The sequence below is a fragment of the Rousettus aegyptiacus genome, unplaced genomic scaffold (assembly GCF_014176215.1).
Source record: "Rousettus aegyptiacus isolate mRouAeg1 unplaced genomic scaffold, mRouAeg1.p scaffold_m13_p_5, whole genome shotgun sequence".
NCBI lineage: Eukaryota > Metazoa > Chordata > Mammalia > Chiroptera > Pteropodidae > Rousettus > Rousettus aegyptiacus.
The window spans coordinates 21,247,762-21,380,917 of record NW_023416308.1 but is presented as its reverse complement, the minus strand read 5'-3'; the positions used below and the strand labels follow the sequence as shown (position 1 = coordinate 21,380,917).

The window sequence follows — 133,156 nt, the reverse complement described above, 5'->3', positions numbered from 1 at the left end:
CTACACAGCACGGGGCAAGCTCCCGAGGCCATGGGCTGTTTGGAATCACACCTCGTTAAGAGACAAAACTATTCCTTCCCTCACGGGGTGCTTGTGTTTATGACAAGGCAGTTTTGAATTAGATCCTAAGCTAAGGCCTCCAATCGATCGCTTTGAGCAATCTGCACTTGGACAGTTTGAGAGCAACAAAGGAGCTTTGAATATTGCGCAGTGTACCCTGTCACCCCCTTCCCAACTTCATGGGCGAAGCAACTAAGGCACGAGGCATGAGATGAGATGTATTTTAGGTCCCAGAGACAATCATCAGCCACTTGGGCCTCTGACCCCAGGGCGGTGCTGTTTCCTGGGCTATGCCCTTCGCTCCTGCTGGCCTACATGCAGGCCGGGCCAGGCTGGGGAAGCCAGGAAATCATTTTTATCTTTGGAAAAGCTGATGAACAGGAGCAAAATTCAAACCAGCTGTTTTCCTCCTTTGGGTCAGGCCTCCTTTTTCTGGCTGCCCCACAAGTCTTTCTGTTCTGACCACAGTTTCCCTTTAAATGCTTAAATGTGACCATGACATCCCCTTCGATGTTGTCCCTACAGCTTCTTCTGAAAATCTCCACCAGCCACACATACCAAGTCCCCGTGGTTCACAAAATGTATTCACCTGAATTACTCAACAGGCAGCAAGTTTGCTTTGTGCCCAAGAGCGCTCCCTCAGTGGCTGGAACTCGGCCAATAGGGCCTCAATGCTGCTTTCGGAGTGGGGCGGGTGGGCTGAGGTGGTGCTGGGAAGCAGGCAGAGGGGCAAGAAGAGAATATGGTATTTGAGGATGGGGGAGGAAGGAGAGAGGGAAGCACGAAAGAAACAGAGTGATGATGGAGGAAAGGAACATGGCATTTATTAAGCCCTTACTATGTGTAGGCACAAAAATCTCATCAAACCCTCAAAATGGTCCTATGAGAAGAGGGCCATCAGACCCATGTGGGGAACGCAGAAAGGGAGGTTCAGATTGCAGACCTCACTTGTTTAGTGTCGCACAGCTAGTAAATAATGGAGCTGGGCTTTGAACCAGATCTGCTGCCTGAGCTCCCAGCTTCTTCAGCCCTTGAAAGGAAGGAGAGAGACAAGGGGACTAAAGGGAAAGAGGGGGAAAAGGGGAATGGAGAACAGGACAAGGGATAGGGGCTTAGAAGGGGAGATAGACCTGGCGCTGGCTGAGGGAGGAGTTTGGCTTAAACCTGACCTCTGGAGAACTTAGGGGGCAGGATGGTTGGGAGAAGATAGATTCCAATAGTGAAAGCCATGAATGCCCTTTAAACTCATTTTGCCCGGGCCTTTCCCATTTTACAGATGAGGGAGCTGAGGTTTTGAGAACTATCCTTTGAGAAGTCTGCAAAAGAAGGTGGTATTTGATTTGAATGAAAGTCGTTAGTGAGTCAGCCCCCTCTTCTTGCTCCTACCCAACATACTATGTTTTACCCAGAGCCAGGATACCCTGGGCTTGTGGTTGCCAAACTCCAGATTTGGAAAATTGCTGCTGGAAGTAGTGTCTAGGACCAGGAAGAACCAGAAAGCTACTTGTCCTGCCATTAAATAATTCAATAGGGGCCTTGCTTACTTCCTCCCTTTGAGGACAAATTTCTCTGGAAGAAAGATACTGAACCAAGAGTGGGACTCAGTGCTGGAGATTCCTGCCACAAACTCCCCCCTGCCTTCCCTGTCCACCTCACGGAATAGCAGCTGAGGATTAGAGAGACCAAATGACTTATCCAAAGTTACACAACTATGTTGTGAGACAGCAGGAGAAACCCTAAAATTCTCAATTTACCGTTCCCCAAATTTCAGACTCTAAGAAGTGTGCATCTTGGAAAATTTCCCTACACTTATTTAATTTTCCTAACAACCAAGCTAAGAGACAGGTAGTGACTTACCCGAGACAACAAAGCAAGCTACGGCAGATAGGAGGACTCCGGGGTGTCTTACTCCTACGTCTATGCTCTTTGGCACTACATCAGGCCACCCAAGGACAGATGCTCCCGTCTACAAAGTCATCCATCCAGCTTTTCACCTACCTATCCACCCACCTACTCATCCACCCACTCACCTACCCACTCGCCCCAATACCTATCCACCCACCCACTCATCCATCCACTCATCTACTCACACATCCATCTATCCACTCAGCCACCATTTATATTCATCTGTCTGTCTATCTATCTATTATCTATCTATCTATCTATCTATCTATCTATCTATCTATCTATCTACTATCTATCTATCATCTATCTATCTATCTATCTATCTATCTATCTATCTATCTATCTATCGTTTTGAAAGGGGCTTGGGTTTTTGACCATAAATATACATCCACCTATTCATCTATTTTATTTATTTCATCAATATAAATCTATTGAATACCTACTCTTTGCCAGGCCCCGGGAATACAGGGATGATCAGGACATATGCAATCTCTGTCCTCATCAGCTCGTTCATTGGCTAGAGGGAGAGACAACCAATAATTAAAGAAAGAAAGAAAGAAAGACCCCAAATGGAAAACGATCACAGTAAGTGTGACACACATATTCTAGAGGGATCTGAACCTGTCCAAAGGCCAAGGATACTTCTTGGGGGAAGAGACACTTGAGATGTGAAGGACAGGTAGGCACTGATTTGGTAGGTGCAGGAGAGGGTACTCCAGGTGGAGGGAACAGCATGGGAGATGGTGTTGATGTGGGAGGGAGCAGAGTGAGTTTGAAGGACCAGAAGGGGATGTAGACTGGGCATGGAGCATGTAGGATGGAGAGGAGGCGGGCCCAACTGTGGGACCCTGAACTGAAGGGGAAGTCCCATGCAGGGTAGTGACATGCACAGACCTGTGTATTGGAATGATGCCTGATGCCTGATAGCTGGACCATTCTGGGGAGGGCAGGTTGGAGAAGGACAAGACGGGGACCCGGAAGTGGGGGCTGCTGCAGCCTCCAAATAAGTGTGATGATGCCTGGACTGTGGGAGCAAAGGTAGAGCTTGAGAGAAGTGGACTGTCAGAGAAATACTTAAAAGCTCTCCAAGCTTTCTCAGGGGAGTGGTTAGTGGGATACCAACCCAGGGACCATTTCAGCCACATAGAGGGCTCAGTACTTTATTGATGGAAATTAATTGTAAATATTATTCAAATCCACCTCATGATGCATAATTGTATTTCTCAGGGGAGCACTCTGAGCACATAATAAAGCACTATAAATAATACATATACTAACTTACGAGAAATGGAAGCATATTAATGCCAAAGTTGTGGGTGGCGGCTGCAAGGACTTTATGCAGACAAGGCTCCAAGTGCTTGGACGTGGGGTATAACCTTGGAGGCCACTGAGTTTTGTCCTGGGGGACCTTCCAGAAGTCTCACCCCTTGGAAGATGGGATACCCCTAGGCATATAGCAAGGGATCGCTGTAGAGATCTGGTCAATGGGCATTAGGGGTGAGGAATGAGTTGGTGAAGGGAAGAGAAAGCACCTGTCTCTAGCACACTTACCTTGTGCTCAAAGCTTCAACAGCAGCAGTGGTAATAATTATAGGTAATCTCGATCAAGCATGTCTCAGGTTTGGGCAGCCTCCAAGCACTTTACTTTTATTATCTCATTGAAGCCATACAGCAGCCTTTGTGACAGGGACCCTTACCATCTCCATGTACAGATGAAGAAAAGGGAGTTCAGCAGGTAAAGTGACTTGCTTAATGTCACATAGCTTGTGAATGACAGAGCTGGGATTTAAGCCTCAGTCTCTGACTCTAAAGCAACTTGCAAACATAAACTGTCCTCTGAGGAGACCCTTCCCTGGAAAAGGGGAGTGCAAACATGTCATATACTCCCTTTCCAGGGTCAGAATTTGAGGAGGTGGGAGGGGAGAATCTCAGGGATTGTTTTTTCCTTTGGAAGGAAGAAGTGGTGTCTGGATGGGCTAGTCACTTCCTCACAGACCTGGGAATCTTAGGATTTTTGAAGTTAGAAGAGACTCTACTTCATCAGATTCATCCTTTCTCATCTCCCATTTTACAGATGGTGAAACTGAGGCTTATCAATAAGATTGGGACCTCCTACCTCATAGATTGCTGTGAAATAAGATATGTGTGAAAATGCTCATGGGAATCACTTTTAAAGCACCATCACTTCTTAGTTTGTTGACAAAGGCTTTGGTGCTGCTCTGCCCTGAAGGACCCCTACTTAAGATCTGGAAGTCAGTGGGGGCATTTCCAGCAGAATCCTGGCTAAAGGGAAAGCAGGAGATCTCGGGGAATCCTCATACAGGGCAGAGGCATGTGTTTGGGTTGCAAATCTTACCCTTCAAAATCGTCTTGGATGCAGGTGAGGGTTGCTCTGTATCTTATCTAGGTGGTGGTTCTGTGGCTGTCTTTATATGCAAAAACTCATTTGTCTGCATATAAAAGATGAATACAGTTATTATAGCAAGTTATGCCTCGATAAAAGTATTTTTAAGAGTAAAATAATTCATGGTGTCTGCAGGAATTACTTCCCACTTCCACTGGTGCTCTGAAAAGAACCATTTCTGAGGGCTTCTTCTCTCTGATTCAAAAGAGCATCTCAGAGGGTGGGGGACCCTGAAAAATTCACCCAAAGTGGCAGCATCTCGAAAGGCTCGAGCTCTCCCAGGAGTCAATCCAGTCCTGTCCCCTGACTCAGAGGGCCTTTTTGATGGTTATCACACAGTATCACATGGGCTCAAATTCCAGCTCCACCATTTGCAGCAACTAGGGTTAGGGCTAGGATTAAGCTCTATCATCTTGAGTTCGCTACTCAACCTTTCAAAAAGGTCTCAGTTTTAACATCTGTAAAATGGGTACAAGAATTTGCCACTCGCAAGGCTGCTGTGAGGCCTAAATGAGATGCCACATGTAAGCATTTAGCAGGTGCCAGGCTCACATGCACCACCCTCTTTCATCAGGACAGAGATCAATCGGCCTCCTCATCAATCTCAGGCTTGCCCCCGCAACCCACACTCCACGAAGCAGCCTGAGTGAGCTTCCATCACAGAGTACGATCATCCAAGCCCCCGACTGTGGCCGATACAGCCCTAGAGGATTGGCAGCACCGATTCCTCCATCTTCACCTCATGTTGCTCTCCAGCCAGCTGAGGCTTTCTGCCTGTAGGTAACAACAAACAGATCAACACGAACAGCAACAACACTAACACACCCAAGACTGTCCCCACCGAAGGCCTTTGCACCTGTCACTTCTTCTGCTCTTGGACCACTGTCTGCATGACTGCTTCCTCCTCCTCCTGCAGGTCTCAGCTCAAGCGTCACCTCCTCAGAGAGGTCCTTGCCGACACCTTCCCACTTCAAGTAGCCTCCATCTCCATTCACTGTCAGATCCCTTATCTTATTTTCATTAGAGTACTTCCTGCCATCTGGAATAATTTTATTTATTTATGTGTCTAGCTGCCTTGAGTCTGTCTCCCTGCTGGGCAGCGAGCTCCATCAGGGAGGGAACCATGTGTGTCTTGCTCTCCTCTGTAACTCCAGAACCCAGAGCAGTGCTTAGCACAGAAAAAGTGCTCATAATTTTCTCATCGAATGAATAAAAAAAAACAATAACCTGACATCATTTTCATCATCATCGTTATCATCATCATATCGAATTTCATAATTAGTATTATAATATGCCATTTGTAAAGTATTGTCACATTTTTTTCCCATAGTTGTGAAACTTGGGGAGGATAGAAGTATCCCTATTTCACAGACATGGAAACTGAGGCCCCACGTTACATCGTAGGAAGCGGAGAAGCCAAGTTCTTTCCCTGTACCATCAGGAGCAGGCACACAAGATGGAGGTTTCCATTAAGTGCTTCTCCTCCCTCGGCCTTTTCCTTTTCCCTTTGTCTGATTAATTGCAGCCTGAATGTAAAAGAACCAGATGCCTCCCTCCTCATCCTCCCCCTACTCCTATTGTTTTTGCAGTCCTTTTCCGGCCCAGAGCTCTGTTAAGGATTTGGCTGGTACATCTGTGACCACAAACTTCCTGTGTTTATCCTTTGAAATCACGGATGGAGCAAACAGCTGGGTGCCAGGTCTCTTTTGGGCACTGGGTAATGCTATGGCAGAAAGCACAGCCAGATATCTGACACCCAAGTGTCCCTAGAGTCCAGATGCCTACTTCTGGGGAAGGCGGAACCCAGGATTATCTTTCCCCGGGTTTCCATTTGGCAGATGTTTGGCACCTGAAGAGTAAACATTTGGATGATTAAATGAGTATTTGGCATCCAGTGGTGCCTCCCAGATGCTGGTGCTGTGGAGCAGGAACACATACAAGAAGGTGGAGAAGGGGGCTCTCGGCCTTGGCAGGCCATTTACAATGCCCAGGCCACCACCTAGACTCTAGTGCTTTACTGGGAAGGAAGGTTCGTGAGGAGGTTTCAGGCATAGTGACAAGCAGCCAGAAGCAATATTTATCACCCCATTTCCTCTTCATTAAAAGCCTGAAGTGTAAACTCACCTTAACTTTAGAGATGAAGAAGAGAAACTCAAAGGGGTCAAGTAAGTTTTCCAGAACCACATTGATTTATGGAGCACCTACTGCATACTGGTCACTGTGCTAGACTCTGAGGTTATGGCAGCCATCACCATCCTTACTTTTATAAATCTTACAATGTATGAATCTTCTAATAGATGAGCTGGGATTTGAAACCATGTCTCTATAGTTTTGTGGCTTATACTCTTTCACTAGATATGCTGCTTATTAAGTTAAATTAATTAGGTACACAGAAATTAGTAAAGAACAGAGAAAGGCTTTCTGTTGGAAAGCCTTGGGTTTCTTGGCTGGAGTTGCTTATTGAGATTGATTCTGGGGGACAGGTAGTACAGCTGTCAGCAACTGCTCCCCCTTCCTTGATTCCTCAAATTAGGAGAGTGACCTGATCTGATAGCTCTTTCCCTCCTTTGAAAGAGCAGCAGGGAGATGGCATTGCTTTATCCAAAAGCATGACATGCCAAAGGTGGAAATGCAGGAACTGAGGCAGATTGAAGGAATGAGAAGTTGGAAATGAACTGAGGGTTCCTTGGTCCCCTTCCAGGTTCATCATAGGGACAATTTCAACTCATTGGAATCTGAAATGTCTCCCCTTTCTGGTTCCTGGATTGTAAACCTTGTCCTGGTCCCCATCTTCAAGGATGCAGGTAGATCTCAGGAAATAGCTTATTCAGTCTTAATATGTCAGATAACAAGGTCCTTATGGTCAGTCGAGGATCCCAAATGGGAACCTAGTCTCACAATCCATCACAGGGGAACCAGGGCAAGAACCCAGATGTCCCCACACCCAGCTCCTTGGTTCCTTGCTCTACAATGTGATAGTCCTTTCCATCTTTTTCTCACATCTTGATTTAGACACATCAATCCATGTAAACTCAAGAAGCAGAGAAACAGAAAATTGTGTATTTTCAAAGGCTGGGAATGTAAATGACATAAATAAAAGCCCTTATTATCCCTTCTAGTTGACATTGCTCTTTGGACTCATGGTTTGAAACAAGTGAAGCAAAAAAGTCGAAAGAAATAAGGTTATATTAATTAGGATGCATTTGGCTGCAAGTAACAGAAACTTCAACTCGAGATGCTTGAATCAATGAGGAAAATGCATCCTTTGCCTAATAACACTTGCAGGTTCAGAATTTAGTAGCTAAATGATAACATCAACGACTCGTAGTCTTTCCTTCTCTCTTCTCTGTCATCTTCAGAGGTTAGGTTTTTTCCCCAGGATGGCATCTCTCCTGGTCGTAAGATAGTTTCTATCCTACGCAGTATCGAACAGAAGAGGAGAGAATGGTTCAGCGTGTTGCTAAGGCACCTCTCCTAGAACTCCCCAGCAGAGCTCTCTTCACACCTCTTTGGCTGGAACTGGGCCACATGGTTATTGCTAAACCAATCAGTGACAGGGAAAGAAGATGGCTTGGACCATTCGGAATCTACCCTCGGGACACGCGGGAGAAGACTGGACATTCAAATACAATCAAGGTTCTATGCCAGGACGGAAAGGTGTAGATTAGGGACAGACATCCACTGTTATCTCCCAGAGAAGACAAGAGATGCTCTAAAAACTAATGAGCAAGTTGATCAGGCCTCAGATTCACCTTTTGATATCGGGAAACAAATTCTCAGATCTGAGCAAAAATGCAGGGGCGTGGGGGATGGGACTGAGGGAGACAGCTCTTAGAAATTAAGAACTTATTTCTTAGAAAATCGAAATGCTTTATCCCCCGAGAATAATAATTTCCTCCTTTTCTTTATACTAAGTCATGCACAATCTTTAGCAAAAAATTAAAATATATGAACAAGCAAGAAGAAAAGGAAAATCACCTAAAATCTCAGGGACTATGCAGGGATAAACACATTATCATTTTAGTTTATGATCTACAGTCTAGTTTGTATAGCTATATCTTTTGATATCTATTTAGCAAAAAGATTGTATATATAGTCTGTTCTATCACATTTTTATCCACTTTTTAATCAGGTTACCAAATGTTCCCCTATATAGCATTGATTATTCAAATGATTGCCTAGGAGACCTAGCAGAAGTACCATAATTTTTTAGCCAACCCCTGTTAATGGACATTTAGGTTGTTTTCTTTTTAGAAGTATTTTTATTGTTGTTGTTATAATTCCCTGATGGGTTTTCCCTGGAGAAGGTAAGATAGAGCTGAGTTTCTGAAGCCTAACACATAAGTCCTGGGAAGCCAGTAGGTCTGATTAATCTGAACTTTCTGCTCAGCAGCCCAGACTCTGGGTCCCTGCACCCTCCTCTCCCCTTGGAACAGAGGAAAGCATTGTTTGGAGTTTTTCAGAAGCAGTCAGCCAGCTCAGGAAAGGGGCTGGTGGGGTGGACAGTGAACACACACACAGGCTGTGGAATCAGGCCAGCTTGATCAAGCAAATAATTTTTCCTCCCTGAGCCTCAGTTTCCCCATCCGTAAGAATGGGAGTGTAATAGAAATGCCTCCTAGGGTTGCATGAGGATTCAGTAAAATAATACATGTAAAGAACTGATTACAGCACCTGTAAGATGTGCTTTAAAAGTTGCTTGCTCTCACTGTTGTAATGTTTTATTCCTTTTTTTTTTTTTTTTTTTTACTGGAGCAACAAGACTACATTTACTTTATTATCTCTGGGGGCCATGCCTAATCCAGGCCATTGATTCAGGAGGCTGCACAAATTTGCCTAAATTATGTATTGGGGTTGCACATTGAATGCTTGCTACAATTTGGGTGTGTGAAGAAAATGTAATTTCTTTGTCTGTAGCTGATCTGGTCTTCCTTACAACAGCCATCTCAAATCCCTCCCACTTCCTATCCTGCATTGGCAGAAAACAAAACAAAACAAAAACATTGAGTTTTATCCATGTTATGGGTTGAATTGTGTTCCTCTTAATTTATATTTTGACATCCTAATCCCCAGTACCTCAGAAAGTGATCTGCTTTACAGAACTAATCAAATTAAAATCAGGTCATCAGGGTGGGTCCTAATCCAACATAACTGGGGTCCTTATAAAATGGGGAAATTTTAATACAGACACAATCGGAGGGAAGATGACATGAAGAGGCACAGGGAGAAGACAGAGCACAGATCCTTCCCTCAGAAGAAACAAACTCGCTGGGCCCTGGTCTTGGACTTCCATCCTCCAGAGGAGACTATACATTTCCGTAGTTAAGGACTCCCTCCCACCCCTCCCCTAAATCTGTAGTACTTTGTTTCGGCAGCCCTCGCAAACTCATCTAACCAGTTTTACCATTTTCGTCCAAATAAATGTTTTACAGGTTCCTGAGCTAAGTCTCCCCTGCATAAACATACTCATTCTCTCAGAGGTGTGCTTACCCCTGCTGTTTTTGCTAGCGTGGTTTGGAGCATGTGGGCGGTAGGATTGTTCTGAAGGTCTCAGGGGAGTGTGGAGGAGTCCGGCACCCCTGAGGATGTTCTGCCCTTCCGCATGTCTCCCTTCTCCCTGGTCCTGTGTGAGTGAATGGAAAACCATGCAAAGAGGATCTGGATCCAGGCTTGGATGATTTGTTTTCCTTTGGTGCCCCCTGGAATATAAGCCCTTTCCCCGCACCCTGGCTCTGCTCTCTTCCGAGCTAGAATTGGGATGAGGCGTCCCAGCTTGTGTGAAGGTCACCTGTTCCTCTCCTGTGGCTGCCCTGCTGGCTTTCATCACATATCCACACCCCATGAGAACCGAGGGTGCCTGGGAAAGCCAGAGAGATGGGACTGTGATCTAGAGACCATCCCTGTCCTAGGGGTACCCAGAGCAAAGCTGTACGAGGGAAGACCAAGTAAACACCTGCCCAGTCCCCTCTCTGGAACCCTCTGGGGCACCTTTTCTTTTCCTCTCCCCATGTTATAGTCTCCTATCTTCTGGTGGTAAGTCTCAGCGATATAGATGGAATGGGGTCTGCTCCTCACCCTGGCAGGATACAGGAGCTGGGCTTCCAGCATGGTTTTTGTATGTTAAAGGAAGAGAGTAAAAGAAGTTGAAAAATTCTCCCTCAGGACCATCGCCTGACTTTAGTCCATAGTCTTGCTCCACAACCCCATTTCTCCAGTCAGAGCAGAATAGCACATCATTATTCCTCTTACATAACAGGTCCTACTCTCCTCCCATGCACACAGACTCATGGGGCCAACTGGACAAAGATCCTGTATCTGAAACACTAGCGATAACAACTCCCTCATCATTTCCACAAGAACCACCCATCACCACTACTTCCTGACTCTTCGTACTGCTCCCAACAGGCTTTGGGTCTTAAAAATTGGAATGAAAGAGTCATAATGATCACTCTTAAGATCAGCATTAACAACACTTCCATAATTGTTGACAATTATTCTCCATGTCACAGAGAAAGAATGTAGGCTCAGAGAGGTGAAGTCACTTGTCCCAGGAGATCAGGCTGGAGAGATTATATGGTGATAGGAGCTGAACTTACCTTCATCAGACTTCGAGCTGATTATCATTGCACCGTGAAGATCATGGCATCACTGCAGCCCAGGAGGGTTTGGTGTTGCTGTGATCAGGCTGCTGTGCCTGGTCACACGTGAGTTTTCTGCTCACTTAAGTGGAGCTGCTTCCCAGATTTCTGAGAACATAGGGATCAGCTAGCGATGGGGGTGGAAAACCTCCATGGAGCGGGTGGTGCTTCATGTGATCCCTTAATGTTGTAAATGCATCTGTAATAAGATTAGTGTTGCCCATTTCCCAGAATCCTGGTTGTCTGCTCTCCCTTCCTTAGCTGTGTCCCCTGGGTCTGAGGGTTGCCAGGAATTAGAAACCCATCCTGGGTCTTGACAAGAACAGATGCTCAAGCTGTTCCCCAAATGCTCCTTGAGGAGTGCTATTTATAGGCAGTCCTTCTGGCTTACACGAGGCTTTCACCTGCTTGACCTCGCTCCACCCCAAATGTTCACTTGGATAGGGGTAATGAGCCTTATTTTTAAGGAGGAGGAACCAGGTGCTCAGGGAGGTCAAGACATGTGCTCAATCAACACAGTTAAAGAACAGTAGTGACAAGACCTGAGTCCAGGATGTGGTAGCTGCCGAGCTGGGTGACCCTGGTCATTGAATTTGTCTTATTTACACTTTGCCCCTCAGTTTCTTCATCTGCAAAATGGAGAGGCAGTGCAGGGTCTGACCTGGGATGATAGATCAGGAAGCAGGAGCCTTATGTTTGAGTCCTAGGGTCTCTGTAACTTTGAGGTGGTTACATTTTCTTTCTGGGTCTTCCTTTTTCAGTCTTCCTTCTGAAACATAGGAAGGGGAAGGAGATGTGTTCTGACAAGTGCACAGTTTTCAGAAGTTAGCCCCTAACAAATACCTACTTACTATGTGCCAGGTACTTAAGAGGCATATAATTTTGTTGACTCCTCCCCGAATCCTGGGAGGCCGGCAGGGTTGTTTTAAGGATGTGGAGACACAGGTTTGTGTGTTTCCAGAGACTTCCTCTTGGCTATATGACCTCTAATGACCCTTTAAGCTCTGACAATCCAAGATTCCAGGCAGAGGATTTAGAAAGATCAGGCCTCAAGTCCTGTCGCTGCCACTTCTCAGTCATGTGACCTTCTGGGCAAGTTGCTTCACCTCTACGAGCCTCAGTTCCTTCATCTGCAAAATGGGTCCAATCATCCCCATCCTGCAGAGTTACCGAGATACTTCAATGATACACTACAGATCTGGCATATGGTAAATAACGCCTTTTTTTTGCTCTTTTTCTGCCCACACTTGGAATGCCTTGAGAGGAGCCAGCTACGTGAGGAGACCAGATCTCGACTCTCCTCAGCAAAATCCTGCCTTCTCCTCCCTGGCTTCTGTTTTCTCTACCACACTCAAGTTCCAGCAGCTGCATTTAATTGGATTTAACAACAGTTTTATCGATTCCTTTGGTTCAAGGGACGAAGAGGCCTCTGGGTAATTTGCATGTTTTTAACAAACCAAATAAAGAGCTGATAAGCATAAACAAGTCTGTTTTAATTGCATTAAGGGGAGTCTTGGCTTGGGGACTGCAAATTGCAGAGCAGCTGGAGAAAAAAAGACTCTTAGGATTTCAGATTTTCTGCTTCCTTGGACCTCCAGAGTGCTTGGCACAGGCGCTGGCTTCCTTCTAATAAATTGTGTGTGGGTCTATTTGTGTTTACATCTTATTTCATACATGAGATGGCAGCATCTTTCCCTCCTCCTCCTGCACCTGCTATGTGCCATGTGATACGTGGTTCAGTTCTCTGGTTTTGGTCTCAGACTCACTGAAGTTCAGGTCCTGGTCTCGCCTCTTCCATGCTTGTCTTGAGCAAGTCATTTAATCCTCTCGGTCTCAGTTTCACTGGCTATAAAAGGGGATCATAGTGGTTTCTATTCTGTAATATTAGGGTGAGAATTACATGCTGATAAGTCACCTTCTTAACGAAGTCACCAAAATGGGAGCCACTAATAACATGAGTCGGGATGAGGGATCACAGTCCCTGCTCCCATGGGGGCTGCCATCCTGTGGGGTTCCAGCCAGGTAAAGAAGCAGCTGCCAGAAGATGTGATATTTGTTAAGTAGAGGATCATCTAACCCAGCTTAGGGATCCAGGGATAGCTTCCCAGAGAGGAAAGTGCTTCAAGAATGAATAGGAGCTGGCTAGAGCTGTGCTTCCCAAACTTTACTGCATGTGCAAATCTGATTATGATTCCATGCTTGTCTTGAGCAAGTCATGGAGCCTGATATTGTGCGTTTCTACTTCCTTGGACCCCCAGAGCCCTTGGCACAGGCACTCACCACCCAGGGGTCATGGGGGTTAGAGGGAGGAAATTGACTGCAAAGGGAATGAAAAAATTTGGGGGGACATGGTAATATTCTACAGCACGATAGTGATGGTGGTGGTCACACGATCATATCATGACTTAAAATTTGTCAAACCGTATACCTGAATTTGGCAAATTTCACTGTAAAATATACTTTAATAAAGCTGATTAAAAAAAATGAACAAAAACCCCACTAAGCTCATGGTGGAGGAAATACCTATATTGACAATAATAATAATTAAATCCCTTCAGTGGGTCAGACACTCCATGCACATTTGTCTCCTTTTCTAGACTAGGAAACTGATGCTTAAAGACATGAAACAACATTCCTAAGGCCACACATCTGGGAAGGGGAAGGCTCAGTCCCTATACTTTGCATAGGACCCCTCATCCGGGCTCCAAGGCCAACCAGCCTGCCATCCTGTGCTTGGACCAGTTGCTGAGAAAAGATGTGGGCCTAATACTTAAGGGAACCCTGGTTTCTCCTCGGGAATTAGGTAACGATTACAAAACCCATGCATTTAATGAGGCGGAAAGCGGCCTGTGATAACAATAATTAGCACTTAAACATGATCTTTAACATTCGTTGGCATTAAAGCCATTTATTAATCAAACACTTTCCACAGCCCTGGTGGGAGGAGGGTGGAAGGGAGTGAGAGAGAAGGGTGGTACACCGGGCTTTCCAGGACAGCCGGCAGATGGGAGGACGTGCGTGTGGTTTTTCCTAGGTCAGGTTCTTACCAGCCTTTCCTCAGTGCCCAGAGACCTCAGTCCATTTAGTCAACATGCAGAGAAAGGGCATGAACGAGGTGACTGACGGTTCTCTGAACCATAGTTTTGACGACAGGGAAAGTAGGTGTGACATACGAAGTGCCTTTGGGCAGGGTCTTTCCTCTCTCTGGGTCGGTTCCCTGAGAGGCCGGTTGGTGTGATTCCAAGTCCTGCCCAGGCCCCTAGTCTTCCCGCTCCAGGGATGACTGAATCCTTAGGTGTTCTTCCAGTTCAGTGCGCTGGTCCTACAGAGGGGAAGACAGAGACCTGGAGAGCACAGGGCCTTGTTCAGGTAGGTGTTTGGAAGCAGAGTTCAGTTCCATGACCAGGGACGGAGAATGAATGGATTTGAGGTGGAGGAGGAATTGTTGAAAAGGCTACTCTGTGGTTCAGCCCTTAGGGGACAGCCTGGATCTGGGGTAGAGGTGTGAACTAGTTTGTGGAAGAAGTTAGATAAATAGAATCTACCAATGAGAGAGTGAGAGTAAATGTGTGAGCCAGTGAATTGTCAAGGAGTGGGTGAACAAGCAAATGAATGAATGATGAATGAGTGGATTAATGAATGAGTGATATTGGAGAGGCAGCTAGCAGCCTCAGGCTGAGTGTGTATCAGTCGGTGTCTCAGTAGGAGAGTCTGGGAGACGTTTTCAATACCAAGGGATATTTACATACGTGTTACTGGGATGTGGGTATTTACAGGATAGTGGGGCAACCTGGAGCTTATACCTAAGAAGCTGTTATCGCCTTCAGGCCTGAAAGGAGGGAGGAAGAGGGCAGGTTTTAGAACCTGGTAGGAGAGTCATTTGAAGAAGCAGAAGTAGTGCTGTGACCCAGAGATTAACAAGCCTGCAGCCACCCCGAAGGAAGAGGGCAGGAAAATAAATCCCCTCCTCCTGCTCCCCCCACCCCACCCCCATCTCCTACCAGCTCTTTGCTTTAGTTAAACCCAGAGAGCGGAGCCTCTGATGAAGCCCACGCAGGCCAGGGCTGAGAGCAAGGAAGAGACACAGGGGAATGACTCTGTAGGAGCACATGGATGTCACCTCCTGGAAACCCGCCACCACTTCCAAATCTCCTCCACCTCTGATATTTTGCTCCCACTCTTTTGAGGCATCTTGAAGAAAATCATAAGTCAAGCCAAGGGTGTGTGCAGGAACCTAGCCCCAAGTGGGATAGGCCAGTTTCCCCCCTCACTCAACATGGCAGATGTTGTAGTCAAAGATGCTGCATATACTACTATCTCCCATCCCACTCACTGTTCTAACAATGTGATGTTGACACTCTATCTGATGGTACAGTCTATGTCCCCTCCCCTTGAATCTGGGTGGACCTAAAACTACGGAGGAAGTGACAGTCTACGGCCTCCTAGCCTAAGTCATAAAAGTTGAGACGACTTCTGCCTGGTGCCCTCTCTTGGAACACAGCCTTGGGAACTCTGAGGGCTGCGGGAAAGGTCCTGCTCTGAAGCCACCATGATGGAGAGACCATGAGGGAGGCCACACAGAGATAAAAAAAAAAAGGCTCCAGATAGTCCAGCACCTTGACATGTGAGAGCATTAGCTATCAGATTTCATTTCCCAGTGCCCAATGGAGCAGAGGTGAGCTATCCCTGCCCAGAATAAAAATTCATAAGCCATTAAGGGCACAGGCTCTGAAGCCAGACTGCCTGGGTTTGAATCCCATCTCTGCCATTTGGTTCAGTGACTTCATTCCCCTGATCCTTGGTTTCCCCATCTGTAAAATGCCATAGCGTTATTGTGAGGGTTTAGTTCACTCATCTACACAAGACGATTAGCAGAGTGCCTGCACTGGTTCAGTGCTTGATTAAAGTCAGCGATTTTTTGTTCTGCAGTCATTGAGTTTCCTCTGAGCAGGTTCCCATTGTCAGGACCCTAGTACTCTCCCCACAAAATAAAGGGTCTGAAGTCAGTGGTTTCTCCGGTTCCCTCTGGCTCTGATTTCCTGGCTCTGGGAACATTCTACATGCTTGCCTGCTTAAGGATGGGGTCTAGACCCAGACCACACAAATCCTTCCCAGCAGCAACACTACTAGCCCATATGACACTTTTTCCCAAAATAGAAAAAGCACCCTTTCCTCGAGTCACTTCAATGCCATTTTCCAGAAAAAATGTCAAGGCGCAGGTGAATTCGGTGTCTGTTGAGGACTCTCTTCCCGGTTTGCAGATGGCTGCCTTCTTGCTATGTCCACATGGTGCAGAGAGAGACATCTAGTGTCTCTTCCTCTTTTTATAAGGACATCAACCTCTCATGAGCTAATGTAATGCTAAGCACCTCCAAATGGCCCCATCTCCTAATACCATCGCAGTGAGGACTGGGCTTCAACACAGAATTGGGGAGGACACAAGCGTACAGTCCAAAGACGTCCTTGATCCCTCGAGTTAGCCAACGGCAGACACTTTTCCAAGTTATTACAAACTGAATTCCTCATTAAAAATCTTCCAAAACACTGTTAATAATAATAGTAATGATAATAAAGATAATAGCTTTTCCCTCTGTGCTATGGCGACTGTGCCCAGTACAACAACCCCAGTAATTATATTCCACAACCATCTTCATTTTAGAGATGAGAAAACTAAAGCTGAGAGATGCCTGGCAGCTGGCCCTGAGTCCAAATGTTAAGTCCAGTTAGTCTGATGCTGGAGGAGCTCCATACCCCACTCTGCCCATTTCGCTGAATGAATGAATGAATGAGCAGCTTCTTTTTTATTATATGACGTCAGAGTTTGTCAGCATTGGCACTATAGATATTTTGGGTCAGATTGTTCTTTGTTGTGGCAGGCCGATCTGCGATTTGTGGGATGTTGAGCAGCATCCTTGGCCTCTACCCATTAGATGCAGTAGCACCTCCCCTTCCCCCAGTTGTGAAAACCAAAAATATTCCCAGAGATTGCTAAATATCCCTGGGGTGGGGGAAGTCCTCCCCTGATTGAGAACTGCTATTAGAAGTTAGAGTTTCGCGTTTGGTTTTGATTGAAGAAAAGGTTCTGCTATACTAATTTGAAAACCACTGGATCAGGTGGTTTAGAATTTTCTACTTTTGGTCCCAAGAGATCTAAATGCAACTTGTAACTCTATGCAAAACTCTTGTGTGCATGGGTATATGTGCATGCTCACGTTTTTCTGGGGAGACACTTCATGGTTTTCATGAGATTTTTTAAGCTGATCTGAGAACTCCCTTTTGCAGTCCCTTCTCAGTCTGACGATTGGATCTTTGAGCTTTTAAGCTCCTTTTTCTCTTTTTTTTTTGTTCTATCCCCTACTCAAAATTCCCTTTCCGATTGTCATCACGAGAGGGTCTCAGGTCATCTTTTCTCCTCCAGCACAATCTTTCTTGGTAAGGAAGCTGCCACCTTTCCTAGATGAGCTGAAAGAATGGCAGTGGAAGCAAAAAGGAAAGAATTTCTAGAGAATCACTGAACTATGGAGTAAGGGATTATTGCTTGGCAGTTGCCATGGGAACCCATAAACCAGCCCTGCCACTCAGAACCCGAAGTCTCTGGAGCACCAGCTCCCAGACTGCTTCACATTGATGGCTTTGTCCTTACGTTCACCTCACCCCATGGGGCCTCAGCCCCGGGAAGGCCAACTGTTTGCATGATTGTTTTCTTTTCTGTCTCGCGTTGCAGCAGTCTTTTCTGTGTTGCTTTGCCAGACCCGTCCCTTCCTTCTTGGCGTTGGCTCATGTCTCCCCCTGGGATGCAGTGTAGTGGTTAAACATACGTTTTAGTCAGAGCCTCTCTCCAACACCACATTTGATACCCAGGCTGTTTCAGTAGCAGAGGTCTCCCTCCACCCACCATGGACGGATCCCCCACTGGAAGCCTAATTCCATGATTTCTTAGCTGTGTGACACTTGCTGAGTTACTTAATCTCTCTGGGTCTTAGTTTTCCTGACTGTAAAATGGGGAGAGAAAGTGTCGCTGTCTCACAGGGTTCTGGCAGTGATTTGGTGATGTTCCACAGGAAGCTCCTAGCATAGTGCCCAGCATATAATTAGTATTAGCTGCTATTATCACTGTGAGTAGTTTTTCATTTCCTTTTCTTCCTGGTCATGGTCTGGGCAGGTGGATCCTTCTCTCCATTCACCCCAAAGTTTGTGAGAGCTAAGAGTTTGGTGAATGGTGTTAAATGCAATTGATGCATTCCTTCTTTAATTGGCTAAACTTTTGCTTCTCACCTAGTCTGCCAGGAGGCACATGGGAATCCAGAGGTGACTACATGGTTTCTGCCCTAACAGAGCTCACGCCCTAGTGAGAAAGAGATACACACACACACCAGATTACTGAAGTGATCACAACAATGGCCACATCCAGAGCTGTGATCAAGGAGGTTAGAGAAGTCACTGAATTTGGCCTTTGTGGTCAGGGGAGGCTGCCTGGAAGAGGAGGAGCCTGAGTCTTAGGGAAGTGAAGACATTAGCCAGATAAAACATTTCCTGGTAGAGGGGATGCAATAAATAAGGACATGGAAAAGACAAGAAATAGCACAATATGTGTGCTTTGGGCAGTGGTGTGCTGGTAAATACTTAACAAATGGCTCTCCAATAAACTCCAAAACAAAACACACACACACAAAAAACCCATCTGATTTGGAGTATATGCCAATTTTCATGGTGTAAATTTTCTCACCATGGCCAATTTCAAGCTACCAATGTGATGTCACCGAATATGAATTTAAGAAAGCCAGTATGAGTGGGCTGCACTACACCATTGACTTTGGGGGTTCAAGCAAGGGGTGGGGAGATAAAAAAACAATTCAGTATTACTGGAGAGAAAATTCAAGGCAGCGAAGGGGAAAACCTCAAGATTGCATTGGGTAATGATTTGTGGCTTTTCTCTGAATATCCTTTCATGTTCCTGATTCATTTATTCAGAAAATCATTAAGTATTTTCTTAGCACCTACTATGTGCCAGGTACTCTGCTGGTGCTAGGAGTGCACAGCTCACAATGCATAAAAAGCCATGGGTGCATGGAGGATATTTCTGACAATCTTTGTAGGCTTTTGCTATAGTGATGCCTAGACTGGGGCCAGTAGTTATCAACAAGGTAATTGTAAACACATCTTTGCCTCACAGCAGGCCCACAGGAGCCCTCCCACACTTCTGGGCTCCTTTTTTTTTTTTTTTTTTTTTTTTTTTTTTTTTTTTTATCTGATTCAGAAGATCAGGGGTAAGATCTGGGTATTCACCATTTTGGAAGCCCAGGTAATATGGCTAAAGATTGGGTGCCTAACTCAGGTCTTGGAAGAGAACGTGGCCACTGAGTTTGCTCCCCCTCCCTCTTGCTCTCACTTTAGGACACACACAAGTCTTGTCCCCATCGAGATCAACCCTCTCTCTCACTTCTGGTTGACTGTTCATTCCCCATAATTGTTTAGTAAATGACTCGGAATACACAAAAATCATTTTGTTACAACATACTCCATTCCATAATGATTGTTCATTTCAATTAGCTCTCAGTGGCTTGAAATAGAGACACAGGGCCCTGCTCAGATAAATCACCACCTTTGTCTGAAATTGGATTTAAGGCAGCCGGGTTATTGGGGATGGGCTTGAGGGGATAAATATTTTATCGTTTGTTCCTCCTCAATGTTCTGCCAGTTTGTTCTCATTTCCATGGTTCTCCCCCTGCACGCTGGCAGATTGTAGACGGTAAATTTGAGGGGAAATGGTAAATGCGCAAACATGATAAATAAACACGTTGCTTTTGTGAGGATGGATATTATCACTCAGATTTACAGCTCTCCTTGCCTGCACATTTTATTGCATTTTGGGAAAAGCCTAGCGAGGTTTTTGTGTGTCGCGTCCGTTGATCAACTTTCTGCCCTTCACCCCTATCACTCCCTCCGAGTCATTTAAATATCACCTGGGATGGGAACACAATTCATCTCCCTGGAAGTGAATGCATCTTGACAGGTGTTTTCTTTGGGGACAGTTATTTATAGCTGCAAGAGCTATCGTACCATAGGGTACTTTTCCCTCCTCCTCCCCCTTTTTCATTTCTCTAAAATTGAACATACTTTTGTTTTCTCAGTGGGAAAACACCTCTTCCTCTTAGGTCTCTTCCTCTTTCTCTGTCTCTGTCTCTCTTCCCCTTCCTCCATCTCTCCCTCTTTGTCTCTCTCCATATTTTCTACCCTCTTCTGTCTTCCATCTTTGGGACAGGCTCTGGAATTCTCCCAGATTTGAATCCAAGTGTCATCAACAACTTTTGTGTCAGCAGAGCAAATTACTTACCTTCTCTGAGCCTCTCACCACCCTCAGGACTGTGCTTGATCTCCCATGATCCTTGTCACCAATTTACAGGGAGAATTGTCCCCACCTTCCCTCCCTCAATGCCTCTCCAACTAGATGGTGAACTCTTGGGGACAGGGAGCTATGTCAGCTTACCATCTTTTCTCCCTCCCTCACCTGTGCCTCTGCCCCAGGCTCTCCTCCCAGGAGCTGCACAGGCAGAATCTTGGTGGCCCCTTTGCCTTCTTTGCCAGCTTCCTTACCCCACATCCAGATTATCTCCAAGTCCTGTGGATTTCTCCCTCAGCTTTCTCTACCCTATATGCTTCTCTCTGACCCCACGACTTGCCATCTCTCAGATTTTTTAGTGTCTCCAAAGTGCCAGGTACTGAGCTGATCTCTGACCATGGTCCCCTCTCAAGAGGATCACTATAGCAGTGTCTTTACTGATCTATCTCCAGGCTTACAGCTCCTCCTGCCCCCCTCAGTACTTACTGTAATAGCTAAGGGATGGGGCAGCAGAGTGCATGCCTGCAAATTCTGTTGCTAAGGAAACCACTTCCTTGGTTACCGGCCTGGGTAGCATTTGTCTCACTGTGTCTGGATCCTGCTGAGTCGCTCCCACTCTCCAGGAAGATGAGGAGGAGGATTCAGGGGAGGACAATAGGAGTGGGGAGGAAGGGAGGAAGGGAGGGAACAAAAGGCAGGCAGAGAGATGGAGAACTCTGAGATCAAGAGATACATATAGAGAGATGCTTGCATAAACAAAAGCAGAAATCCTGAAAGAGATAATGATGAAATGAGGGAAAGAGAGGGAGGGAGATAAGGAGAGAGAGAGAGGACCAGAAAGAAAAGGGGTTTATGAGCATCTGGAGGAAATGAAAGAGACAGCAAAAAGGGAAATTGAGAGCAGGGGGCAGCGTAAAGAAACACAATGAGAAAGGGGGAAGGGATGGGGAAAGAACAATCCAATGCAAGAAGGAAAGGGAAAGGGAAGGATGGGCTAGGGAGGAGATGGGTCCCTGAAGCACCTGCTCTGCAGCATCCCCATCCTTCTCCCACTGGTGATACTTTGGCAGCAGCCCCCAGCATCACTGGAGAAATAAGGAGGAAATCCCAGCCCTTCCTGTTCTCTGCAGGTCCTGGAGCCACGATGCACTGGAGGCAACAAAAGGATGAGAGCCCAGGTGTCCTGGCTTCCATGCAGGCATGTCCCCTGCACTAGGATCCAAAGCATTCCTTCCTTCTCGGGTGCAAGGGTGCTGTCACTGTGTGTGCGGATGGGACTTCTTCGAGAGGGCAGCAGCTGGCCCCAGTCCTGCTATTAATCTCTGTGTGATTCAGGCAAGTTAGCACTAGTCTCTGTGAATCAGTGTTCCTGCTGACCAATGGGGTTAACAATCTCCTAGGGTTGGTTAGGAGCACCCCCAAGTCCTTTTCCTTCTTTATCCCACCATCGTCTCCTCAGAAATTTTCCGATCACCTGCAAGTGTCTGCTTGGTACTTGGTAAAATGCAGACTCCACAGGAATGGGGAGTTTTGTCTGTTTTGTTCCTTTTGAAATCTTTAGAACCTAGAGCAGTGCCTGGCACACAGTAGCTGCTCAGTAAAGATTGTTGAAGAAATGAATGAACAAATGCTACCTTGTTTCTTCTAGGTTCGAAACATAAAGATTTGATTCAAGAGGGTTGTTGAAGTATCATTAAATGGGCAGAGACTGGCCAAAGAAGCAGCTGCTAAACTGTCCATCTCAGCCCCACCTCTGGTCTAAAGGGCTGTGAGCTCTGTGGTGGGAAGGAGGATAAGACACAGAATCTGTGGGAACCGAGGAGGAGAGTCAAGGAGAGCTTGGAAGTAGATGCTCCATGGCTTCTATCACCTCTGGTCAGGGAGGGTTTGATTAGAAAGATGCTATTTAGAGGAATGAGAGGAAATTGGCATACTGGTTCAGGGCTCAGCCTGGGACCAGAGGAGTCAAGGCTTGATCTGAGGTCAGGCGAGGGCTCAGACTGAGGCCAAGGTCAGGGCTCAGAGTGACCAAGGTCAGGATTCACCCGGGGTCAGGACTTGGACTTAGTCTGACTGGAACCAGTGGCTCATTCTCTGGCAGAGATTTGGGCTCAGTCAGGAGACACTATCAGCATTTGTTCTGGCAGGTTGGAGCTCAGCCTAGGACCCAGGCTGTTGTGCAGTCAATGACTGGGTCAAGACTCAATATAGAGAGGGACTCTCCAGATCTGGGACTCTGGCCAGGGTTCTGGTTCAATGTGGGGATGACAATGGAGATCAGTGTGAGGCCATGATCATGGATCAGTATATGTCCAGTATATGCTCAGTCTGTGATCAAGATTGGAGCTAGTCGTGACTCAGGATCAAGATTCTAAGATTGGGGCTCCATCTGTGACCAGGTCAGGCTTGGCTTGACATTGGGGTCAGTGTTCAACCTGAGGGTCACAGAAAGATTTCTGGAGCCAACACAAGCCCCCAGAGGAGAAAGACCCTGCCCTTGATCTTGGAACAACCTCCCACTCTTCCCTTTCTGTTTCTTTCCTTTCCCTACTTTAGAGGACCTAGGATTAGGGGAATGGCCTCTCCCATCTCTCAGTCCTCTTGAGCTCTGCCCTTGGGTAGGGAGAAGCCTCTCCCTTCGCTCCGTCTGTCTGTCCAGCTGTTTGCCCTCCCTCTCCCCCTTACTGTCCACATGGAAGTACGTAAACCCTCACCCCTCCCTTGGGCTGGGAACAGTCCCTGAGGCCCTTTTGAACAGAAGCCCTCTGTTGTGTGAGGAGAGAGGACATAGGGGTCTCCTTCATGGGTATTTGAGGTTAGAAGCTGAGACTCACTCCACCCGCCAGGGAACAGAGGGGCCGTCTCTTTCCCCTTGCACTCACTGACTTCCCTTCTGCACAGAGGAGTGCACAGCACCACACACTCCGGGATGCTCTCTCGCACACACTCACAAATACGCAAAAGGAACACCTTCCCTAGATAACCTCTTCCATACCCATGCACCAACCCAAGCAGGGACACTTACACCTCACTCTAGTAATCCCTCTTTTCCCACACCCCCTTCTTACACACACACAATTGCCAAAGACATAAGGTCTGTGCAGAAGCCATCCCTCCACAATAGACAGGCACCTTCTTATGCATCAGGTTCCTACACAATGGCCACTTCCTCCTCCATGTGTACACAGTTCCACACATGGGAACTCACACAGGCACACTGTGATGGGATGATTATCACACGAGCATGGGGGATACAGTCTCATGACAGAGGCAGCTGAACATAGAGGCCATTTTACACACAGAGGCACACAGTCCTTCGCGGGCAGTTACAGTCACACAGACACAAAAGCAACTGTGAACCCCACATTCTCTGTCTCTGAGGCGCGTGCGCGCGCGCGCACACACACACACACACACACCTAGAAAAACATCCCATATGTGAACTCGTCTCACACAACACTCTACCACTTGGCAGCATAATCAACAAAACTCACTTTTAATGAGGGTGTTGACCTGAGGAATTTTCAGACAGGGGCTTGTGGCCTGAGGTGACCACCAGCAAAGAACTGGCCCAGGTCTTGGACCAAAAGGCTCCCAGAGGGAGCTGGCCTCTGAGTGGGAGGGGAGGCCAAGCCCTCTGCTGCTTCGGGAGAGAAGACTAGACCAGGGGAAAGAAACACGGTACAAAATACATTCAGAGCCCCCTGGCTAGGCCCCGGGATGGCCCAAATCCTACGGATGAGGGGGTCAGGAAGGAGAACAGAAGGCCCAATACCTGGGCCCCTCTCTTTGCATGGCCAGGTTCCAAGAGGTGGAACATATTAGTCATATTCCTCTTAAAAAAATATATCTCTTTACACTCGCCTTCTCTATAGTCTCTTGGCTATTTGGGAATGACAATTCACCTGCACCCCAAGGCTTCAGAAAGCCTTCTTGGAGTGGTGGGGAAGCTGCTCTAGACAGAAGAGTAAAGAGCTGTGACCTATGGCTTTTGTGTCTACATGATGGGGAATGGTGTAGGAATGCAGGTGAGGGCTGGGGGTGAAGCCACTGGTCTCCAAGGTGGAGGAAGTGATGGGATCCTGGATAGATGCTTTCTAAGATCAACGATCAGGGATTCAGGTCCTCAGGAATCCTTTGGTTTGATGACTCAGCATCGAGGGAGCAGCATTTGTATGGAAATAAAGAGCCATCCCATTTGTTTCATTCCTTAAAGGATTCCCAAGGGAAGCTGGCTCCACTGGATTGTGATCAAGTGGTGGTCGATGGTCGGGGGTCTCTTCTGGGTTTGGTTCCCCCTGATTTGGAGCACTCTTGCTCTCTCACCTGGATAGCAAAGGACCCACTGGAAGGGGTCAGAAGGGCAGTGTAAGATCAATGTGCCAGACCCCACGATGGAGAGACGTGTTACTGGGGCTCTCATTTTCACTCAGATTCTGCATGTGGCCTATGGCCACCCTGGTGGGATATCTGTTGGTGCCTCAAGAACCCTGGAAATGGGATCGAGGATCCCAAGGGCATCTCCTAGATTCGGCAAGGGAAGGAAAGGGCAGAATTCCAGCCCTAGAAGTGGGCAGGCAATCAGATTGCTTTTCAGGGGCAGTGTAACCTGGGGATGGGCCCATGATGCCAGTGACCCCACGTGGTAGTGCCAGTTAATCTACTGTGAGCACCTGCGCTTTCCCACCCCATCCAGCATGTCGGAAACCTAAACTACAGAGAAACTTCCCAGAAATCTTTCTTCAAACAGAAGTGGCCCGGATGAACCTTGGTGCCAGGGCTTCCGGGGTGGAGGAGAGAAGGGGAGGCCGTTAAGACAGCCCGGGAGAGAAGAGCATCTGGGCTACTTTTTCACAACAGTCCTTTTAGCTCTTACATCAGGGTCCTCAACACCTATGGTGAGGCACCCATGTCTCCAGGACACCCACGAGCCCTCGATCCCACAAGGGGAAGGGAACCCAGAGTGGTGGGGGTAGGGATGTGGGAGGCAGAAGAGGGCCCCCCACATGGCTGGAACCTCCCAAATCAGCTGCCTCCTCCATCTCCAAAGGGGACTGAGAGCAGGTGAGGGGTGCCCGGGCAATCTCTTCCCTTGAGCCTCCTTTGTCATGCAGGAAACTCCTTGCAGGCCAACAACAGCCAAATGGATTGTCTCCATATTAAAGAGAGAGGCCAGATGGGTTGGCGTCCTCAGGGTCTCGAGTCCCCTGCTTGGTCAGGACTCCCAGCCCAGCCCTCCCGCCCCCCAACACGTCATCTGGGGTAGTAGTCGTCGGGAACGCCCGTGAGATTCCTCCCTTTGAGGGCCGCGTCCACCATCTTGATGTAGGCAGAGATGGTCTTCTGCATGTCGGCCGTGTACGGGTCATACTCCAGCTTCCGGAGCCCCGAGCGCTTGAAGTTGCCATCCTTCTGGCTCTCCACGCAGAGCAGCCGGTCCTCCCTGACTGCCACACCCAGCAGGCCGACCATCCGGCCCAGCTGCACGAACAGGTCCTGCTTCAGGTCCTCAAAGTGTACCACCAGCACCTTCTTGCCGAACTTGAGCCAGTCCAGCGTGTGCGTGGCCCACCACGGGGCATAGTTCCTTACAAACTCCGGCCACTCTGTGGAGAGAGGAGGGGGCGGCTAAGTGGGAGGGGCTCAAAGCCTGCAGGTCAGGTGCTGCAGTTATTCACAGCACTGATAAAGCCATGACTCCTTGCAGATCTCCAGATTCATCTGGTTTCTCCCACCTCGGTGCTGCTGCTTCTGCCTGGAACATTCTTAGCCCTTCCTTCTCTTTGGGGATAATAATAACATCTGTTGGGTGCTCACTACATGCCTGGCACAGACCAATATAAACGTTATGTTACTAACTTTTGATATTTCAATATATATTTATATTAATATACAGCATAATAAATGTATTAATGTAGCTACCCATTCATTCATTACTCTCAACGACCCTATGAGGCAGGTTTCATCATTTTCTTTGTTTAACAGAAGAGGAAACAGAGGCACAGAGAGGTTAGGTAACTTGCTCAAGGTCACACAGCTACTAACTGGAAGATCTAGGATTTGAATCCAGTCTGGCTTCAAAGTTTGGGTTTTCACTATCAAGTTATCCTGTATAGTCATACTTGTCCTGTGTAGTAATAGTGTTTGCTTAGAGTATAATAATAGGATTATCGTACAGAGTAAGTAGAAAAAGCATATGAAGTTTTTGGTATGGTGCCTATACCCAGTAGGTGCTCAGTATACATTGGCTATTATTATTTCTGTGGTTATGCTGGTCTCAGGTAAGATGTTGTCTTTCTCAACTCCCCAGGCTCACACTGGTGCCTCCTCTGGACTTCACAGTCCCCTCTGTACCCTCCACTTATGTTATCTGTCTCGCCAACACATTGTGGGCTAGGCATAGTTAAGTCAGATTGTTTATATTATCATCTTTCCACCTTTCTGTTCTACCTTTCTTTACTTTTTATTGAAGAATCATGTACTGTTTCTTTCTGCTGTTTGTTACCTTTCTCTGGTAAAATGACAGGATGGATTGTCACCCAAACTGGGGAGGTGTGTTTGGGATTGTCTGACTTGAAAGACAGGCTATGAGAGAATGCGGGAGATTCCTTGGGGAGCCTTGCAGTGGAATTCAGAGAGACAGCCAGCCAGCCCCTGGTGCTGCTAAAACTCTGATAGAAGCAGCCTGGGTTACAGCATGGGTGGGTGGGCAGCCAGAAAAGATGATGGGGATGGGGAAAGGGATTGCAGCCTCTATTCTGAGTGCTAGCTGGAGAATCACAGGGTAGGCACTCCAAAACCCGGAAGCCAGATCCACTGATTTTCGCGGGCATCACCACCCACACCATCCAGTAGGATTTGTTGACTGAATGAGCATCACTGAGTCTCCCAAGCTAGGTTGGGGAGCCCAGCTGGTTCTTAATAATGAAATCCTCATGCCTTGCTGGGTGATAGATACTCACAATCTCATTTAATCCTAACGATTACCCTGAAAGGAAAGGCCTGCTGTTCACTTATCACCACTGAGGAAACCGAGGCTCAGAGAGGTGAGGTGACTTGCCCAAGGCCACACAGCTAGGAAGCACCATTCAGACCAGGCCTGCCTGATTCCAGGTCCCTATCATTCCCAGGTACCAGCAGCCTCACCCTCACTTCCTCCTACTTCCTTACAGCCAGCAGGGGCTCAATGAATGGCTGCTGAACTAAATTGAAATTCCCAACTGCCACCACACTGAGATGTGATAAAGGACTCTTCTTTCTTTTCAGAACACATCGGAATCTGTGGTGGGACTCCTGCTCCTCCAGTGCCCCCGGAACACCATGGATGCTTGAGAAATATTTATGCTGGTGACAAGGATATTTTTTATCCTTAAAATAGATTATTTACAATGTATCTGGCTAATTGGGCCCATACTGTTATAATGGGTTAAGACCAGATGTATCTGGGTGATTAGAAAAAATTTAGCATGTGTATAGTCTGTTCTACTCTTTTTTAGAATTTCCCCACTCCTGAGTCACCTCACAGCATCCCTGGTGATTCAGGGTACCTGCTGCTGCCATGGTGGAAGCCCAGGTGAATGGAGATGACACTTGGACAACCAGTGACACACAGATCTGGACTTCTAGGCTTGGCCATCTCAAGTGGCTGCTGAAGAAGGGCTGCAGGGTTGTCCTGAGGAAAAGGAAGGGCCATTCTGCATGGTGGTCAGGATTCCCTGGCTGGTACCCCTAGCCGTGGATGCACGTGGATGGAGATGGTATAGCATCCTTGTTGACTGCAAACCTCCCTGGGATGGGAACGCATGTTGCTTGAGTACCTACTGAGTGTCAGGGCTGTGCTGGGTGCTTCACACACACTATCTCATACAGTGCTCACAAGAAGACTGGAGAGTAGGACTTACTAGCCAGATTTTACACACGGGGAAAAGGAGACTTGGAGGCATGAAGCCACTTGCCAAAGGTCACACAGTGGGCGTCCAACACAGGAATCAAACTCATGCCTATCCCAGACTGAGCTAGGCTCCCACCCTCCTGGCAAACCCTTTGAGAGCTCCTGATCCGATCAGCTCAGGCACTCTTCTTGCTCCAGACTCTAGTCTACTACTGCTCACTTCATTTTCAGGTGTTGTCTAAGACACAGCGTCTGTTCACAGATAACTTTAAATTCCAACTGCCGGCGTTCAAAACTCGGCTCCTCTTCACATTTGCTGTGTGATGTTGGGGACATTAGTTGATCTCCTCGGGTCTCAGTTTACCCACCTGCAAAATGGTGATTGTGCTAAGGTCTGCATCCTGGATGCAGTGCAGATGGAATAGAGTCAGATTTGAAAGGCCCTAGTGCACAGCCTGGGATACAGGAGGTGCTCAATAAATGTTGGTGCCTGTTACGATTAATCCTGATGTCGGCCTCCAGCTTCTCTGAGATGCCTCACTTGCCCCATCATCTTAGTCAGAGCCTCTCTCCAACACCATATTTGATATCCAGGCTGTTTCAGCAGCAGAGGTTTCCCTCCACCCACCATGGACGGATCCCCCACGTGAAGCTCCTCAGTTACTTCATTGGAAAGGAGAAGAATAAAAATGAAAAACAAAAGCCCTTGACTAGCTCAGGTTTTCTGGTGATTGATTGTTGCCTTCACACTGGGGGATAAAGGCACACCAAGTCACAGACCACCAGTCACAGGGGCTGGTTCCACTGGAACTGTCACACATGTGGGCCAGGCAAGGCCTGGGCTGGCCACTCTTCGCTCCGTCTTCCTGTCCAAGGGAGGAACTGGGGACTGATTAATAGCTTGACTGTACTTAATTCTCCATGGAATCATTAAACAGTCTCTGTTTCATTAAACAGATCCAGGACAATTCACCTTGTGTAATCATATCACATAAAACTTTGCTTTGGACCCACTCCAGGGAGACCGTAAAATTAACGTTATGGAACCAAAAGTCAGGGTGGGGGGTACTGCAGGAGCTTTGACTCAACTATAACTGGGAGCCCAAAATGGGCAGGGTGGGGTGACCTCTGCTCTGAGGTGGGTGATCCTCATGTTCTAGGCCCAGGGCTTCCTAAAGAAGCAATTCTCAAATTCAAGTGCACACAAAGCTTCAGGGGGAATCTTGTTAAAATGCAGATTCTGATCAGTAAAGCTTGGGGGTGGGGGCTGGGGGCCTAAGGTTTGCTTTTCTGAAAATCTCCCAGGTAAAATCAATGCTGCTGGTCCACAGGTCACACTTGGAACATAGAGGATTTAAAGGAGTGGTTCTGCAACGGAGGGTGGGGGTCCATCAGAAACACCTGGAGGGATTGCCAGCCCCCTCCCGGAGTTTCTGAGTCATGAGGTCTGGGGTGGGGCCCAAGAATTTGCATTTCTAACTAGTTCCCAAGTGATACTGACATTGCTGGTGCAGGGGTCCTAAAGCACCAGCAAATTTAAGTGCTTACAGGGGCCAGATGTTAACACAAATAAGAGAAATGGGCTGAGGGGTGACTGTGGGGCTTGGGTTCTTTGGGGAAGGCTCTCACAGAGCACCTGAAGACCTGGGTTGGGCCTGGAAGGGGGCATTGGGATAGGCCCCCCATTCCAGAATAATGTGGGGACCCCCACTAGGAGATGTGTATGCTGGAAGCCCCTCTCTCCCACCCCCTGCAGCCTCTTGGCTCAGCCATCCTGATGCCTCCTTTATCTTTGGCTTTAAAGCTCCTGGCTGTCTTAAATAAGGAAAAAGAGGCAAGGCAGCTCCTGGGAGTTAACGCTGTCTGAACTGAGACAAGGGGCTATGCCAGGAGGGGAGAACCTCCGAATATATCAGAGAGTCAGCATCACCCTTGGGCAGGAGAGAGTAGCCAATGCCTGGGTTTGAATCCCAGCTCCATCAACACCTGGGGCCTCAGTCACGTGACTCGCTCCCTTGCTGGGATGGTTTTCTCACCTGTGAAATGGAATGTTAGGATGATTACAGTCACTTTCCTTACCTCCTTGGTAATTAGAAGGTTTAAATGAGATCATGAAGGCCAAGTGCTTGGTTTCCCATGAGCTTCCCAAGTGAATGCCCTCCCTTTTTACTTGGGGCAGCAGGATGGCTGGGAAGTGAAGAGCTAGGTTCTAGTCCTGCCACTATGTGTCCACGTGACCTTGGCAAGTCCCTGCCTCTTTCTGAGCCTCAGTTTCTCCATTAAAAAACAATGAGTCAGTGGTTCTCGGTCCTGCCTGCACACTGGAAGCAGCTGGGAACTTTGAAAAATACTGATGCCCAGGCTCCACTCCAGCAATGGTCCAGGGTGTGGCTTGGGCACTGGGATTTTCCCATACTGCTTTGAGGGTTCTGCTGTGCAGCTGGGACTGGGAACCATTGGGTTCAGTGATCTTCTAGGTTCTTTCCAACTTGACAAGCAGAGTCTGTGCTCAGGGGACCAGCTCCTGCCATTTGCATCTGCAGACTTCTCAGCCTGACCCTGACCAGTGCTCACTGCCAATTGTTCTAAAAATAAATAATTCAGAGGCTTCTTCACTCCTGGGAACAAGAGAACAAATGCCACCACCTGTCCAAGCTTCCACCCCCTCATAGAGGGGGAGTCAGGCGGTGGAGAGACAGATGGGGCCCCTTGAGTGAAAGGAACCCAGGGCACAATTGGTCAGGCAGGCCCAAGAGTTTTAATCAATGACATCAACGTTTAGGATGTGATTGGTGAACCACTGAGTTAACATCATCCTGCCATGCTCAGGTTCTCTTTGGTAGGTGGGGTGTGGCTGGGGCTTTGGAGCAGCTGGGAGCTAAGGGGAGGGTTTGGAGGAGCAGGAAGCACCTCTGGGCTTGAGGCTGGAACAGCTTGGTTTCTGGAGGTTGGATGAAGTGGCGGTGAGGGCGGGGCTCACATTTAGAGAGCATCTGCTGGGAGTCGGAGGCGCTAGGCTGGGTGATTTGTAACCCCTGATATTTCATCTGACCTGTCACCATAAGTTAGTACAGTGGTTAAGGGTGTCAGCCCTGGAGCAGGATTCCCTGGGTTCAAATCACAGGTCCACCATTTCCTAGTAAAAGTTCCTTTACCTCCCTGGACTTAGCCTCCTGCAAAACAGGTTAATCATGGGGATACCCCTGGGTGTGATTCTCTGATGGTGGTAATTGACATGAGCTTTTGAGATCCCGGGCAGTTAAAGGTGTATCCAATATGCCAGAAGCTGCGTCAGAAAGTTCTCACCACTACTCTGGGCTGCCACCTCGCCTTAGACACAGTAATAATTACCTGCTAATAAGCGTCAGAGTCAAATCTGAAGCTCAGAGCATTTTAATGAAGTTCAGTGCTCAGGGGCTGTCACTGTCACTTCCTAGCTGTGTGACCTGGGGCAAATTACTTAACCTCTCTGAGCCTTCCAACCCAGCCCAGAGTTGTTGAGCATTTCATTAAAATAATGCTCTGTAAGTGATCTCTTGGCATCAGCTGGATTCAGGTCTCCTGACTCCCAGGGAAGGGCTCTTGAACTTGCTACTATTAACCCTGTATGAAGGTCTCCATTTCCATGAGTACCATCTACAGCCTTTAAGGGGTACCCCCCCCACACACACACATTATCATCCCCTATTTTATAGATGTGACAATCTAAGTCCCGGGTAGTCTTGTTCTCAAGGCCCACGTCCTTAACTACTATGCTATCAGAAAAGCCCAGCTAACAGAGGCTGATGCTTGTGGGTGTGGCGGGACATGGGAAGTGCACCTCCCAGGCTCTAAGCTGAGGAAGTGGAACCTCAGCCTCATGCACATGCCTGCCAGGATGCACGCCTAGATTCTGAGACAGCACTGGCTCAGCGCACGGCCCCCTGTCCCCCAAGCCCCTGCACCTCCCCTCTCAAGTAGTACCTTTGCCCTTCCAATGGGCATGTGCAGCAAAGCCGATGTGGCCACCATACTTGCGGTTGAACTCCGCCATGAGAGCCTTGTAGGGGTTACGAATGAGCAGGATGGCAGCATCAAAGGCCTCGATCTCCTTCTGGCCGCTCTCGTGGGTCTTGATGCAGATGGTCCTCCCGCTGCGCCAGTGGTCCCGCTCACCTTTAAACCCTTCCCATAGCCAGAGGGTGGGGGATATGGCCGGTGAATTGGGGAAGGCAAAAAGTCCACCCCACCCCGTTCTGAGCCACCTCAGGAGTCCTCATATGTTCGCTCACTCATTAGCTCTTTCGTTTACTCGCATATTTCTTGAGCACCTATTACGTGCCAGGCATTGTGCTGAGAGCTGGGGATAAAATGATTTGCAAAAAGGTCCATGGGTCTTACTGTTTTTGAAAGCCAGATTATTCAAATAGTGACACAAATGAATGTAAAGTCACTGCCCTGGTCAGTGCTTTGGAGAGAAGTATTCATACTCGGGTGCTGTGAGAAAGGCCTGACAGTGATGTGTTGGATGATGGATGATTGATTCCTCTTTAGGTGAAGTCTATACCCCTCCCCACTGATGTTGGGCATGGCCATGTGACTTGCTTTGGCCAGTGGGACGAGGTGGGTCTCTGCCAAAGTCTCAAGGTACATCACATGTTTCTCTTTATTCTTACGTGCTTTCGCACTCACTGTGAGGACATATCCTGGAGGGCTATTGGTCCCAGATGGTGAGAAACACATGGAACAGATGTGGGTCTGACCCGCGGCCTGGGGCTGAGCAGCCCAGGTAGCCTAACCTAAATCACTGACCTCGTCAGGCAGCATCCAGAAAAGAGTTCCGGGGGAAGACATGCTTAGCTGGGGAGGAATTCACTAGCCCCAAAGAGAAGGGAATGGTGGAAGGAACAGCAGGTGAAAAGGTCCTATGGTCAGTGGGAGGAGATGGCCGACACAGGAGTGACTGCTAAGCGAGAGCAGAGAGCAAGAGGGGGGTGTGAGGCCAGAGAGGGTTATGGGGGATGTGACGAAGAATTCAGTCCTAGACTAGAAAGAGTGGGCAGCCCCTAAAATGATTTAAGCAAACGAAGAAGGGACATGATTCAGTTTTCATTTCACAGTCAGTTTTAAAGATAAGAAAACTGAGGCGGGGAGAGATGAACTAACTTGCTCAAGTTACAGAACTAGTGAGAGTCAGAGCTGAGATTCAAACCCAAGCTATATAGATGACCAAGACTGTGTTCTTCACCGTCTAAGCTTCCTAGTCTCAGGAAGGCTAAGGCATTTGGATAGTATCTTAAAAGGCAAGTAGAAATATTATCACACTGGTTCTTCAAGATACTGGCTGTGTTCTTAATGAGTAATCCTGGGCATCATGTCATCTCTTTGGGCCTCGATTTCCTCATCTGTATAATGGAACCATGCAGCTTTCCTTCACAGGGCTGATGTGAGAAATCAATGAGACATGTAGTAAGGTTTCAAGAAATGGCAGCGAGTGCAGAACAAGTCTCAGGATGAAACCTTGCCTCATCAATCCTGGGGTAATTTCTTCCCTCAGTTTCTAAGACTTTGTGTTCTGGCTTTTAAGGTGGATTAAGGTGAGGCTAGCATGGTACCTACTCCTATTCCTGAAGATATGGATTCAGAGAGGTGTAGCCCCCCTCACAGGGCCACAGGGCAGAAGAGCCAGGAATGGAATCTGTTTCCTGAGTCAGATTGCATCCTGGGAATTGCCAAGCCAAGTTGCAGGGATGAGTCTAGCCTTGCAAATTAACACTGGCCTGTATTTATGAGAAAATGTTAACCCACTGTCTTTGAGGATCATATAGCATCATGGGAAAAATTGCTTCCTGAAGGCAATGGGGAATGGGATAGGGGACCCTGAGAGAGAGCTTGAGACACAAACATTTACCCACAAGGTGGCACTGGATACAATTTCATGTCCTGTTGTCATGCATTCCACTGGTAGAGCTCTTCATGACATGGACAAAGGACTTCCCATTTATGATTTCATTTTGCCTTCACCAAAATCCATTTAACCATGAGCACAGCAATGGAAAAACACAATTGGGGGTACACAGGAATCTACTGGGTTCTCAGAGAAGAAAAATCATCAGATATATGCAGAGTGGTCCAACTAGTGTAAATCATCTCCATGCATTGCGAGAATCACACTTCTCTTTGTTCCATGGTGAAGTCGACCTAGCACAGTATTTATCAAGATAAAAAAGAAAAAATAGGAATATTGGGTAAAATTTGCTCCAAATTCTAGATTTTAGTTGCCTGGGGAGTTAGTCTATACAGAGTATTGGAAATGTAGGGAGGTAAGAAAAATTCCATTTAGCAGAATGTCTCCCGGGGAGAGAAGAGTTTTATGTCCACACAGCAGGCTTTGAGAAGCTACATTAAACAAGCTTGCTTGAGGAACAATAGATGGCTGCTCAGCTGTCCCCTAAGGAGGTCCTTCTAGGGGGGATCAGGGATGCAGAAGAATCTGAGTTGCAAGCTTGGGGCCAGGGCGGAATTGCTGAACTCCACTTCCGGTGGCCTCCTTTCTCTACTTCTCTCTTACTCAAGTCCCAGCACCTCCTGTACATAAATGTGAAATATTTAAATCATTACTTCGAAGGGTCACGAGAAAGCAGCTTGTCTGGGGCACTCACATGACCTTCAAACTCTAGGGGCTGGACAACTGTCCTAGAATTTGGAGGAATGACCTTGTGGTTTCAGACCACAGAAAGAACAAGATAGATTTTCTCCTTCTCTTCCTCCCATCTCCCAATATTACAGTTGCCTATATGCATTTTGCCATTAAGTAAACTGAGGCACAGAGAAGGGCAGCGGCAGAGACTCCACATTTTTTCAGGCCCTGGAGTTTCCTGGCACAGGAGAGGCGCATTCCTGGCTCTGGACATGGCCACCCCAGAGACTGATAGTCCTCTAGAAATAATAGAGTTTGTTTTGAGGCAGTCCTTAGACATTCTTGTCCTGTGTAAGCTGGGCTGAGAGGATGCTTCATCAATCTCCTGCCCCCTCTGTGGGCCTCCAGTGGCAGAGAAGGGCTCTCCCTAACTCTGGGCTGTTATCCCAATCCCTTCTTCCTCAGAGATCTAGGCTCTGAGACCTGACAGGCCACAGAGCTGGAGCCTGGATTCAGGGCTGAGGGGTCCCCAAGATGGGGAGGAGGACAGAGAAGAGAGATTAAAGCCTAGGGAGAGGGAAGAGAAGACCAGAAACAGAAAGATGTCTGGAGAGAGGGAATGTTGAGACAAAGGAAGGGAGTAAAAGGGGAAAGAGAAACAGGCACAGAAACAAAATAAGGAAGGAACAGAGCATCAAAAACAGGGAAATAGAGGGAGACAGAAATACATACGAGACAGAGAGACACACAGAGAGGCAGAGGTAGAGAGGGAAAGATCAAGAAAGAGAGAGATACAGACAAACAGATGGACAGAAAGAGACAGATGAGTTGATGGACAGCCACAGAGAAAATCATGCTTTGCAAATAGCCAACCTCCCTGGGTCAGGGGAAGAGAAGGCAGAACTCAAACGGGACAGACACTTGGATTCTGGGAGGGAAGGGTTCTTCGATCTTTCCTCCCTCCTTTCCTCCCTCCCTCCTTTCCTTCCTCCCCATCTTCCATCTCTCCTTCCCTTCCTTCTCTTCCCTCTCCCTAGGCTTTATCTCTCTTCTCTGTGCTCCTCCCCATCTTGGGGACCCCTCAGCCCTGAATCCAGGCTCTAGCTCTGTGGCCTGTCAGGTCTCAGAGCCTAGATCTCTGAGGAAGAAGGGATCTAGCCCTTCGGTGGAGGTGGATGGGTCTGGTCTTTTGCCAGGATGAAGGAAGAAAAGGTTACAGAGAAAATGGAGGGAGATGAGAATGTCAGGCAGCCCTGCAGACCTGGGAGGACCCTGCGGCGGGGGGCACCCACAAGACACATGCTTGTTACAGAGGAGGAAACTGAGGTCTCAAGTAGAGGGAGGTATGTGTCTCCGGTCCTCTAGCTAGTAAGCAGGGATTAGGGAAGAAACTCTAAAGGGCTTAAATAAATCAGCAAGAGTACTCAAGCATCAGTTCATATATAAACCATCCCACTGTGGGCCCATCACTGAGACCCCCTCACTTCTAATTAATGACCTCCTAAATGCCCCTCCCCACTATCCCCTTCTCCCCATCAATGTTGCTCCCTGGGGTGACCCTGCAGGCTAGATGTCTCCCATGCAATCTCTGTGGCCAGAGGGGTATTTCACACCACTTCTCTGCCTAAAATCCTCTATACCCCACTCCCCTCACCTCTACTCACCCATCGCCCCCAGGACAATGTGCACAGCTCTCAGAAGGGCATTCCATGGGCTTTGCCGTGTCCAGTCTGGCTGCCCCTTCTGCCCCATGCCCCAGCCCCCAGCCCCTTCACTGCCCAACACCGTCAAACTATTTTCATTCACCTATCACACTAGGTCACTATCCTCTCCTACTTGTCTAGTCTCTGCCCACACCACGGCCACTGCCAGAAACTCCCTCTTGTCCTTCTGGGTCAGTCCTACCCACCTTCTGCACCCCGCCCAAGACTGAGTTACAAAATATACAAATCGCCTGTCACAGCACTGGACCCATCACGGATGTTCAATCCATATCCATAATTATTAGTATTATTAACAGTGACGTGAATACATGGATGATGATAAGGACCATGATAAAGGAGTACCCTAGGTACAAGGGAGATAAAGGAGAAGGATACCAAAATCTGCGAGAGACATTGCAAAGGGGGATGTGACCTGTGGCTGGAGAAGCAGGTTTCCAGGCAGGTGAGTATGGGTTAAGGGTGGGGCCAGGACTGATGTTCCAGGGAGGGGAGACAGCAGGTGTCAATGTCTGGTGTTTTTTCCAACTACAAATGGCTCATTATGCCTGGAGTCTGATGCAGGAAAGGGGCAGCAAACTGCCACCCAGTGAGGACAAATCAAGGACAGTAGTTACCCCTCCCTCTGGCACCACGATCCCTCCTCCCCGTGCTCCTGGACCCACCAGGGTTTGAGATTTTCATTGTTAAGTATGTCTCAGCTGCAAAGGTGAGGGTGGAGGGACTTAAGGCTTAGCCAGATTGACTGATGCTACTAGGGGACAGGAACTCCCTCTTTGCCTATACTCCATTGCCAGCCCCAAACTTCCAGGGAGAGCTCACTGTCTCCAGCAAGGGCTCAGGCTGGAGGAAGCATTTTTAAGCCCCTAGTCAAAAGGCAGCCACATTCACAGCCCACGAACCCCTGCCTTTTTCTGTGGCACTTAAGGAAACACTACACAGCATGAGCCAGAGGGACGGCCAGGGAGGGTTGATGCTCTCTCTCTCTCTCTCTCTCTCTCTCTCTCTCTCTCTCTCTCTCTCTCTCTCTCTCTCTCTCTCTCTCTCTCTCTCTCTCTCTCTCTCCTCCCTCCCTTCCTTCCTTCCTTCCTTCCTTCCTTCCTTCCCTTTCTCCCTCCCCCTCCCCTTTCCCTTCTCCCCCTCCTCCTCCTCCTCCTCCTCTCCCCCTTCCTCTTCTCTCTCTCTCCCTCCCTCTCTTCCTTCTCTTCTCCCATCCCTTGTTCAAATTTTAGCAAACACCTCATTCCATTAATTATCAACTCTTGATATTCCCCGAGACTTGAGTATAGAAAATATAGAATAAAGACAAGTTTTTTGAATGCTGTGGGTCTGGAAGCGAGACTACTGGGCTCCTAGTCTAGGGCCAGGGGTCTCACTTAGACTTTGCATCGAAATCTTCTTGGGCTGATCAGCTGGGAGCTCTTGAAAATACCGATGCCCTGGCCACTCCCAAGATTCTGATAGAAATGGTGTCAGGGCAGCCCAGGCCTCAGGGCTTTACAGGCTCCCTGGGCGATTCTGATGGGTGGCCAGAGACCAGACCCCTTTGACTTTGACAAAATCGTTGACTGTCCTGGCTACGTGTTATTTAAAAAATGATGTATGTTTTGTTCCACAGAATCGAACACTATCTCACACACATTATCTTACTATGTTTTCCTGAAATCTCTTTGAGTTCAGTATTGACGTCCCCATCTAATAGACAAGGATACTGAAGCTAAGAGGAGTGAAGAATCTTGCCTAAGTTTCCATGGCTGGTAAGTAACAAAGTTCAGACTGAAAATTCCATCTCGAGATTCAGTCTTCCTTTCTCTGAAGTTAGGAGGTTGAGTTAGATCAGAGACAGTAAAGACTTGGCACGTAGACCACCATTCCCCTTCTACACCCTCAATAGGCATCACTACTGGATTAAGGCACTTCATTTCAAAGAGAGAACAGAGCCTCAAAATCCTTCTTAACACACCATCCTAAAGCAGGGATTCATTGGAACTGATACATGAGACCAAACCACTGAACTAAATGATCCTCAAGGACCTTTCTATGTGTGACATTCTAGGGTTCCATGAGTAGGGGTGCTGCCACAGCCAGGAAGGTTGGAACGTGGATCAGCCTGCTTCCTGAACCTGCTTCCTCATCCAGTTCCCCAGGACATGCCAGAGACATTCTGGAATGTACCTGGGCTCCTGCCAGCAGTTCCCATAGAGCCAGCACAGCTTAGCGGTTAAGAGCAGAGGTGCTGTTGACAGCTTAGGCCTGGGTTCAAATCCTGGTATAAGCATGTAAAACTGTCAGCTGGAGCCTCCTGTACAACAGGCATTCAACAAATGATTGCTTAAGCCAAAGCTAAAAATTAATAAATATACAAAAGTCAAAACTCTAAGGCTTGCCAACTCCATTCTTTGACCTATTTTCAACATTCTTGTCTTTTCTGCCTCACTCTCTGTCTCCATTCTGCTCCTCACTGTCAGATAGATATGCCCCTGGCACTCCCTGATCAGGGATTGTCTCTCTGTCAACACCACACTTCTCCTGGTCAGTGCCTGGCACCCAGACCATAGTATTCACAGCCTACATTTATTGAACACTTATTATGTGCTAAGCATGTATCAACTCATTAGTCCTCACAACAACCTCAACCAGGTACATATTGTTATCTTTAATTTGTGCATGATGACACAGGGTCAGAGAGGTATGGTAACTTGCTTGAAGTCACACAGCTGAAAAGTGGTCATCATCTGGTTTGCAGACACAAAGACCCACAGTCAAGGATTGCTCCACATGGAGGCTCGGACTCCTCCCAGGCAGCGTTCCTTCTTCCCTGATATCCCCCACCGTGCCAGGAAGAGGGCTTCACACCCCATGGACATTCATCCAAGATTTACAGTTCCGCAGTAAGAAACCCCAGGGGTTTCTTGCCTGTGTGGTGGAGCAATAAGAGTGAGGACTTTGAAACCAGCAAATACGGGTGTAATCCCCAATCAGCCCACTGAAAAAGATCTGTGTGACTCTCTGGGCAAGTGACTTCTCCTCTCTAAGTCTCAGTTTTCAAAGCTTGGAAATGGTACCATCATCCTGCCTTCTAAGTTTACTGTGCAGGGTTAAATGAAAAATGGAGGACCTGACACAGCTCTGGGGACCTAGTTGGTGGCCAAGAGAAGATCTGTGGCAATCCAAAATTACACGAAGTACCTGGCACACAGTTGGCACTTCATGAATGCCTGCTGGGAAACCAAGCTTAGGAATTGCATCAAAACACGGCAGTGCTCAGTAAACATCTATGAAATGGAGTGAAAATAAAGTACCTGCACAACTATCACTGACGTAAAGGTGGATATCTAGCGAATAGTCGTAGATACTCAATAAATGTCCCCAAAGTAAACATAGTTATTTGACCACTGTGTACAACACAAAGTTACTGGTCAGCAAACATCTGTGGTAAGGTACCTGCACATAATGGGTGCTCAAGGAACATTTGTGGTGATTTAAGTGGGGGGTAGGTACCAGGTGTACAGTAGGTGTTTGATAAATGTCTATTATTAAACGAATGTAGGTGATGTACCCAGGACATGATGCTGGGATATAAGTGAAGGTATCAAGCACTTAGTAGGTCTTAATAAACATGCCAGGTGAGCTCAGTGGCACATAGGAGGTGCTCAGGAAGGGTATTCCCGTGTCCCCCTATAGGTCCGACCTGCTCCCTACGCCTCCTCACCTTTGTTGTAGAGAGAACCGTCGAAGTAGTAGCTGCCAGTGTAGAAGCCGGTAGCCAGCTCGATGAGGTGGCGAGCCCACGTGTTGCCAGCACCCGGGAAGCTGGCCAGGGCGATGAGCTGCTTGGACTTGGCTGGGAGAAATCTTCTGTCCATGCAGCGGTTATCTGCAAAGTTCAGGGCACAAACAGGGGGCGGGGACAGGTGGAGCCTGGGTGTGAGCACCACCCCTGCCACTGCCCAGCCACGCGACCCAGTTCACATGGCGAAATCCCTTCTGGGCCTCAGTTTCCCCACCTGTCAAATGGAGGAAATGGTTCCTCCCTCACGGGGTCGATGTGAGGGCTCAACGAGATAACGTACAAAAAGGGATGAGCCCATAGCGGGGATTTAATAAAAGTCAGCTAAGAGGATGAGTCTTCTCCACGGCTTCAGTTTCCCCGGCCCCCGGTGGGTCCCTTTCTCATGCCCTCCAGATTAAACCTCTCGAATGATGTTCATCTACGTGAGAGCCAGTCCAAGGTTCCTATCTTAGCTTCCAAGCCCTGTGTAGCCTGGCCCTTGCATCCTCCCAGGCTCACCCTACCCACCCGCCCCCTCTCACCCGCCACCTGCCAGCTACCTCATCTGCGTCCTGTTCCTTCCCAACTCGGCACCTTCGGACATGCTTTTCCCTTAGTCTTCATTGCCGCCTACCTGCCATTTCCAGGTAGGCTGCTTTATCTTTCCACATTCTGCTGAATTGGTACCATCTTCCTTCCCTGACTACCTGGTCTATCATTAGTGTACTATGTCCATCTCCTTCATGTCGCTTATTACAACTGTAATTCAATAAATTATTTGTTTAGCCAGAAACCCTGCCCGTATTGTTCTTTGATGATTCCCCAGTGTTTTCCATAGTTTCTGGCATATAGTAATGATAATAAATGTTACTTGGATCAATGGAGGGACAGATGGATGGATGGGTAGATGGGTGAGCAGATGAATGGGTGGTGACAAATGGGTTGGTGACAGATGGGTGGATGGGTGGATAGATTGATACAATGGTGGTTGGATGACTAGGTGGATAACAGTAATATCTACTTTGTAGGGCTCTTGTAAGGATTAAATGAAATAATGCATGTAATATATTAACACACTAAAGTGCTCAAAAGAGGTAGTTATTATTTTTCTCTAGCCCTCAGCTTCCCCATCTGTAAAATGGATTGGGGCAGGCGAGTACCATCCTGATACTCTTGATTCTCTGCCTTTACAGCAACCTCAGGATGCTACTACTCATGAACAGTATGTGCCTCAGCGCCTCCCACTAGAACCCCTCCTGGAGCTACGACGGCACAGTGGTGATTCCTTTTGGTCCCTAAAGATGTAAGGGAAGCTGAGGGGAGGCCCAGCTAGGGGACTTCACAGTGGAAAAGGATGAGGAGAGAACCCTGGAGTTTTGGTCCCAGCCATGTTTCTTCATCTGGGTCAATGACCTCCATCCTTATTTACCATGAAGGGAAAGCAGGCCAACCTCCTTCGCCTGCCCTGGCTCCCCCGTCCTTTGAGCTCACTAGACTGCTCCACATTCTACCCTCTCCTCCTTCCTTGCCGTTTCCATGGAAGTGAGCATCAACCTCTGCTTTAGTGTCTCCACCTCATCTTCTCTTTCCTCTCCAATCTCCTTGCTTCATCCGCTCCCCTGTATCTTCTCTCTCTCGGTTGGTTCCATCACATGAGCATTCAAACATGAGCAAATAGCTCTATCCTTTAAAAAATCCCCCTCCGACCACCCCGTATCTCTCCTTACCCCATTCCTAGTCATACTTCTGGCAGAGCTGTCCACACGCCCCCATTCCATTTTCTCCCACTTGCTTCCGGATCCCTGCTGCTCTGGGCTCTTCCCTGCTCACTGCACGAGTTTCTGCTGAAGTTGCCAGTGACCACCCAGTGTTCAATCCAGCCTCACCTCACTAGACTACGCAGCAACATCTGATACTATCCATCACTCTGCCCTTCTTATCTCATTCCTTCCAGGATTGGACCCCAGTATTTCCTATTCTCCATCATCTGCCATTAATGAAATCTTACTTTGATTACATCAATTTCTTAAAACAGTCTTTCAGGGAAGAAGTGTGAACTCCTAGATTTAAATTCCAATTCTGTCACCTACTTGTTGCGTGACCTTGGAAAAATTGTGGATCTGAGCCTCAGTTTCCTCACCTGTAAAATGGGACTATTGACAGCAATCACATCCCAGGGTGGTTAGGAGGGTTAATCGCGAGAATGTGTGTTGAATGTTAGCACAGGGCTCACACACTGTGAGTGCCAATCATCTGTGGCTACCAGCCAGAGACCTAGCTCTCCTCCCACTATGCAATGTGTAATCTGTTTGTTCAGGGAAGAGCAGCCTTCGAAAAAATTAACCAGTCTTTGTTGAAGCCAACTGGTGTCTAGCAATGATGTTCAGGCGAACACACTACAAAAAGCAGCCTAAATGTAGAACTTTCTAGAGTATGGTTACGTTTTCTATTTTGATAGGGGTGTGAATGACCCAGTACCCTTAAAATTTATGTGTTTTGCTCTATGTAAATGTTACTTCAAAAAATCATAAGCAAATATTAAATTGTAATTAATTATATGCACACTGAGGTATAATGATGTTTGCAACTTACTTTGAAATGCATCAAAAAATAAGAGTTGAAAGATGTATGATAAAGTACACTAAAAAAAAAGGTGACAAATGTAAAATCTATGGGATGAGTATATGGGTGTTCACTGCGTAATTCTTTCAAAATTTTCTGGAGGTTTCCTATTTTTTCATAATTGAATGTTAGGAGGGGGAAAGAACCTAGTCCCTCAGCTTCCCCAGAAAACAGAATTCTTCATTCGAATACTGGGGAGCCAAGACCAACTCCTAGGTAGAGCTTGGGTGTTTTCAGCACTAGAAGGAAAGTTTATTTGTCTCTTAAATTCCACAAATAAAAGTAGATATGGAGTCCGTATTGCGTATAGCTTTGGAATCTGACTGACCTGGGTTTCAATCAGGATTGTCATGGCTTAGCTGTGTGACGTTGAACAAGGCACTTCACCTCTCTGAACTTGTTTCCTTACCTGTAAAATTGAGCTAAAACCTTACAGGATTAAATGGGTAATGCATGTAAGGTATTTATGGTATATATTAAAAAACTGGTTAAGAGTGCAGGCTCAGGACCCAGACTACCTGGGTTTGAATCCCAGCCATGTCCTACCCAAGCTATGTAACTCTGGCTGAGCTACTCGACCTCTCTGTGGCAAGTTGCCTCTTCTGTAAAATGGTAATAATAACAGCACCTCTATCATTGGGCTATTGTGAAGATTAGATGAGTCTAAAGAGTTTAGACAGTACCTGGCACACAGTTAGTGCTCAATAATTATTTAGTTCCCGGCGAGAACATCAGGGCTTAGCACGTAGTAGGTGCTTAATAAATGGCAGCCATAAAGGATCAAGCTCTTGGCAGCTTGATGAACTACATGACTCTCAAAAATCCCCAGTGTGCAGGGACTATAGGCATGACATGGAAAAACTGATGAGCAGTAATGGCCTGGGGGCAGGGTACTGGGAATGAGCAAACTCATCAATCAAGGGCTCTTTATCAGCTATTAAAAAGGCTCCAGTGTCCGTTCTGCCTACATCAAAGCTGTTCATGGTCATGAGATAATTAATCTGTGCATAACTCTTCCCCGAGGCTGGAACAACACAGTTCTGCACAGACTAACTAACGCTTCCTGAAAATTAATAAATGCTCACCCTTCCTCACTGGAATGTAAACAGAGTCAAGGGCTGCACTTGCTAACCATGCCCCCACTCTCTGGGCTCCTAGCAGGACTTCAGCTGCCAAGGGAGCAGCCACAGTTGGCCACCACTGTTACTCCCATCATGTCCAACAGGGGATGGGCTATTGGTGGGGCTGCCGCTAGCTCTTACAGCATCTTGTGCAGATCATAAAAAGGCACCTCCCTTTCCTCTGGGCAGATGTGCTGCCATTCAGGGTGCACAGCATGACAGGCAGAGCATGGGCTGGCTTTTAGGCGCCAATTTTCCTGAAAATTGTTATGCCCATGCAGTGCTCAGCCTGACATGACAGCCTGGTTCCTATGGTGTTTTGTTGGCTCTCCAACCTTCAGAGGGTCTTGGGAGTGTCCATTACACTGCAGACAGAGATTTCTAGCAGGGGCTTTGGAGTCAGAGACCTGAAAGCAAATCACTCTCGTAGATGTGTAATTGTAGCCAGTTCCCAACATCGCCGAGTCTTGCTTCTCCCATCTATAAAATGGTGATTATATTGCCCTGATCACAGGCTCACTGTGGGTTTTACATTATTAAATGAGGTGAAGCCTGGCATAAGAATGGTGCATAGTCAGTGGTCAGTGTTTTCAGATATTGGGTAATCCTTCGAGGGTTTCCTTTGGGCTGAGTGTCCTAGCAAGGCACCTCTCCAAGTGCCACCCATCTTTTATGATGCTTCTGCCAGGAGAAAAGATTTTCGTCTAGAAATTTTATCAACAGCGTGACCTCAGGCAAATCCCTTAACTGTTCTGAGCCTCATGTTCTCTACCTGGAAAAGAGGCATAATTACTGCCTCCCTCAACAGAGAGCTGAAGGGACTCAGTGAGAAAATGTAAACAAAGGACTCCATGTGAGTCTAGCACAAAGAAAGTCCTTGGGAAACCTTAAGTGCTGCCACCCTCACCCCTCCACAACAAGCGCCATCATCGTTATCACAGTCTAGTGGCCCCAAGAGATAGAAGAAGAGATAAACCATGAGTGTAGTGGGAGTGGCAAGGATTACTGAGATGGAGATGAATCCTAGAACTGAAAGGATCCCTGGAGGTCAACAGTTTACAGCTGAGTTTTACAGATGGAGAAACTAAGGCTCAGAAAGGAAAAGTGATCATGTCCAGGACCATGCAGTAGGTCTGTGTTGTGGACCCAAGTCTCCCTCTTCCAGGTCAGATGTTCTCCCACTCAATCTCAATACCTCCATTTCAAGAAAAGAGCCACAAGGGGGTCTTCGATATGAAGGATAGAGATGAGGGTCTTTAGAACCCACACCTCTTACTAGGGGCTCTCCTGTTGCCCATCCGGGGTCTTTAAGCCTGGCCAAGTTCACTAGCCCTGCATAGTACGGGCTGTATGAGTGGACTGACTAGGGAACCTCTGGAAAGGAGGCCATTGGGGAAACATCTGGGGATCTGCTGGGGGAGGCGTGGCTTACCTTGTACCTGCGTCTGGTACACGATGAAGTAAGTGGGAGTCCCACAACTCTCAAACTCTTCTGCGCTGCACTTCTGGGCACAGAGCTGTTCGTCTTCTCTTTCATGGAGGGGGAATCTCGTGGTGGGAAAGCCACAGTGGCAGGCAGTGCCTGCAAGGGCTGCCAGCGGGTACTCCTGGGGATAGAGTGGGAGAGGAAGAGAGTCGCTAAATCCCTGGACTGCCCAGACTCTCCACCACTCTCTCCAACTTGAGGGTCCCCCAACAGTGAACCCTACTGTTACAATTTTGCCTCATCTGTGTACTTCTGCGCTATTATATTTTTCTAGCTTTACCAAGGTATAACTAACAAATAGAAACTGTATATATTTAAGGTGTACAACTTGATGTGCTGATATATGTATACATTGTGAATTAAGCACACAATCAAGCTAATTAACATACCCATCGCCTTATACAGTTACCATTTTCTTTCTTTTTTTTTTTGTTTTCCTATATTACTATTTATTGATTTGTTTCCTTTAAGTCAACTCACCTTTTGGAATTTAAATGACAAAAAACACTTTACATCACTCCCACAAGTAGTACTGTGGAAAAGTAGAACTTCCATGCATTTTCACACTGTAAATGCAAATACTATAGAAATGAAACAATGTAATTAAGTTTGAACTAAGCCACACTGCCTGCCAAGACTATGAGGCAAGGATCTGCTCCATTTTTCCTGCAAAAGAGAAATCAGTTGAGGGTAGAGGGGTGTTAAAGACAGTTTAGCACTGAAATGAAGCTTTCTCTCGGAGGACTTGAAAGAAAACTGAAAAAGAAACGCCTTTCTCACAGTGTGTAACCCACCACAATCAATGCCCTTGGTCTGACAGAGACAAAGCCCACGCTTTGGGAAAAGCTTTTTGAATTTATTCTTTTAAGCCAAAGAGAATATGGAGACCTACATGCATCCAGTCTTTGTTGGGAGAGTGGCTCCTAATTGCTTTATTTGTTCCATAAAATAGCTAAGTGAGAGCAGGATGGATCTGGGAGTTGGAAGGCAATGGACCATCCCTTGTCCAATCTGCTTCTGTTCCGGACTCACAGTCCTGAATATCTCCCCCATAGCTGATCTGGGAATAATCTGGTAACAAACAAGGTCACACCTACATGGCTAAATTTGGAGATCTTTGCCAGAGTAGGCTTGGTTTCTTTCTTAACAGATATTAGATATGAACTGTAGGTCCTAACTGAAGACAAGAGAGGGAGAGGGAGAGAGGGAGAGAGGGAGGGAGGAGGAGGGAGGGAGGGAGGGAGGGAGAGAGAGAGAGAGAGAGAGAGAAAGCATGTGATGAATGTTGATATGCAGGTGGGTCAGCTTGAGCCACGACTAAAGATGTTTTCTAACTGGTGACATATATTACAGCCTTCTGTGACACTGTAAATCTCAGACCCTCCACTATTTAGCAAAAGCAGCTTTGTACCCCTGCCCACTTAATCCCCTCAATTTCTTTCCTTTGGCCCCTAAGAAGATCAGAGAAAGCTGGAAGAGAGCAGTTTCCTGCCCACTGAGTGTCAGTGATATGCCTAGCTCTGTGATGAGTTTTTTTTTGGGAGGGGGGAGGGGTGACACAAAATGTTTAAGGTACAGCCTCTGTGGCAGTTGCGGAGTTCACTGTCTGGCTAGGAAGGAAGTATACACACTCAGCCATCAAGGATCTCAGGCTGAGAAAGGATCCATGATCATCCAGTCCAATTATTATCCAATGCCCAAAGTTCTGGACAGCACTCCTGCCCTGCCTTGGTTTGCACACCTCCAGGGACGGGGAACTCACTCTGTCCCAAGATGGGATCATCTTTGCCTTCATCTGGCAATTTTCTATTCATGCTTTTAGGCCTAGTTCCAATGTCACTTTCACCACTGAGCATTCCTCACTATTGGAGCAAACATGTGTCGAGAGAGAGAGAGAGAGAGAGAGAGAGAGAGAGAGAGAGAGAGAGAGAGAGAGAGAGAGAGAGAGAGAAATCGACGCCGTGTGTTAACTCCTACCCCTTGGATCCACATGAAATGGGCACACCCCTGTCCCATGCCATGGATCATAGTAATGACCTCCCTCTCCAGCCAAGCATCTTATTCCTCCAGCTGTTCCACATTGTCCCACTCCAGTGTTCCCTGGGCTCACCTTCTCTGTGCAGAGGTCCACGCACTTGTCTACAGACATGTTCGGCATGGCAGCTGTCACGGGCAAGGCCAGGGAGAGGTTGTTGGGCTTGCGGAAGCAGCCTCGGAAGACTGCACTTCCATCTGGAGAGCCAGAGAGAAAAGGAGTTCAGATCCAGGCTGCAAGGACCACTTTCTGAAGAAGCCCAAAGGCAAGAGTCTTGCCTACAAATCACACAGTGAACTAAAGTGGAGACTTAACGAGCTAGATAATGTGATGTTCTCCTCAATCCTGGTATCTTTGTCAGGTCACTGAGATGTTTTTGCTGGGCCACATTATCTTCTTTTCTGTGTCAGCATTCCTATATCTCTGGACCGCATTTTCAGTGATGGCAATGCCCCATGCAGGAAGATGAGAGATGCCAGGAAGGATTTTCATATCTCACCAGGAGAGAGCTAAGTGTTTGATGATCTTGAGGATTGAGGGAAGCAAAGGGCCCAGGGCTGTCCGGTCCCCCCTCACAGCATCAGGGTGCCCCTCTCTTCCTATCATCCTGGGCTTTAGGGGAAACCCTGGACCTCAGGAATTTCTGCCCATTCAATGTTGAGCACCTCCAGGCTACAAGGGACTGATCTGTCAGAGGAATTCCCTTTATGATGACCTAATTTGGAAATTTCCCAATTGTTGACTTTAAGGAGGCAAAGGAGATTTCCTTCGAAGAAGTGGGGGGCATCATTCAATCAGTTGAAGGCTTTAAGAGCAAAACTGAGGTTTCCCAGAGAGGAAGGGATTCTGCCTCAGGAGTTAAGGAGTTAAGACTGTAGCATTAACTCCTGCCTGCGTTGCCAGCCTGCTGCTCTGACCTATAGATTCCATACTTAACAGCTTCTACAATTGTGTGAGCCAATTCCTTAAGTAAATATAAATATCTCTTATTTTCTATCTCTCTATCATCTGTCTATCTAATTTCCTCCTGATTCTATTTCTTTGGAGCACCCCTGACTGATAGAGTAGGACTATAAGCAATTTTTATTTCCATCTTTTCGTAAAATATTTCTAATGTTTTCTACAGTGAGTATGTGTTTTTAAAAGACATATTTAAAGACCTATTAAAAGACAAAATTTTAGGAAATGGCCCATCAAATCTATTGAAAGGCTGATGAGGCCCATTTAAAACTGGGTTTGGTTGTTCTCAAATTTGAGTCGTATATACCTTTCTAGAAGCACAGCTTTCAACGTGGTTGGTGCATCGTTGAGTCAAAACCAGGAGAACTAAATAGGTGTATTTACTGAGCACCAACTATGTGTGACCCTCTGCTGAGGACTTTACAAACGTCATCTCATTGATCTTGGAAATTCTGCAAGGTCTGTAGTCAACTCTCATTTTACAGATGAGAGGAAATAGGGCTCAGAGAGGGGAAATTATGTGACAAGCCTGAGGACCCGCCATTAGCAAAAAACTCACTGAAGATTAACACAGAAACAAAATGTTAACCCTTGGGGAAAAGTGAAGCAAGTTGCAAAACCACAGACCTCCATCTATATCTGTATCTGGGTGTATGTATAGTGTAAAATCACTTTTTTAGCATGTGTGTGTATGTGTGTGTGTGTGTGTGTGTGTGTGTGTGTGTGTGTGTATAGAGAGAGAGAGAAAGAGAAAAGGATTACTCCCTGGGCAGAAAGGTGGTGGAGGAGGGGAAGGAAAAGGGTGTTTAGGAATGATAATTTTGCTTTTCAGCTGTCAAAGGTACCCTAGTGATGACTTCTACCACCTGGCACCCAGTAGCCTCCAGCTGTTCATTGAGGAGGCCAATCTAGCAGACTAAGAAGAAATCTGGAATTTGGTTAAATGGCTAATTTCCAGAATGTGCCGCAGGCTTGTACGCATTCAGCACTATCTCCTCCACTTTCCCCATCTCTGGCTCCAGGCTGATGAGAGGCAGAGGCAGTCGTGGTGGTGGCTGGAATGGTCAGGAGGCTGCTGACTCACTGTGTTGTCCTCCGGGCCTCAGTTTCCACTCATATAAATGGTGGGGAGTGGAGGTTATACTACACAGTGAGTCTCTTCTGTATAGGACAGCCTACTACCTCCCAATAAAAAAAAACAAGAAACCGTATACCCCAAATGTCACTAGTGCTCCATGGGGAAACATGGGACATTCTCCCGTCCCATGGCCTGGGGTGCTCAGAGGGAAGCCCTGTAAGTTCATCAGTCACCCTGAAGAAGATGTAATGATCCTCACAGAAGGTGCCATACAAAGCGAAGGCAGGGAGGGGAGTCACATATTTGAACTAAAGATGTATAGCAATCAAGTGGGAGGCCTAAAACAATGTGAGCAAACCTTCGCTTAATCAGAAAACTCAGCTGGAGGCCAACTCTGGACACAGAGCAATGAGATGCTGGTCTTGCTCTCAGAAGATCGGCGGCCAGCAGACGCGAGTGCTGGTCCTGCCTTTGCTTCTCCCTGGAATGCATGTCTACACCTGTCAAACAGGCAGCTCTCCTGGACAGGGCGCCCACTGGCAGCTCCACCCTACCTCACCCATTGACCCTGGGCAAATTTCCTCTCTTTTGGTGCTTCAGTGCTCTCATTTCTAAAATGGAGACATGAATATTGGGTGGATCATTCAAAGACAGGCATGAATGAGTGTTGGGAGCTGTGAGTACAGTAGAAGGGGCAGGCAAAGGTCTGTGGGTCTATCTTCTTAAACGAAAAAGAAGGGAAGGAGGAAGTTGAGTCCTCACCCTGGCATCTCCCAATGGGATTTTTCTTCTTCCTCCTGGATGTCAGGAAGCCAGACTGCAAGGATGGAAAGAGGAAGGAGGACTCCATAATCCCAGCTTTGCTGAGGTTGGTCTCCCTTTGACATTTAAGCATCTGCTAATGAGTCCCTGATCCTCCCAGTTAGGACAGAAAGACTGAGCTGAGTGCCCTGAATACCAAATAAGGTGAAGGTTTCAGAGGTATTAAAGGGCCAGAGAGGGATCAGGAGCTACTGCTGGTGCTGGGAGTCTCTCTTTGGCAGAGTTGTGTGCTGGGGGTGGGGGTGGGAGGGAAACAGGTGTGGGAATCAGTTTCAGGAGCAGTTGACCTGTCGGGTGTGGGGTTTTCCTACAGTCTTGCCCAATCTGCTTTTGGGAAGAAACCACAAGGTCACAGAGAACTCCCAGGGATCTAGGGGAGCACTTTGCAGGCCATTTCTCTCTGCAGATTGATCTCCATTATGGCTTGGTGATCAGGACACTGAGGACATGTGTGGCAGCCAAGACACTTAATCCTCCTTCTGCCCTCATTTCCTTCATCTGTAAAATGGGTCACCTGGTTCTCCCCATCAGTGCTCAAGTCTCTCTCATCATTTATGTCTGAAAATGAAAGAGAAGTGGCCAGCCTGGATTCCTCAGGCATCCTAACACTCCTCTGCAATATGAAGAATTTCAGACTTTCACAACAGTGGGTAGATACCTTCTTGTTTGCAAAGAGCTTTGGTATCCAGTGGAAAAGTCATTGGTTTTAAATTCAGACAGACCTGGGTCACCACTTACTTAGCTGTATGTCCCTGGCAGGCGTCTTCACTTCCTGAGCCTTAAGTTTCCTCATCTGTGAATGGGGATCATCATATCAGCAGGGGGTGGAGGTCCATGTGGTGGCATTCACAGTACTTGAGACCTGACCAGGGTTCAGTTAGTCTCTCTTCCTGCTTCTTTCTCCATCCCTTGTCCATGACATGTGAAGGGTGGCTAAATTCTAAATAGTAGAGCTTTAGTGCCCCATCAATGTGCTCCTGGCACTCACCATCCCTGTATAGGCTGACAGTGACTTCTAGTAAACACTCAGGACTCTGCCTTGGGTCTCTGAGGCATGGGCTGAACCTGCAGGGAGTTAATCTCCCTCAGAGCCACCCTCAGCCAATGATGGGTATGGAGGGAAGATAAACACTATAGCTTCTCACTCCTTCTGTGGGATACTTCTGAAGCATGGTCTCAACCTAGGGATTCCCAGTGGGATTAAGCTTCAGTTGTCCTCGGTAGTGACCTGCTTTGTAAAGGACCTTGTACTGGCTCCTTCCTTTCCCTGTCTTGCTTCTCTACTACCCCCCTACAGGTGCATCCTGGGGTCACCTCCCAAGCAAACCAAGGTTCACATCTTTGTCTCTGGAGAAACCCAGCTTACAATATCTTGGATCTTTGAGTATTTTTAATCCATAAGGGAAAGCCTGCATGGAGTTCAGGGTCACTGTTCTTCAGAGCCCATAGTCTGTGACAATGGTGCTCCCTGGGGGCTGTGCAGTACACAGCCCATGGGCAATAACAGTGACCCCAAGTAATGTCTTCCTGATGACCAGCACCACTAAAGGATAACGATGGTAATAATATCAGCTGTTTACTGTGTGTCATTAGTGCTAAGTATGTTACACATATTGTATCTCAATTAATCCTCACAGCAGCCTATGAGGTAGATGGTACTGTTACCCTGTTTTGCAGGCAGAGACCTTGGGACATAATGAGATTTGGTCACTTTTCCAGGTCACACAGCTAATAGGGAGCAGAGTTAAGATTTGACCCCAATCTTGTTTGACATCACATCCTAGTTTCCCACCTCTCTGCTATTCTGCAGGAGGCCTGCCCAATTCTAACATGGTTGAGCTCCAGAGACCCCATGCCAGCTGCCTGAATTTCCCAGAAACCCTCTCATACTGTACGGTAGGGGTCCAAGGATCACAAAATCCCATGCCCCACATTCTGACAATGTCAGCTCTTCATTGCCAGCCTAGCTGAGATGGTGCATGACCTCAGCAGCTTGGGTTTTTTATTAGCAAGAGGCGAGAAGAGCAACTGTTCATCAACTCTCTTTGCTGGGGGCAGATGAGGAACAGCCCGGAACCAGCTGCAAGTATCTCTGAAGTCCTATCATCTCTTTGTTCTGGGGCTTCACAAAAATGAGGTAAATGTCATCAGGCATCAGCTTAAAGGCAGGCGCCGAAGAGTTCCCCTCGGTTTAAAAGAGGCTACCACCCCACCCTCCCTTCCCCCAGGTAATTAGGCCAAGCTCTACTGCATTAAAGATGCAGTGAGGAAGAAAGGCAGTGAGCTGGGAGCTGTTAACAGCTACCTATAATCAGGGAGAGATTGAATTACACAAAAGAGCCTAACTGTCCAAAGAGAATTCAAACCAGCCATTTTTAGGCATCATCAAAGTCTCCTGCCTGCTGTAGGAAATTCAAATAGCTTGAACTGGGCGCTGCTCTGAGTAAATTGAGGAGTTTTCATATTAGGAAGAAGGGGCATCACAGCTGCTCCATAAACAGGCACTGTGCTAGGTGCTTTCTTGATTTTATCTCACTGGGTGGTCATAGTAATCTTTAAAGGTTGGAATTGTCCCTATTTTACAGATGAGGCACTTGAGGCTCAGAGAAAATACACGACTTGGCTAAAGTCAACATAGCAAGTAAGTGAGAGAGCTGGCATACAAACAACGTCTCCCCGATTTTAAAATCCACATTGCTTCCGTAGCCTTCCTGGATTTTCTTAGGGGAGAAGAGCAAACCAATTTGTCCCTATCATGATTCGGAAGGAGAAAAAAACTTATACCTACCATTTCTTTGGTTCTATACAGCATAATTCATGAAGGCCCATGGGAATTATAAAATTCAGGAGTCCCAGCCATATATCAAGGGCACGGAGAGGCACGTAGGCCTGGCAAAGAAGGAGCTAGACATGGTCTATCCAACAAAATGTGACTTTCCATGACCATCTGAGGCTTCCCTCAGCGGAAGTGGTTAGAATGGAGTATCAGTGAGCATAAAGCACAAGCACTGAAAAAAAATTCCCCTTCGAACTTTCAAAGATAAAAAAATTGCCAGAACTCACAACAGCACATAAACATGTGAATTGTGAACCATAAGTCAAGGACAGTTTTTTTTTTTTTCCAGTGATAGCGTAAGCTTAATAATACTTTCACCAAATTAGAATAGAAAAAACAAGAGGAAATGTGCTGGCCCCTGAGAGAGGTTGGTGTGTGGTCATGGGGGCTTTGGGCAGCACAAAAGGATGGTCAGCACCATGGATAGCCACCCACGGGACAGACATGTATGTGTTTCACATCATTCTAATGAATCCTGCAACACAAACCCTGCAAGAATCTTTCAGGCAAATGGAATTCCTTTCAACATCCTATAAAGTCATAATGTTCCCAAATCTGGCAGGTCTCTGCCCCTGGGAGGAGAGCTACACTCGCTGACACACTTAGCAAAGTGCTGTGAAAAATGTAATCCAACCAAGAAGGAAGTCCATTTCTCAGTTCTTTTGTAACAAGGGCGAAGAGTCCATGTGCCTGAGAGTCTGTGTCAAGGCTGAATAGCAGGGTGCCTGCAGACATTTGCTCTGCCAACCTTTTAATGCTCTCGCTACTATAGGAGCATTCCGACACCTCAGAAACACGTAGCTGGCTCCCTACACAAGGCGGAGGTCCCCCATCTGTCCAAGTGATGCTTGGAAGAGATACCTCCTTTGAATTGTCACAGTCATTAAGAGTTCTATGCCACTGCTCAGGGAAACACAATTAGGACATGGTGTTATGATCAACTAATGACTCTACAAATGGAATCTGGTTTCCATTCTACCTGCTTCCTGGAGGGCTTGCTCATTCTCTGACTGATGAAATATAGGCTAGTGTCATGTGCCAGTGACTTGGAAGCCTCCCTTTCTCATGTATTGGTGCATAAATTAGATCCTAAGAATGGGAAGCCGGGGGTGCCACTGGGTCAGAGCAAAAACACTGGAGATTCTGTATCATTTAGAGTCAGGAAACAAGGCAGAGGAGAGATCAGGGGTCAGGGAAGGAAGGAGTGAAGCTGGAACCAAGATGTTCCCCTCCAAAAGAGGAAACGAGGTCCTGTATCCAATACAAGAGGTCAAGGTGCCTACACACTGTAGTGACCGGGCACCCGAACTAGGAGTCAGCAACCTGGGTTCTAGCCCATGCTCGGTCCCTAAGAGGCCTTGGAAAAATCATGCCTGCCCATCATTTCCCGAAGTTACCTCTGAGCTTTGCATACTCTATTTCCTTTGCCTAGATTTCTCCTCCATTGCTTAGCAACTTGTCAGGAGTCTAGATATCCATCTCTTCTACACCAGGCAAAATCCTAAGCACCTTTCAAGGTCCTAATCTTTCTCCAGGAGGCTCAATTTAGCCACTTATGCTCTCTGGGCCTCAGTTTCTAAAACTGTAAAGTGGGACATTGGCAAGGAAGGTGCTTCCAATATGGCATTTAACACATGAACTTTGCTGACCCTGGACTTTTGCTCATGACTGGAATACCTGGCTCCCCCATTCACCCAGAACTCTCCTTAGAGTAAGATTCAGCTCAAATGTTGCTCCTTTGGCTTCTACAGACAGAACCCTCACAATCCTGTGCATAGATTCTCCACGCATGAACAGATCCTACTGGTCTTGGGCCTGTCTCTCCACTAGACACCTCAGGGGCTACTCACCAGCAACCACTCAGACCTCCCCTGCTACAAGAGAAAAACACATCTTACTACAACAGGTAGAATGGTCTTTGTTGAGACATATATTTCAGCTGACTGAAAAATCTTTGAAGGTCCATGAGAGTAGTATTATAATAGGTGATCTCAGGGGTGTGGGTGTGTGTGAGAGAGAGAGGGAGAGAGAGAGTGAGGGGGAGAGAGAATGAGAATGAAAATGAGAATGTTCATATTATCTAGCTAATTTAAACATCAACTGAAAGGACATCTGGCTAATATCTGGTTCATGACATACACAATTCTTGTTAGCTTGCTCATACTCATCCACTAGAAAGTTTTAGTGGCAGCAACTTTCCCCCAAAATACCCATGGCTCTAACTCATCTCTTCAGATAGTCAAAGTCCCCATCAAAATAACATAAATATTGGAAGCATCTTTTTCAATCTGTTGAGATCTTTATTCCAGGTGTATCCTCCGTTTAGAACAAATAAATTTTTATAAAAATTTTTTAAAAACCAACTTATAAATATTGACATAAAAGGATCAGTGATGAGGATGATAAATCTGCTATCAGATTAAAACCTCATTACACTAATGGCCAAACCAGGAACTCATTGTGTGAACTTTCTCCAACCTGGATTTCACACATCACCTCTGTCCTCTGCCTAGGCCTTCAGACCGTCCAGCCTGAGCCTTCGGATGCATGGGGAAGTGGGTGGGGCATCTGTTTGCAGAAATCAGCCCCTTTGAAAATTGGAAGCACGCTTGATCCTATTGAAGAACAAAGCTTGAATGGGGCTTCAAAAACATGGCATTTGAAAAACAGAACACATTAGCAAGCAAACCGATGATAAAGTTTTATAAACAATGACATTCAGATGGAAGAGGCCTCTCTGGATGCAGACAGGCATTCAGTTCTGCTAAATCCACCTGTATGAGCAGGCCTGCATTCCAGAGGGAACTTGTCAGCTCCACTGAGGTCTAAGGCCTTATCACTCTAGTGTGGTCCCTGGACCAATAGCTCAGCATCATCTGAAAGCTCCTTAGAAATACAGAATCCCACCCTAAACTGCTGAATCAGAATCTGCATTTTAATAAGATCCCCCTAGGGTTCACTGGCACATTCAAGTTTGGAAAGCGCTGGCCCTAGGGTTAGAGATCCGTTTGTGGATTCCTGTCCCTGCCTCTGGGTTGCATCAGAAAGGTAACCAGGAGGAACCTCAGCCCTCCATCTTTTGTCAAAGTCATAAGCTTTTTATGTATGTCAGAAGGTCACCTTTACCTAGACTGTATGGCCTTGGGCAGGTTTACTTAAATTCCTTAAGCCTTGGTTTCCTCACTGTGAAGTGGTGATAATTCACAACGGTAATATTCTTGCCTAAAAAGGTGGTAGGAGAGGTAAATGAGTTTGGGTCTGCAGTGGGCTTAGCACAGTGGCTGATATACAGCAGATTCCTGATACAGATACTAACTGTTATTAAACACCCAGAGAGGGGACAATGGGACACTATCCACAGAAGAAGGCCAGTTCCTGTCCTCTCCTATTCATCCTCTTTACTCCCTCAGTTTGGAAACTGGAGAGTTTTCAACAAGACTGAAATACTGACAAGCAAGGAATCAATTCTCTCTATGGGAGCATTAAAGATGTAGGTGCTGAAGTTAGTTTAAATCCTCTGCTGTCTGTGTGGCGTTGAGCCTGTTTCCTCATCTGTAAAGTGAGAGTAGGCAAATAATGGTGCCGATTTTCAGGGCCAGTGTGAGAACTGGGTGGACTCATTCCATATAAGGCACTTAGAAAAGGATGTGTTATTTGCTGCTTTCACTGTTATTGTCATCTTCATCATGTTAGAGAGAACCTACTTTCAGAAAATCAGGAAGGACAGGTCGAGCTCAGGCTCTATTCAGTTTGTTAAGGAGGAAGATGGGTGCAAATGAGGGTTGTGGGTGGTCTAGGAGGCAGCTCAGGAGGGGACAGGAGAGGGTATGTGGAAACACTCCAAGTAGCTGGAGCCAAGGGCTCTGCATGGGGTGGGGTGGGAGGTGAGGCTGAGGAAGGACTGTGGGGGTCTTGGAGGCCGGCCAAGGGCATTGGAGTGATGAGGAGCCATGGAAAGTGCAGGGCAGGTGTTCAGGTAGGGGAGGGCTGTGGCCGGCTGGCCAAGGAGGAGTCACAGAGAGGAGCAAGGGCCGACTCACGTACACCTGCGGGCCGACTCCTGGGCCAGCTGCAGCCGGTAGACGGAGAGGCGGTTGGCACCACCGCACACACTGCCCCTCTCGCCCTTGCACTCCATGTCGCACTCTGCCTCGCTCACGTTTGCTGCTTGGATCTTGTGGCCGCAGTAGCACTCGGCACCGAACTCCAGGCCGGCATACAGGTAACCCCTGGGGGAGGCTGCTGTCAGGCCAGGGCAGTGGCCACCACCAAGAGCCCCAGGACACAGAAACTCACCCAGAGTGGAGACCTGGGGGATGGGAGGGCTCTGGGGACTAGGACCCCCAGGGACCACCCACCCGCTTTTATCCATGTCTAAAGTCTTACACCCCCATGCACTTATCCACATAGACACACCATGTCCATAGTGACACCCACGTCATATACACCTTCAGCACATGGCACATGCTTCACGCACACATACCCTTCACATTCTGTGGGGCCCCCCGCCCCACCCCACCTCACCCCACCCTCTTGCTCATCCTTGTCTAGGGTCATGAGCCAAACACATCCCCAGAATCCAGGCCCTTTATTCTAGGAAGCATCCCTCAGGAATGGTGCTCTGTGAGAGAAGCTGGGACTAGGGGAGGAGGCAGGGACTCTCGTTCCCCTTTGGAAGATGGCAAAACTGAATTGCTTATCCAGCCAAGTAAAAAATTCCTTCCCCTAAAACAAACATATCCAGGCACAGTAAGGTTTCCACCACCCCCCCCCCCTTCCTTTTTCCCCCACAGCCATGGAATCTTTTCCTAAAAAGGACTCTTAGTGAACACCCATTCTGTAAACAGATAGAAAGGGTGTTGCTTGCTCTGGCTTCAGGGGGTGAGAGTGGAGGGAGGGGAGCAGGCAAGCTCAGTTTAGCCCTTTTGCCCATGGGGCCTGGGAGGCATTCTCCAGAACGATGAGGGCTCCCCCGGGAGCTTTAGCAGAACACTGGTCACACAAGGCAGAACCAATGGGAACTGCCAGTCCACACCTTCACTCTGGACTTCACGGCTGGAGAGACAGACCCACCCAGACTCATACCTCCACACACCCCAGCTTTTGGGCTATTGACCCTGACCTCGCCGCTGTCACCTTTGCCAGAAGAACCTCTCATTAAATTAAAACAGATCACCTCCCCATCTCTCTCTCTCTCTCACCCCAGTGGCTTCCCCTGCTCTCAGAAAATATCCAGATAGCTCAGCTTGGCCTACAAACCCTCTTATCAGTGGATCTTTAATCTGGATGGCTGTTAGAATCACCTGGGGAACACATATTTAAATGCCACACCTGAGTCCCATTTTCAGAGGGTCTAATATAACTGGCTCAGGTGGGATGTGGCTGGCAAGAGTTTTTAAAGTTTCCTGGTGTAATGTGCAGCTGGGTGTGAAAATTAGAGCTATGATGCTCCAATCGTAGTCCCAGGACCAGTAGCATCTGTGTCACCTGGGAACTTGTTAAAAATGCAAATTCTTCCCCCAAAACCTGCTGAGTCAGGAAGTGAGGGTGGGGACCAGCAATCTGTTTTGAAAGATTCCAGGTGATACCGATGTACACTCTGGATTGAGAGCCCCCATTCTAGATTATCTGGTCCCCTCACTCTGCCCGCCTCTCCAATCCTACTTCTTCATTCTCATCTCCTATCATTCTGTTCCTCCCTCTGCCAACTCTGCCATAGTCATGGGCTTTCTGATTCTTAAACGTGCCAAGCTTGTTCCTGCCTCAGAGCCTTTATCCTTGCTGTTCTCTGCCTGGAACTCTTAACTTTGCCCCTCAAGTGGTTGGTTTCTTCTTGCCTTCCATGTCTGAGCTCAAAGTATCCTGCCTAGAGAAGGCTTCCTTGACCATCCATCTAATGTCACCCCTCCCACCTGGCACTCTCTTACCACCCTGTTTTATTTTCTTATAGCTCTTATCACATTTAAAATTATCTTGTTTATTTTTTTTATCTCCCTTGTAAATTGCCTGTCTCCTGCTCTAGAATGTCATCGCCAAGAGGGTAGTGACCCTGTGGAGTCATGTTCACCTCCATCCTGGGTTAATGCCTGGCACATGATAGGTGTTCCGTAAATATTGAATGAATGAATGTAGACCACTCCCTGATTAACACCCTCCAGTGATTCCCCATTGCCCTCAAGGCAATCCGGATGCTTTGGGTGCCATTCAAGACCCCAAATCTGTGGGCTTCAGCCAGCTCTGCAGGTTCCCCTCTGTGCACATTGTGCCTTCTGTGCACCTCATACTGCCTACCTGGGGACACTAAGTATGTAGGAAGTTTCAGGAGTTCTGGTCTTTGAGCACGCTGTTATTTCTGCCCTACTGTGACTATCTAGGACATTCCCATTTATCCACCAAAACCCAGCTCAAGATTTCACCTTCGTAACTCTTCCTGAGCTCTCCATGTGGAGCCCTCCATTCCTTCACATCTGCCCCGCACATCATAAGGCACTCCCAGCCCAACACCTCTCACTCTTGGTATCTCCACACTCTGGTTTCCTCTCTGTAGAACATGAATCATAACGTTCCAGACTCATAGAGGGTCGTGTGGGGCTTAAAGAGTTAACATTTGCAAAGTGCTGAGAACAGGGCCTGGCATAGAGCAAGCACCCAAGTGTAAGCTGTTGCTATTCTGTTGTTCAAGCCTGTTCATGCCTCTGTCTCCCTAAATAGTCCACTGAGGGCAGGACTGTGGCAGACTCATCTCTGCATCTTCAGCACCTGGAAGCACATGTGGGCAGTCAATAAATATTTGCTGAACTGAACCGAATTACATGAGTTGCTCTGACTTGTCTTCTGAAGCTCACTATTGCTGTCTCCTCCTCAGAGAAGTCTCTCCTGACACTCTAGGTAGGCTGGGGGCCTCTAGTTCATTTCCATTGTCTTCAATTTATTCTACTTCAATCCTCATCTTGCTAAACTTCCCTTTTCTGCTTATGCACTTGTCTTCCTGTCTAGGCTGTGAGTTCTATGAGGGAAAAAACTTGGAGGAATTCACCTGTCTCCTCACAGTTCAATAAATTTATTAATGAATTGATATCATCAAGGCTTAGAATCTTTCCCAAACTGGAGAGGGTCCTGGGCTCAGGACTTCAGTGGTGGACACTCAGGGAGCTAATTATAGAAGAGATAGTGCTTCCCGATCAGGGGCAGAGGGAAGAGTCCCTTGGTCACCCACTTGCCCATTTCCACTTCAGCCATGGAGCCAAGGTCCTTCAAAGCCTTTGACCTCCAGAGCCAGTCAGCTAGAGTCTGAAGGTGAATGTGTTGGAGGCCTCTTCACAAGCCACCACAGGACAAGGGACCCCAGGACACAAGGAGAAGAGACGGTCAGCTTAGCCTCCTGGTGCCCTGGGGCAGCAGTGCTGGTACCCAGGCCTGGACCAAAGGTCCCGTCCTTGCTCACGAGTTCTTTGGAGCCTCATCCACTCTTGGAAAGTCAGCTTCCTTCCCAGTGCACATTCTAATCCAAAATATCATTTTCTTCTTAGATTACAAAACATGGTCTGTACAGGTGAGTGTTTTTCCCTGGGAGAAAAACTAGGAATTTCTCTACTGAGAAACCGTGAAATGAATACCCTGATACCCAGGCTCCCACCTCACCTTTCCCAGGACATCTCACAAACCTCTGCTCACAGACTCATATATGCATACCCACAAACACTCAGCTGCGCTTTTCCCAAACACAGGCGAAATTCTGGACCCTTGCCCACATATTTACAAAGACTCCTGCACAGACAGCCACTACTATTTGAAGATAACTATGTATTGGCATTGAGCTTACAGATATAACCAGCTGACCCTGCATACTGTACACTGCAAATTCACTCCTAGGCAGTCTTAAGTGTATAATCACAAATCTCCATAGACCAGTTCCAGAACAATCTTGCTCATTTGCATGCATGGGTACACACACACACACACCCTTGCATCACCCTTTCCTTGTGGCTATGTCCTCATCTTCCACCACATTCTTCCATGGAAAAGGAAGGAACACTACAGGCAAGAACCTGAGAAGGAAGAGGTCTGAAATGAATGGAGCCTGGGACGCTGGGGCCCTACCGTTCTGCACAGTTGTCCTGGCAACGGAAGATGGTCATCTTTTTGTAGTCGAAAAAGGATACTCCTCTCAGGGCCCGACTCTGGGTGTCATCCAGGTAGCAGCCGATGTACTTGGCTTGGGGGAGAGGAAAAAAGTCAGATGTGTCTGAAAGAGTTACAGGAGTAACCAGTGTGCCTCTGGCTATGTGGCCTTGCTGACCTTTTGGCAGCAATTCCTTCCTCTGAGTAGAAAAGCAGAAACAAAAGACTGAAAGTCATATGCATTGGCAAAACTCCATAAGGGCAGTGGAGTTCAGTGGGTTAGGCTGTGGGTCCTGGAGGCCAACTGAGCAGAGGAGGGGACGCTTCTGTGGCCAGGGTTAAGGTGAAAACCCTGGGCTCTACTGTCAACAACTGGGCATGCAAAACCCAAGCCAAGCTCATTCTCTAAGCACCAAGCAGATGAGACTCATATTAACACAGCTCTCAAGAGTCTGACATTTGGTAGCACGTTATCATTTCTACAAGATGCCTTAAGATATTTACTTTTTCTTGGGAGGAACGATGGACTTGGATATCTCCATGTCTGGGTGTTCATCACACTTTTGTTACATTCTAGCACTGATTGGTCTACCTCTGTGAGACCTAATTTTCTTCATGGTGCGTGTGAAAATACCAACCCAGTAAGGTATTTAAAATGAAATGATTTGTGCGAATGCTTCTACCAACGTGTCTTGCATAGAGCAGGCACAAAGTCAGATGAGTGGAGTAAGAAACTGGTCATTCACGGTGCTGTGTGGGCCAAGGTGAGTATTTCCATTTAAGAAAAATTTTAAATTATGTAAAACGACTATCCAATTTTAAACCATACACTTTGCTTTTTTAAAGTAGTAAATATATTTTTGTACCTCATGGTAAATAGCAATTCTCACACACAATGATGGCACTTTATAGTTTATAAAGTTTTTTCCCCATATATTCTTAAAATTATTATTCACTTGGACATGAGCTTTGCCAAGTGCTTTAAATATCGAATCTTTACTACAATCCTATGCGATAAGTCCTATTATTGACCTTTTATACAGAAGAGGAAACTGAGGCCCAAAGAGGTTAAGTCACTTGTCCAACGACACACAGCATACGCATGGAGCCAGGGTTGGACCCAGGCAATCTGGCCTATGTTCTGAACTACTGCTTGCTGCTTCTTAACTCTGGAGATCTCGGCGATGACCCACGTGAAGTGCAATGCACTGGGATGCTCACACTCTGTTCTTAGGTGACTGAACAGAGAGGCTCAGAAAGGTGAAGTGGCAGCTGATGGCAGAACAAAGACTTAAATCCAGGTCTAGGGGACCCCAAACCAGCACTCTTTCCCCTATTCCACTTGGAAGTAACTGAAGGTTGGACTGAGGATCCAGCCAGCCCTTGGCATGAAACAGCTCACACAGGGAATGCTTGAGGCAAATGCCACTTGATCACGTCCTCTGGCTAGGCTGCTGTCTATTTGAATTGTGGGTTTCTTTCCCTCCTCACTTGTGGTATAGAGCAGGGTCTAGCAGAGGATGCAGGCTCATGACATTGTGCCCCATAATGCTGCCCTGCTAAATGCAAGATTTGTCAGCCCTTCTGGAGATGTGCCTTGACCTCCATCACCTTGAATTTCGTGTATGAGACAGAAGTGATTTGGTCTACTAAGAACAGTCCATTTTTAAAAGAAACATTGCCTCCCAGGAGCAGGCACATCAGATGGTGACAGCTCTGGAGAAGCTCACGTTTTGTCATTGTGCTTCTTCAACAACGTTATGTCCCTCCTGTCACAGATGGAATCACGCCCTGTGTCCTGGGGCACGGATACTGTTCACACCTGAGCTGGGAGAGAGAACATCCATGGGCCATATTGGTGAAGGTTTCACATCAACTACAGCTCAATAGCTCACTATAGGACAGCATCCAATAATGAACTTTGGGATGGCAGTAAGAGAATGAGGGAGCAGGAGGGAGGAAAAGGAGGATAGGAGAGAGAGAGAGAGAGAGAGAGAGAGAGAGAGAGAGAGAGGGAGGGAGGGAGGGAGGGAGGGAGGGAGGGAAGGAAGGAGAGCCGAGGAGAGAGGGAGGAAGGGAAGAAAAGGTTATTTTGACAGCATGAGGTGTTTGTTGTTAGATCAACAGATTATATACGTGTGTGTGTGTGTGTGTGTGTGTGTGTGAGAGAGAGAGAGAGAGAGAGAGAGAGAGAGAGAGAGAGAGAGAGAGAGAGAGAGATGGAGAGACAGAAAGAGATGGAGAGGACTAAAATTCTTATATTTCGACCACCTCTTATGTGCTGTCTACTAGGGGTCATGCCTAATTTTTTAAAATTCAACCCTCCTACCCTTCTTATTCACCCAGTTTATGGATGAGGAAACCAATCCTAGTGACTATTACATTTATTTGCCTTACAGATTAATTTTTGTTCTGGCATAGGGTATGTGTTCTGATGGGTAACCATTCATGTTACCCTTTCCTAAGTGTACTTAGAAGCTTTGTAATGTCCCCAAGTTCCTACAGCTGTGTCTCACTTAAAACGCAAGCTCAGGTCTATCCTCCGACCATTTTACATTTAGGGAGGTTTTACTTTCTTCTGGCCCACAAGCTTCAGGTTCATAAAGAGCCATACTGACACCTGATGGGGAGGGATGTTCATACCTCAGATACACTAGGCTTGGAGTTGGATGTATTATGATTTTGGGCAGTCTCACTTAGGATGAGGGTAGCTGCATTTGGCTATAAGTGGGAAAGTGGATTGTGTTAAATGAGATTTTTTAAGAACCAAATTAACAGGAGTGAGAGTGTATATCACAGGCATGTCCACTATAGTATGAAGGGGTGGACTGTAATATACTGTTTGTGCCTTCAGAGCACCCCTCTTCCTATTTTTCTATTAACAGACCTAACCTTCCCTGACCTTGGGAAGACACTAGCATTGGCAGGGCCAATCATTATTGCCCCTCCCACTGGCTGGTAATTTATTGCTCTGGGGAAGGACACATCTGTATAAGAATCCATTCTTTGGATTCTTATAGATTAAAGCTGGGAGGAAGAAATTCGTTTCCCTTGGGTGATGACATTGGCATTCTGTAAGCCCAGAGATACCAACAGCCACCATCCTTGGCACCCAAGTAATTCCATGCAGGAGAACCAAGCTAAGGCAGAGACAAGCAGAGATGATAGAGAGAGAAGGGCACAAGTCATTCATTTAAAAATCCAGCCCCTCTGTAGTTGGGTGATGAGATGAAATACATTTTCTTCTTTAGCTCAAGTTGGTTCAAGGTGGGTTTTCATCCTTTGACTAATATGATGGTAATCAAGTTGCTTGAGTCTATCCAGTTGTGAAGGTCTAGAGCAAATCCATGCCCAGCCCTATCTACTCCAAAATGACCCATTTTCAGGCATCACACGGAGTCTCGACTTGGGAGGAGGGGATCTCCATCCTGGCTTAGTCCACACAATCTACCAGCTCATCTCCATAGCCATCCAAATATTGCTGAAGTGGCAAAGTCTCCCCAGTTGGGCTCTTTATCTCAAGCACAGATACCAGGGAGGGGAGAGCCCAGCAGAGCATGGGCATCTGGAAAAAGGCCCTCCTGATGCTACTTTTTTCTTTCCTTTTTTTTTTTTTTTGCTTCAATTAATCTTCCTTTTCAAGAAAGTTCACTCTCTTTAATAAAAGTAATTTGTTAAATGGGTAGCTAAACATAACTAATTTGTATTCCTCCTATTGACCATATAAGTAGCCTCACAAACAGGACGCAGTAGAGTGTACTGGAAGGATAGATTTGGAGTCAATCAGACCTGGGTTTGAATTCTGACACAGCTGTAGCCTTCCACTATTACTCAGGCTCTTGGAAATACTGTTCTCCTGCCCAGAGAGTGGGAATAAAAACAGGGTGTTAGGGATTGAATATGTACCCCCCTACACAAAAAAGATATGTTGGAAATCCTAAGCCCAGTAGCTCAGGATGTAATCTTATTTGAAAATAGGGTTTTGCGGATGTAATTTGTTAAGATGAGGTCGTATTAGAGTGTGTGTGTGTGTGTGGGGGGGTCCCAAACCAATATGACGGGTGTTGTGTAAGAAGATGGCTGTCTGAGACACAGGCAGAACACCGTGTGAAAACAGAGGCAGAGACTGGAGTCATGCAGCCGCAAGCTAAGGAACACCAGGGGTTGCTGGCGACGCAGGAAGCTAGGAGAAGGGCGTGAAACTGATTCTCCCTTAGAGGCTTTAGAGTGCAGGCCCCTGCCACTGTCCTGCTTTGGGGCTTCTGAACTCCAGAACTGTGAGATAACAAATTTCTGTTGTTTTAAGCCACCCAGTTTATGGTACTTTTTTTTTTATGGCAGCTCTAGGAAACTAATACAAAGTGTATTGCTAAGATTGATTGTAAGTAAGGTGCATCCCTGCATTGGGCCTTGCCCAGGGCTAGGCGTAGAGACTCAAGAAATAGTTATTTTCCTGCTGAGGATTCCCTGCCATTCTAGAAGGTGGTCCTTCAAGATGACAACTTCAGTACTGTCGAGGTTTCCTTGTGCAGGGAATGGAATTTCCGGCTCATATCTAGGGTTCCCTGGGGATGACGGGATGCAATTTTCACTTTAGGCAAGGCCCACGGATCCTACAGACTCAGCTCAGCTATCTCCTCCCCCAGGAAGGCAGCCATGGTGCACCCCCATGACTAAATGGGATCTTTCCTTTGGGATCCCAGAGTCCCCTGGCTCACCACACCATAACATTTTTCTAAACAATTTTCCAGGTACTGTCCATTACTTTTTAAAATTAGAAATAATTTAGACTCTTTGTCGAAGAATTTTTAACAAAATTAAAAATTTTTATAATAAGAAAGCTGTATACAATGCTACATATATAAAATATATACCTTGGAAATAAAACACACAAAGGAAAAAAACAAGAAACTTATACACTGATGTGTCGACTGTCCCTTTGTTGGATGGTAGGACTCTGGGCTGTTTTTATTTTCCTCTTTCTCATTTTCTATGTATTCTAATTCTCTACAATAAGCATGTATGACTTTGATAATCAGAAAAAGAGGTATTTTTTGAAAAAAGAATGTATCTTTTTACTTGCCTGTCTTCCTCCAGGGGGCTATGAATATTCCTCAGAGGAGAAAATTGCTTGAATCATTCCTCTGTTTTTACCTCCCAGCACAGGGTGGGGGACATAGTAAGTATGCCGTAAATATGGAATGAATGAATGAATGAGTAAATGATTAGAGTTGGGAATTGTGTAGCTCAGTGACTAAGAATAAGGGCTTTAGAATCAGACAGCATAGGGTTGGAGTCTGCTCTGCCTCTTAGCTGCTATGTGACATCGGGCAAGTTACTTAACCTCTCTGAGTCTATGTTTCTTCATCTATGAAAGAGGCTCAAATTCTTACCTCATAGGAAGCTGAAAAAAGAGTATGGATAAACAGTCCCTGACACAGACCAGATCCTCACTAACCTGCAGAGATCACATCTGAAGCTGGAGGAGATAGGGAGTGGGTACTCTGCTGTCCCTTCAGAAAATGCACACCAATCTCCTCATGCCTTTCTTCATGCCAGCCCATGCCCCTTTATAATTCTGGGGAAAATGGAAACAGCACAGGCTTTGAAAATCAAACTGGATTTAGCTTCTGTCTCTGCTTCCGTCTAGCTGTGTCACCTCAGGCAAGTCACATCACCTCTGTGCTCCTCTGTATTCTCCCACAGAATGACAATATTACTAATAATAGCTGGCAATATTAGTGCTTCCTCCGTGCCCGACTTTGTGCTGAGCACTTCCTGAGCATTGATAAATGAGGTGACGTAGTGGTTAAGGTTCAGGTGTAAGACTCAGACTACCTGGGTTTAAACACTGGTTTACCCCGTTCTCCAGCTTGATAAATTCAGACTACTTACTTAACCTCTCTGTGCCTCAATTTCCAGCCTGTAAGTTAATATTGAGCTGCTATGAAGATTATGTGGTGTAATAGATGAAAATGTTCAGGACAGTGCCTGGCACTCAGAAGGCACACAATCAATTTAACTTATATAATCATCACAATAGTCATCTAACATTAGGTACTTTTTTCTCCCAAGAGGAAACCGAGGCTCAGAGAGGCGAAGTGACCTGCCCGAGGCTGCATAATCAGCAAGTTGCAGAACCGGAAGTTGAACCCTGATTTGGCTGCTCAAGGCACAGGTTCTCGAAAGGCCAGGGCAGGTAAAGGACCCAGCAAGATGACAGAGGGCAGGTGCCAGCTCCACCCAGAATGTTAGACTTTCTGCCTGGCCCCAGCCCAGCCTGGGAGCAGCTCCACCCTTCCCTTCCTGTGCCGTGATACACTCAGAATCCTTTAAAGGCCTGCCTCAGCATCACCACATCAAATAGTGTCCTCACCAGCTTCAGAGGAAAACCAAATGTTTAGCGTCAAGTTAGAGAAGCGTCTTGTTTTTATTAGTGTTAATCTAATATGTTGTCTTTCCTTGTAGAACTCTGAATAAGTTAATCGAGGAAAGGCTGGATTCGTCCATTGCAATAATGCTGCCTGATTCCAAAGGCTGCCTGTTGAGAGCTTGGAGCTCTGGGTTCTTTATTTTCTCTTCCTTCTCTCTTTACTTTTTATAAAATATATCAGATTTCCAGGAACGAGGGTGGGGGCAGTTAGCATAGTATAGGAGGCTCACAAGCCTTGGAATTAAATAGACCTTGTTTCAAACCTCAGTTCCTCCACTTATTACTTACTCATGTAACCTGGGATAAGTGACTTCTGAGTTTTAATTTTTCCCACCTGTGAAATAGGATAACAATAGTCTCTAACTTTTTGAGTTCTTGTGATTATTAAATAAGGCAATGAAACACTATGACATGGTCTAGGCCATAATGACCATTCAATAGGTATTAGCTATTATTACTACTACTAATAAAACAGCAACTACTAAGTGAACTTATTATTATGAGCCAGAGATGTGATGAGCATTTCACATATATCATTACATTTAATTAATATGTGAAAAGCAAACAGAGAGTGACTGGCATGAAGTAAGTGCTCAAGAAATGGTAATAATTACTACTAGTAGTGGCAGTGGCATTTTATTCTCATAACAAATGGCGGGAGTGTTATTATTGTTGTCGCATCAATTGTGCTAGAAGGATTTATATTCTATCAGGGGACCTTGACGAGCACAGGCAATGACCATTCATATAAAGGCCATGGCAAGAAGCACAGAGGAGGAGCATTTGATCATGCCTGGACAGGGGCTGGGGATGATTTCCTGCAGGTGAGCCAAGGTGAGACCTGGAAGAAAAGTAGTGCTAACCCTTGGAAGGTGCCCCTGGCAGAAGGATGGTCACTCATTCAACAAGTAGGTTTTGAGTATCACATTGGTGCCAGGTGCTGTCCCAGGTTCTGACAGATTTGGGATAGGCAACATCCCTGCCCTCATAGACCTGACGGTCTAATAGGGGAGGCAGATTATAGACAAGGTAGCAAACATGTAAATGAGATGCTTTCAGATAGGGAGAAGTGTTGTGACAAAAATATAACTGGGAGATGTGGTTGTGACCAGGTAAGTGGAGTACTTAGTTAGGACAGTTCAGAAAGGCCTCTATAAGAAGGCAAGGTTTGACTGAGGACCTGAAGGGAGGGAGGAAGGGAGCCATGCAAAGATCTAGGGGAAGAGCATCCAAGATGAAAAAGACTGACTATACAAAGGTTCTGAGGTTGGAAGGGGCTTGATGTGTTCAACGAATGGCAAGAAAAACAGAGGGGCAGGGTGTGGTGAGACGGGTATGGAGTGTTACAAGATGAGGTTAGAAAGACAGGCCATGATAGGGACTCTGGAATTTATCCTAAGTGTGATGGGAACATATCCTAAGATTCAGACTTGTGACAGACCTTGGGGCTTGCAAGGTACCAGGTGGGGTTTGGAAGGCTGTGGCGAGTTGGAGCTTGGTAAGTGGAAAGGAGGAAAAGAGAAGCCACATCATGATTTCTCTATTAGGGTAGCACCTTAGACATCACCTGTGCCCGCGAGATGGGGTCCCTTCCCAGGGTAGAGCCACGGGGATTTTCAGATCATTTTCATAACCATTGTCCTATTGAATTCTGAGGAGAAGCCTGGAGGGGAGGAGTCATTATTCCCATTTTACAGATGGCAAAACTGAGGCAAGACGAGGTCAAGCCCCTTACCTGGGCCCCGAGTACCCTAATCTGTTCTGCCACTTCCCACCTCTTCATCACCTTCTATGAACACTGGGTTCTTGGAGACACAGACATCTACGAGATCCCTGCGGAGGGGAGGGCAGGGCCTTTTGGATGCCTCCTAAGCTAGGCGTGGGACAAGGTTGAAGGAGGGGAAGATGCTCCCCAGAATGAGTCCCCTCCATTAATCCTGCTGTCCTCCACGGTGGGAGAAGGGGTTTTCCATGGTTGAATTGCAACGGAAGTGTGACATGTGGCAGGGGACACCAAGGCTCAGGAGGTTTTCCTTCTGTCTTGATTGGTAGGTCCTCCCAAAACATATGACCCCCACTCTCTAAATGTCCACTCGTGTAAATCTCATGAGTTGCAGGGGTTGAGGAGTCCTCCCCAGCATGCTGGTCCTATGCGCAGATGTCAGCAGACTCTGGGAGGCAGTCCTAGAGCCAAGCATTCAGAATAGTTGGATCTAATTTGAGCTCCAGCACTGCCACTTACTTACCAGCTGTGTGGCCTTGGGCAAGTGTCTTCACTTCTTCAAGCCTCTGTTTCTGGGCCCAGCATCACACTCCTTGCTCAAGTCCACGGAGTGTAGCGAAAATCAAGTAAGGTAACACACTCACAGAGAAAAGCCCTTTTTGACTCTGAAAGATTAAGGGAATGCAACAAAATATGCCCAGAGCAATGATGTTCCCCAAGTGCCATCGCCAAGGGGACCAGCAAGGTAGGCCGAGAGGCGATGTGGTGGAGCAGAAGGTCCGCCACTTACTATGCAATCTTGGGCTCTTGATACCTCAGTTTCCTCTTCTTTAAAATGAGAATAATAGTGCCTTCTGCAGAGAGTTGAGGTAATAATTCAATACATGTAAAATGCTTAGGACAGTACCTGGAACATAGTAAGTGCTCGATAGATGCTAGCTGTTTTTATTTTCCTGTGCATTTAACAAGGACTGGAAAAGGCAGCAGGGGAGGGTCAGACTTTGAACTCTGACAGACGCAGGGCTCAAATCCATGCTTGGCTGTTTGCAAGATGCGTGACCTTGGGCAACCTACTTAATCCCTCTGAGCTTCAATTTTCTCCTCTGTGAATTAGGGGTGATAATGAAACGTACTGTAGATCTATAGCTATAACTATTTGACAGCTGCTTCACATTAAACATTGAAAACTGGTGGCTGTTATTTTATTATCATCATCTCCCCTCCCTTCTCCTCAGCCACCCTCCATGCCCAAATGCTCACTCCTCTTACCTCGCTCCTCCTCCTTCTCCCGGACAACCCTCCCCTTGAGGGCTCGGCTCCAGGCTCCTCCTCCATAGTCTCCCAGCTTGGTTCTCTCGTTCCCATCCTTGCCCTTGAACCAGGGTCCGTACCTGCGAGCAATGCTCGTGGCTTCGCCCATGTCCCGGAAGCCTCTGCCCAGATGCAAGTCACCCAGGAAGGGCAGCTCAGCGACTTCAGCCGGGGCCCCTGCGGCAGGGTTGGCTTGGTTCTGGGAGACAGCCAGCTGGCCCACAAAGCCAGAGTGAAGGAAGACTAGGCTCCCGGCCGTCAGGTAAAGCACCAGAAAGGTAAAGAAACGCACAGGTTTCCGGCGGAAGTACCGCTGGAATTTGAACCAGAGCTTGGCCATAGCGGGATCATTCCGGACTGGCTCGCTGGGGCTTGGCTGGGTGGGGTTTGGGGAGGGGAGAGAGGGCTTCCTTTCCCAAGCTTCCTTTAGGGATGGAACCCCTGGGGGTCTTCAGTCTTATCCCCTTTGCCAAGGTGATTGCCAAGACCAGACCAGGAGGGCAAGTCCAGCACTTGGCAGAGGCCAAGAGAATGAAGGATTGAGCTCACCCGCTCTCTTGTGGTCAAAGTGAGCTTCTTTGGGCCATGAAAGGAGTTTTGAAGATCAGGACACCCAGGAGTTGGTCCCATTTTCCTACATCTTGCTCTTAGCCTCAGAGAGTTTCCAAAGAACTTTGAAAATAGCAATCAGAGGAAGATTCTAGGGGTCACTGGCAACCACAGTGCACTTCTCGCCCTTCCTCAGCTCCTCGGGCCTGTCCAGGCTGGATTATTTCACTGAGGCCATTTCTGGCCTCTTCCCCTGTTGGGAACCAAGCTTGGAGTGTCCATGCCGTGGAAATGGAAGCCGGTGGGTTTCCATCTGGTCAAGCATCTAGGGCTCAGGGCTGCCACCTGCAAAACAGCACAGACACCAGCATAAGAAGCCTCCACACAGAGGCCAGAACATGAAAGTCCTTGAACATTCTCAAGGGGCAATGCAGAGTCCAGAGAGGGGAGGGCACCAATGGCCCAAAGCACCCAGCAGCGGTAGACAGAAGCCCAGTCCTGGGTCTTCCAGACACCTGATTTTTCCTTTAAACCACATGGGAATTTGGGGGCCTGTGTCCCACTTGGTCTTGGTTTGGGGACAGGCTTTGTTTTGACAAGCACAGGTTCTTATGCCCCCATACTTCCTACACACTGCCAATATATGCTGATTCTTGATTTATCTGAAGTCCAAAAAGTACTTTCTAGATCCTCGCCGAACTGTCTGCTGGACCTGGCTGATATTAAAACAGAGCAAACTCATTTTTTTTTTTTTTACAAAAATTTAGTGGGCACCTATTATGCAGTAGGCACTGTCCTGGGTGCTTGCTGTAGATAAAGCTATGAATGAGAGAGACAAAGTTCCTTTTCTCACAAGGCTCACATTCTAGTGGGAGAGATCAAATCCATAGCCCCTTTCCTCTATCCAAGGACAAAAAGGAAAAGGAAGGAAAACAGGGTTATTCATCCACTCAGTATTTATGGAGTTTCTATGGCATGCCCCACTTTGTGCCATCTGCGTACATTATCTAATTTATTTTCCCTCTCATTCCTGTGTTTCTGCATACATAACCTCATTTATTCTCCACCTCATTCCTATGTTGTCCCATTTTACAGATAGTAAAACTGAGACTACACAGTAGCGTCCACCAGTGAGTGGTATTATTGGGATTTGAACCCAGAATGGTCAAAACACAAAACCCCAGCTCTTAATCACTGCCGTTTTCCCACATGGTCTGGACATGACTCGGGAATTCAGAGATGGCCCCTGAAGCAGCAGCAGCCCATCTCCACTGCCTCCCAGTAACCAGCAGTGGCTCACCCTTTGACAGCGTCCTCCAGAGTGTGGTCTGAGAAGCATTCGTTTCAGAATCACCTGGAAGCTGAGTTAAAGATTCCTGACCTCTCCAACCAGCATCTCTGGTAGAGGGGGAAACCAGCAAGTGTCACAAAGTGCCTTCAGGTGATGGTAATGAGCATAAAGGTCTGAGAACTACTGCTTTATGAGTAAATGTTCAGGATCATCAGCCAGGAGGAAAATGGAATGTAAATTAGAAAACAGAAGGAAAACTCAATTTGGCTAATGCTGTTTCACATCACTACCAGCAGGGGGACTCATGACAATCTTGGTCAATGCATAGGCTTCAATTGTCAGTCAATGGGTGATTTGAATGATGACAGCCCCTCCTAATCCAGATTGCGGCATAGGAGTTTAACTGTGGTTCATGGTAGCTTCCGCCAGTCCTTTATATGCCTTCCCATTCATTCAAGAACACCTACTATGCACCAGTTATTGTTCTAGACACTTGGAACAGATTGGTGAACAAAACAGCCAAAAATCCATGCCCTTGTGGGGTTGAACTATTCATTCATTCATCGATCCATCCATCAATCCATTATCCTTTAATCCATTCATGAGTCCACCTATCCATTCAGTCATTAAACCACAATCTATCCACTTACTCATCGATTCCTTAATCCATCCATCAATCTATGTACCCCTCCACCCATCCATCATTAATTTATTCATCCATCCATCCATTCATCCATTGCATCCATCCATCCATCTATATATTCATATGAACTGTAGCAGCCCATTCATCCATCTAAACCTCCACCTATCCATTCATCTACCCATTTTTTCATTCATTTAAAAACATGTGTTGCTTGCCTATTCTGTGTGTGCTTGGGATGCAGAAATAAATAATTCAGAGTCCTTGCTTTCAGAGAGTCCAGAGTCTACTGAGGAGAGAGCAATTTAAACAATCACTATACTAGAGAGACAGTGATAAATCAGTAGTAGATATATGTATAAGATATGGAACAGAAATTAATATTAATAACTCATGTTCATTGAGCACTTACTATGTGCCAGACACTACTCTAAACATATAATACTCTGTTTTAATCCTCGTAACAGTTCTATGAGGGAGATCCATATCTTTTACAGAAGAAAGGAATGAGGCTCAGAGAGGTTAAGTAACTTGTCTGGGGGCCACACAGCTGGTAAGTAGCAGCCGGGTTGTGAACTCCAGACTACTGAACCCAGGACCACATGGTTTACTCCTAACAATGCTTCTAGTTTGGTCTTGTATCCCTTCGAAAATCTGATGAAAACTACAGATGTATAGTCAGGACAGAACCCTTGCACATAAGCTCCCAGATTTGGGCTTGTGATGTCAGAGAGTTTACAGACTCTGGGGTGAGAAGTCCTAGAATATGGGATCCCAGAGGTGTGAGGGTCTGACACTGCCTGGGGGGATCAGAGAGAGCTTCCCCAGGGAGGGTCTTTGAATTAGCAGTCTCACAAAAGGAGTCAGATCTTTGGGGTGAAGAGACAGCAGGAGGATACCCTAGGAAGGAAGAACAACATACACAAAGGGCAGGTCACTGGGTTGGTGGGAGCAAAGGAGCTCAGGGCATGGCGGGAATACAGTTAAGCAGTGGGAAGGGGACGGATTGTGGGGGGCCTTGAATGCCAAGCTCAGGAATCTGCCCTGGGCTCTAACGGCGTGTGTAGGAATCCATGGAAGTTTCATGGTCACACTGACACTTTAGAAAGACCAGTCTCTGATTAGCTTGAAAACCTCTGAGCAGTAGGTGGTGTCCCAGTTAATGTCCTGTCGATTACACACGTGCCAGATGCTTTTGCAGCCGGGCCAGGATGAGAAAGACTGGTAATCCTCATAGGGATGGGCAGGGGGACACCAGTCCTTCCAGAGGCATATGCAGGCAAGAGTATGGACTCTGGAGGCAGGCTGACCTGGGTTCAAATCCAGCCTCTTCCACCCACCAGCTGTGTGACTGGGGCAAGACACATCTTCCCACCGACTGAGGGTCCTCCCTTATAAAGTGGACAGAAGAATCTTGATACCCCTCAAAACATATTGCTGGGAGGATTGAAGTGAAATTTCAGGGAATGTCCAGTGCAAAGTAGGTGCTGAAGAAAAGTGTCCACCCCTGCTCCTCTCATGAGCACAGGAGAATAGGACTTAAAGCCATTTGCTGCAGCAGCACATTGCTGCTGTGGAGACGGTAAATATTTGAGCTGTGGTATATTCCTCATGGTTTTTTGTCTCTCTGAGGATATTTCTGGGCCTAGTCCTTTTTTTTGTTGTTCCCTTCTTATTCTTTCCTATTTCAACACATTTCTTCTCTAAGTGGGTGCCAAATGGGTTTTAAGAGGATAATGAGCTCATTAGGAGCTGGCAGGGAACAGAAAGAGACTGAGGCTTTGGTAGCATGGGGAGCAAAGGGGGCCTCCCAGAAAGGGACTGTGAGGAGGTGGGCTCCTCCTGGGGAGGGGGTGCCAACTTGAGCCTCCCGCACCATCCTGCCAGTGCTAGCAGGTGGGGCACTTACCTGGAGGGACCTGGACCTCAGGGGTGGGACTGTATCTACTCTCTTAGCACGTTAGCTCCTGCGTGTGGTACATGGTAGGTCCCCCAAGAAATACTGGTGGAGGAAATGAGTGAAAAGAATCAGGGGACTGGCCTTGCCACCGGGGCTTAGACCTACAAGCATGGCTCCATGTCATGTGCCAGAACATGTGGTGACAGCGTCAGAGAACGATACATTCGAGGCTCTGGGGAGGTGGCCTCCTGCATTACTCAGCTCTGGGTGGTCCTGAGGTTCTGGATCCCTGTTGAGTCACCATCTCACCTCCCCCAAGAGAACTCCATCCATCATTCTCTCCCCACACATGTCTCCACCTCTCTTTGTCTCTCTCCTGGCAGAAATTATACCCCAAAGAGAACAGGAAATGAAGTTAACTGCCACTGGTTGAGCACCTACGATAGGTCATGCACTGTACTGAAAGGTTTTACAAACACATTTTCACAAATTCCTCCCTCCTGGCAACCCGAGAGGCAGGTGTGATGGTTCTCCCCCAACTACAGATTGTGAACTACGACCTCGGGCAGGGGACTCGAGCTGGCCTTCAGCAAGCCCCTGGAGGATCCATAATGCTGGAGCAGATCCTTGCTAAGGCTGCCTGTCGTTGTTTCATACCTCTTCATTTAATGTGAAACTCCGATAAGTCTCAGTTTCCCCATCTGTTGAATGTGGCAGATGATGCCTACCCTACCTCCCTCCCTCCCTCCCAGGGCTAGTGTGAGTTTCCACAAAATGAGGCCGAAGGGACCCCTTTGCAGGAATGGCAACATTCGGTTCCTGTGGTCCAGGTTTCCAGGCGGAGCCTCCTGGTGTCTAAACACAGCCTATTTTTAGCACCACAATGAACCTCTGGTGTTGAGCTGCCAAGAAAATGACTGGTGGGCAGAGCCACCCTGCGGGAAGGAAAAGCAGAAGGTGTAGACTGCTCTGAGGCTCCTTCCCCTGGAGGAGGTCATAGTGCTTTTTTCAGATTTCAGGGTCAGGTAGATCTGGCTGGAAGCCCAAGAGGCTGGACAGGGGGCAGGCCCTCCCTGTACAGGCCCCCAAGCCCTTGGACCAGCTGATCTGCTGACGATCCAAGCTTGGCCAAGAAACAGCTGCTGAGAAAGTGAGTTTGTGAAGTTTTGATTTTTTCACAGTTCTAGGTAGGCGACCCAGCTGGGGATCTCCAAGACACTGGAAGCCCATGTCAGAGGTGAAATTTTAATCTTGGTCTAATGACAAAAATATCAGAAGCCACTGAGCACTATGCTGGGCACCTTATTTCCATTGCGCCATTTAATCTTCACTAGAACCCTTGGCGGTGGCTATTAACTTCTCTGTGTCTGTTTCCTCATCCATAGAATGGGGGAAATAATAGCACTTATTGGATTGTTGTGATGACTACATGAATTAATATATGCAAATGTCACCTCAATGTTACCTCTTACTATAAGAATTTGTAGAGATTAGATGTGGTTTTGCCTGCCCAGCACCCCTTTTTTTCTGGGATAAGGATCCCATTTTCCTTTACAGTTTCTTCATCGTCAGTTCTCAGCTCATATAGCTTGGGCAAAAATGGAATCCCTTCATTAGTTGCTGTAAACATGCATACCTGTCTCCTGATACATGTGTACAAGAATCACTGTAAGGGAAAAATTGCTAGGTCTTAGGGTGTGAGCATCTCATGACTACCCCGAAATGCTGACTTGTTTTCCAAAGTGGCTATAACTCCCTTCAGGAGTGTAGAAACATTCCTGTTGCTCTAAATACACATCGACACTTAATGTTGTCAGCCTTTTTCACTGTTGCCAGCCTGGTAGATCTGTAACAGATGCTGTATGTCCCCCATCTATAGAGTTAACTTCCAAATGCCATACGAAGGCTCCCTTATCCTGTATGGTGTGTGGACCACCTCCAGGATACACATTTCCACTCACAGGTGTGCCATAATGTAATGAGTCCATTGTGCCCATGAGGAACATATTGTGTTGTTTTCCCAGGTTTGGCCACTCTGTGTAAAGCTGCAATGGGCACATATAGACTTAATTCTTGGGTCAAAAACATGGGATTACTATGCCTAAAATTTTGCATATATGTGTGTGTCCACAGGGAAAACCTTGCTCCAGGTTCCTAATCACGGGATGCACTACCTCCTGCACCCTCACACACCTCCCATGAAGAGTCCCCCAAACCATCTTCTCTCCGTTCCTAGGTCAGGAACCTACCCGCCACCACCCAGTGCTCACCATCCACATCCGTTTTCACTCATCTTTCCAAAACTCGGGAATATAAATGAGAAGGCAAAGTGCCATTAGCTAAATGGCCTTTAACACCCAGCCATCTGCCATGATGTAATTAAATAAAAAAAAAAATCAGAGGGAGCATATGGTGCCCATTATAAATAAATATTAAAATTTTGTTTCCCTGGGTAATGACTTCAGTGCCTCTTACTCAAATTTTATGGCCATTGTCACTTACTGCAGGGAATCAGGCTTAGTGGAAATGACTTCCAGGAAGAAACATGGAAAGGGGTCAGATCTGATGTTAGATATTCCTAATTTGAACCTGCCTCAGCCGCATGGTGGCTGTGTGATCTTCAGCAAGTGGCCTAAGACTTAGTTCACTCATCTACAAAATAGGACCGATCCACCCTGCTTTGTTGGGAAGGTATGAGGATTAAGTAAGCTAATGTATTTAAAATATATAGCACCATAATAATAGCATGTGCACCAGTATTTATTGAGCACCTACTCTGAGTCAGGTACTGTTCTAGATATTAACTTCTTTAATCCTTACAACAATCCTATATGAAAGGGCTCATTTGTTAGCCCCATTTTTCAGATGAAATAACCGAGGTTCAGAAAAGTTAAGTCACTTGTGCAAAGTCACACAGCTAGGCATGGTAGAGCAGAATTGGAACCCAAATAGTCTGGCTCTAGAGCTTTCACTTTGCTAAGCATGACATAACAGTTTCTCAATAGATGGTCATTCTATGCCCCAACTTTGGCCAACTAAACAAACCATCTCCTTCCTTCTCATGACAATACCACTTACCCAGACTTCATCTCAATAACAGATGGAGTCGTGATGAGTTGTGATGATTAGAGACCTCCCAAGGTACAAGTGGAAGATATATTTTGGGGGGTTCATCTAGCGAATGACCCTTCAACCTCTGCTCACAGGGGTAGGTCCCAGTGGCCATGTTTATACCACATAAACCTGCCCACTGACATTGCTGGTGGACCATAGGTGGAATCAGATGTGAAATTGGCCAACTAATTCTTACCCTCTGGAATATGGAATTGAGATTAAGACATTCTGATCTCTGCTGGACATTTTGACTAGGGACATTTAACCTTAGGATCTCCTATCACAGCAAAAGTTAGCCTGCAAAGGCAAGAAAAAGAAAGCAAATGAGCAAGGAGAGACTCCAAGACAGAGATGCTGAGAAAGCCTTGGGTTCCTGACTCACGGAAAGCCTTCCAGGGTTACAGGTAACATTGAATAAAAAAAAAAAAAAGTGTACTTTTCTTATCATGGTGCTGGGTATACAGCAGGGACTCACGAAGAGTTAGCTACAGTTAATCTTCAAAGGGCAACCATACAAAACTAAACATACTCTTACCATATGATCCAAAAATCACGCTCCTTGGTATTTGCCCAAAGCAGTTGAATGCTTATGTCCACACAAAAATCTGCACATGGATGTTTATAGCAGCTTTATTCATAATTGCCGAAACTTGGAAGTAACCAAGATGTCCTTCAGTAGGTGAATGAGTAAATAAACTGTGGAACAGCCAGACAATGGAATATTATCCAGCACTAAAAAGAAATGATCTATCAAGCCATTAAAAGACATGGGAGAACCTTAAATGCATATTACTAATTGAAAGAAGCCAATCTGAAAAAGCTACAAACTGTATAATTCCAACTATATGATATTCCAGAAAAGATACAACTTTGGAGGTAGTAAAAAGATCCGTGGTTGCCAGGGGTGAGAGGGGAGGGCAGGATGAGTGGGGGAGCACAGGGGATTTTTAGGGCAGTGAAACTATTCTGTATGAAACTATGATGGTGGATACATATCATTAGACATTTGTCCAAACTCATTGAATTATACCGAGTGAACCCTAATGTAAACCATGGACTTGGTGTAATAATGATATGTCAATGTAGGCTCATCAATTATAACAAAAGGGCCACTCTAGTTAGGGGAATGTTAATAGCTGGGGAGGCTGTGTGTAGTTGGGGGCAGAGGGTCTATGAGAAATTTCTGTACTCCCTGCTCAATTTTGCTGTGAACCTAAAACTGCTCTAAAAAGAAAAGTCTACTTTAAAAAATAAAAGCGGTAATTATATACTCGAGAGGAACCTACTGGACTAGATGTCAATAAACCATCCAAGCTCTGGGCTGGGGGCAAGGGACTGAATTGCAGGAAGGGAGAGGAGTGTTGAAGGGGACATGAAGGGGTAAAATGACAATTTCCCTTGTCCAGTGGTTTGACAAACGAGGCCCAAGGCGCAGGTCACCCAATCCACGGGTCTTCCCTGTTAGGCAGCTGGCAGTCCTTCTTTGAACTCAGATCACTTTCCTTCCAAGAGGGACTTCTAAAGAAAGGCCCCAAATCCCTATGATTAAGCCATCTGAAGTCATCCTCCTCCTCCAGGAGCTGCTGTGTCGTGGGTCAATAAGTGCGCATTTGCATAGTGTTTCTTCATACATTGCTAATTGTCTGGGGGGAGATAATGGATAGCTCTGCCGGTTCTGGGCAGAATGTTTACCCACAGGGGCAGGCCTTCAGGGGGGTGGCAGAGAACAGGCAGGGAAGGGAGGAGGGAGGGGACAGAATGGGATGGAAGGAAAGGGAAGGGAACGGAAAAAAGTGAAGTACTGACTCACAGGCAGTAAGTAGTAGTATTATTTAGTGAACCTTGGCTTTAGTTGTGTTTGTGTGCGTCCTGGATGACCATGTAAAACGCATTTCTCACTGTAGGTCCATTAAAATAATTCGTAAGTCTTAATGATGAAGAAGAGTAGGGGAGAACTACTTTCGGTAGGATGGTCAACAGAAGGACCCACTGAGCAGGCATTTGAGCTAAGATCTGAAAAATGAGAAGAAGGAAGCCATGGGAAGATCTGGGGCGAAAATATCCTAAATGGAGGGGACTTAATACACACTGGGAAGTAGGAAAGGGCCCAGCACATCCGAGGAACCAGAATGGAAGGCAGGGCCAGAGTGGAGAGAAAGGGGAGGCTGGGGAATGGAGGTCACATAGGAAGGAAGCAAGAGAATTAAAATGATAAATCAAGCCACCTTCAAAGACTGCAATATGCTGATCAGCCCTTCAGCCAGGCCAGGGGGATACCCTCAGAACAAAGGAAGATTTCTATTGGGATTGCTAACAACCCAATTCCCCATAAGGTGAAGGAGAAATAGGAAAAACAGAGTCTTTAAGTGGCTGCCCTACGCAAAATAAAATCATTCATTCCCTATAGCTAAAACCATAGGGAACCTATGGATTAAAGGCTGGGAACTGCCAGCAGGCCTTTTGTGCTACATATTCTTACTTTTTCATGCTACATACTTCCCCTTCCCCTTCCTCACTGCATGCCCATATCAAAGGAAATGCGTAAAGTCTTTCAACTGTAACTCACAGGAACTAAAGCATCAGGGGGACTCCATCCTGCAGGGGCCCATGGATTTTGCTCAGGGCTCTTTCCTTCTGTGTACATCGAGGAGGTGGAAAAGGAGGCCACTAAGGACCCTTCCTGTCCCAGTGGGCTATAGCATGACTCGGTGGCTCTCAGAGGCTGAGCTGGGTTTGAGAAATGTTTGTTGATTGAAAGGGCTGAGAATAGACCAAGGTCCAGGCCCTTGGCAGGTTCAGTGGCGGTTCTAGAATTAATTTCTGGGTGAGGCTCAGGGGAAAAAAATCTAGCAGGAAGGGCAGGCTCAGGGCTCAACCTGACATTGCAAAGGATGCTGAGCACTAAGATGAGGTGACAACTTTCATCACTATCAGCGGTTGGCAACTTTCATCGCTATCATCTACGACCTTGACCAAACTGGCCTGCAGCTTGTTTTTGTAGGCCCTAGAGCTAAGAGTGGCTTCTGTATTTTTAAAGTGTTAGGAAGAAGAACAAAGATAAGGTATAGCAGCACAGCAACAGCCTGCGTCTGGCCCGCAAAGTCTAAAATATTTACTATCTGGCCCTTTATAGAAAGATTGGCCGACCTTGATCTTTATCAGCAATGGAGGCTGATGGTGGACATCATAGGGCTTAGGGCCATGGAGGTTGACCTGTCCATCCTCAAAGACCATGTTCTGGTGTCTCAGTAACTTCCTTAGACCAAGTGACAAAGAGCTGGAAGGAAGCCTGGAGATCCATTACCTAGCAAAAGAACCTCCTTTTACAGCAGGGGAAAATGAGATCAGAGAAACTCAAGTGAAATAATCCCGATCTGTGTGAAATGCCTCACATGGACCAGGACTTAAATAAGTGTTCAGTAAGTTTTAGCTTTAGCTTTTGTCATTGTTGTTGCTGTTGTTATTATATTATTATACCATAGAATTGATTATTATTATTATTATTATTATTATATTATTATCATTATTATACCATAGAATTGAAGAGTTCACAGGGCCCTCAGAAAAAGGCTAATACAAGTCTGCTATTTTACAGAAGAGAAACCTGGGGTTCAGAGAGGCTAAAAGAGTAACCCAGGGTCACACAGCCAGACCAGGGCCAAGCTGGTTCCAGAAACAGGCCTGCAGGTTTCTTCCCAGTGCATACACCCCCCACTGCCAGACCTACCTCCCCCACCTGAACCTACCACAAGCGAATTGCCATATGCTGGCTCCAACTGGCCATGGCAGAGTAAACTCTAATTTAGGAACAGTGACGGCTCCCATTAGCAACTCTTCTCCAGAGAGGAATTTTCCACCAGGAATTTCCCCTAGCAAGAACCACTGTCCCCAACCCCAAATAACCCAAGCCTAGTCTTTTTTTCCATGCCAATGTGTGTGTGTGGCAGCGGGGGGTGGGGGTGGGGTGGGGGGCGGTGTCTCTGTACAAGTTCAAGTTCACAGAGCACTCAGTGTCCTTGGAGGGGCCGCCAACCCCTGCAACTGACTCAGAGCAGACTAAGAGAAAGCCCATCAGAGCTGGAGGGAGGCCCCTTCACCATCCACAGGCCAACTTCCTCACGGACAGATGGGGAAACTGAGGCCCCAAAAAAGGGGAAGGTAAAGAGACTCCTCATGGTCATGCAGTGACTCTACCCAGACCCAGGCCTCTGGACCTCAGTCTTAAGCCTTGGCACCCTCTCTGGGAAGGAAGGAAGATGGATAAACTACTATTTATTGCACACCTACTGTGTGCCTGTTCCTTCCATTTCCACTGTGTCATCAACTCTCTCCAGTGGCTGTACTTGGCAGCCTGGTTTGATTCTCATGTTACCGATGAGGCAGTTGAGGTGGGGGAGGTCAGCTGGCTTGCCAGAAGTCAGAGTTGGCGAGTGGCAGAGCAGGGCTCAGACTCAGGCCTGTCTGACTCTAGAACCTTAATCATAACCTCCATGTGACATCACCTCCTCTGTGGGGCTAGTGGGGGTGATTTGAGGGCCTCCATGCCCAGGGAACCTTTCTCCAAGGAGCCTGTTCAATAAGCTGAGGCCCTTCTTGAGGCCCCTCAGCTGGAAATGAGGGAAATGAGCCCCTTCTAGAAGGCACAGGGGTCCTTAGAACTCTGTGGTATGTTCACCATGTGCTTCAGTGGCCCAAGGAGTTCTGCTGGCATCCAACCAGAGATGTCCCCTCCCACGACAGCAACCACTGACAGAAACTGACTAAGTTTAAGCCCCTTCTTGGCTCACCATCTGAATACCACCTAGAAGATGGCATGTATACATATGCCAACAGAGACACACACGTGTGAACATGAATATCTCCAGGCCTGCCACCTTCCCACACAGCACATACACATAGGCACCCATCCTTGTCCGTCCATCCCCACTGACAGCATGTGGCAGGAACCTTTCGACCTGCTTCACAGGCGAGAAGCAGCGGGGACTCTGTGACTTGCCCAAGAAACATGTTTAGTGTGACATGTAACACTAGAGCTGAAGCTTTTCATTCTGACCAAACGTGTTTTTTTATCTCCTGGTACTGTCAAAAGAATAAACCGAAAGTCTAGACCAGGGTTTCTCAACCTCAGCACCCCTGACATTTCAAACTGGATAATTCTTTGTTGGCAGAGGGATGGGGCGAGGGTCATCTTGTGCATTAGAAGATGTTAAAGCAGCATCCTTGGCTTCTACCCACACATGCCAATATCAGCCCCCAGTCATGACAATGAAAAACCTCTCTAGACTTTGTTCTAGACCTTGCTCTTGTGAATACACAAAAGAGTGGACCAGAACACCGCTCTTGGACCCATCTGACTCCAGATTCGAGTTTTAGTCTCTGATTCTAGAGCTCAGTTCTAGATTGGATCCTAGTGCTTTATCGTAAGATTCTACTGTATGATCTCATGTTAGAATGCCTTCCAGTGACCAGGATAAAAGATGTGCCCATGAATTATATATTTCAAGTCATCTCTAAATTGCTCGGCAATTATAGAATGCCAAGGGTCAGTGGCCAGGGGCCACTTTAGCGGAGAAAGAACCTCCCTTCAGCAGAGAAAAAGAGCAGGGCAGAAGTGCACCAAGGTACGCAAAGACATGGTCCTTCTTGTATGGTGGGTCCAGGAGTGACTTTTTTTTTTTTTTCATTTTGTTTATCTGTATTTTCTTTTTCCATAGTTGGCTGTGGTTTAAAGAAAGAGATGCAGAGAGCATGAACTTTGATGTCTATTAGACTTGGGTTGGAATATGGCTTCAATACTAACATTGAGAAGATGAGGAAGCCACTTACCCTAAACCTCAGGTTCCTCATCTGCAAAATAGGATGAGAATGATGGTACCCACTGCCTGGCTGTTGAGAGGGTCAGCACGGGGCCAGGCACACTTCTGGGCCTCAACATAATCAGAGCGATTTATTAACTTCATGTTTGAATCGACGCAGGCAGCCATGGCCTGGCGGGAGGCATATGGGTTCTGGAATGTGTTGGAGTCATCTGAGTTGTAGCTTGGCTCTGTGACTTCATAATATAAGACCTCGGGAGAGCACGTCCACTGTCTGAGCCTCTTTTTTCCTGACTCGTAAAATGGGCACAAAGCTGCCCCTTCTCAAGGTTCCCCACAGGCATCTGGTACCAGTAGGTGTGCCTTACTATTATTGCCCCATCCCACAGGACTGGCAGGCACAGAACCAGGCAGGGTGGACTGGGAAGAAGTTAGAACTGGAGGCAGCACCTTACCCCTCATCTTATTTGTGACATTTCTAAAAAAAAAAAAAAAAAAAAAAAAGCCTCACCAGCCCCAACATTATTAGGTCGTTGCTGTCATGATGTCTTTAAATTTAGATGGAACACCCCACACACAAACACGCATCCACCCACCCATCCCCAGGAATAAATCTGGCAGGGTGGGAGGGAAGGTCTGTCTCCTCATATATCCCAGGGAGAGAGACAGAAGCTGGTTTGGTGCTGTAGGCTGCAGCAGTCAGGTGGGGAGCGGAGGGGGACTCCTCTCAGTCTGCACGGGAGGACCTTCCCTGCCTGGGGCATTGAACAGGAAGTTGGGATATTTGCTCAGCTAGAGATAGAGGTGGGGGCCAGTGGTCACAGGCAAGACAAATACAGTGAAGGGTGGACTAGATGACCGACCGCTCAAGTATGTGGGTTCAGATCTGGGCAGACAGGTTGGGTGTCTTGGGTGAAATTCACAGCCTCTCTGAGCTGGGATTTCCCCAACCGTAAGTGAAGTGAAGCAGGGCCTTTTTTATGGTCCCACAGTGCCCTGCACTTTTTGCTTTCTTCAAATTCCTCATTTTTGAGCAAGAGGCATCTTAATTTTGTACCAGATCATGTAAATTATGTAGTGGGTCCTGGGTGGTTGAGAGGGTTGAAGGGGGCTCCTGACTGTGAAAGCCCCAGCCCCCTGTAGGGCAACTGGTGGAGACTCAAGCCTGGTTTCTCACTTCTCTTCCTTTTCCTGTCCCACTTTTCAAGCTCCTTCTATGACTGTGCAGCCCGGGGCAAGGAGATTGCCCTCTCTGTGTCTCCAGTTCCTCTTACATAAAATACAAAAATGAAAAAAAAAAAAAAAAAAACTACTTTAAAATGTCTTCTGGCTCCTACTTACTGTCCCCTCCCCACCTCATTCAAACTGTAAGTCATCCATCCATTTATTCATTTATTCACTCAACAAATATTCACTGAGTGCCAGCTACCTGCCAAGTCTGGCCTGGACCAGGGGATCAATAATACATGGGGAGAGTTTATCCTGTATGAACTTCACAAATGCATCGTCTCTGGAGAAAACTTCTCTTTCCTCACCTCAAAAGACGTCTGCTCTGATCCTCAGGCACCAGTACTTTCCTCTCGCCCCCAGTCTTGGGGTGCATCAGGTTTTTATCTCTTCATTTGACAAACATCTATTCAGTACCTATTGTACGCCAAGTGCTGTGGATACACACCCCCGAAGAAGGCGTGGCCTCTGCCATGAGGAAGTTGATAACCTTATTTTTTACCTTTTAAAATCCTGGGGTCTATGTTGGTTTTAAGCACTAATAATGACAGTTTCACTTGTTGAGCTCCTAGACCTTGAAATGCGTTATTTCTAATGACTTTTAAGGTGGGTGCTGTTCTCTCCATTATACAGATGAGAAACTGAGGCTCAGATAGGTCAGGGGACTCTTTCAAGGTCACAAGGCTCACAAGTGGCAAAGCCGAGATTTCATTCCAGGGCTGTGTGACTCCAAAGGGCTTTTTGGAGATACTAATACCTATTTGAATAGAAGTTTATCTCCCCAAAGAAAACTTGGGCTCCTCAGGCCTTGGAGCCTGGCTTTGAGTCTTCTCCTTATCTCCAGAGCTCACTCATAGCTTGGGACATGGCATCTTCTAGCCAAGTCCGGGCTGAGTGTCTGGGCACACCACTCCTGAATGAATCCTGAGTGCAAATGCCAGTCCCACCACTGCTAGACAAAAGGGGACCTTTTCTGCGCTTCTCACACATCAAGATGGTCCCTGAACTCTCCTGAATCAGAAAAAGACATTCAAGGTCAGAGAAAGCCATTGGCCATGAGCCGCATGGGGCTGAAGCTTGAGGCCCCAGCTGAGATTTAACATGGCCTTTTGATCCCATTCAGTTAGGCAACACAGTGCTTCCCTGTGATCTCAGGGAGGGTGCACAGCAGGAGTTCTTAGACTGGAGCTAGCCTGGGAAACCTCTGGAAGTGGCTGGGGCAGGCCCTAGGGGCTCCTGATTCAGCAAGTCTAGAGTGGGGCCTGACGATGTGCATTTCTAACAAGCTCCCAGGTGAGCTGCTACTTCAAAACTTTTGTCTTAGGTAATTAGAGTGGCCCACATGGAAGTGATTATGGGAGGCCGGGAGAAATCAGGACAAGATCCTCTGGGAGGGAGCATAGCCTCTGGGGCCGAGCAGACCTCAATTTAAATCCCAGCCCCACCATTGGTACCCATGAGACATGGGGCGTGTCCAGGAGCCTATCTGAGTCTCAGTTTCCACATGTTAAGTCCACAGTAACGTCCTCAGAGGTTGTGATGAGGATTAACTGAGTGATACTTATAATACCAGTAATAAAATAAATACTAAGAGAGTGCATCGATGTGCTGTTATAGGTTGAATTGTGTCCCCCAAATTTGCATGTTGAAGTCCTAACCCTTAGTAAATTCAGAATGCGACCTGATTTGGAGATCAGAGTGTTCACTAAGGTGAAGAAGTTAAATAAGGTCATTAGGATGGGTCCTAATCCATCCTAATGACCTTATAAAAAGGTGTCCTTATAAAAAGGGAAAATTTTTGTGTAGACAGATACAGAGAGAAGATGATGTGACAGCATAGGAAGAAACAAGCCACAGAGAGAGGTCTGGAGCAGATTCTTGCCCCGTGGCCCTCAGAAGGAGCCAGCTCTGCTGACGTCTTAATTTTGGACCTCCAGCCTCTAGAACTGTGAGACGATACATTGCTATCGTCTCGGCTGCCCGGTCTGTGGTGCTTCCTTATGGCAGCTCTGAGACACTAACGCACAGACCCTCTGTGGAACACCTCAGATTTCTTTTTTTTTTTTCTTTTACATTAGAAAATTTACACGTGGTCTGGTAAAAATGCACACATCTTAAGTGCACACAGGTCAGTGGACTCTCACATATATATATGTACATGCTCACGTGACCCCACCCAGTTAAAACAGAAAATTCTGTTCTCCACGGAGGCTCCCTCGTGCTCCTCCCACCCCCAGCTCATCCTGCCTTTCCAGAGACAATCACTAGTCCAACTTCTATTTCTGTAGATTAGTTTTACATATTCTTAAGCCTCACAAACAGCTGAATAATATGGAATAGAGGAAGCCAGCCCTTTAAATTAAAACTAACTTGACCCTCATAAAAAAATCAAACGACCCCTGAAAAAGTACTATGGTTATCTCCACTGTATAGATAAAGAGTCAGAGGCCCAGAGAGGTTCAGTAACTTGCCCAAAGTCACACAGCTAGGGTATAGGTGGCAGAACCAGGATGTGAGCCTGGAGAGTCTGGCTCCACTCACTGTACTTAACCGCTTTGATAACACATAGTAAGCGTCCAGTAAATATAATCATAGTGACTTCTACCAAGTAATAAATGCTAACTCTGGGCCAGATACACTATATTATTTATACACTAGATAGAGGTACCAGCAGTAAATACTAACACCATTCCTCTTTTACAGAGGAGAAAACTGAGACTCGAAGCAGTTGCAACGCATGCCCAAGGTCACAGGACTGGCAAGCAGCAGAGCTGGGATGGAGGGTGGCTGTTTGCATCATGCACACTCTAAATCACTGACTTCACCTGGTTTCTGTCAGCTCCTGCGAAGTGGCAGTCCCCGGACCACAGAACCCAGCAACTTATGTTTTCTTTAAAACTACACTGAAATATGACAGCGCACACGCTAGAATGGCTCGAGTCTATAACTCAAGAATACTAAGTGCTGGAGAAGACGCAGAGCGACTCAAACTCTCAGACATCAATGGTGGGAATGCCAAAGGACATACGGCCACTTAGGAAAGTGGTGAAACATCCATTTACCTCACGACCCAGCAGTCCCACTCCTAGGTATTGACCCAAGAGGAATGAGAAACTGTGCTCCCCAAAATCCATATGCAAATCTTTATAGCAGCTTTGTTTGTAATTGCCCCAAACAAAACTACCCAAATGTCCTTCAAAGGTCAATGGACCAATTGTGCTGCACCTACACCACGGAGTACTACGCAGCCATAAAAAGCAATGAACTGCTGATATATACAACTGCACTGATGAATCTCAATGGCTTCTTTCACTCTGGCTGAGTGAAAGAAGCCAGACTCAAAAGGTTATATCATTCCATTTACATGACATTCCAGAAAAGGCTAAAGGAAAACAGATTGGTGGCTGCTAGGGGCTGGGATGGGGGAAGTGATTAACTACAAAGAAGCACAAAGGAATTTTTGAGGCGAATGGAACTGTTATATATCTTGATTAAGGTGGTGGTTTCATGGCTGAATGCATTTGTTGAACTTGTAGAACTATAAACTACAATGGGTGACTTTTACTATAGGTAAATTATACTAAATTAAAAAAAAAAACTCACTGTATTTTTTTCTTGCTACGCTGGCTGAGCTCAGAAGGAAGAGATGCTTCCAAGAGAAGAGACACCTGCTTCGCTCTCATCCTGGGCCCCTGGGATGCTCACCTGGAGGGTGGCTAATTCTGGGCAGGGAGAGCTCCCATAAGCTCTGGGTTCCCACATGACCCTCATCTCATTGCTTGCTCTGCTCAAGAAGCAGGAACATTCAGTGTTATTTTTGCTCTGAGAAGTACCAGCCACTGGGTACTTTCTCCACAGGCAGCCGCTACCCCCCTGCTGTGTTTACATAAAAACACATTTGCACTGGGTTTTGTTTTTGCATTTGCCTCAGCTGCCTGGATTCTATTAAACCTGAGGAGGCCTGATTATCTGGCTGGAAGCAGTTGATGGGAGAGGGTGGTGCAGACGCGGGGTTCCTCTCAGTCCTCTGGAACCCTGTGCAGGTCTGGGCAGAGGTGACAAAAGTTCTCCTGTGCACGCACCAGCGTTTCTCAACCTTGGCTCAACTGAGATTTTGGGCTGGATGATTTGTTGTTGAGGGTGTTTGTGCTGTGCATTGCAGGATGTTTAGAAGCATCCCTGACAATGTCTCCCGATGTTGCCAAATGCCTTCAGGGGGCAAAATCGCCCTGGTTAAGAGCGACTCGCACACACACACAAAGATGCACGCACACAAACTCAGCTCAGCATCCCTTTGCCTTCCAAGACCCATAAAAAGATGCAGCTGACTCCATCTTTGTCACCTCTGTATCCCTGGCTATTTCCACAACACCTGGCACATTCGCATATAAAAGGCTCAAAGACATTTCAGAGGATGAGCAAACCATGGCAGCAGGAGTGACGCTGATGGTCACTAACTGCCATGGTATGGAGGACACTGTTCAGCAATCAGACTCTGGCCACTGTGTGTGAATCATGTGTCAAACTGTTCCCACATCACCTAACTCAAACCCAGGATCGAGGTCCATGATTCCTCATGTTACAGGTGAGGAAACTGAGGCACTCAGCTAGTGGGTGGTAGAGCTGGGATTTAGGTCTAGATTTGTCTAACATCAAAGCCCAGCTTCTTAATTATCACACTCTACTTAAGGTAGCTGCCTTTTTAAAGAAAAAGATGGGGAATAAATAGCGACAAAGATTCTCTCCCTAACCAAACACATTCTACTCAGGCTTCCTTGATCTCTTTTGCAAGCAGACGTTTCTGCATTGTCCAGTTTTAGCAAGAATCCTGCTAAGTTTGTTTAGCCAGGACCTCTTCTTCCATACTGATCACCCTCTTTGTCTAATCGGTTTCCTCATTCTCTACCATCCTCCAGATGATGTCTGTTCACCTAGCTGCCTTCTGCAAGAATCCTGTTAGGCCGGTTTGCCAGAATCCCCCAAATCCTCCTTATTCTTGATGTTTCCTCTTAGTAATTTTCTTTTTTTTAATTTTTATTTTTCAATTAAAGTTGACGTTCAATATTATTTTATATTAGTTTCAGGTATATGGCATAGTGGTTAGACATTTATATAATTTATAAACTGGTCCCCCCAATTAGTCTAGTACCTAACTGGCACTGTATGTGGTTATTACAATATTATTGACTATATTCCCTGGGCACTACTTCACATCCCCGTGATTATTCTATAACTACCAATTTGTACTGTTTAATCTCTTCACTTTTTTTTCACTCAGCCCCCAACTCCCCTTGCACCTGGCAATCACCAGTTTGTTCTCTGTATCTATGAGTCTGTTTCTGTTTTGTTTGTTCATTAGTTTTGTTCTTTAGATTCCACATATAAGTGAAGTCATATGCTATTTGTCTTTCTCTGACTATTTCACTTAGCATAATACCCTCTAGGTCCACTCATGTCATTACAAATGGTACCTCTTAGTAGTTTTCTATTCACTAACCCCCACCCTGATCCTTGGCTATTAGTTCCCACTTGCTACTGCTGGATTCAGAGTTGAGCTGGTTCTATCCTGAGGTCTCCTTTCCCCTATTGCAAGAGTTCTGAATAAACTCTTGTTACTTATTACTTTAGCTATTGTTCTTATTACTTTAACCATTGTCCAGTTCTGATTTTCTTTAACAATGGATTCAGACACATGTATCTACACACATGTGGAGGGAATAAGGTCTGAAAGCAGAGAACTCATCAAGATCAATCTGATAAGGAGTGTGGGCTTTGGTGAAAGACAGACCAGCATCCAATTCCCACGTGGCCACTTACCACCTCTGTGAACTTGGGAAAGTGCCTGGGCCTTGATTTTGTCATCCGTAAAATGAGAACAATGACAATAATACAGCATAGGGTTTTCGTAAAGATTAAATGAGACAATGCTATAAAGTGCTTACTGGAGCCTGGGAAATAGCCCATGCTCAGTGAATGCTAGTTGAAAGGATGCACACAATAGGCTTTTTAGAGAATGGCCCCTGCTAAGGTGGAAACCAGAGGTAGCAGTGAGTTTACATTAAATCATCCAGCAAAGGAAGGATGTTCAAATCCAAAACAGCTTACACACACATACACACATAGTGAGCCAGGAGCTGGCTCTTTCCTCAATGGCCTCCTGCTCTCTACTTGGACCAAATAAAGGCTCACTGTGCATACTGACCAATGACAGGTGGCCAGGTTGGGTAAGAGACCCACTCAGGCCTCTCTGCTGCAGGTGTCAAAAGGCCTCTTGAAAACTGTAAAACCTAATTCAGCATGCCTGGCCCCTTCCTCAACAGATACACCAAACATAAGCAACTTTGGCCTGGCCTCAGCTGAGACTTGCCCTTCTGGGAACCACGGAGAGGCACCCTTGTTCCTCTCCGTGGGGACAGGAGAAAGGGGGGCCCTTGGGCCATCAGCCATAGAAGGTTCTGCTTCTCTGTGTTAATTCAAGAGCATCCATGTCTCCCGCTGAGCAGTTGAAGAGCCCTCTGGAGCCTCTTTTCAACTGAAAACAGTAATTTGCAAAAGCTCACAATGCGAGGAGTAGACAGGATGTCACAGTTGAACCACAGCTGGCCTTTCTCACAGCTCAGAGCCCGTGGGGCCACTTTGAGGCCCTGCAGCTGCTCCATCTCATGGGAGGGTCTGGGTACAGGAAGAGGGCACATCTTGGCAGACAGCTCCCTGGGACAAGCTGGGGATTTTACAGCGAAGGGGCAGCAAGCATGTCATGCCTGGTGTATTTGTTTTCTAGAGCTGCCATACTACCAAAATTGGGTGGATCAAATCAATGGACATTTATTCTCTCTCTTCTGGAGCTATGATTCCAAAGTTAAGGTGTTGGCAAGGTTGGTTCTTTCTGGAGGGAGAATCTGTTCTACGATCCTCTCCTAGCTTATGGTGGTAGCAGCAATCTTTGGTGTTCACTGGCTTGTAGATGCATCATTCCAGTCTCCGCCTGTGTCTTTGGGTAGCATTCTCTCTGCATGTCTGTGTGTCTCTGTTTTCTCTTCTTATAAGGGCACCAGTTATTGGATTATGGCCTGCTCAAATCCAGCATGACTTCAACTTAACTAATCACACCTATTTCCAAATAAGGCTCAATTCTAAGGTTCCAGATGGACATGAAATTTGAGGGGACACTCTTCAATCCAGTATACCCGGTACGGAATCCTACCTCTGCTACTTACAGCTATATAATGGTATAAGCGACTTACCTGTACTGATCCTGTTTCTTCATTTTAAACAATGATAATTATAGAACTGTTGTGATGATTGGGTATGATGATACAGTATAGTTAGTGGTCATAAGCACAGACCCTGGAGCCAGATGACCTGTCATCCATTTGCTGTGTGCTCTTGGAAAGGTTGCTTAACCTGTTTGGTCATCTATTCCCCTGTCCATAAGACAAGGAGGTCAAAAGAGATTATGGTCTTTTTTCCCTTTCCATAGTCCCGGGTTCTTAGGTCTCTGAGGGCACCATAGCAGTCCTCGGGACCTCTTAGGATTTCTAAAACCCTAAAAATTATACGTGAATCCTCAACGATGGTGCAACTTTGTGATTTTTGTCTGGAATTGGACTCCATGCTCGAGTCCATCTTTCTGAAGACAAACAGACTTCCTTACTAATGATTACCAGGATTTCTGATTGTTTTTTTATTATTATTTAGTCGGGAATAAAAAGAATTCTTATTCAAAATCATGCAGTTTGTTTCAGTGACAAAAGTCTTTTGAAACCCCGAAGGAACAAATAATAACAAGACAATTCTTGGGACCAAAAAGGTCTAGGATCCATTATTGATAATGACAATGACGAAGCTCTCAGTTATCGAATGCGCACCTAACACCTGGTACATTTTCACCACTGCCTATATCATTTCTCATTTACTCACAAAACGACCCTCTGAGGCAGGTACTCTTATTACCTCTATTTTATGATTGAGAAAACTGAGGCCCAGAGAGCAGAAGTGACTTGCCCAAGGTCACACAGATGGTCAGTGGTTAAGTGGAGATTTGAATTCAGGTCTGTTTCACTCCAGGGCTGAGAGCAGAGAAATGCAATGTGAGCCATAGGGATAACTTAAATGTTCTAGTAGCCATATTAAAAAAGTAAAAACGGGTGAAATTAGTTTTAATAATGTATTTAACTTAACCCAATGTATCTAAAATATTGTTTCAACATAAAATATATACAAAATATTATTGAGAGATATTTTATATTTTGTATAACAAAATTTAAATCTGGTATGTCTATTACACTTATAACACACATCGATTTGACTAGGTAGCTGCATTTTCAGTGCTCAATAGCCACATGTGATCAGTGGCCACCGTAGTGGATGGTATAACATGGGAGATCTGGCTATATGTGGATTTACAGAGCTGGAAAAATACCTAGATTCTTTTGACTCTAAATCAAGAAGCATCACTGTTGCTACTCCATGACTTCCTTACATGGAAGGTGAGGAAGTTGAACAACTTGTGTCTCTGGCATTCAGAGTACTCTGGGTACCAAGTGAGTCATTCCATATGCCCAAGAGCTCCAACCTCTTCCCACCGTAGCCTGCCCCATTCTCCATGGGCAGCTCAAGGCCACTCCAGCTGAGGGCCCTTCTTGGAACTGACTGAGCCCAGCTTGCTCTGTTACTTATCAGGGCTCATGTGAACCTCTGAGCCCTGCCTTAGCCCGGGGACCCTCTGGGTCAGAAACAGCTCTGCAGAGACAACAAAAACAGTTTCTGCAAGCCAACAGTACTATGAGTCCGTGCCCGGCTTTGAACCTCAGCTCAGCAATTCCTAGCTGGGAGAACCTGCCCACCATTTTGTAAAATCAAGGTCATAATAATACCTTCTTCTTCACAGAATTGGCAGGAGGACGAAATGAGGAACTGTAAGAATCACTTTTATCCCTTGAACACATATCCAAACTTTGACTGAGTATGGTCCAGAGAAGTGCCATTTTTACCCTTCATTTTATGGATAGGGAAACTGAGACTCTGAGAGATGAAATAACTTGCCCACATCATACAGCTAGCAAATGATGGATTCAACAGTAATAGACCGTTTTTCATAGGGTATTTGCGAAGATTAAATAAATTAGTAAATTAAATGAAAGCACTAAGAAGAGTGCTGGGCACATACTGTGCTCAGATTTTTGCGCCCATCATTGGCATCATTGTCACCATTACCATTGTCATTATCACCACAGTCATTATCATCAACATTTACATCATTATTGTTGTTGCTGTCATCGTCATTATCATCACCATCATCACCATCATTAACAATGATATTTTCATCATGACCATTGTCACTGTTTTAATCATCAACATTACTGATGTTATCATTATCATCATTGTCATCGACACCCTCACCATCATCATCTTCTGCCCCCTCCGCCTCCATGAGTCTTGTGAATGCAAAGCACACGGCTGGGCACAGAGTTGCTGAGCCTACCTTGAGTAAGTTTTTTAACCAGGCTGAGCAATAAACTGTGTTAAATCCAACCAAAAATACACACAAAAAAATAAAAGTAAGGCTGAAAGATGAGCCTTGTTTGGAACACACACACACACACACACACACACACACACACACACGCACACACCCCTGACACTCAGAACATTTTTTGGCCAAAGAACACTGCCAACACACAGCTTTGAGAATGTTTTTGGGGAGAGAAAAATAAGTTACCGACCACAGGTCGTGTGGAGTTTATTTTCTCCTTCCCAGTATAAAAAGGCCCAGGGAGCACTGTCTCCACCTTTGGCTTCCTGGCCACCCATGGTAGAAGCCGCCAAGCGAAATAACCTCCTTCAGGTCTTAATAGGATGCTCAAACAGGGGGGGCCTGGTTTGGGGCATTTTATTTATTTATTATTAGCGCTACTGCCAACTATGTTTATAGAGAGGCACTGTAGGTCAAGTTCTGCGCAGAACCAAAGACATGCTCTGCCTACCTTTCCTTTTACCCAGGGACGTGGCCTCTCTATGACTTCTTGGCTCCTCCATCCCTGACCCTGAAAAACTTACCAGCCCAGTGTCCTGCTCCCACACATGTTGATCTTTTCATTAACTGTTTAAAGCCAGTGACACGAGAGTGATAATGGAATTAGGTGTAGATATTTGCATGTTAGTAGAATTTTCCTGAATGAGTGGGAGTCGCAGAGAGTAGAAAATGAAGTTTCAAAGAAGGAAAGCAATTTGAACACCACTCAGTATAAGAAGCCTCCTTCTCCCAATTCACACTGGCCTTGCAAACTTGACATGTCTGGTGTCTGGTGAGGCCAACATAACTGCACAATTCTAAGTTCTCAAGAGAGCGAGGGGAATTTCCTAGAACATACCGAACTGAGACAGTCAACATATTTTATTGAACATCTGCTATATACCAGGGACAGTTCTAGGTAATGAGGTGGAGATGAGAATGACATAAAATCTCAGTTCCAAGTATATTACATGATAAGGGAGCGGAAGCCTGATTTCACTATTTTGATATTCCACCTGGATTTCAGAATCATCATCCTTCTAAGCTAGCATTTACTGAACCCAGCCCTGTGTTAAATGCTTATAAAAACTATCCAACGTAATTACTGCAACAATGCCATGAAATAGGTACTACTCACATGATCTTCATTGGACAGATGAGAAAACTGAGGCACAGCAAGAATTGATAAACTTGCCCCAGTTTCACTGAGAAACTGGGAGAACTGAACCCAGGAACTTTAAGCTATATAAGAACAAGGAGGAGCATCCAACCTAGTCTCGGAATGAAAAGTCAGGCCATGACCTGAGAGGTTGTAGGGAGTGCCTAACCGAGGAGCTGGGGCAGGAAGAAAGAAGACTCAAGGGAGGGTAAGTGACTTACTTGAGGGCTCCAGGTCAAAAGTGGCAGGTTATGATCAGGACCCAGGACTCCTGTCTCTAAGCCCATGCTTCTGCTCCTTTTTTATACCCTTGACCTCGAGAACCCCACTCTCTAACTAGCTAAGCTAAACCAGGGCTCAGTAGGAGCTCAAAATAGCTACAGCTTTCAGGCAAAATTAGTGCCGAGTCAGTCTTGCCCTATTCATCACTCTGACTCTAACCTTGTTATTTTCAGGCAACAGGGCACTGGGAACAAGGAGAGAGGTGGGGGGGGGGGGGGTGGAGAGAGAGAGAGAGAGAGAGAGAGATTTCTTCAGCATTATAGCATTGATGGATTTCCAATAAAAAATCTGTTCTTTCTTTGAGAAAGGTATAAAGATATCAGTTGACTGCAGTCCCAGCATTAGTACCCTGCAGAATCCACATCTCCTCCAGCAAGTGAGTAGGGTTGACACCACATTCTAGCTCCGAAAATGGGTTCTAAATGGCTTAAGCCAATCAGTAGAGCCCATCTCCCTCTCCCACTGCAGTGGCTGGTTCAGGGACAAGCATAACTTTATTACAACCAACAGACTGGCTGGGAGAGAGAGTTTCTGGGTTCTTATGGATTAGGGCATCTAGGGGACATCTTGTTATGATCAAGGCAGTCAAAGGTGAGAGAAAGGTGGAGATGTAGAGAAACTAATCTCTGATGGTCTTTGTTTGAGCCTCAATCAAGCTATGCCTGAAGTAAGATACCTGTGGATTTTCATGTCTGTGAGCCAAAATAAACCATTCTCTTTTTAGAAAGTCCATCTGAGTTGTGTTTTTGCCACTTTCAACATAAAAAAAGTCTTACCTGAGTCAGAGCTGTTGCAGGATTGCCACCCAAGTTTGTGAATACCCGATGTCTGGGAAGAAGAAATCTGGGATGGAATTAAAGTTGTGTGTGAAGGATTTCTGAGACAAAGACTTAAGGTGATCATGAGTCCAAGAGGCAGAACCAGCTTGGCAGAGAATATAAATGCAGCCTAGGGCTTCAAGAAAGAATAACTATAATAATGGTTCTTGTCTATTAAACATCTGGCTAGTGTTTTGTGCATTATCTGATCTATTCCTTCTTACTATCTGTTGAGGTAGGGGTACCTATTCCCATTTACAGGTTAGCAAACAGATTCAGAGAGGAGAAGAGGTATACCCAAGGAACACGGTGAGTAGACAACAGAAGTAGGCTTTGAACCCAGGTGAGTCTGACAGGGAAACCACCACCCCTGACACATCACCGCCTGCTTGATGGCAGGTGCACTGGGCAGATCCTGTTCAACCTCCAGTGGATTTAATGTCTGTGCCTACAAGCAAATGACAAAGTATGTGAATTTCACCAGGACTGTTTATTCCACTTAACCTTGGCAGGGTCTCAAGGGCAATAAACACTCCCCCAGAATGGCAGAGGACTTTGGTGAAGCTAACAGATGACTCTGCTTAGGTGTAGGAGCCCTAACAGAACCTCAATGCAGGAACGTCCTGGGTGTGCACTCCCACTGCTGGCCACAAGATTCATGACAAGTCTCCGTCACAATAATACTAAGATCGGTCATTTAATGGGTACTTCACAGGCCCGCAAAGTATGTATAATGATGATCCAATAGTACAAACGAGGAAGTTGAGGCTCAGGGAGGTGAAGTCGCTGATCTAATATTACAGAGCTAATGCAGGACTCAAAGATCTGACTCTCAAACCAGAAGACTTTTCAATACTCCATGTGTAGAACGATGCTTGGCATGAGAGAAGATTCCATTGTTAAATAACATTTGAACACAAGTAAGAAAGTTATTCCTTTTTGATTTTCTGTCAATCCTCTGATTATATCAAGAAGAAAATCTCACTTTGGTGCTAATAAATCTTTAGCCTCCCTTATGATCTGCCAATCTGCCCTTATGACAGGAAAAGCCCTCAGGTTCATAGCCACAGGCCAGCAACCCTGTCGGGATAGAATTGATCAGCCTTGTTCTGTTTTTGTAGTGTTTATAGTGATTAACCTCTATTTAGGAAAAGTCATATTGATTTCATATTTGCAGGTAAATTAGTTTCTTAAATAGTTTTCAGTAAAAAGAAAAAAAAAGAAAGAAAAGAAAAGTAGATTCAAAGAAAAATCAGCAAATGTGGCCAAAAATCATGAAGGTGGTGTGCCGATGACTAAGTCTGAAACATTTCTCCACCACGCTCTCAGCTGAACCTCAAACTTCTGCCTCATCAACTCAGCAAACGGGAGGGTCTAGCATAAAAAAAATGGGGGCCAGGTGAGAAGAAGAGTGGGGTCCCCTTTCTTCTCCATCCTTTCTCATGTCTCTGTGCCACCAGGTCAGATGGTGCTCTCCTGGCCCAGAAGGTGAGAGGCCTCCTATGACTGATGTCCTTAGAAAAAAGGGAGATTTGGACACACGCACAGGAAGAAAGTCACACGGAAATGAAGGCAGAGATCGGGCGATGCCTCCACGAGCCAGGGAACGCCAAAGGCTGCCAGCAACCACAGGAAGCTGGAGGACAGGAGGGTGGAGGAGGCCCGCCCAGCTCCCACGTGACTGCTTCCTTTATCAGTTACATCTGCAAGGACCCCATCTCCAAATGAGGTCACATTCTGAGGTGCTGAGGGGTTAGGATTACAACAAGGGAATCTAGGGGGGCACACAATTCAGCCCATAACAGTCCCTAAATGCATAGTGACATTTTCTTGCAACAGCTCTTCAAGGTAGATTAGAATCAATATTTCATTTTACAGATGAAGAAATTGAGGTTCAGAGAAATGAAAAACTCACCAGAAGCCAGACACAGCATGTGTATGGTGGCAATGGCTCCAAAATTTGAATACCAGACTGCACAATTCCAAGCTCTATTTTCTTTAAGACATACTCAACTGCCTCCCTGTATTTGAGTCATTCAGCTTTCTTACTAATAACCCAGTGAGGTGAGTTCTGTTATTATTACCCCTTTACAGACAAGGAAACCGAGGCTCAGAGAGATAATATGAGTAAGCCAAGGGTTGCGCAGCTTGTCAGTGGCAAATTCAGGCATTTGCCTCTTAAGTTTGTACCCTTGATCATTTCACCAATCTGCATCTGTGAAATCCTGGATTTATTACATAGCATAGTATATTGTCTTATATATCATATATATCATATCATTTCATTGTATCTAGCTACAGAGTAAATGGGAAAGAATTTAAAGCAAGCTCTGTCCACCCCAGGCCTCGGACTCGAAAGTGAGCCCTTAGAACAGCCTTGCTCTTCCCTACCCACCCTACTCATCATCACCCACGGTGATTCACCCTCACTTTGAATTTTGAAAGAAGCTAATGCTTGGCAGCCTGAAAAGGCACAGCGGCTCTCACCCCTAGTCCAGCCAAGCCCCTAAATTAACTATGAGGCTGTAGCCACAGCTCTCACGTTGCCATGCCCGTGTCTAATATCTCCATTAAGGCCCCGAGCAGAGCCCCGGCCAAGCACATTCGCTGTGTCTTGGCGTAGGGGGAAACTTCAGGAGTCCCTACACACAGAAATACCCCCAATGATATCGAATTCTTGGAACCCGTTGCCTGCGTGCCGGGGGCAGTTTGTATTGGAAAAGAGTCAACACTGAGGAAAACAAATGATAGCAAGGACCTTCCACTCACACCCCTGTTCCCTGGTGAGAGATGCTTCAGCTACTGCCAGGGGCTCTCTGGGGATGGGTTCCTCTCTCAGCTGAACCAACTCATAGTCCAAGAGGAATATAAGAACCCCTTATAATCAGGTGGTCCTGAGCAATGTGAGTAGGGCCTTCGCCATCATTAGCCCTTTTTCACAGCAAGACAGTTATCATTTAGTGAGTTTGTTGAGCACTTACTATGTGTCAAGCCCATGTGTTATAAATGCAGAGACAAGCAAGACAGAGTCTCTGCTCCATGGGACTCGAGATGGAGTGTCCAGAGGCAACTTCAGTGTTGTGGAACGCCAGCATAGTCATTTTCCTCTGTGCCTTGGTTCTCTCACCTGTCGAATGGGTACAGAAGTAGTTCCTATCGCATAGCGTTGTTTTGAGGACTAAATGTGTTAATGCGAGTAAAAGACCTAGCACAGAGTGTTGTATACAGAAAGCACCGCGTGTGCTATGATCATCAGGGAAGTGATGAGAGACACAGCGAGGGCTGAGGAGGGCTGGCTGGAGAATGAGGTGTCACGAGCGATACCTGAGAAGATGTCACATTAAGAAAAAGAAACCAGATGGAGGGAATGGCCAGAGCAAACATTCAGAGGTGGAAAAGGGTTCCACCAGTTTCAGGGGCGGAAAGCAGGCGAAGGTGGCTGGTGCACGGTGAGTTTCAATTTTATTCTAGGAGCACCGTTCTAGGCACTGGGGACACAGCCCTGAACAAGACAGAGCCCTTCTCTGCTCTTGTGAAATCTACCATCCGTCCAAGCCCTTCTTTGTGTCTTCCACGCCTTGCACCCTTACCTACAACTACATGGATCTAGGCAACCTCTGTCTCTTGTCCATGTTCCTGGAACACCCTCCGTACTGGCACATAGTAGGTAAGCAGTAAATATGTGTGGGTTGGATAAATATGAAGGGCAAGAAAGGGGAGACTTGAGTCTTATGACTTGGGCAGGCAGCAGGATGTTGGTGCTGTTGGGAGGAGCATGATGCTGAGAGAAGAGGTATAGAGGAATGAGGAATCCCCTGGGACATAAAAACCCCATTTATGCTCTTATGAGACAAGCATTATTGCCACTTTCTCTGTTTCCATCTCTGGAGACTCAGAGAGACAAAGCAACTTGCCAAGGTTGCATGCACAGAAGGAGCAGATACTGAACTCTGTACCTAGTGCTCTTTTGACCACACCTCAGTCTGACCCAGAGGCCCTGAATATAAGGACCACCCAGGGGCTTGTTAGCAGGAAGAGTGGGGGCATACTCACATCCTACCAGGTAGCATTTCACTGCTTAAGGACCCGGGTTTTTCTGCAAAGTAAAACCTTGCCTCATTAAAGAGCCATCTTCATTTCTGGCTGTGTCTTGACAGGCACTGTTCTGGCCTTGAACATCCCACAGTGTCCCCTGTGCACCTGCCACTACCCATTCTACCACCTACCACTCCAGGGGCAATTTAATCTCTGGGTGTCCAGTTCCCTGACATCCTCCAGGAGGAAGGTCAGGAGGGTGAATTGTAGCATTAGCATCAATTATTGACCCAGAGCTGTGACAGCCACTGAAGGACTTGGTGTGTTGCCCACGTGAGGGCCCGTAGCCTCAGACAACTGGTAGGTTCAGGTTGTGCAGAGAACGCAGAAGAAATTTGCCAAACATAGGATGTCGGCTGACCTTGTTCCAGCCTCAGACAGGCCTGCAGCCGGGTGTTTGCGTGGCCTCAGATGAGCCTGCCATGGGCCGCAAGATAATTTTCAGAGGAATTAATTTGTGTGTGAATCCTTACATGTTCCTCTCATCCCCCATTTCAAGCAGGTGGCTAGTCTTCTTATGAAGCATAGCCTCAGCGATAATTTGCAGGGAGAGGAAATATGCACAATCTACAAGTCAAAGACTGTTCTGGTCTTTGTAGGAGGCCAGAGCAGGGTCCATAAACTCAAATGCCTGCAGGGGCCAAGGAAGGGAGAGTGGGTCACAAGTACAGCTGAGGCGGATGACTAAGTGTCATTGTACATTTGTTAAAGCCACAGAATGTACAACAGAGGAAGCTCTAATGTAAACTATGGACTTCAGGTAATAATAATTATCAATATTGTCTCATCAGTTGTAATGAATAACCGCACTAAGACAAGAAGTTAATCATAGAAGAAGCTGGGGGGACAGGTGGTGGGGTTGAAAGAGGGAATGGGACTCTGTATTTTGTGCTCAATTTTCCTGTAAGCCTAAAATGCTCCCCTCTCAAAATAAAGTCTATTAAATAAACAAACAAACCCAGCAAGCAAAAGTGAAACATCTGGAGGCCTCATTCAATCTTACAACTGTCCATTTGCAAACTCTACTGAAAGCTCATTGATGCGTCTGCAGTGAGTTTCGGGGACTAAGTCAGAGATAAGGAAGTAATTTCTGTGACAGGGAACTGGTCAGAGGTTGCAAGCAAGTCTTGGCAGTGCCAGAAGGCAGTAGACCTTTGATGCTAGAAATACCAACCTGAGCAAAGGTTCCCCTGCTCCAAGCTTGGTCCAGAAGTAGCAGAGTTTCCAGACTTAGGAGAAGCATGCAGGATAAATGAATGGGGTTTGATGATGACCAGGTAGACAGGGAAAGTCCCTGGGCATATCTCTTCATCCTTGTGTGAAGGAGCCCCGGTAATGATGAAAAATTAAGTTCCTTGTAACCCAGTAGAGACTCCAAGTCTAATTTGAATTCATTTAAAGATATTTAATAAAGTTGCTCTCTCTAGTACATCTGAATTTGTGGGTTTAAATAAGATTCCTTGATACCCACCACCCACAACTGTCCGCCTCAGTGGAAACCAGCAATCTGTCAAACCAGATTCTTAAATATGCTGGCTCCTGAAATATACAGACAGAGCTGGATATCAACCTATTCTTAGAAAGGCTTTGCTCAAATCCAACCAAGATTCATCCTCTGACCTCTCTTTCAGCTTATGTGAAAACTAACATCTACAAAGCTCCTACTATGTGCCAGCCACTTCATAAATGTTGTTTTCAGAAGTTTTAATAGCTGCTGCTGGTCGGGTTTACTAGGTGCTGAGCTAACTTGATTGGAAAGCCTGTGAGTGACCCATCGCATAGAGGGAGAAAGAGCTATAAGTTACCTGGCTATAAGTGGCAGAGCCAGGAGTGCACCCCACCCTGCACATGCTCCTTCTCCTCCTCTTTGTGATGAATCAAATCTATTATTAACCATTTTCTTTCCATCTGACAATCTATTCGTACACTGCAAAGCCAATTAACAAATATATTTTTTGTTTAGATGGGATTTTGGCAAGCATTTCAAAATCATCTTAAAATCAGTTTCAAAATATTACATTTGAACAATATTTGAATTGTTCCAGATGGCTAGTCAGCACAGAGTGGTGGGGGAAGGTGTAGTATGGTGGAGTCAATGTATGTTTCAAAGAATCTAACATATTTCCTCATTTCTGGGTCTCCAACAGTTCCCTACATCCCCTTTATGGCCCAGGAGAGGCATGGGCTCTTACCAGATCATCTCTATCTTTCCCAGACAACGTGGGAGGCAAGAGGATAGCAATAATAACAGTTGTAGTTGTTAATATTTATGGAGCACTATGTGCCAGCCACTGCACTAAGCACTTGGCATAGATTATCGCATTTAAATCTCAGCACAAATTTATGAATTCGGTTCTATTATTATCTTCATTATACAGATGAAAGCACTGAGGCTCAGACAGGTGAATTAACCTGCCCAAGGCCATGTTGCTCCTAAGTGTCGGCTCTAGGATTTGAACCCAGGATTCTGACTCACAGACCCCACATGTTCACCATTAAGTTTTCTGGGAGCTTCTACTCCTTTGAGGAGACTTTCAGTAAGCACTGACTTTTTGGGACTACCACACGAATCCTATTGTCTTTTCTTCTGCCAGTCAATTGGTTTTTCAACAACTACGTAATAATACACTGAGTCCTTATTCTAGACCTGTGTGATGGCTACAGGGCAGAATAAAACTCAGTCTTCCCCCAAGAGCTATTATCAATGTGTGCATATGGTAAGGCCCAGGAAGAACAGGTAATGCTGGTTTTGGGTGGGGTGGACCCCTAATAGTACCTCATACTCTGGCCTTCGGTGTCAAAACTTGCCTGTCTCCTGTTCTAGTCTCTCATTACTAAAGTGCCAGTGGGATAACAGCAAAACCATGGTCTGTCCGAGCTAGAGAGAACCTGAGGAACTGTCCCATCCTAAAGATGGAGACACAGAAGCCCCAGGACACATAAGACTTGACCGATGTCACAGAGCGGATCCAGAACCCAAACCCAGGTCTCCTCACTCCTCTCTCAGAGCTCTTTCCACAATATCATTGTGACAGGTAACTTTATGTGTCCACTTCGCTGGGCCACAAGGTGCCCAGACATTGGTCAAACATTACTCTGTGAAGGTGTTTCTGGATGAAATTAACATTTGAACCACTGGACTGAAAAAAGCAAATTGCACTCCCAATGTGGGTGCGCATCGTCTAATCCTTTGGAGGCCTGAATAGAACAAAAAGGTGAAGTTGAGGGAGAGTTAGCTCTCTGCTTGACTGTCTTCCAACTGGGATGCCAATCTTCTTCTGCCTTTGGACTTGGACTCGAACTGGAATGTACACCATTGGCTCTTCTGGGGGTCTAGCTTACCGACTGCAGGTCTTGGGACTTCTCAGCCTCCATAATTGCATGAGCCAATTATGAATCTCTATTTCTCTCTGTCTCTGTCTCTGTATTTATAAAACGTATCAGTTCTATATATCTATTAGTTCTGTTTCTCTGGAGAGCCCTGACTCATGCAATCATCCTGCAGGCAGCAGGCTGGGATTCAAGGCATATTTGACATCCAAGCAATATATTTGCCTTTTTCTATGGCAATCCAGAGCTCTCCACCATGTGGTGTACACACAATCATAGTATTTTATGAGGCACTGTTAGGTGGTTCACATACTAACTTTTCTTAAAACATCAATAGTTATGTAATTATTTTAATGAGAATAGTTATAAAGATTATAAGTGAACATCAAACCTCGATTTTACATGTATTATCACTTAGGATGAAGCTGAGTAAAATAGTGAGTTGATGTACGATCCATTTAAAGACAAATATGCAGCTCTGGGAAAATTATTGAAGGGAAACCAAGAAGTGAGGGAATTTGGGAACATCACTAATTCAAAAAAAGAGACACGAATGGAGGGGATTTGGAATACATGGGCATGGCAGTAGAAGGGTATTTTCCCTCCGAGAAGCTTCTTAGAATCCTTTTCAGGGAACAGAATAATGCCCCCCAAAGATGTCTACATCCTAATCCTCAGAACCTGAAAATCTGTTACCTTCTATGCAAAACGAACTTTGCAGATGGAATAGATTTAGGGTTTTGAGATGGGGAAGCTATCCTGGATTATCCAGTGGGCACAGTGTCATCATCAGGGTCTTTATGAGAAGAAGGCGGGAAAGTCGGAGTGGGAGAGGGAGATATGCCAACAGAAGCAAAGGCCAGAGTGATACAACGGCTGGCTTTGAAGACAGAAGGGGGTCATGAGCCAAAGAATGTGGGCAGCCTCTAAAAGCTGGAAAAGACGAGGAAATGATTTTCCCCCAGGGCCTCCCTCCTGAAGAAACTCGGCAGACACCTTGATTTTAGCCCAGTAAGACCCATTTTGAACTTCCAACCCTCAGAACTGTAAGAATAAATGTGTGCTGTTTTAAGCCATCGAGTTGGTGATAATTTGCTACAGCAGCCATGGGAAACTCATACGCCCTTCATCACCTCTAAGGGGTCATTTAGGCACTTCGAAAACACCCAGGCTGGGAGTGGGGGCTCTCTACTCTCCCTTTCAGTGCTTCTGCCTTCCCGCCTTCAATAATAATGCGGACACCTTCAACCTATGACTACAATTGTGCGTTGAGCATTACACTTTAACCAGACTATGGAAAATCTTCCAGAATCAAAGCAGATGGTAGCATCATCTGTCCTCCATTCACCATTCCACACCTACTCCTGCCCTTTCCCTCCCTGTTGTGGGGTAGTCTGCATGGACCACATCTGTCTAGGGGGTGGTCTGCATGGACCATAGCAACAGGTGCTCCGGTTCTTTGGCTTCCACTTGAGTTTGGCCAGTAGGGGGCACTGGCAGGAGATGGACAGGTGGGTAGGGAATGGTCAAGGCGCTCCTTTCCCCAGCACCTCTCTCTCTGTGGGGCCACAGGGTTGGCAAAGCCCCTTTACTTAAGACCTCAGCTTCTGCAGGTGGCTCTCTCCACACAGCTCCTTTTTCCAGGTTCCTGTCACTGCTCCTGGCCTTTGCCTTTTCAGGACTAGGGGTGGTAACAGCTCCTTCTGTCACTAACCTCAAATGCTGCACCATCCTTTGCAATTTCCTCACCATTATTAAACTCTCACCCCCTGTCTAATTTGAGTGAGTCATCACTTCCTGCCAGCCTCCCAACTGATGTCGCACAATGCAAACATGACACTGACAAGTTCAGTCTCTTATGCAATGTTAGGAACCAGGCAGTGGGAGAGCCAGCATTAGAGTCCATGTCTGTCCAAAACCCTTGGCCAGAGGTTGCCAGCATGGTCCATGGCTGTGGGCTATGGCCAGGGAAAAGAACGTATTTACTTATTTTTCTATTTGCATTCTTTGCCAATAGTTAATGATTTGGAGCTTTTGAATACAAACCCAGAGTTCTTGCTTCTCTTGAAGGATAAAATGGACCAGCACTGTTCTAAGTGCTTTGGTGTGTCAACTCACTTAATCCTCACAATAACCCCACAAAGTACTAGCACCAACTCAGTGTTCAATATAAGGAAACTGAGGCACGGAGATTCAATTGCTTGTCTGAGATTACTCAGCTAGCAAGTGGAGGAACTGGGATCTGACTTAGCTCATCACTTGACATTGGTAAAATGAGACTTTGGATGTGGTACGGGCTCCCCACTTGCCTCTGCCTTCAACGAACCTGACTTAGGTCATCTGCCTGGCTCCCAAAGGTATTTAAGTGGGTTCTTCTCTAGCTCCAGCTGAAGAAACCTCAAGCCCTCCCCTTGGGCTCCTGGGATGGGCCTGGCTCATCCCTGAGAATCGTGTCCACCCAGAGCAGGCTTAGCCACCTAGAGGGGGAATTTATCATTCTCCCTAATGTGGCTTACTCTGAAAATGCTGTACCTAAAGCTCAATTACACAGCATTGGTGCCACCCGACCCATAAATTTCTCCAGCCACATTGAAGATTTCTGATCGCATCCAGCGCCTGGTTGGAGCCAGTGGGAGCCTGTGGTTCATAACCCCATGCTCATGAACAGACAGAGCCCTTGTTCTCTTGGCCCCCACCCTGACCTGCTCTTGCTGGACTCTTGCCTCTGCTTGCCTGAATGGGGCCTCTAACTTTGTCCTTCTTTGGGTACCGTCCCCGATCAGCCCGCCAATGGGGAAAACAAGCCATGCAGAGGCACTATCTAAAACATCTCTGAAATCAGAGCTGGCTGGGCCTCATTCTCCCAGTGTGCCGCCTTCGGAATGGGCAGTTTTGCTAGGTTTTGTTTCCTCTCTCTCTCCTCTCTGTGCTTCCTCTGGTTTCTGCCTCTGAGCATCCCAGGGGAGGGGAGTTTGGCTAAATGCCCTCATTGAGAGGGTAACTCAAGCATCCCACACCTTCACATGGGTCCAGGAGGGCAGCGATGCTGTGAAAGGGGATCCATGGCCCCCTTATCACAGAGTAGCTCTCCCTTCTGGCCCCAGTGTGGGCAAAAGGAGGCGGGGGAAAATGAAGGGAACTACTAGAAAGAACTGGTTGTATCTTAGGGGAAGCCAAAGCAATTTCCAGAAGAAAAGATGAGAAGTGTTATCTGGCCAAAGAGAGAAATTAAATTGGCCATTTGCCTATGGAGTAGGTTTTCATCTCCAAAACTCTCAGAGATTAGAAAGGGAACTGGATTAGTCCCAGAGAGTGCCTCAGTGGAGTCTCCAGGCCCCAGTGGTCACTAAATATTTATATGGTACCTTTGTGTGCAAGGTATTCTGGGAAATGCCTGGGAAGGCCTCTTGGCTGGGGGCACCAGGCAGAGTGAGGCCTAGATTCTAATCTTGACTTTGATTTTAACTGGCTATGTATCTTGGCAAGTTCCTTTCCCTCTGGGCATCGATTTTCCCAGATCTAAACTGAGAGGGTGGGTCCAAACGATCTTAGCTTACCCATCTCTGATCAAGAAACGAATGAAAAGCGCTCTAGAGATGGACGGCGGTGATGGTGGCACATTACGAGTGTATTTAATACCACTCAACTGTACACTTCAAAATGTTTAAGACGGTAAATTTTGTTACGTGTATTTTAACAGGATAAAAAAAATTAGGAAAAAAAGGTAGAAATTTTTAAAAAATTCTTTTTAGAATGGTTATATTATCTATTATGTGGCTAACACTGTACAAAAAAAGTGGCAGACAAATGACAGCTCCTGACTTAAAGGGAATAGTTATCTCAGGAAGAAGAGAATTTTTTTTTTAACTGCAAGGATCTGTAAACTACTTCCAAAGAGCTAAATCCCGTATCTGGGGTTGACTCTGTTTGTAAATAATATAGTTTTGTTGCAATGTAAAAAGAAAAAAGAAAAAGAGGAAGAGAGAAAGAAAGAAACCAACTCTATATGGTAAAGTCTGACATTAACTTCTTGTTTTCTACCTTGCATACACCCCTTCCCTCTTCTTAGATAACAGAACCCCGTCTTTGAAAGGGGGCAGCGGTCTGCCAATTCCTAGGGAACATTATGGCTAGTTCCATTTTGCCCCCCTGGGGACATGCGGCAAGACATTTTTGGTTGTCATAGTTGAGGTGGAAGATGTTCCTGACATCAGATGCTGCTCAACACCCTGCAATGGCCGAGACAGCCCCCACCTCAAAGAATGATCTAGGACAAAATGTCGGTAGTGCCAAGGTTGAGAACCCCTGTTCTAGAGGGAAGAAGTAGAACATAAACAAAATAAATAAGTTGTCTATGGCCATGCTACCCTGAACAAGCCCAATTCCTTCTGATCTCGGAAGCTAAGCAGGGTCGGGCCTGGGTGGTACTTGGATGGGAGACCATCTAAGAAGACCAGGTGCTGTAGAAGTAAAAAATAAGGGATGGTAAGCTGACAAGGTCCTTACAATCTGTGAGGTCAACCAAGGGTTGCCTCACCTAAAAAAAATAAATAAATAAGTCAATTGTATGGTAGAGTAGAAGGTGGTAAGAGTTACATAGACAGAGCAGAGCAGAGGACCCTGAGGTGGGGCGTGGGGAATGCCAGGAACGGGGATGGAGTGGAGAGAAGGGGTTGGATTTACTGAAGATCTTATGTGGGGTTGGAGAGGAAGAAGGAGTCGAAGATGACTGCAAAGCTTTTGGCCTGAGCATCTGGAAGTATTAATAAAAAGCCCCACCAGAATGTCTCCATAGCCATTCTTCACTTTCCCTCTGGTGCCAATTGCTCCTCCATTCTCTACGCAGCAGCCAGGGCAATCTTTAAATATAAATTTGAGGTCTCCATTTCCCTTCTAGAACCTCCCCACCCCCCAGGGCTACCAAACACCTCATGGTGCCCACCCTGACCCTAAAGGTCTACTGTGACCTGACCCCTCCAGGTCCCCTCCCTAACCTCAATGCATCTGATCCACCTCCTCAAACACACCAGGCTCTCACTCCCCCACTTGTCAGAAACAGTGTCTTCCTCCTCCACCCACCCTGCCCTCCCGCCTGATCCTACTCCACTAGAAGGGCTTGGTTTGGATGCCGCCTCCTCCAGGAAGCCTTCCTGGACGCCCTCCTCTGGGTGAGGGGCCTCCTTTGGGCTTTCGCAATGCCCTGCCCTTCCTCCATCAAAGTGCTATTCTGCTAGTTTGTCATTTCCTGCCTCTTCCACCTAGTGACCTCTGTGAGGGTGGGCATTAGAAGATTCTTATTCGCCACGTCGTCCTAGTTTCCTGGACCTGAGGGGTTCCCAGGATACTGAGACCTTCAGTGCTAATACTGGGAAAATTCTGGAAAAAACAAAACCAAATTAGCTACTCTAACTGTATCCCTGATGCTTATTAGCATCTAGTCCAAGGTAAGTTCAATTCATATTTGTTGAATGAATGGTGAGTAGGAGATTTACAGATATTTCTTAAATGGATGGATAAAGGAAGTTCATCATGAAGGAATTAATAATCCAAAACCATTATCCAGACTTCTGGAACCCCCTGGAACACCCCAACCCTAGTCCATCCTGACTTGTGCTCCAAGATGTTATCAAAATCATGGTGTATCTGCTCTCTAGTTTCAAAAGTAGGGTCCAGGCCCACCTTCTGTCCACACAGAAAGGAAGGCCAGGGCCATGAGAGAACAACCATGGCAGTGACTCCAATGGCCTAATTCTCCTGGACCCAGAGGTCAGCCCACCCTGGGCCTGGCACTCAGCTGCCTCACTCTTGGAGCCCCGTGTCCTCATTCTATTATCTGACCCTCCATCCAGGACAGCTTATCTCCTGGCTTTTGGTAGCCTCCAAATTTAGAACCTGCTTCTCAGGTTTTATTTTTCTCTGTTTTTCTTTTATTTTCTTTTTTTATTTTCTTCTGGGGCAATCAACCCTCCATCTTCATCACGTTCTGAAAAAAAAAAGAGCTCATTGTGTCCTCCGGCCAAGTGGGTTGTTTTTGCACATGTAAATTTGAATCCCTGAAGGCTCAAGGGACAGAGAGGGGCATAGCCCATCCCGGAAGAGATTGTGGCACTAAAAGGGGAGGTTAACTTGGCTTGAGACAGGATGGCTGAGGATATTCTCTGCATAAGACCGAAGCAGTATGGGTTCTGTAAGTATCTGGGGGGGCCACAAAGGATCATTTTATGAGACCTATGCCCCATATACAAAAGAAAATGCAAGACAAAAGTATGCAATTTGATGAATTACTGCTTCATGAACACATGTTCGTGTAATCATCTTCCAGGGCAAGAAAGGAAACATGGCCAGCTCCCCAAAGCCCTTTCTGGCTCCTTCCCCACCCGAGGCAACTAACACCCTAACTATTATGGTTTTCTTCCTTCCTTGTTTTTCTTTACAATGTTTCCACCTAACACTGCATCCCTAAACGCTCTAGTCTAGCTTCTAGGTTGAGCTTTTTTTTTTCTTGTAATTAACGTTATATAGCATATGCTCTTTTGCATCTGGCTTTTTTTTGCTTGGCCATTATTTTTGCATAGTCCATCCTTTTGTGGCATGTAGCTGCAGTTTGTTTGTTTTCACTACCGTGTACTATTCCATGGCATGACGGAACCTCATTCCACTTGTCTATTCTACCGAAATGGACATCTGGCACTCAGCTGCCCACTTCAATTTTTCACTATTATGACTATGATAAAAATATAAAAAAGAATATATATATTCGTTTCTGTTGAGTGTATATTTCAGATGAGAGGCTATATTGTGCTGCTTTATTAAATGCTGCCAAGTAGTTTTCCAAAGCAGTTGTATTAATTCACTGTGTATGAGGCTCCTCAGACCTCCTTTTAAATTTTAGTTAATAACCACAACTTCATGCTGTACGCATGTGGTAGTGTGAGCTTAAGAAGGGAGCTAAATGTTTCCCTGACCCCCCTCGAAGACACAGACTGGTAGAGGAGACACAGGTTGGTTACATCATCACACAGCACTGTAATCACAAGCCCTGAAGGAATGATATGGAGCTTGGAGAGCTCATGGCAGGGGGGAGCTGACCTGGGTAAGGAACACCACAGAGAAATCTCAGAAGCAATGCTTCCCCCAAGACCAGAAGGAGAAGTTACAATTAAGCAGGTCTGAAGATGGAGAGGGAAGTGTGCCAGGTATATGGCACAGGATGTGCAAATGCCCTGAGGTGGAAGGGAGCAAGGTGAGTTTAAGGAACCAGAGAAAAAAGGCCCAGGGAGATCAAGAAAGCTTCCCGAGGTGACACAGTAAGTTAGTAGCAGAGCCGGGTCTAGACTCCACTGCTAAGGGGTCCTTGGCACCCATGAGTTTATGTGAATACAACGGATTTCCTTAGGAGGTAGAGCCCTTCACAAGAGGCAGGGCCTCTGGATTTAGGTACCCTGGAGTCCAAATCTCTGCTGTGCTGTGACCTAGCTATGTGAGTCTGTTTCGGCATATGCATGAAAAAGAGGACAGTGATAGTAGAGCCGCGAGCCTCGGGGCTGCCATGAGCAGCAAAGGGGCCTGTGGTCAAAAAGAGCCTGGCACAGAGCGAGTGCTCAGTACTCTCAGTGCTCAGTATATACGGAAGATGATCATCTATCTCCCTTTCCTCAGGCTGCTGGGGCTGGAATATTATAGGAGGAGCTACTTTGTGTCCAACACCCTTTTTGGAGGCAGGAGCTATGAGGATCCCCATGCTGCAAATGAGCAAACTGAGGCTCAGAGAGGTGAAGTGACTTGCCCTCGGTCACACAGCAGAGAGTTGGAGAGCCAGGATGGAACCCTCCCTCCTTTGTTTGGAGGAATGGCAGCCGAATTACCTTCTCAGGCTCTGCAGGGGATGTTTTATCCCAGGAAATCAATAGTGTGAAGCAAGAAATCAGAGAGAACATTAATAATCTTAGGCAGCAAAATGAACTGCTTTGAAGCAACCATTCTCGCTGAATCCCATCCTCAGAGCCTGTTACAAATGGCGAAGTTCAGAGTAAAAAGGTCTGCCCGTGGCCATCCGAGGGGATGCTGAAAGCATCCAGCACATGACCCAGGAGTCTAGAACAATGGGCCGGTGTGTCTTCTGAAGTCATCTGCAACACGAGTTCTCTATGGTTCTGAAAGAACAGGCTCCATGTCCCCCATGCTGGCGAGACCTGGCCTAATAACATTGGTCCCTGGCTATGGGAATTAGTTCCAGAGGGCCCCAGGTCTCAATTACAGGACTTGTTGGAATTGAGCTTGCAGCTGGCACAATGTAAGCATGGAGGTGCTGATGAGCATCTGTGCCCAGAAGCGAGCCAGAGCCAGCCCAAGAAGGAAACCAGCACAAAGGAAAGAGGCGTCATGGGGGTGATCACTCTGTAAGTTCTATAAATGTCTAATCACTATGCTGTATACCTGAAAATAATATATTACATGTCAACTGTAATTGAAAAATAAATTCTATAAAAAAAACAAAAGAAGAAGACAGACAAAGAGAAAAAGAGTAAAGGAGAGTAAAAAAAAACTTGGAGGGAGGGAGGGAGACAAGAAAGCTGTGACTCTGTTAAGCTCCTGGATCTAGCCAAGCCTGAAGCTGGTTGCCAGTTACATGAACCAATATATTACCTTGTATGCCTGAGAAAAAGAGTGTAATGATATTTAAGTCGGATTTTCTGTCTCTGACAATCAAAAGAAGCCTGATGAATATAAATACTACCACTATTTCCATTTCACATGAGCAATTGAAGGCTAAGGGGATTAAAGTAAATTACCCAAAGCTACGCAGCTATGAATTGGTAGCGCTTGGATTTGAGCAAGATTTGCCCTAAACCTGAATCAGTTAGGTCAGAAATCTTGGTCTCCTACAAGGCTGTCCCTCTTTTTCTAGGAGCTGAGAGTTGGGGATTTTAGAAATAGCATACGTTCAGAAGCTCTGGTCCACTGTAGTGCATTGGGGAGGCCAGGACGGGAGGAGAGACTGCATCAAGATGAGATATATAATTATTATTTAAATCAGTTCGGAGGCCATAAGGAGTAAAAAATCAAAGCTTTCTGTGGCATTTCCCCAGTGCCATATTTTAATTTTTTCTTATCAAACACGGCTGGCATTTGTTTTTCAAAAAACTATTTTAATTAAAAAAATTCTCTAATAAAAGTTAAAGGAGCCCACAGGTCATCTGACGACAATGGAAGGAAGACAGGAGCATTCCAGCAACTTAAAGCAGATTAAAAAACTAAATTTGTTGACTTTTTCCAAAGCTCACCTCTCCCTTGGAGGCTTTATGTTTTGCATAATGAGGCTGAAATACTGAAGTCACTGATGCCTGCTCAGCTACCTCTTTGTTGGAATTTCAATGGGCTCCCACCTCATGTGGGGGTGAGATTTCTTCTTGTTGCTCTGGCCAGGGTTTAATTGAATTATCCCACTCCCTGTACTTAAAATCTTTACAAGGCTTCCCACTGCTAGAAGGAAAAGAGCAGAACACTTATAGGGCCCACAAGGCCCTGAGAATTGCACACTTTCATGGTGCACCTGCTCCTTCCCACCCCAGAGCTCCAGCGTCCATTGGTTCCTGCCATTCTCCTCACCTCAGGACCTTTGTACATGCTATTTCTTCCATCTTCCCATCCCTCTGCACCTGGCTAATCCTACTCACTCTTCAGATTCCAGCTCATTTTCCCCTTTCTTGGGGAAGCCTTCCTTTTAAACGCCCTAATTTTTGCACACCCAGTGTCAGATATTTTCCTTCTTGGCAGTTATTTCAAGTTGCAATTATGTGGCAGGTCTCAGAGCCCTCTCCAGCCTGATTTCTGCAGGTGACTGGCTCTCATGTGAATCAGGGGAGCAAATGTCATGAGAAGTCATGAGCCAGAGGCCAAGTACAGACAGAAGGTGCTTTGGTTTTTAATAACACCTTTAGTCCATTTGCAGGTGTCCCCAATTTACAGATGAGAACACGGAGGCCAGAGGTTGAAGCACTGGCTGCAGTGAAGTTGCCAGCATCTGAACCCTTTGTCTGATTGCAAAGAATGCTTACTTCCTGAGTGCTTGCCACATGACAGATACTCATCTAGGTGCAGAAAGATTTCCCTTACTCAACACGGTGAAAAATAAAGAGTTCCACATGAGTGAATTTTCCAGATACCTGAGGCATCATACATAGAAGCACGTAGTTAACCATGGGATCAAAATATTTTACATGATTAATTATTCATTGCCCTTCTCTCTTCCTACTGAATGGAGTTTACCTGTTTCTGAGGGCTATACAGAAGCAGCGACATTTCTGCTGCTCCATAACGCGGCACATTGCATTGCAGTAGCCCTTCCTTATCCACAGTTTCACTTTCCACGGTCAACTGCAGTCCAAAAATATTAAACGGAAAATTCCAGAAATAAACTATTCATAAGTTTTAAGAAGGCACCGTTGTGAGTAACGAGATGAAATCCCTCACCATCCTGATCCATCCCGCTTGGACTTGAATCCTCGCTGTGCATGCTTCCCGCCCATCTGTCACTTAGTAGTCGTCTGGGTTATTAGATGGACTATCATGGTGTTGCAGGGCCTGTGTTCAAATCACCCTTATCTTACTTAATAATGGCCCCAAAGCACAAGAGTAGTGATGCTGGCAACGTAGGAGCCATAAAGTGCTTTCTTTAAATGAAAAGGTGAAAGTTCTCAACTTGATAAGGAAAAAATTATATGCTGAGGCTACTAAGATCTCTGGTAAGAACAAATCTTCTATCCTTGAAATTGCCTCATTTCTGAATTAAGCTTTATCATAGGTATTTTTTACAGGAAGAAAACATAGTATTTAGGGTTCAATTCTATCCTCAGTTTTAGGCATCCACTGGGGTTCTAGGAACGTATCCCCACGGATGCGTGAATGACTGTACATTGTTCCCTAACCAGTTACACTGTTCTATAACACTGAGATGAGCACAAGCTAGTGAGATGAGGGGGTCATTTGACCCCTGCATTAACTGCCCTACCACTGTGATTTTTTTTTGTTTGTTTCCATGCTTATTTTTATAATTTCTTCGTCTGTACCCTTGTTCTCAAGCTGTCAACTATTGCTGCTGGCTGCTGTCACTGTGCTTTCTCTACCATGCCACATACTTCTACAGGCTATAAGGCTGGGACATCAGGTCACTGAGATTATCATAACAGTGTGCACAGTAAGAGTCAACAGGCTCTGAGTGAAGAAATGTTGGCTCTTTTCTGATATGGACACGGTGGCAATTCATTGGGACGACATTCTTTTCCTGCTTTATATGTAGTTTCCAGGACAAGTGGCCTGAAGTTACGGTGATACACCTAAGAGCTTTGTTAAAATGAAAGCAAGTCTTGTTGTCCCAGACTCTGAATTTTCATCTTGTCCCACAAGGAGGCATTCAAACCGCAAAGAGCTCAGGCCACAGACTTGTAAACAGACATTCTGTGGGGAAGAAATCAGGGTCATCACAGCAAAGTGGGGCTCATCTTGGAGATAACCCAAGAGAGGAAGAAACATGAGTGATCTAGTGACTTCGGAAACTTCCACGTGGTTCATCATGGCAAATGCCACGTGATCCTAGCTTCCTGGAGGTGCAGGGACTTTTTGTAAATCTGAAAAGCCAGACAGCCTGGTGGTGCACATAGCCTTGGTGACCCAGACCCACCCGAGCCATCTGCTGTTCACTGTCCTAGAATAAGTCTCCCAGCCATTCTCCTTCCTCCATATCCATCCAGACGGCAGCCTCACCATCAGGCCCATGTTTGCCATCACTAGGTCTGTGAGGGTGGACCTTCGCTTGGTTCGTGTCGCGTCCATGTTAATGAATGAGAGAAAGAAGAATGGAACACTTCTTCTGAGGTGTTCCTGAAACAGTTCATTTTCTCCATCTGGGAAAGATAGCGGTGATGTAGCAGAGAGGAGAAGCAGGAGGGAGGAGTGGCTGAGACTCAGGCTTTGGGGTCAGATAGACTGGACTCAAACCTCAGCTCTGCCACATACTGCCTGTGTCACCCTGAACAAGTGAATGATGTCTCTGAGCCTCAGCATCCTCACCTATAAAGTGGAGACAGAAGTTCTCTAACTCATGAGGACTCTGAGAATGGAAGTGAAACTCTGTTACAATGCCCAGCACGGCGAACACCTATCAAACAGAAGCCGTGAGGGTGATGACGCTTTCCATCAACATCACTGTCATCAGGAGGGTCAGCAAATTGGGCTCCTTCAGGACCACCTCAGAGCAGAGGCCAACATATGTTAAGTCTTTGGTGACTACTCAAATTAGAAGAGAAAACGGAACCATAAAAGGCCAGACCGAAAAAGTCCTTAGTGATTATTTATAATTCTTCTCCCATTCTACAGGTGGGAAAACTGAGGACCCAGAAAGGGAAGAGACTTGCTTAAGACCCTTGAGTCAGTCAGTGGGTGGCAAAGTGGGGGCCCAGATCTCTTCACTTCCATCCAGGGGCTCTCTTCTTCACCCTGCACTCTTAGGACAACAGAGAGAATTTAAAGGAAAAGTAAATGCGATCTTTGGGAGCTAAGCTAGAAACTTGAATGTCAAGATGAGAGAAGTGAGCTGGGTCAGGCCCTCCTGCAGTCCAGGACTCCAGGATGCATTTCTTGGAGTTGAGGCTGGGAGAGGCACACAGTTGTCCCCCAGATTTGCAGGTATTAAGAACATAGTCACCTGCCTCCCACTAGCTGGGTGGCCTTTGGGACATCTCCTCCTTTTTCTGAGTCTCCACCTCCCCACCTAAAAATTCTCTCAGCTCAGAATCTTTGGCGTTGCTGTCCCTTTCCTGACCCTCTGATGCCTCACCTATGGATGGATGTCCGCCCCATCTGTCACTTGATCCACAGTGACTCACCCAAGTATGTAGAATTCTTGCCTTTTGTCTCTTGGCTAAGTCCCAGGACCTCGGCTGAGCTTTTTTGCTTAGAGGTCAGCAAATTATTTTGGTAAAGGGCCAGATAGTAAATATTTTAGGCTTTGCTGGCCACGAGGTCTCTGTCACAACTACTGAACTCTGCAGTTGCAGCTGGAAAACAGCCATAGACAGCATGTAAACGAATGAATATGGCTGTGTCCCAATAAAACTTTACTTATAAAAACAGGCAGGGGGCCGGATTTGGCTGTGGGCTGCAGTTTGTCAAGCCCTGTTTTAACTCATTCCAAGCTGGGTCCAACACCTCCTCTGGGTTTAGGGTAACCAACCTTCCTTGGTTCCAAGTTTTAAATCCTGGGTCCTAGAAAATCTCACAGTTTCAGACAAAGTAGATGGTTGGCTGACCTGTCTGGGACCACGTTGGCCCCTGTTTCTCCCATTCCAGTGTTGCTTCGGCTGTGACATTCAACTGTCTCCTTTGTAAGAAGGAGGAGGAGAAAGAGAGGAGGAAGAAGGACAGCTGTTCATTGCGTTTTCTGATGTGCCAGGTGCTGTGTGAAGGGCTCTGTCAACATGACCTCCTTTGATTCTCACAGCAACCTGGTTGGGAGGTGGTAGCCAGAGACTCTCCCAGGGAGGGCTCAAGCCTGGGCTGGGTCCCAGTCTGATCTGTCTCCAGAACCCAGGTTCCCCTGCTTCCTCTCCAGACTGTAAACTCCTTGGGGACAGAACTGGGGTTTCTTATATCTGTATCTTTAGTGCCCAGCACAGAGTAAGACACAACATATTCTGAGCATATACTGGGTATCAGCAAATAACTGATGCTCAGCAAATGCATACATGAAAGAATGAATGAATGAATAAGCAAATGACACCTCTCCCATCTAAAAGACACTTTCCTTTTCTGTGACAAGATTCATTCCTGACTACCTTACCTTCAGGTGAGTTAAGGGAGAAATGTCAAATGTATGCTAGGATGTCAGTATGTCAAACGTGCCTGCTAGCACTGGGGAGGCAATATGGTCTCTGATGTTAGGTGATCTGTGTGCAAAGCTCAGCTATGCCTCTTTTGGGCTGTGTGACAGGTGCAAGCCAAACCAGCTCTCAGAGCCTCGCAGAGTATAACAAAAGATCATAATAGAAACTACCTCAAAGGGTTGTAATAGATTCTCTCTCTTTGGCATGGGGTGTAGTATCTGGTAAACACTCCATAAACACCGTCTACTATTGCCTATTATTATTATTATTATTATTATTATTATTATTTATTATTATTACTGCTAATGTTGGGATGAGCGGAAAGCAAGATAGTAATGAGATACCCATGGTGAGAAGTACGGGTGTTCATTATGCAGTTCTGAATGAGTACCAGGGGTCAAACAGGAGAAGGAAACCCAGACTGCTGGTAACGACCTTGGTTAGCTGTAACTGCAATCACGGGGCGTACAAACAACCACCTGCGACACACAATAAGAGGCATTTATTTAGCTAACCTGTTCATGGCCAGCCAGAGCATGGCTGAACCAGGCTCTTCACTGAGCTTTGGGCACAGGGCGCCTGGACATGGGTGCATTCTGGGGCCAGGCTGAGAGAGCAGTAGCTGCCTTGAGGGGGTTCTTCCCCCAGCCACCGCAGAAACATGCAAGGCCCCCTGAGCCTACGCTTGAAACAGACACACTGACATTTCCACCTCACCCTCATGGCCAAAGCTGGTCATATGGCCAAACCCAAAGTGAGGGAGCAGGAGCAGAAATCCTGGCAGCCCTTTGAGAGGGGAGAAGAGCAGAGTCATGTGGCTGACGGCATGGACACAGGGAAGAAGGAGGAACGGGGGGCCAGTAATGCCTGTGCAAGCCAAATCTTGCACAAGGGCCTCGCACTGTCTGCCCTCCTCACCAGCTTCCTCTTCAGCCCCTGCCTCATCAGCTCTTGGTCAAAATCTGGAAGAGACCCTTAGCAGTCACATGCGTAGTCCCTGGAGACCCCATTCCCATTTTGCGACATCTGGACCTGCTCTAGGGAGTCGTTAATCTCAGGCAATTTCTTTCCTCACTTGATTTGTTTATTTAAGGAAAACAAGTTGCTCCTAATTAGAAACACTGCGATCGAGATGTTCCGTGCATCCTAGGCTGCTGATTTCCAGACCTTCTGCCTAAAATTCTACCTGCACTCCTAACATCTGTGAGTTTGTTCGGCAACCGTCCTAAAGTTCAGGCTTCTGGCGAGAGACACCTGGGTTGTTGTGGAGGCCAAGGGAGCCGGGGACAGGGGAATACACAGGCTTCGGAGCTAAAGCACAAGGAAAAGTGAACACGCAACATCCCGACACGCTGCTCAGAGCCGGCACCAATCACTGAAGCAACACTCAGAAGGTGCACAGCACGAATATAGTTCAGACCTGAAGAGCAGGCAGAAGCGTAGTTCTAAAGGTTCAGAGATATTTTCTGTGGAATCTCTCAGCTGTGTTTACACCGCATACACACACTTTTACACCCCGTGGACATTCAGGCACACTCACAGAGATGCGCATCAAGGAAATACAAACATGCTCATGAGACTTGCGCGAAATTGGCACAGCCCCACGGATGGGCAAACATGCTCAGAAAAATACAATATATATACACCCAGAGACATGCAAGAGAATGCAGCATAACACCCCAGGTACACACACTCAGAAGCTCACTCATACACAGGCGACATGCACAAGTTACACTGCAACGTCCCAAGACACACATTCAGAGACACTCATATGCACACGGAGACACACTCAAATGTACACTGCAGTCAACACACCCAGAGACCAACACTAGGAAACACACATACACAAAGATACGACCAAGGATGCAGTCCCACACAGAGACACGCACACTCAGAAATATGTGTGTATACAGATGCACAAAAAGTTTACACTGCAATACACACAGGTACGCACCCACAGAAGCACATGAATACAGAGCAACGCAATCCAACGTATCCTCTAACACTCACATACATACACCCAGAGAGTCACACATATTCACAGAGACACTCACAGTGGTTATACCACGACAGACACACACACATACACAGAGAGTATATGCAATACTAAACATACATACGCACAGAGACACACAAAAAAGTACATTGAAAACCATGTAGACAGATATGCCTATAAGTGTATGCGTTCACACTCACATCATCATTGTACACACTCGTACATGCACAAATGTCCACAGAAACACATGCAGACAGCACAGACAGCTCCCAAAGCATGCACCAAGCAGAACTACACAGCTTCTTAAACATAGGTATCACTGCACAGACCCCCGCAGCACACGTGTGCGGCTGTGCAGCCATGCTACTGTCTGGCCATAGAGATACATCCAAATCACACACGCATAATTGCTCAACACTCACAAGTACATGCGCGCCCCCACACTTGCACTGACACACAGGTACGCATTCTTCTGTGGGCATGCACGGGCACACATACTCATAAATTCATGGGCTTGCAATCTCACAAAAAGTATAGACTCATATTGACTCTATTCTCTCATGTGTGCATACACACTTAAGGTTTTTATGTCAATCATACGCACATGAGCACATGTGCCCAAACCTGCATGAGAATGTTTACACACATATTTACACACGTGTCTACACACACACCCATGTCCTACTCCACCAGGAAACCAAACTGTCCATTTTCTCAGTCAAGCCCACAGACTAGCACATGGCAGAACCGCCCCTGACCTGGTGCCTACTAGAAGCCCATTAAGTCATTCTATGTCAGCAGAGATGAGGTCTGCCTTCCCCATGGCAATTTCACAATGGACCCTGGGGAACCCTAGTTTGTGGAGGGACACAGATGTCCCAAGCATCAGAGCCACTCAGAAAGAAATAAGACTGATCACGCTACTGCCTTTCCCCACAACCTCAGCAACACCCCCCAACCCCCACCCCACCCAAGTACTTTCCCCCACGTGGCTGTTCCTGCAGGGGACAGCAACCTCTGCTCAGACAGCCTCAGCAGACTGAGGGCCTAACACACAGACACACTGAACTTCTCTGTCCTGGGCCCCTAGCCACAAAGTTGAAGCCATGGAGACAGCTTACCTCCACCTCCTGTTGTCATGGCGACACAGCTGGATTCCTCCAGGGCTTCCAGACCACCCTGGGCTCCCCACTAGGAGCTGCTGGTCCAGTAGTGCTTTTGTGAGGCAGTAGCGAGGAGGCGGGGACTGTAGGTGCCAGGTGATTGGAGAGAACAAGGGCCCTGCCTCCTGGCCGAGGATCATCTGCTGTTCAGGTGGGACAGGGCCAGCTTCTTTGGGGAAAACAGCGGCCAGACACTCATGCATAAGACCCCAAAACAGACAACCCTGCTGCTGTGTCTGTGGAGCTCCGATCTGCACTAGATAACGCTTAGCACTTTCCATGCACCTCCTCAGTTAGTCCTTCCAATAGCCTTCTGAAGTCCTAACTATGAACTCACCCACTTTACAGTGGAGGGACGGAGGTGTGGAAGGTGAAGTGACTGGTCAAACTCCGATGTGTCTGAGTCCTAGGACTGTTAAATACTAAATTACATCACCTTTTAGGATTTTGAAAATCTAAACTGATAATTGCTCAAGGCCACAGAAGGTCCAAACCGGGACCTCTGAGGATACATGAAATCCCTTCATTTTGCAGGAGGAGAGACTACGGCCCAGAGAGGTCTAGTGATTTGCCCAAAGTCACACAGCAAATTGAAGGCAGACTTGAAGCTCAATCTCCTGACCCAGAGATAGGGTTTTCCCAGGGCAGCAATAACCAGACTCTGACACCCTGGAGGACTACTGAGGTCTCAGCAGCCTAGAGTAGTGGCTCCCAGCCGGGGCCCAGGTCAGACTCTGAAGCAAGGGCTGGCGGTCCTCAGACTCCCACCTCATGCTTCAAGTACCGTCCAAGAACAACACAGCAATGCTATTCTCCAGAGGTAGCTCTGCCCAGCCCAAGTAGGCAATTATAGGGCCAGGGGAATATGTCCCACCTTTGGGTCATGGCCAGAAGTACCTCTACTGCCTGCCTTGCTGACCAGCCCATCCATCATCATGACCCTGGCTGGAACCCCAGTGAGGAACCACAATGCCATTCAGGGGGCTGTAACCACATGGGTGGGCTCCAAAATGATCCCTGGAGACCAGGTAGCCTCTGAATCAAGCTTTTCATTACGACGAAAAATAATCTGGCCAAACTCATGAGCTGCGTGCTGGGCTGGGAAGAGCCTCTAGGGGCCTAGAGTGTGGAGGGACCACCCACATCCTCAGAGCTGGGATGAGAATGCCAGGAGGCCTTATCCAACTGACCATTCCAGCCCCTTTTCTGCAAAAAGTTTATATCTCCCTAAGCTATGATCAAAATGGTCTCATTGAGTGGCCCAGGAAACTTCTCCCAAATCTTTTGCTCATTTAAGGAGCTGCAAGGAACAGGAGGTAATCTTGCCTCTCCTAGTGTCTCTGCCAAAGAGATGAGTTCTCTCTTGTGATGACACTTGAGGCTGCAGGAAGGGCTTGGATGGAGGCAATCCGGCTCAATGAGTCCTCCTGGTCCCAGTTGTCTCCCTATACACACACACAAACACACACACACACACACACACACACACACACACACACACACACACAGAACGACACAAGCAGACCTGCAGAGCACTGGACACAAAGCACATCTCACGGGCAGCCCTGGATGCTGGCTCCAGATAACGAGTAGCCTCATTTATGAGTATCATGTCCAACAAACACCTGGTAAAGCCAACTTGAAAATATGACCAGCTCCTTCTACCTCAGAACTCTGAACTGGCCAAGAAGCGGATGATTTATGAATGAAATTAAAGGAGTCCATTGCCTTTTCCCTGGCCCAGCTTAGCCTGAAAAGCCTTTGAGTGCCTGCCTTTGGGGTCCCAGTGGAAAGGACTCCTGGGTGAACTGGAATGTCTCACCCTCTGCCAGAGGAAAGTTTGCCATTTACCCAGAGCTGGGCTGTCACCACTCTGGGTTCTTTACTCACCTGACTGGACGGACGCTGAACCTCCAGCCTGCGGAGAAGCCGCTGGAACTAGAAGCTTGGATGGGGGACAGGAATCGTTTTGCAGCGGCTCGGCACCCCGTTCTCTTATGGAACCCGCTTACCCACGCAGGCCCCTCAGCGCTTACCTGAGGGGTCTCAGCCGCTTGCCAACTCTGCGTGCGGAACCCAGCAGAAGCCCGGGGTCTCTCTGCGACTCCTGCGTCCCGCTTAGCGCGCCCGCTCTGTGGGCGCCGTCCCAGCTGCCAGCTGCTGCAGTGGCATCACGGAAAGCGGAGTCTGGATTTCCTTACTCGCCACGAAGGCGCCTACGGCCGGGCCCGGAGGCTATTTCTCCCGGTCTGTTGCAAGGGGGATCCTCCGTGTCTCCAACGAGAAAGTGGAAGTGTGCGTCCTGGATTGCAGCAGCGACGACAGCGGTGGCCGGGGACGAGGAGAAGGTGGCGACGCCAGCCGGCGAGCCGAGGAGGCGGGCGGAGGCGAGAGGAAGTGAAAGCCGGGCTCTTGCGAGCCTGGCGCTCCGGCGGGCTGGCGGGCGGGCGGCACTGCGGGGACCCCGCGCCGCGGCGAGGCCCCGCGCACACACCCGCCCCTGGGGGGCCCGGGCCCGGCGCGCGCGGGGCGCGGGCTGCAGCAGGGCGCGGGCTCCAGCCGCCTCGCGTCTCGCTCGCTGCCTCCTCGCTGCCTCGTTCCTCTCTTCCCCGGACTTTACGTCTCCAGCTCGAGCTCCGCGCGCCGCTGCCGCTGCTGCCGCCGCCGCTGCCAGCAGCGCCTCAGCCCGGCGCGCTCCTCGCACGGAGCCACAGCACTGCCTACCGCTTAACTCCTTGCATGCCACCTGGCCCTCCCGCAGCCTCCCGGGAAGCTGGGCAGACCCGGTGCCAGGCCTGCTGCGGAGCTTGGGCAAGGGCTTCAGCCCCCCAGCCTCAGTTTCCTCGACTGGAGAATGGGCTGGAGAGACCCACGTCCTAAGATCATTTGGAGAATTACCTGTACCAAGCTGCCTGGCATTGAACAAGCATTCAACAAATAGAGTATTCACTGCTGCCGTTGCTGCTACTCCTGCTGACGTTCAAGAGGCTTGACAGGGGGCCTTCCAAATAGTGTATACCAAGTAAAGGGCAGTTTGGTTGGTGGGTTGGTTGTTTTTTTCGTATTTAGTTTGTTGCTTTAATGGGCAGTAGGTTTAAGCTGTGTAGCCCCTGGCTGATTAATTACCTACCCTCTCCCAGCCTGTTTCAGAAGATTCTTGCAGCTCTGTGACCTTGGGCATGTCTCAGCACCCCTTCTGAACCTCTGTATCATCATCTGTAAAGTGAGAACAATAGATAATGATTGATAACACTCACCTTCAAAGGATCAACAGTGAATCCCCGGGAGAGGAGCACATCTTCTGATGTGGCATGTGACAAGAGGGACCATTGACCCAGAGCCTCCTAAGTGTTAGACACCTTGTCTTCTAGTCTTTAATACATTATCTCATTAAGTCATCTAAATAACCCAGGAGGTGGCTAGTTCCATCTCCATTTCTCAGATGGGAGAACTGAAGCCCAGAGAGGTTATGAGGCTCACTCTGGGTTGATTCAACTAGAAAGTAGCAGAGCTGGGATTTGAACTCTGGATTTTCTGACTTCAAAACCAGTATCTGTTAAGCTGGAAACTCAAGGTGGGGCTCTAAAGTGGCCATGAGCAGACTATTCTTTGCTGAAACTAGCAATAAGAATTAGTTATCTGCATTTATTTTATTAAAGCACATTGTTTCTCCACTAATTTTTGTCTAATGTAGATAATTCAGAAAACACCGAAAAGTATGAAGAAATACCAACTCTAGTCCCACCTCCCAGAGAAAATGGTTATTAACATCTCGATGTAGTTTCTGGTAGTCTTTCTATACCTACATGTAAAAGCTGTTGGAACAAAGAGAATCTCCCTAATCGTTCATAGGAATGGGAACTGGGCTCCCCACAAAACAGAAAGAGCCCAAGGCTTGGAATCAAACAGGTGAAGCTTGAGTGTCCTCGGGTTGGTCACTCGCTGTTTCCAGGCTCTGCTTCATCATCCATGAGAAGACAGATAATGTCTTCCCTGCCTGCTTCATAGGGTTGTTGGGGAAATTATTGGAAAGCACCTTGAGAGTGGCAAAAGCTATAAGAATGTAGTGGTGATGTTATAATCATCACTGTCATCATCATAAAAACATAAAAGAACAGAGCGTCATGGCATCTTGTAGTGATTAAAAGTAGGAGCTCTGGAGACAAATTCGCTTTTCCTTACATGGATGTCCGATTGACCCATGACAATTTATTGAAAGAACTGTCTTTCCTTCACTGCTCTGTAAGGCCACCTTTGTCACAAAGCACATGTCTCTGTGTGTGGAGGGGCCAGGTCAGGGATGTTTATTCAGTTCCATTAGTCACTATACTCATCTTTGTGCTATATTTTGTCATCTTTATCACATGGTCTCAATTACTACAGCTTTATAATAGTCTTGATATCAGCAAAATACATTATTTTTTCTCCCTGCAAGATTATTCTTGGCCTTTGAATTTGTGTATAAATTTTAGAATCAGTTTATCAAGTTCCACACTCAACAACAACAATAAAAGACCTATTAGGTTTTGATCGGGTTGGCATTGAGTCTACAGGTCAGTTTGAGGACACTTGCCATCTTTATAATATTGAGTTTTCCTATCCCTCTACCTAACAACATACACACAAATCAATCCCAGTTGGGTTATACATCTCAATGTATAAAGCAGAACAATAAGGCTTCTAGAAGCTTCCAGAGAATTCAATCATAACCTTGAGACAAAAAAAAAAAAACAACAATTTTTTAAATAAGGCAAAAAGCACTCCATAAATAAAAACACTGATATATTTCATTATATCACAATCAGAAAAACTTCTCTTTATTAAAAGACACCATTAAGAAGAGAGTAAAAAGTCAAACCCTAGAAAATAGATATTTTCAACATGCATAACTAAATAGGGGCGCCTATTTAGAATTTGCAAAGAACGTCTATAAATCAATAAGTAAAAGGCAGACAACCCAAAAAGATGTCAAGAAACCGGGACATTTTACAAAAGAGTATGTTCAAAGAGCCAATAAATTCATTAAAAGATATTCAATCTAATTAGAAATATGAAACATGCCCATAAAAACTTCGAGGAGATATGACTACACTAAAATTACAAAGACTGACAATCCCAAGTGCTGGTGAGAATGTGCAGCAACTATAAATTGAATATGCTGCTGGTAGGAGTGTAGACTGGTACACTTGCTTTAGAAAACTGTGTGGCATTATCTACCAAAGGCACCATCCCTATGGCCAAAACTTCCACTCCTAGGAATACATTCCACAGAAATGAATACTTATAACCATCAAAAGACATGTGCAATAATGTTCACAGCAGTTTCTGTGGCTTATAATAGTAAATTTTGAAATAACCCCAAACAACTGAAATGTTTGCCAACAATAGTATGAGCCAACTGTGTATATTCATATGGAGTACTATACAGCAAAGAAAATGGCCAGTCTCTAACATACACAATCACAAGGATGAATCCAAGAAGCATAATGCTGACTGATAAAAACTAGACATCAAAGAGTACTAACTGTATGTTTTCACTTACAGTGTTCTAAAGCAGGCAAAACTCAACAATAATGTTAGAAGCCGGAATGGTGTTATCTCTGAGGAGGATGAGAGTTACAACTGAGAGGAAAGACACAGGTTTCTGGCATACTGGATTTCTTTTCTTTCTTGATATTATTGGCAGCTACATAGGTATAAGTCATAGAACCATGCATTTATGTATGTATGGAGCACTTTTCTGTACATGTGTGAAATCTTAACTTTTTAAAAAGCTGGGTTTTTTTTTTTAAGTGATAATTCTTGAGCAAAATGGAGCTGGATTTTAACCTGAGTTCTGCTAATTTCTGGTTGTGTGACCATGGTCAGGTTATTTCATCCCACTGAGCCTCAGTTTCCTCATCCATAACATGGAACAATAGTAGTACCTATATGGCAGGTTTACATGAGGAGGAAAGGGCCTCAAGCGAAATAACAGGTGCAAAGCTGGCGATACTCACAAATCATATCCTAAAGTATTATACCTGTCCCATAGTAAAGGGATGTCTGAGCAATATCTGAAAGAACCGAGTTTGAACCTCAGCGAGGGTTGCCAGGTAAAATAATGAGAACGTTTAGTTAAATTTTTAGTGTAAGTCTATAATCTTACTTGAGACATACATAAACAAATTTTTTTTCTCGTTGTTTATATGGAATTCAAATTTAACTGGGTGTTCTGTAATTATATTTGCTATATCTTGCCATCCTAACCTCATAGTTACCAGCTGTGCGTCCTGGGGTAGGTCACTTGATTTTTCTGGCTTTGGTTGCCTAACCTGTAAAATGGGAATAAAGGTCCTTTCCAGTGTTGACAAAAGAATGAAATTGGTTAAAGGACATAGGTATTCCTAGCACACATCAAGAAATCTGTATTTGTTCCCTTCCCTTCCCATCATCTCTCTCTCTCTCTTCTTCTGTTATTTTTCTTTCCTTGACTAAGTCTTGGGGCTCCCCAGAGCTCCCCACAAACATTGCTTAGCTCCTTGCTGTCCTTTGAAGCTAAGCGATTATAATTAGCTGTAAAAAGTAAGGAGTGAAGTTGTAGGATTTTTGTCTAAAACACATACGCAGTCATTTTGGCAGGAAAGGATGAAGTCAGATGCCTCTCAATTCAACCACTGGACAAACTCTTAATTTTGGCTGAGGGCTCACCCTGTCTCTGCTAATCCCAGGCATCATTTGTGTTGCAGATTTCTGAGAGGAGCCTCATCCCCTCTCCATGCCTTCTAGTTCAGCTCTCATTTTATTGTTTCTGGCCAAAGCCTATTGCAGGACTCACAGAAGAGAGAGAAGAAACAAAGCGATCTTCGAAATAAATTATAGAGATCAAAACAGGGTGATGTAAGAGACTTTCCGAGCATAAGATCAGGTAACACCTCCCAGCTACATTCATAAGATTCATCACTAACCCATACATCACTGTCATTTGAACCACAGTGTCTAAAAATAGGATTTGCTCTAATTTCCTGAGTAGCTGATGTAAATGGAGAGAATGTGAGAGTAGTGAGCAGGCTGTGTCAGATGGTAAGTAACTACCCTTTGAGGTTGTTTTTTTTTTCTAAATTGGAAAGGAGGGGACTTGCCTCCAGAAATGTCAGGCAAATCCTGACAAAACTGAGAGGTAAGATGAAGGATGCTAGAGGCAACAAGACCTGGGATGGAGCCCCTGCTCTGCCACCTCCTAACTGGGCAGGCTTGAGTAAATTGCTTAACCTCTCTGGACCTCATCTTTAAAAACATAGAGAATAGTAGTTCCAATCTTGTGAGGATTTTGTGCAGGTTAAATGATAGGCCTATATAGACTGTTTACCAAAGTGCCTGCTGTACATGTATTATGCATATCCAGGATTCAAGCATGTGTGGGTTTCCTATGGTCAGATTTCTTTTCAGGCACTAAACATTGACTCATACATCACACTTAATGTGTGGAAGAGAGAATAAAGTTAAGAGGAAATTGTAAAAGTCATTCCGACATTGTCCTAGGTGCAGAAACACGATGGAAGACTCCTTTAATTGCAAGGAGTTTGGGAGTGATGCCCAGGTGGATTGGCCATTCCTTAAAAACCCTGCATTTCTGCTTCCTTGGAAGAATCTCTTTGTGCTTCAAGGTCCCTCCATTCAGAGTCCGACCACAAGTTCCTGGCATCTCCCTATCCTATCTGATAGTGGTTGGGGTTTGGTCTGTATGCAAATTCCTAGACATCAAGATCTGTGTCTTTTAACCACTCTCTCTCCCAAGCACCCAACACAGTCCTTGGCACATAGTAGGTTGTCTTAGTCCATACAGGCTGTTATAATAAAGATACCATAGACTGAGTGGCCTAAAAACAACAGAGATTTATTTCTCACCATTTTGGGAGCTCAGTCCACAATCAAGGCACTGGCAGATCCAGTGTCTTCCAAGATTTCACTTCGTGGTTCACGGATAGCCATCTTCTTGGTGTGTCCTCGTATGGTGGAAGGGGCGAAGGGTTTCTCTGGGGTGTTTTTTATAAGGGCACTAATCCCTTCATCAGCACCGCATCCTCATGGCCTAATCATCTTTCAAAAACATGGCTCCCAAATACCATCACATGGAGGATTAGGGTTCAACGTATGAATACTGGTGGGAACGGGGCACAAACATTCAGTCAATAGCATAGGTGCTCAGGAAAAAAACTGGTGAAGGATTAAAGTTGTTCAAGATAACTATAAATATGTACAGATTAAAAGAAAAACCTTTTATGATGGGGAGAGTTCATCCATTAAAATTTGGGTAAAAGAGGCAAAGGTTTGTAAATGTAGAAGAATGTATAGTACAGCACATTTTAATCGCAGAAAACTGGAAAGAATCTAAATGCCCATCAACAAGAGAATAGATGGATCAATTCGGGTAGATGTTTAAAGGGGAACACTAGGCAGCAGTGAAAATTTATGAACTAGAACTTTGTATTATCGCAGATAAAGCTAAAAAATTATAGTGTTGAGTGAAATAAAAAGCTAGTTGTAAAAGGACAGGTACAGAATAATACACTGAATGAAGTCCAAAAGTCTGAAAAACAATTCGGTATAGTTTTATGAGCACATACATGTAGAGTGAAAGTATAGAAATGTACATGGAAATGATGGAAAGAGGTTACCACTTCCGGCGGAGAGAGTGGGATAGGGAATCTGGAGAGCTTTAACTGTGCTTTGAATGTTCTGTTTCTAAGGCAATTTGGTGGATACATAGAAATTCTATTGTTCTTTGCATCAATTTGTGTGCCTGAAACCTTTTATTAAAGGGAAAAAAAGAATTGAGGCAGCAGTTGAGCGTGAAGGCTAGAGTGGAAGTGGCCTAATTCTTTCCCCCGTTCTGACATTTGCTGTGTGTCTTCAGTAAGGGAAATACCTCTCTCAGCTTCAGTTTCCTCAACACTACAATGGGGCTAATAAATCTTAGAAGAATTAAATGAGATAATGTGTATAAACTATTAAAAACAATGTAAGAACACAACAGACGACAACTGTTCTTTTCATAATTAATTATCTACAGCAATCAATTTCAAATTATTTGAGAACTAGAAACATCTAAGATGATCAGCAATTTCTAACCTTTCTTTACAAATTTAACATCTGAGGCTGGAGAAGTTGAATAAGTGGTCCAAAGTCACAGAGGATGGGAGGTAGAATTGAAGACCTGAGGTATGCGGAGAGCCCCTTTTGGGAAAGGCACTGTATGGGGCCTGCACTCCAAATCTCTTCCCACAACACCTACTGAAATCTTCACTTTTTCTCAGGGGACGGATGATGGTCATATATGGAACCTGTTAAAACTGGATCACAGATGCTAAGGGCAGTGGGACACATCCTAATGCGGCTGCAGTCACAAAGTATGTTTCCATCATTATGAAAGAGGTTGAGAATAATGTTATAAGCTCATCCATTTCTCATTTGTATTTTTTAAATAGCAAAAAATCTGATGCCTAGCACAAGTATGCACGCGTGATCACAAAAACATGCATACTAGAATGCACTATTTGTAAAAGACTCACACTGGAGATAATTCAAATATCCATCAACGGAAGAATGGATAAATAATGTTTCACGCGACGGAATTCAATCCAGCAATGAGAATGAACAGACTACCACTGCTTCCATGACTACATGATGAATATCACGAATATAATGTGAACAAAAGAAGCCAAACCCAAAGATGTTGTTTGCTGCCATTTATATAAAGTACAAAAATTGTACAACTAATCAGGCTGCTAGAAGTCAGAACAGTGGTTATGCTTCAGTGAGAGGTTGTTGCTTGAAGGGGTTTAGGGGTGCTTCAACAGACTGATAACATTCCTTTTGTTGATCGAGGTACTGGTTACAAGTATTTTCTGTGAAAATGCATCAGCTGTACCCTTATTATTTGTACTCTTATAAACATATATTACACTTCAATGAAAATGTTTTTTTAATATAAAAATTAGCCAGTTCCAGTAATCTTAACATTTATTAGTTACCAGTGCCTATTCACTGTCGTAAATCAAGCTATGTAATAAAGAGGGTATTAAATGTAGACCTCTAAATTAGCATCCTCTCCTAAGACTTGACCTTGAATATACCCACTGAAACCAGCTTTCATTTCAGGCTCACTGAAAGGGGGATTGTCTACATAGGCCTGGCCAGGTAGAGATAAGGGTCATTACTCAGGACATCTGATCCAGAGAGACAGGCAAACCACCCAAATTATCTGATGTGGCAGTTTCCTGGGATCAAATGACCCAGATAATGGTCAGACTGCCATGGTGACACCACACATCCCAGCCAAAATACTCATGAAGTGAACTCCTTCCCTAGGGCCATATTATGGGCAGAGAGGAGAGAGGCCTGTGCCACCCCCAGGTCTAATTTCTGCAAAAGTTGCTGTGAGAGCTCTTCGAGAATCTGCAGAGGCCACAGAAAGGTAAGGTAGCTCTAGACTCCCATAGGGCTCCCCTCCCAAGTCTGCAGTGAGGCTCTCCCATGGCCTCCACAGGAGATGGTTGAGCCATTGAATATGGGTCTCACTTAATCAAACAGCCCTAGGACAGAGGTAATATATTTATTATTATTTCTATTTTTCAGGGGATGAAACTGAGGCACAGAGGGGTTAAATGAATGACTCAAGTGTGAATACCAGAAAGGAGTGGAGTCTCTTATTTTTAAACTGATTCTCTCACTGCCATATCCTCGTCCACCATTCCATCCTCCTGGATCCTGTTGCCATCTCTTATCCTAGCTACTCATGCATCAGGCCTTAGAGTGAACCTGACTTCCCCAGGATGCTCAGTGAGTTCAGGTTGTCTGCAAAGCAGGCACTGAGATGGGATTAGAAGTACATAGATTTATTGGAGGGAACCTCTGTGGAGGTTAGAGAGGGAGCAGATTGAGCAGACAGAGCATTCAGACTGTGATATGGGCCTGACACCTGGGAAAGGAGAAAGAGCAGGAAAGCCAACTGTGTAGAAAGAGCAAAGTGTCCTTTGGTGGACTCCCAGGTAGGGCAAGGATGGCCCAGGATGCTAGTCTTCAGTAAATTGTGGGACCAGTCAGAACATTTTACAAAAGGCAGAGTTTATTTGGTGGATTGATTATGAGCAGGGGAACAGAGAGTCTCTTAGAAGCATCTATTATAATTATTATTGAACAGCTATCTTCCCCTCTGGACTGAAAGCTCCACAACGGTAGGAATCAGCCTGTGCACAGAGCAAGTCTGGAATGTAGTAGATGCTCAATTAATATTTGTGGACTGACAAATTCTCCTACCAGCTCCTTAGCTTTTGCCATACATTTTCTACAGATGTTCCATGCAGTGTATTTTAGTGACGATGATGAGGAATTAGATGATGACTCTGGATTTAAGTCTTATACCCAGCTCTTCTGATCTGTGTGACTTTAGGCAAGTCAGCTTGCCTCTTCGAGCTTTTGTTTACTCATCTGTAGAATGGGGAC

At 46.3% G+C, this 133,156-nt stretch overlaps 1 protein-coding gene and 1 pseudogene across 1 annotated transcript; one reads left to right on the top strand and one right to left on the bottom strand.

Moving 5' to 3' along the window:
* Positions 1–23,820: 23,820 nt before the first annotated feature.
* WSCD2 (WSC domain containing 2) lies at positions 23,821–124,282 on the bottom strand. Its single transcript, XM_016160003.2, has 9 exons — positions 123,709–124,282; positions 70,857–71,792; positions 61,411–61,525; positions 57,355–57,539; positions 47,690–47,811; positions 45,526–45,700; positions 40,291–40,455; positions 32,202–32,402; positions 23,821–25,953 (listed from the first exon to the last, which is right to left on the bottom strand). The coding sequence occupies exons 2-9, from the start codon at positions 71,236–71,238 to the stop codon at positions 25,601–25,603; spliced, it is 1,698 nt and encodes a 565-aa protein (XP_016015489.1). The 5' UTR covers positions 71,239–71,792; positions 123,709–124,282; the 3' UTR covers positions 23,821–25,600.
* On the top strand, positions 108,984–109,102 carry LOC118603459 (annotated as a pseudogene).
* Positions 124,283–133,156: the final 8,874 nt, after the last annotated feature.

What these genes read in the sequence shown, in the direction of transcription:
- WSCD2 (XM_016160003.2), bottom strand. Translation starts at nt 71,238, where the DNA reads ATGGCCAAGCTCTGGTTCAAATTCCAGCGGTACTTCCGCCGGAAACCT. An exon ending in GGAGAAGGAGGAGGAGCGAG is followed by an intron (nt 61,526 to 70,856) that starts GTAAGAGGAGTG and finishes CTCTCCCCCAAG; the next exon opens with CCAAGTACATCGGCTGCTAC. An exon ending in TGCCCATTGGAAGGGCAAAG is followed by an intron (nt 25,954 to 32,201) that starts GTACTACTTGAG and finishes CTCTCTCCACAG; the next exon opens with AGTGGCCGGAGTTTGTAAGG.